The sequence below is a fragment of the Tenrec ecaudatus genome, chromosome 18 (assembly GCF_050624435.1).
Source record: "Tenrec ecaudatus isolate mTenEca1 chromosome 18, mTenEca1.hap1, whole genome shotgun sequence".
NCBI lineage: Eukaryota > Metazoa > Chordata > Mammalia > Afrosoricida > Tenrecidae > Tenrec > Tenrec ecaudatus.
In genome coordinates, this window is record NC_134547.1 from 2861315 (window position 1) to 3001141 (window position 139827).

General features: G+C 54.0%; 7 protein-coding genes and 1 non-coding gene across 12 annotated transcripts in view; 4 read left to right on the top strand and 4 right to left on the bottom strand.

Annotated features, from left to right (window-relative positions):
- SBK2 (SH3 domain binding kinase family member 2) overlaps positions 1 to 4143 on the top strand; it is an 8454-nt gene extending 4311 nt beyond the window's left edge. Inside the window, exons 2-3 of the mRNA XM_075537813.1 lie at positions 2208 to 2410; positions 3544 to 4143. Of these exons, the coding sequence (XP_075393928.1) occupies positions 2208 to 2410; positions 3544 to 4143 (803 nt within the window). The remainder of the gene's footprint in view (positions 1 to 2207; positions 2411 to 3543) is intronic.
- A 10727-nt stretch (positions 4144 to 14870) lies between these two features.
- SSC5D (scavenger receptor cysteine rich family member with 5 domains) lies at positions 14871 to 42709 on the bottom strand. Of its 2 annotated transcripts, none has more exons than XM_075536812.1 (14): positions 42520 to 42709; positions 42145 to 42171; positions 41581 to 41937; positions 40853 to 40969; positions 40586 to 40705; positions 40052 to 40360; positions 39413 to 39730; positions 38538 to 38687; positions 33892 to 34209; positions 27799 to 28407; positions 27390 to 27704; positions 26987 to 27154; positions 16698 to 16853; positions 14871 to 16374 (listed from the first exon to the last, which is right to left on the bottom strand). In XM_075536812.1, the coding sequence occupies exons 1-14, from the start codon at positions 42542 to 42544 to the stop codon at positions 15029 to 15031; spliced, it is 4335 nt and encodes a 1444-aa protein (XP_075392927.1). In that variant the 5' UTR covers positions 42545 to 42709; the 3' UTR covers positions 14871 to 15028. The 2 variants fall into 2 exon arrangements, with proteins under 2 accessions (XP_075392927.1, XP_075392928.1); XM_075536813.1 differs by having other exon boundaries at positions 41581 to 41889; positions 42520 to 42708.
- LOC142432807 (U4 spliceosomal RNA) lies at positions 30641 to 30781 on the bottom strand. The gene has a single exon (XR_012780916.1). It is a non-coding gene; the product is annotated as a U4 spliceosomal RNA (small nuclear RNA).
- A 1419-nt stretch (positions 42710 to 44128) lies between the features above and the next one.
- NAT14 (N-acetyltransferase 14 (putative)) lies at positions 44129 to 47833 on the bottom strand. Its single transcript, XM_075536526.1, has 3 exons — positions 47541 to 47833; positions 47081 to 47190; positions 44129 to 44851 (listed from the first exon to the last, which is right to left on the bottom strand). The coding sequence occupies exons 2-3, from the start codon at positions 47147 to 47149 to the stop codon at positions 44303 to 44305; spliced, it is 618 nt and encodes a 205-aa protein (XP_075392641.1). The 5' UTR covers positions 47150 to 47190; positions 47541 to 47833; the 3' UTR covers positions 44129 to 44302.
- Positions 47834 to 48255: 422 nt separating this feature from the next.
- Positions 48256 to 54517, bottom strand: ZNF628 (zinc finger protein 628). 2 transcript variants are annotated; one of them, XM_075537051.1, is made up of 3 exons: positions 54338 to 54517; positions 51780 to 51920; positions 48256 to 51495 (listed from the first exon to the last, which is right to left on the bottom strand). In XM_075537051.1, exon 3 carries the CDS (start codon positions 51488 to 51490, stop codon positions 48350 to 48352), a length of 3141 nt encoding a protein of 1046 aa, XP_075393166.1. In that variant the 5' UTR covers positions 51491 to 51495; positions 51780 to 51920; positions 54338 to 54517; the 3' UTR covers positions 48256 to 48349. The 2 variants fall into 2 exon arrangements, with proteins under 2 accessions (XP_075393166.1, XP_075393165.1); XM_075537050.1 differs by lacking the exon at positions 54338 to 54517 and adding an exon at positions 53834 to 54314.
- A 13655-nt stretch (positions 54518 to 68172) lies between these two features.
- On the top strand, positions 68173 to 79289 carry C18H19orf85 (chromosome 18 C19orf85 homolog). Its single transcript, XM_075537814.1, has 2 exons — positions 68173 to 68345; positions 78824 to 79289. The coding sequence occupies exons 1-2, from the start codon at positions 68173 to 68175 to the stop codon at positions 79287 to 79289; spliced, it is 639 nt and encodes a 212-aa protein (XP_075393929.1).
- Positions 79290 to 83082: 3793 nt separating this feature from the next.
- Positions 83083 to 97538, top strand: ISOC2 (isochorismatase domain containing 2). 3 transcript variants are annotated; one of them, XM_075537095.1, is made up of 6 exons: positions 83083 to 83264; positions 94183 to 94322; positions 94545 to 94754; positions 95085 to 95155; positions 95273 to 95390; positions 97152 to 97538. In XM_075537095.1, exons 2-6 carry the CDS (start codon positions 94185 to 94187, stop codon positions 97230 to 97232), a joined length of 618 nt encoding a protein of 205 aa, XP_075393210.1. In that variant the 5' UTR covers positions 83083 to 83264; positions 94183 to 94184; the 3' UTR covers positions 97233 to 97538. The 3 variants fall into 3 exon arrangements, with proteins under 3 accessions (XP_075393210.1, XP_075393209.1, XP_075393211.1); XM_075537094.1 differs by having other exon boundaries at positions 83084 to 83264; positions 94082 to 94322; XM_075537096.1 differs by having other exon boundaries at positions 83097 to 83194; positions 94082 to 94322.
- A 9106-nt stretch (positions 97539 to 106644) lies between these two features.
- On the top strand, positions 106645 to 114014 carry SHISA7 (shisa family member 7). Its single transcript, XM_075537991.1, has 4 exons — positions 106645 to 107321; positions 107959 to 108113; positions 111784 to 111933; positions 113371 to 114014. Exons 1-4 carry the CDS (start codon positions 106645 to 106647, stop codon positions 114012 to 114014), a joined length of 1626 nt encoding a protein of 541 aa, XP_075394106.1.
- Positions 114015 to 139827: the final 25813 nt, after the last annotated feature.

The following is a 139827-nucleotide window of genomic DNA, read 5'->3' on the forward strand; positions in this document are numbered from 1 at the left end:
ACCTGGAAACAAACCAACAAATGCACGTGACTTGCTTTATTGTGATCCCCCCTCCCCCCTTTACACTGCTGTGGCCTGGAGTCAAACTTGTAATTGGTTCCCCTTTTCTACCCCACCTTCCCTCCACCCTCCAGGTATCGCCACTCTCACCACTGGTCCTGAAGAGGTCATCTGTCTTGGATTCCCTGGGTTTCCAGTTCTTATATGTACCAATGCACATCCTTTTGTCTAGCCAGATTTGTAAGGTAGAATTGGGATCATGATAGTGGGGGTAGGAAGCATTTAAGAACTAGAGGAAAGTTGTATGTTTCATTGTTGCTACCCTGCATTCTGACTGGCTCATCTCCCTGCTACCCTTCAGTAAGGGGATGTCAAGTTGCCTACAGATGGACCTTGAGTCTCCACTTACCCTCATTTACAACGATATGATTTTTTGTTCTTTGATGCTTGATACCTGATCCCTTCGACACCTCATGGTCACACAGGCTGGTGTGCTTCTTCCATGTGGGCTTTGTTGCTTCTGGGCTAGATGGCCGCTTGTTTATCTTCAAACCTTTAAGACCCCAGCCCCAGACACTATATCTTTTGATAGCTGAGCACCATCAGTTTTCTTCACCACATTTACTTATGCACACATTTGTTTTCAGTGATCATATTGGGAAGGTGGGCACCCATTGATATGATTTTTTTGCTCCTTGATGTCTGATACCTGGTCCCTTCTACACCTTGTGGTCACACAGGCTGGTGTGCTTCTTCCATGTGGGCTTTGATGCTTCTGAGCTAGATGGCTGCTTGTTTACCTGAAAGCCTTTAAGACCCCAGACGCTATATCTTTTGATAGCTGGGCACCATCAGCTTTTCTTCACCACTATTATGCACACATTTGTCTTCGGCGATTGTGTTGGGAAGGTGAGCATCATGGAATGCCAATTTAACAGAACAAAGTGTTCTTGCATTGAGGAAGTACTTGAGTAGAGGTCTAAAAACATTTCTACTTGAGCCCTTGGTATCAGCTCATTCCCCCCCTCCCTCCCACCCTCCTTCCCTCATGAACCCTGGAATATATATATATATATATATATTCATATATTCATATCTTGCACTGACCAATGTCTCCCTTCACCCACTTTTCTGTTATCTGTCATATGTAGATCATTGTGATCAGTTCCCCCTTTCTCCCTCCACCTTCCTCTTTCCCTCCTGGTATCACTACTCTCAATATTGGCCCTGAGGGGTTTATCTGTCCTGGATTCCCTGTCAACCTGCTGATCTTTCAGTTTGCAGCTGTGCACTTTAACCGAGGGGCCCCAGGGCTCCTTCTACTCCAGTATGGTTTCATGTTAAGTAATTAAAATCTCTTAAGATCCTATTTCTAAACAGAGTCACATCCACAGAGACTAGGCATTAGAACCAAGACATTGAATTGGAGGGCAGAGGGGGGTCGGTGCAATTCAACCCACGGATTCCCTCTCCTTTGGTACTTTTTGGTCATGCTTACTCTCATCCTCCAACCTTCTCAGAAACCAGACACAAAAACCTAACTAGGTGTCCTTGAGTCGAAGCCTCTGTGTGCGTGTCGACAACTTGGTGTGTGAAAGCAGACCTCAGAACGATTTCATTCTTGGTTTCAGACCACCACGGTTGAGTGACTGTCCTAAGGTGAGCCACACGAATTGTTTGGTTTCCTGCTGCATCAGAAAGTCATGTTTACATGGCACCATCACCTATGAAAGGACCCCTGGTGGCGCTATGGGTTAGACATTGGGCTGCTCATTGCCACGTCAGCAGTTCAAATTCACCATTGGCTCCAAGGAAGGAAAATGGGACTGTCTGCTCTGGTCAAGATGGCAGACTTGAGATCCCTCCCATAGGGGGACTACGGGTTGCTGGTGACCTCTAGGTCCATTCCAACTGAGGGTGACCCCTTTTGTGTGCAACAGCACTGTGCACCATGGGGTTTTCAGGGCTGTGAACTTTCAGAAGTAGGTCGCCAGGCCTTTCTTCCAGGGCACCTCTGGTAGGTTGGAACCATTAACCTTTCAGCTCATGATCAAGTGCTTAGGGACTCCTGCCTACAGGGATAAGGGTACATGGCTTTGTTAGATCCAATTGATAGCAGTGTGTGTGTGTGTTAGGATTTCAATCTATTTGGGGACCATGGTTTAATCCCTAACACTGGCCCCTGTGGTTCCTTTGTCCTCCCACAGGCACACCCATGGCACTCAAGCAACTTCCGAAGGCCTCCACCTCCCTCCGCAGCTTCCTGTACGAGTTCTGTGTGGGCCTCTCACTGGGCACGCATTCGGCCATCGTGGCTTCCTACGGCATTGGCATCGAGTCGGCCGACTCCTATAGCTTCCTGACGGAGCCCATTCTGCATGGGGACCTCATCGCCTTCATCCAGCCCAAGGTGGGTTGGTTGTACCTCACGGAAGCCCTCCCCGTCGGGTGGAACAAACGGTGTGTGCTTGACTACTTGGGCCAGAGGTTCAAGCCCAGCCCACGGGTGCCATGGAAGAAAGGCTTGGTGACTCGTATCCGTGAAAGTTCCCATCACCACCGGGTCGCTTTGTTCTCAGAGAGACCCCCGTGGGACAGAGTAGAACTGTTGCACAAGGTTTCGATTTCCAAGGTGGCCATCTTTACAGAGCTCTCCCGAGGAGCAGCGGGTGATTGGAACCACCAATGTTTTAGTTAGCAGTGGGACACTTGGTCATCTCAGGGGCAACTGTTTATTTATTTTAGAACAGCTTTTATGAGCACAGAATTCACAACTCCTACAATTCAATTGTCCGAGCTCGTTAAGAAGAGTTGTACAATCACCACAATCCACGTGGGTACGATTTACTTATTAATTAATTTATTCATTTTCCTGCCGTGGGCCTCACTTAGACCCTGGAGATGCCTTCCTGGGCCTCAAAGCCCTCACTGAAAACTTGGGTCTCCTTGGAATTCACTGAGTGGGCACTACCTACCTGCTGAGATCAGCAGGGCCTGGTCTAGGAACTTTGGAGTTTATTGGGGTGCATTGGGCCTCAGGTGCCCACTGGGCCCCACTGAGGGGCGTGAGCCTCACAGGATCCCAATAGGTCCCCCCTAGGGTGCACCCACCTGGCTCCACTGAGGAGGGGGAGCTATGCTGGGCCTCAGTTTCCCGCTGAGCTCCTTTGGGGGGACCCTGGGCCTCACTGGCTCCCACTCGGCCCCACTAGGGGGCGCTGGTCCTCACAGGTTCCCATCTGGCGGCCATCCACCCGCTCTCCCTCCGGGGCCTGGGAGAATCCAAGCAGATCCCATCGCAGCCAGTGTCCCAGTGGTGCGCGCACCCCTCCGTCGGCCAGAAGGTTGGCAGTTCGAACTCACTAGCGCCTCCCCGGAGAAGAGGCGGCAGCCTGGTCCCGTGGAGACAGCCTGGGAGACCGTACCGCGTCCCACGGGGGGACGTTCCGAACCAGATCCTGACAGGATCCACTCCAGGGCCGCCGTGGGGGTGGGATCCACCCCGTTCTCCCCTCAGGGATCTCCCGTGGCCTCCTCCTGCAGGTGGGCCTCCCGCAGGCGGCCGCCCAGCGCTGTGCGGGGCAGCTGGCCTCGGCCCTGGGGTACATCCATGCCCGCGGCCTGGTGTACCGGGACCTGAAGCCGGAGAACGTGCTGGTGTGCGACCCCGCCTGCCGGCGCGTCAAGCTGACCGACTTCGGCCACACGCGGCCCCGGGGGACCCTGCTGCGCCTGGCCGGGCCGCCCATCCCCTACACGGCCCCGGAGCTCTGCGCCCCGCCGCCCCGCCCCGAGGGCCTGCCCATCCAGCCGGCCCTGGACGCCTGGGCCCTGGGCGTCCTGCTCTTCTGCCTCCTGACTGGCTACTTCCCCTGGGACCAGCCCCTGGAGGAGGCCGACCCCTTCTACGGGGACTTCCTCAGCTGGCAGGCCTCGGGCGAGCCCCAGGACCGGCCGCAGCCCTGGTTCGGCCTGACGCCCGTGGCTGATGCCCTGCTCTGGGGGCTGCTGGACCCTCGCCCGCGGAAGAGGCAGCCCGTGAGCTCCGTCAAAGGCTACCTGGGCCGGCCCTGGAGAGAGGAGAAAGGGGCTGGGGAGGAGGCGGTGGGCAGGGGAGAGGGGGCTGGAAATGGAGCAGACTGAGGAGGAGATGCCAGTGGGGTCCCACCCTGGCCAAGGCAGGCTTGGGCAGGGGAATGGGTCCCCCATCCTGAGGTCTTCTCTTTTGGTGGCCTTTGATGTCTCCTCTACCAGTTTCTTTCTCTCTTTTTCTTTCTTTCCTTTATTTCTCCTTCCTTCCTTCCTTCCTTCCTTCCTTCCTTCCTTCCTTCCTTCCTTCCTTCCTTCCTTCCTTCCTTCCTCCTTCCTTCCTTTTCTCTGCTATTTTCTCCTGTCTTTCTTAGGCAGGAGAAAGATGAAGCTGTCTGCTACCGTCAAGAGTTACCGTCTGGGAGACCCACAGGGGCAGTTCTACTCTGTCCTGCAGGGTCGCTGTGACTTGGTGGTGCGTTGGGGCTGGGTTCAGCCTTTCTCAGGAGCTCTGGTAGCACTGTGGTTCACCACTCCGCCGCTGCTCACCAACGTAGAGGTCGGTGGTTCTAACGCACCAGCCGCTCTGAGGGAGAAGATGTGGTCAACTTCCATAAAGACTCACAGTCTCGGAAAATCATAGCACGACTCTGTCCCTACAGAGTCCAGTTCCACCCAATGACATCCAACAATCTCCGCGCCTCTCTCCTCGCTGTGCACAAGAGGAGCAGCCAAAGCACGGAATACAGGAAGGGCTCAGACCCACCACCCATTCACCGCCTCCTAGGGATTCCGACCCAGAGACCCCTAGTGCTCCCCAGGCTCTCCATCTCCACGGAAGCCGATTGCCTCTCTGCCTCAAAGAAGCTGATCAATAACAAACAAACAACAACAAAGCCACAGCCATCAGCTGATTCCAGCCCAGAGCATCCAGGCCCAGGGTTTCCGAGCCTGTACATCTGCAGGGGGAGCGGACAGCCTCTTCTTTCTCCCGGGGAGGTGGCTTGCGGTTCTGAAGCGCCAACCTCGTGCTTTCCCAGCCCTGCGCTTTCCCCACGGCACTGCTGGTGGCGCAGCTGTTAAGGTGCTCAGGCACTAGTAGGTTAGCTGTTCAAACCCACCGGTTGTTCCCAGAGGGGAAGAAGACATGGCAGTCACTCCTGTCATACGCACTGCCTTCAAAACCCTTTGGGGACAGTTCTGCTCTGTCCTATTGGGTCACAGTGAGTCAGCATCAACTCATTCGTGGGCAGTGGGTTCTTTTTGTTTTAGTGCTGGTATTTTTTGGAGGGGAGGGTGGTCATTGTCATCTCTATGGGGAGTCCCTGACTGGCAGGGGGCTCTGTTCCGACGTAAGTCAGTTCTGACGTGAGGCAAACGAATGCCTCTCAAGCTTTGACGATGAAGACATCCTCCGATGGCAGGGTTTTGAACAGAAAACCCTAGCCCTGTCCATTGCAAGGTGGCCGTCTGAGAGAGCAAACATCAGCCAAGGAGGTCCTGCAAGATCGCCGTCCGAAGGACTCACAGCGCAATGTGAGAAGCCCGAACTCGGGAAAGCAGACGGCCATTCCAGTACCCCTGAGACTGTCCAAACACCCCTCTCTTGGTCGGTGGGAGCTTCTGAGGGTCTGTTTTTAATGTCTGCTGCCGCAGAACACTTGCACCTGCCCATTCCTATCGCCTGCAATACTCTGGTCTCCTCTCACCTCCTGCAAACCTTTCCTTAAGTCCCCCTCCTCCCCCTTTTCTCAGGTAGCCCACCATTGTACGGCACCCACCTCCGATTCTGTTTTCCCAACTCCCTGTGCTCTGTCTCCTCCCATCTCGCCCCTGCTGTTTGACGCTGCAGGATGCTAAGCTCCTGGAGAACAGGGCTCTTGGTCTTGGTCCCTGATGTGCCCCACAGTATCTGGAAGCATGATGTTCAGTAAATATCCATTCAACCAACACGCACACCTGTTTCTCCTGGTCTCATCTCCGAATGCCTCTAGCTCTTCATCCAGGCACTCTGTGGTGTCATTTCTGCCGGGTTGGTGATGACTGGATGACTGGCTGTCCCTGCCTTGCCAGCACCATTGGGGACCGCGCAGTGTTTCCATCTGCTTCACCCAGGGTCATGATGGGCCAGCCGAAACTGACTCAATGGCATCTTACCACGCATTAACGACAGACCCCACTTGAAAGGGCGGGTGGGCCACTACTCCCACTGCTGTTCCTGAGGGTTTATCTGTCCTGAATTCCATGTGCCCAGAGCTCTTATCTGTACCAATGTATGTTCTCCGGTCTACCCAGATTTGGAAGGTAGAACTGGGTCATGGTAGTGGGAGGGGGGAGAGGAAGCATTCAGGAACTAGAGGGGGGTAGACAGGGAGGGGGGAGGAGGAGAAAGGGGAAACACATCACAAGGTTGGCTATATAGCACCCTTCACCCAAGGGAACGAATAACAGACACATGGGTGAAGGGAGACAATGGACAGTGTAAGATACAAAATAATAATAACAATATATAATTGATCAAGGATTCACGGGGGTGGAAGGGAGGGGAAAAAAGAGGAGCTGATACCAAGGGCTCAAGTGGAAAATGTTTTGGAAACGATGATGACAACCTATGTACAGATATGCTTGATACAATTGATGTGTGGAATGTTATAGGAGCTGAAGAGTCCCCAATAAAATGATTTTTTTAAAAGAAAATATGAGTGGGGATTCTTTATCAATGATGCCAAGAGAAGCCAGGTAAGCCAGGGCTGTCCTTGAAGAAGAATCGGTGCACTTGAATTGGCTGGAAGAGACTTGATGCCTTTGGTGACAGCTGTGGAGGAGACTACTGAAAATAGCCCGGACCGCCAAAAGAACGAACAGGTCTGTCTCGGAAGAAGTACAGCCAGAATGCTCCTTACAGGCAAGAACGGCGAGACTTCATTTTACAATCTGTTATCAGGGGAGACCAGTCCCTGGGAAGGCCATGGCACTTGATCAAGTGGAGGGACGGTGAAAGAGGAAGGCCCTGGATGAGATGGACGGACACAGCGGCTGCATCAATGGGCTCGGGCACAGGAACCACTGTGAGGGGGGATAGCGGACCAGGCAGCGTCTTGTTCTGTTGTGCAAGGGGTCGCTGTTGGTTGGAACTGACTCGGTGACACCTAACAGCAGCAACTAGGCTGGACCTTGGCAAGGTAGCACATGATCTCTGCCCAAAGTGGTTTTCTATCCATGTTCTCCGGCTTCCAGCATCTGTGAGGACTCTTCTCATCCCATATCCTCATCCTTGCACCTTAAGTATTAAAAACAACCACCGGAGATCAAACTAATCTTTCCTGGTATTTTATGGTTTTGTATTGTTGTTTGTACATCTTTATTATGTGAGAGAAAGAGAGAGTCTTTGCCTCCCACTTCACCCACGGGCTCCTCCCCTCTTTGTTCTTCTTCTCTATCTCACCCACTGCATTAGGCAGGGTTGTCCGGAGAAACCAAATCAGTGACACTCATCTATGTGTATGAAAGTACTTTATGCTGATGGTGCCCGGCTATCAAGAGATACAGCATCTGGGGTCTTAAAGGCTTGAAGATAAACAAGCGGCCATCTAGCGAGAAGCAGCAAGCCCACCTGGAAGAAGCACACCAGCCTCTGAGATCATGAGGTGTTGAGATTAGGTATCAGGCATCTAAGACCCCAAAAAATCATACCGATGCGAATGAGGGAGAGGGCAGAGTGGAGACCCAAAGTTCATCAGTAGTCAAATGGACATCCACTTTCAGAAGGGTCACAAGGAAGAGACGAGCCAGGCAGGGTACAGTATAGCACAGATGAAATACACAACTTTCCTCTAGTTCTTTAATGCTTCCTCCCTCACCCCCAACTATCATGACCCCAATTCTACCTTACAAATCTGACTAGACCAGAGCATGTACCCAGGTACAGATAAGAGCTCGCAACACAAGGAATCTAAGATAGATAACCCCCTTGGGACCAATCATGAGAGTAGTGATACCAGGAGAGTAAAGGGAAGGTGGGAGGAAAAAGGGGGAACTGATCACAATGATCTACATATAACCCCCTCCCAGGGGGATGGACAACAGAAAGTGGGTGAAGGGAAGCATTGGTCAGTGTAAGACATGAAAAATAATAATTTATAAATTATCAAGGGTTCATGAGGGAGGGAGGGAGGGAGGTTTGGGGAGGGAGAGGGAAAATGAGCTGATACCAAGAGATCAAGTAGAAAGAAAATGTTTTGAAAATGATGACAAAAGAAAAGAAAATGATGATGGCAACATAGGTACAGATGTGCTTGACACAATGGATGGGATGGTGATAAGAGTTGTATGAGCCCCCAATAAAATGATTTTAAAAATCTATTTACAAAATTACAACAATTACAAACAGAAACATCAAGACAACTTCTCTGGTTCCTGAAGCAAAAGCCAATAAATAGCCTTCTCTTTCAAATAAAGGTTTTTGTCATAAAAAAAGTGCTTTATATCAAGAAGTGATCTTAAATCAAGAAGGCATCTTGGCCCAAACTAATCCAAGTCCATAAGTCTGATGCTAGTCAGAGTCCTCTTTAGGCTCGTGCAACTGCTTAAAGGCGAAGGGGGTATGCAGGAAGACCACAGGCCTGTGGGGTGCAGAGTCTAGTGGATCCACATTGGGAGAAACGTGGTGGGGTGCTGACAACTCAGGGTCTGTGGAGGCAGGCAGGGTCCCAGCAAGCAGGAAGGCAACATGTCAGAGAGAGAGAGAGAGAGAGAGAGAGAGAGAGAGAGAGAGAGAGAGAGAAGGGAATTTCCAGTTTCTTTCACACCCCAAGTGAGGTATCATCAGGCCTGATTGACACTATACCATCCCATTCGAGTTGACCTAAAATCATCTAACCATCACACCCACACCCCCACATTCACTCCTACCTAACTCCCTCCACCATTTTCTTCCACCGGGATGTTGAGCAGCCGAACCTTTTGTACAAAGTTCCTCATTTTGGTTACCTCATGCACAAACCAGAAACGTACAGTTTCACAGTTTAGGAGGTGACAAGTTCAAATCAAGGCACTGCACATGAGGGGAACTCCTTCCTTGTTGGTAGCCCTGGAAGTTTCTTGGCATTCATTGGTTTGTAGATAGTTCCTGACATGATTTCTCCCCCTGTGTGCTGGCATATGTATTTCTGGGTCTAGGAAAGTTTGGAAATTGGATCCATGTTTGTGCGTCTGTGAACCTTGGACCTGTGTGTATGAGAGAGAGAGAGAGGATGAGTGTTTGCATGTCTTTCTGTGTGTGTGGAAACTGGATCCATGTTTGTGCATCTGTGAACCTTGGGCCTGTGAGTGAGAAAGAGCAGGAGGGGGTGTGGAGAGAGCATAAGGGTTTGCATGTCTTTCTGTAGTCTGCGTGTGTGGAAATTGGATCTGTGTTTTCACATTTAGGAGTCTTGGACCTTTGGGCGTCAGGGGCGGGTAGGGAGGACAGGGGAGGAAAGGTCACACAGGCGCTGCAACCAGTCACCACCTGGGCCCCTCTCTCCTTCACACCTGACCCCACCCGCCGCCCAGGGCCCTTCCTGGCAGCCAGTCTGGTCACAAACACTCTCTCTTCCTCTCCAGTGCCCTCCTTGGCTGCCAGCCCAGAGCTAGGCTACAACTCAGGGTTGTATCAGGTGTCAGCCTGTCCCCGGGCCCCCCTCGGTGGCCAGAGGTGTTGATTGAACGGGTACATGTGTGGAGTGACCCCAACGACCCTGTGAACGGAAGTCAAGCCACAGAAGGGACTCCAGCCCATGTTCTCAGACAATCCTGATGGGCTTCCAGAGTAGAGGGTCCTTGGTGTTTAAGGTGATGGGACCTCCTGCCACCTTACCCTTGAAACTGAAATAACACAAGTCATGCAGCCAAGACCGTGTCCCCCCAGAGCTGGAGGCGTCGGTGATGAAGGCGGAACAGGGGAGAGGGGAGATTACACTGGGCAGGGAGGGGGAGGGGGGCTTCCAAGGGTGTTAATTGGTGGCCGCAGCTGAGGACGGATTATCTGGGAGGTGATGATGACTGGGAAGGCCCTCCACTGGAAGGAGGGAGACTTTTCCCAGAAAGGCCCAGGGATAGGGGGGCCGTGCTAATTAAGCAGCTTGCTCACTAAGCAGAGTGAAGCTCCGCCAGTCAGTTCCCTGACTCCTCTTACAGTAGGGGTTGCTGTCCGTTCTGTTTCTGTTGTTGTTGTTGAAACACCGCCCGGTCCTGCCCCATCCTCACCATTGCTCTTCTGTCTGAGCCCACGGTCATAGCCGCTGTGTCCCTCCGTCTCGCCGAGGGCCGGCCTCGACTCCACTTCCCCTCCACTGCACCAAGCTGGTGTCCTCCTCCAGGGACTGGTCTCTCCGGACAACGTGTCCAAAGGACGTGAGATAAAGTCTCGCCATGCTGGCCTCAAAGGAGCGTCCTGGCTGTACTGCTTCCAGGACAGGCTTGTTTGTTCCTTTGGCAGTCTATGGGGCTTTCAATAGTCTGCGCCAACCCCATCCTTCGGAGGCATCGGTTCTTCTTAGAACTTCCTATGGGGCCTTTGACTCCCGTCTCTCAGAGATGGCCACCCAGAGTGGCCAATGTACTTGTCTGAGCTCACACAGCAGGCCAGCCATGGGTGGAATTGGTCCCTGATCCTATACCTGGGGGCTGTCCTGACATCATGACAGGGCAAAGGAGTCGGAGGGGGGCCCCGTGGAGATGGCAGATGTACCTTTGTGTGTGAGAATGCGTGGGTCGACGTGGGTGTGAGAGTGTCTGTGTGAATGTGTGCATGAGTGTGGGAGTGAGAATCTATGTGAATGTGCACATGTGAGTGTAAGTGTGGAAGTGTGAGCATATGAGAATGCGCGTGGATATGTGTGGGAATATGAGAGTCTGTGTCACTATGGATGTGTGGGTATGTGTGACTTGGCATGGATGAGTGTGTGTGTCAGCTTGGACACGTGCGTACGTGTATATGTGCTGAGTGTGAGAGCCTGTGTGTGTCTGTGCATGTATGAGTGTATCTGTGTTTGAACACACGTGAGTGTGTACTGTGGGTCTTGTGCATGTATGAAGGTATATGTGTGCATGTGTGAGCCTCAGTGTGAATGCAAACATGGCCGAGTGGCTGTGCAAATATATGAGGTGAGTGCGCGAGTGAATGTGAGAGTATGTGAAAATGTGCATGCGTGCATGTAGGAGAGGGTCTACGTGTGGCTTTGTAAGCATCTGTGTGAATGTGTCTGTGCAAACGTTTGATGTGAGCGAATGTGTGAGCGAATGTGAGCATGTGAAAATGTGTGTGCATGTGTCAGCAAGCGTGTGTGAAAGTGTGAGTGTCTGTTGGTGCATTGGTGAGGCTCTTGATCCTCCCTAGGGACTTGGGCTGGAATGTGGGCATCTGAATGAGGAAGGCAGAAAAGTGAGGTTGCAAACTCTTTCTGATCTACTTCGCACCCTGCAGAATGGCAGCAATCTAACGACCTTAGCAAGTGTTGAGGAGGCTGTGGAGAAACCGGAACCCTCGTGCCTAGCCAGTGGGAATGTTAAGATGGTGCATGACTACAGAAAACAATGTAACATTCCCTCAAAAAGTTAAAAACTATAGAATTATTCCATGACTCAGACTTGTTCCCTTCTGGCTCTCTACCTGAGTGACATGAAAGTAGGTCCACACAAAGCCACGCACGGAAATGTTCATAGCTGCACTAATCCTGTGAGCCCCAGACCAGAAACAATATAAACGCCTACCAGCAGATGAATGGATTAGCAAAATGTAGCGTGTGTATGCAATAGAATAATAATTGGGCTATCAAGTTGTCCACTCAACTCTTCAGAGTTTTCCATGTGAACAATCCAAACGTCCGTGGGAAATGCCACAGATGTCTCCCCCCTCCCCCCATTATAACTCGGAACGTTTCCTGCACTCCTACTTGGCTAGGAGTTCCTGGTGTTTGTAGCCTGTAGAGACCTGCTGAGTTTGGTCAAATGACTTTCTGCATCTGAGCTTGCTGGGCCTCAGTAGCTACTGTTCTGGGCTTGGTGCAAGCTGAAGACACAGGATCAGTCTCAGCTGTCCCAGGGTCAGGGCCAGTAGTGGGTGGGGACTGGCTACTCATCTTGGCCTTGGGTCCAGATGTTTGGGCTTAGTTGCCTCGCCAAGTAGGGATAGAGTGACCGGGTAATTAAGCACCCACTTCTTTGGGGCTGGCAGCATGCAGCAGGGGGTGGAGGAACCTTGGGCCAGAGTGTCCAGCAGTCCACACCGTCCCCTTTGCCCCCGCCACTCCCCCTGCAGCTCCAGTTTGCAGGGAGAGGCAAGGAGCCTGAACTCTCCGCTGCATCTGTGGTTTTCTTTCTTTCTTTGTGTGTGTGTGTGTGTGTGTGTGTGTGTGTGTGACTCTGAGACAGGGTTCACCAACTCCCACCTGGAAATGGCAAAGGTGGCATTCTCTTCTGAATCGGGGTGCCACCTTCTGAACCCCAGAAGAGGGTGGCAGGCAGAAGTCCGCCCTCAGCCCTCCTCCCCAGGGTGAGAGTCAGAAGTTATTTAAGTCTTCGGGGCTTACTGGGATCTGGGGAATGGGTAATGCTCCACGTGCTCCTTCGCCCATTGGCCGGGCAGTGTCCATCCATCAGGACCCCCAGACAGCACCCCACCCCCACCCTCCCACGAAGTAACTGGACCCCACTGGCCTTTGCAGCCCGCGGGGGCGCCAACCTCCATGACCTTACTTGGCCTGTAAGTCAGGCTCCACTACAGAGAGGAGGAGGAGGAGGAGGAGGAGGAGGAGGAGGAGGAGGAGGAGGAGGAGGAGGAGGCAGATTCCTACCTGAGGCTGCAGCTGCCCGGATTGGAGTGGAAGGTCTTCCAAGCCAGGCCCCAATGGGCAGCCCAGCAAACAAAGGCACCGAGGAGGGCGCTGGCATGGGTAGGGAACCTGCCTATCGTCACGCAACGAGAGCGCCAGCAGGACGTTCACATCACCGGGCTCTGGGTTTGAGTCCTGGCTGTGCTGTGTGGCGCAGGGTAAGGGCCTCGCCCTCTCTGAGCCCTCGTCCTTCCTGAGACGGAGAACCACAGAGTTCCTCCTCCCTAGACGTGCCTGGTGAGGACAGTCTATGTCGCTGGTTACCATCGAGGCGGTTGCAGTGCGTGGCGCCCCCTCGTGGGCGGAATAGAACTGCTCCACGGGACTATCAGGTCGCGATCTTTCACCAGCAGATGCCCACGCCCCCCTCCACCACCAACCCCCGTGGTGTCTTCTGGGTGCACCGGAAGTCCAACATTTTGGCTAGGAATGAAGCACGTGAGCATGTGGACCACCCAGGGACCCCTGGCGAGGGCAAGCTGTCCACCCAGGGAGTACCGGCAACCTTGGAGAGCCACGCTACACAATGCGGAGGGGACAGGATGGACACATGTAAGGTCAGCGTCCTGTACATAATGGAGCCCTGGTGGCGCAGTGGTTGTGTGTTGGGCTGTGATCCAAATGGTCTGCAGTTCGAAGCCACCAACAGCTCCGCCAGTGAAAGACTGGGCTTTCTACTCTAGTAAGCTTTCTACTCTGGAGGGTCGCTGTGAGTCAGTCAGCACGGACTCGATGGCGGGTGGGCCTTGTAAATAAGGAGCCCCGGCATCACGATGACCGAACGTTAGAGGTTCAGTCCCACCCGCAGCTCCATGGGAGGAAGACCTCGGGGTCGCCTCCCAGCAGGAAACACTGTGAGCATTCCTCCTCTGCTACTCAGGGTTGCTAGAAGCCAGGGCTGGCTTGACAACCACCCCCACCCCACCCCACCCACACACACACAACAACGTCGACGGCTGGAGAAAGCTCATCCTTAAAGGTTAAGTAACTCCTCAGGCCCACACTCTGTGTTGGACCCGAAGTTCACCCCTTAAGGCTGTGAAGATGGAGCAACACTGTGTGAGCCAAGATCTCAGAGCAGAGCCTGACGCACCGAGCACCGACGTAGCTTAGTCATGATTATTATTGTGCACTGTGCATGCAAACGGCATCTAGTGAGTGAGTCCTCTCTGTCAAGCTCTGTTCTCAAAGCAGCCGAGACAGTGTGTTCCTATCCCTGCCCGAATGTGACTCCGCTCGCTGTCAACAGGGGGTATCTTCATCACCTTCGTCATCATCCTCATCCTCGTGACCCTGTCATCATCCCCATCATCAACGTCACCACGCTTATGATTACCGTCATCTTCATTATCGTTACCACCTCACCATCACCACCATCATCCCATCACCACCATTCTCACCACCATCACCCCCCTCACCATTATTCTCACCACCACCACCACCACCAATATCATCCTCACCATCATCACCACCGCCCTCATTATCACCACCACCACCACCACAACCACCAATATCATCCTCACCATCATCACCACCATCCATCACCACTACTCTCTCAGTCTGGATCACCACCACCATCCTCCTCTTCCTCCTCCTCCTCCGCCTCATCACCACCACCATCCTCCTTCTCATTACCACCATCATCCATATCACCATCACCACGAACACCATTATCATCATCATTACCATCACTGTCATCATCCTCATTCTCATCACCACCATCACCATCATCACCACCATCCTCCTTATCACCACCATCCTCCTCCTCCTCACTATCACCATCATCCATATCACCATCACCACTATCACCATCACCATCATCACCACCATCCTCCTTATCACCACCATCCTCCTCCTCCTCACTATCACCATCATCCATATCACCATCACCACTATCACCATCATCATCATCATTATCATCATCATCATCATCATTACCACCACCACTGTACTATAACTATGATGTTTATAAATCAAATCACTCTTGTGAGTCTATGTAGGGTTCTCCTAGCCCCCCCAGAATCCATCACTGACATCTTTTTATTTAGAGTTTTTGGTGTTTGTTGGTTTGGGTTGTAAGTGTCAAGGATGGCATGGTGGGTATCAAGCCTTGCCATCCAAGAGAGTCACACATCTCCCCTCAGGGGCCTCTCCTCCTCCTCTTGGGTGGTGGTAGTTGGTGAGGATGTGCTGGGGGCCCAGGCCACCTCGGCCAGTCTCTTCACAGCCTCACCTAGCTGACCCAGATCCTTGGTGGCCTCCACCAGCTGGGTCAGCCCTAGCCCCAAGGCCTGGCGCTCTTGTTGGTCTCGCTCGAGGACCTGGGTCAACCGCTGCAGCTGGACACCCACGTCCCTCACAGCGGCCACCAGCTCCACCAGAGCAGGTGGCTCACAAGCCATGACCTTCACAGGAGGTGTGGGGACCACACATGGGCCAAGGGGGTCTGGGCTGTGACCAGGGGTAGATCCTAGCGAGAGGCTGTCAGGGGGAGGCTGATCCCAGGGGTGGGCCATGAGGTTGGGGTCAGGCCTCACAGTGGTACCAGAGGCTGAGAGTGGGGTCTGTGTAGGTGGGGAAGTTAGCATGGGACTCTGGCTTCTAGGTGGTCTGAAGTCTTCAGTGGGTAGTGGGTCCCTGCTTGGGGTTGGAGGAGGCTTGAAGGGGCTGGAAACTGAGGCTGGAGAGGGGCTAAGATTCTGTACCTGGAATGTGGAGGGGTGAATGGCCCCCGTAGAGGTCAACTGGGGGGACAGGGTGGGCTTGACCACCCGTGCTGGAGTGGTACAGGGAAACTCTGTGCCCAAAGAGGTTGGAAGGGACTTGGTGATCACAGAGCTTGTGATGGGGTCAGAAGTTGTGGCGGGAGAGGGGGTCATGGTGGGGCCAGCCCTGGGAGTGGTGGGGGGAGGGTGAGAGGTGGGGGGAGGGCTCAGGGTGGAGTGAGGAGTTGGGGTGAGGGGGTGAGGGGTGGAGAAGGGGTCTGGAGACCCAGACGATCCTGAGGTGGTGGCAAGGTATGAGGTTGTGTCCAAGCCCGGGGTTGTGTGCGATTTGGGGGTCTGCCCCGAGGGACGCGGCTGGCTGGTCACCTCAGCAGGTGCTGATGGGTCAGAGGTCGGCTCTGTGGGAAGAGTGGGTGGTGAGGTGGGTGAGGGCGCTGGGATGAGGTCTGAAGCCACAGTGGAGTCCGCAGTGGACAGTGCAAGGTTAGGAGGCGTGGGGGAGGGGTCAGGGCTCATCCAGGAGGCCGGGTCAAGGGTCGGCGGGGCAGTGTCAGGGACGAAGGAGGTGGTTTCGCGCCTGGAAGCTGTTGGCTCAGAGGTCACCTGGCGGGTGGAGTGAGGGGTCAGCGGGGGTCCTGGAGGCCCCGGGGAGGCAGGGGGAGTTGGGGGACGGGTGGGGGGCGCCGTCCTGACCGCTGTGGGTCGCAGTCGGCGCTCCGGCCATGGCTTCTTCTTCGCGAAGGAGCCTGCAGGAGGAGACAGGGCAGACGATCTGAGGTCAGCCTGCCCCGCCCACCCGCGCCCCGAGGAGCCGAGACGTCAGGGCGGACCGGCCAATGGGAAAGCGCAGGGCCTCGTGACGTCACGGGTCGCCGGGCGACTTCACGCGGCCCTAGTGCCCCTCCCTCCCCGGCGCCTCCGCTGTGTCCAGGCGCCACCTGGTGTCCTTGGAGCGCGTGGGAGGTCGTAGGGGCTTGAGGGTGCATTTCCATTAGGCCCTTCTAGGGTGACAGCTGGGACCCCATCTCCTTACCCTTGTCGGGGCCCACGGTCCAATCACATCGCTCACCTGTGTTACCTGGAACCCTTGGAGTGGGAACTCGGTCGCCTGGGCTCCTGGTGGTACCAGTGAGACCAGATAGGTCTGTGGTAGGGGTCCCTTGGGCCAAGGCCCCTCTAGAAGATGTGTCCCACGTCCAGGAAAATTCATAATCTGCCTTGTCACCTTGAAAGAGAGAGAGAGGATTTATGTGAAGGGTGGGTCCTCTTCAACCCCACCCTTTTGGGGGCTCCCATTGGACCCCAGCCCCAGCGCAGGCAACCCTCTCTCTCCCGCTGGTCTATCCCCCCAGCCTTCTCCAGTGTCCTTGGAGCGCCAATCAAGAGGCTTTTGTCTACCAAGAATAGAAACTGTGACCAAACAAGATTAAGAACAAGGACACTATTCTTTCAAGTCCCTGAAACACCCATCCTTATTTTTAATGTAACTTTTGACAGAAAGAACAAGTAAACTGTACTCTCTTGTGACTGTTAATATGAGGGTGGTTGGACTACAAAGCTAGAGGCAAGATTAGGAGACCCATAGATGTGGGAAAGAACACTGAGGGAACTAGGATGAGGACTATGTTCCTTAACTGATCACAGAGGTATCTGGAAAGCTGGTATTCCACGGTATAAAGCCTCTGCTTTGGTAAGTTAAAGCCCAAGTACATGATCCTGCTTTAAATATCATCCCCACAGATTCACCTCTTAACACCTATGTTGCCTTAAAGTGAGCACATGATTTTATCTCCCAACAGAAGCAGACATTATCTCTTTGCTCTCTCTCCCCACCACTATACCCAACCTCCCTGTACCTTCCCCCAATGCAGGTATTAGGTTTCCTCACCTGTGAGCTCAGGGACCTTAATGTAGATACCACCCACCTTGTGACACATGTAACTACTGAATATGCATGTCTTATGGCTACCTATAAATATCCCAGTAACTAAAGGCTCTGTCTCTTCTCCCAGTTCCACATGGTCCATCAAGAGGAGCTGAGGTGAGCATGCGACTATAAAATGTGTCTCACTTCTTTGTTACTCTCTCTCTTGTCTTTCTTTTTTAAAAATCATTTTATTGGGGGCTCATACAATTCTTGTCACAATCCATTGTGTCCAGCACATTTGTATGTGTGTTGCCATCATCATTCTCAAAACCTTTGCTTTCTACTTGAGCCCTTGGTATCAGCTCCTCATTTCCCCCCCTCTCCCATCTTTCTAATCCTTGATAATTTTACTATCATCTTTATATATTATCGCTGTACGTTGGCGCCTTCTGGCCCTTCCGCTGTTCGAGGCAGGTTTCCTCTGGCCCACAGAGACAGTGGCGGCTGTTGAGAATGGCCAACAGGTAGGATCAAATAGGAATAGTCTCCTGATAAGTACAGTACGCAGGGTTGTGGACGGGCCTCGGGGAGCCCATTTTGACTGACGGCGACTCTGTGCGACAGAGTGGAACTGCCCCATCGGGTTTTCCTGGCGGGAATCTTTATAGGAGCAAGTGGCCAGAACTTCCTCTCCTGGGGGTCAGTCTCTAGGTGACCAGCCCAGTGCTTAACTGCTGTACCACCAGAGAGCCTTCACCTCTTTCTGAATGAACAGTTTGAAAGGCTTCTGTAATGGAATAGAATGATGTTGTTGTTGTTTTTATGAATATTCTTGGGTAATCTCCATATGACAACCATTTTCTATTAAATCTATATGCTTTTCCAATTCAGCATATGAAACTCAGGATTGATGACCCTACAGGAGTAGCAAGCAAAATAAGGGACTTTGGGGGAGGTGGGAGGGTAACAGTGGTGGGGAGAGGGTGGTAAAAGGGAGGTGATGTCAAGAAGTCCATGTAGAAAAAGAATGTTTGAAAAAAAATTAAAACAAAAGGCAGAAAAAGAATGTCTGGAAACAGATTGTGGTAGCAATTATACAATTCTACTTGACATGGTTGAAATACAGAGTGATAGGATATATGTACTGAATCCCAACTAATAAACGAAAGAAAACTCTGAACATCAATTTGGTTACACACACACACACACACACACGCACACACACACTGGACACCAACCAGCATGGCTCAACCTTCAGCCCAACACTAGACAGGTCACCAGGGTGGACAGTAACTCCAAAGGGTACCCGCTCCTCAGACTAATCAGCCATCCTCAATCCAAAGATCAACCTTCACCCAGGGAGAAAGCGCAGAACACAGGAAAGGAGAGGCAAGAAGAATGACCGGAAATGGGAAACCGCCCCCCCCCCCCAAGGAAGTGCAGAGAGTACTATTGCACTGTGGGAATTGCGATCAATGTCACAGATCAACCTGTGTATGGATTGTTGACTGGAAGCCCGTTGTGCTGTTAGCATGCACTCAAATCACAATAAAGGGTTTTAAAATGAGAAATATGTATACTCACACGTATAACACGTGTGTGTGTGTATGTGTCTGTATAATTGTATACGAAGCTTCCAGCTAAGACAAGCTAGGAAGAAAGGCCTGGTGATCTACAACTAAAAAAGCATCCACTGAAAATGCCAGGGGAGCACAATTCTTCGTGACCCACTTGGAGGTGCCGTGGGTCAGAATCGGCCTGAAAGCGACGGATACGGGTTCTATAGTGAGGCCACTGTTTGTGGGAGTCTGTCGTGACCGTCATAGAAAACGAGTACAGATCCCGTCCAGGGCTAAAGGGCTAGCAGACGAGACTCGCGAAGCCCTGGACCAGCAATGCACATTTCCTCCTGGCCTTTGCTTAGGAACAGCCCTGGTGACACAGTGGTCACTAGTTGGGCGGAGAACCACAGATCAGCAGTTCGGATCCACCAGCCATCCCGCGGGAGAAAGGTGAAGCTCTCTTCTCCTGTGCAGGTACCTGCTCGGAGGCCCCCAGGGGCCGTTCTCTCATGTCTCTGAGGGTGCGTGTTTGTCTTTTGTTCCTCTGAGAATACTGTCCCTCTTCATGTCGGCCTGTGCTCACCACACCAGCTCCTCTACGAAGCTTTCCCAAATTGGTTGGTGTCTTGCGGGGCGGTTGAGTCCGTTCCACCACGCAGCCAGCTCACGCACAAAAGGAGGGAACACTGCCCGGCCCCGCATCTTCCTTACTGTCACTGCTATGCGTGGGGCCACGGGGGCAGCGCTGTGCCAACCTCTCTCATGGAGGATCATCTCCTTCATCACGGACCCTTGATTTCCCAAGCGCGATGTCCTTCTCCAGGGGCTGGTCCCTCCCGACAACACGCCCAAAGGTCGAAGAACAAGTCTCCATTCTGGCCGGACTTCTCCCAACGCTGATCTGTTCTTCATTCTGGGAGCGCGTGGCTGACAGGGGCTTTGGTTGGTAGTCATTAAAATGCTAGATCAGTGAGCATTTGGTAACTTTCTTTGTAGGCACTGTCATCCCCAGGCGTCAGCGCGTCTGCATTGTTCTGTTTGCCACTGTCCCACTTGCCCGCGCCGACACGGTGATCGAGAACACCACAGCGTGAGACAAAGGCACCTGCCTGACTTCTCAAAGTAACATTTTGCCTGGTGGTGCAGGGCCAAAGCCCTTGGCTGCTCACTGAAGAGGTTGGTGGTTTGAATCCAGCAGCCACTCCGCAGGAGAAAGGCGAGGCAGTCCGCTTCGGGGAAGAGTATAGCCTGGGAAACCCCGAGGGACCACCGGGCTCCCTGGACAGGGTTCCTGTCAATCGGAGCTGACTCTGTGGCCTCCCCGGCTTGTGTGCTGTGAATAAGCATTCCTTTCCCTGCTCTCCTGCAGCCTGGTTTTCATTTTCAGTAGGCAACAGCCCGCAGTTTGTGGTTTTAAACAATTCCACACACAGTTTGCTCTTTGGAGGGAGACCTGAGGTCACCCAGCTTGTTCTAATCCCTGTGGAATCACACTTGGAACCCACAGAGTCTGGCTCCAGAGCTCGTGCTGACAACTCTTTCAGTCTACACAGCCTTCCTTCAGATTCAAGCGGGGAGCGGGGCTTTCCAGGAAACCCGTGCCCTCACCCCCACACTGCCCCGTTCCAGGCTCCTCGAGTGCTCAGCCCCCCTTGTATAAACTGACGTCATATTTGCATGTGACACAGCCTGGCTTGCTCCCAGTGTCAGGGGCCTGAAGTCCTGGCGGATGGAGATTAAGGGCGGCAGCTCTCAGAGTGGCCCCCGACTCAAGGCGCAGGAAGCAAAGCCTTCATGTCTGCACCCACAGGCAACAGCATGATGGATGGAGAAAAGATGGAAGTGGGCAAGGATTTCGTTTGGCTCGGCTCGCAGTCGGCGCTCGGGGAAACGGCAAGTCAAGAAGTCAAATAGGCATCGCATCGCATAAAAGAACGACACCAGACCTCATTCGACCCACGAAGCCCAAGGGTGTCACTTCCGGGGCAGTTTCCGTCTCAGCGTAAGCGCGCGAACGTTGGACCAGGAGTAAGGGCGCCGACACAAGCACTGGTGCTCTTGCATGACGATGCCGGCCAAGAACATTGACAGTACTGTGCACTGCCAGGTGAACACATAGATTTGTTGTGGGAAAGTACAGCCTAGAACGAAAGGGAGCGCTGACAGCAATGATGACTGCATAACCCCACTGGAGGGGAACGGATAACAGAATTGTAGATGAATGGATACATTCATTGGATGGTGTAAGGCACGGCAAACGTGTGTGCGTGTGTGTGTGTGTGTGTGTATTAAGGACTCCCAGGGGGGAGGGGAGGGGAGGAAGGGTATAAAGGGGAGTGGATATCAAAGCGTTCCAGAAGAAAGATGATGCTTGGAAGCGGATAGAGGTGGCAAATTGCACACTGACGCTTGATCCAAGAGCTCCCGATGAAATGACTGAAAGAAAGAGACAAGTCCAGCCTCCAGCCAGAATGCTCTTTCTAAGCAAGGACGGTGAGCCTTCATCTCAAGCGCTTTGGACATGTGGTTCGGAGAGAGCGGTCCCTGGGCCGGAGAAGGCCGTCCTGCCTGGTCAACGCTAAGGTCAGCAGAGCAGAGACGGAGTGACACAGTGGCTGTCCCAATGGGCTCGAGCACAACAGCGGTTGTGGGGGTGGTGCGGTGCTTTGTCCTCTTGTGCCCCCGGCCCCCATGAGTTGGAACCTACTCTCTACACAGCCTCCTGTGTGCCTCGAATCGTTTAATACCTAATACAATAGAAATGAGATGTAAATAGCATGGCATGATCTCTTGGAAGGATTGCGTTGGCCACTTAATTGCTTCTTACGCAGTAGGTTCTGTCCCGCGGGTGGGTTGGTTGGTTGATGGGTGGGTGGGATCCATCCGGATTTTCAGAAGCTAAGATAACAAAGGCCCACGAATTTGGAATGTGCAACCGGTGTGTGGAATAATCTAAAACGGGATTCCAATCGTGGCTCCTAAATTGAAGTTAATCATCTCTGAGCCTCATCTCTGCCTGTCCCCCCATCCACAATGTGAGCGGTAGTGTGATCGTTAGGTTTATTGTGCCAACCTGTCGAATCAGAACATGTGGGCGGAGATTAATCAGGTCACAGTTTGATTGGAGGGTAAAGAGATTACTGGCTCTGCCAGGTCCGCCCCTGTCTCTCTTGGACCCTGGTGATCAGACCAGCGTGCTGCTGCTGTAGCTAGTTCTCTGCCTCAACTGTTTGCTGCACGACCTGTGGGCTAAGCCAACCCACAGATTGCGTCTCTCAAGCTTGAGCCTTGACACCCGCTTTGCCACGCAGCTGGTGTGGACATCGCTTGAGCTTGAGGTTGGTGGATCCTGTCGCTGTACTTGAGTTTCAGATCCAATCAGGACCTGTCTCGCTAAGCCTGGGAGCTACTGACTGTTGCTGACTTGCCCTGCTGTCTGCTGTCGTTCCGGCAGACTCTGCCTGTCTTGCCTGAGGGAAGACTCTGCTGTCTGCTTCCTCAACCTTGGACAGAAGCCTCCTCTGTGAGGTGCAGGCCTTTCAGTCTATTAACTCTTCCACAAAAGTGAGTTGAACTGAGCCCTCTGTACTGCTGCATGGACTGATTAGCTGATATATTCCTCATCGCTGTATAAACCTGTATTGGACAGGGTTCTCTAGAGAGACAAACCAGATTGCTAGTAATTATATATAAATATATTTATAAGGATAGATATATAATTCAAGAAATAAACCATTAAATAATATACAGATAGATAATACAAGAAATTAACAGTTAAATTATAAAGCAGTGAGACACTAGCAGTCCTTAAAGTTTTGAGAGCTGCCAGGTACCAGTTTTCTTCTGTAGAGAGAGCTGGGCTATTTATACCTAGGCAGCAAACAGCAAGACAGGTCCCCAACTGTCATCAACTGTCAGTCCCCAGCTCCAGAGGTGAACATTCCAATCGTGTGGGCTTAAAGGGACCTCAACTTACAGCGACACAGTCCACAGGCTAGGCATCCCACAGGTAGTGTACCCCTTTAAACTGAGGCACAGAACAAGCAATCCATTTATCCCTCTGCCCTTCAGTTAACCTTACTTGTGTTTATCAGCCAGGCTGGCACAATAAACTATAGCAAAACCTGTCATAGATAGATAGATAGATAGGTAGATAGGTAGATAGATAGATAGATAGATAGATAGATAGATAGATAGATAGATAGATAGACTCACACGTGTCCTGGTTTTGTTTCTCTAGAGAACCCTGCTCAACACAGGTAGTTACAAAAGGTACAGACACTGTATGATCTCATTCAGATCAAATAGCTAGACTAGTCAAATGCACACTTTTATTAGAGGGGTCTTGGTGGTGCGGGAGTTCAAGGCTCGGCTGTTAACCAGCCACAAGTGGGCTGTTCAAACCCAGCAGCTGCCTCTCGGGAGAAAGATGAGGCAGTCACCTTCTTTAAAGGTGACAGCCAGGGAAACCCTGCTCGGGTAATTCTACTCTGCCCGGTAGGGTGTCTGTGACAAACAATCAACTTGGCTCAAGAGCTATGGTTACCAGAGGCAAAGGAGTAGGGGCAAAGGGCAGCCACTGATTCTGGAACCATCGGTTCCTGCTTACAGCCGTGGGAAATCTAGCCAAGATTTGCAACGACGAACGCACAACGCCATCACCGGCACAGCCAAATGGCACATGTCACAGACGTTGACTTGGCAGCCACAGTGCTGTCTGGGGACTTCAGAAAGCCTCCGGGGGAACGCCCATTCACGTTTCATTCCGGTTTTCCAGGGACGTTTTGAAAGCCCCTCCCGGCGTACAGAGTTTTACAGCAACTAATAAGCAAGCGCACCTGGCTGCTGACGCTAGCAGCCCCGCCAATGGCAGCGAGAAATGTGCTGCCTGTCACGGAGTGAGTGCGCCCCGCCTTTCCCTACAATTCTGACACCCCGTTAGGATTTTCCTCAGAGCAAGAAACTGAGGTGCAAAGGGGTCGTTTGCACAAAGCCCACATGGAAGAAGCACACCAGCCTGTGTGATCACGAGGTGTCGAAGGGACCAGGTAGCAGGCATCAAAGAACAAAAAATCGTATCATTGTCAATGAGGGGAGAGCACAGATTGGGGACCCAAGACCCATCTCTATAGGCAACTGTATACCCCCTTACAGAAGGGTCTCAGGGAGGAGACGAGCCAGTCAGGGTGCAGTGTAGCAACGATGAAACATACAACTTTCCTCCAGTTCCTAAATGCTTCCTCCACCCCCACCACTATCACTATCCCAATTCTACCTGACAAATCCAGCTAGACCAGAGAATATACACTGGTACAGACAGGAACTGGAAACACAGGGAATCCAGGACAGATGATCCCTTCAGGACCAGTGGTGAGAGTGGCGATACCGGGAGGGTGGAGGGAGGGTGAGTTGGGAAGGGGGAACCAATTAGCTGCATATAATCTCCTCCCTGGGGGAAGGACAACAGAAAAGTGGGTGAAGGGAGACGTCAGACAGTGTAAGATATGACAAAATAATAATTTATACATCGTAAAGGGTTCATGAGGGAGAGGGGAGCGGGGAGGGAGAGAGAAAATGAGGAGCTGATACTGAGGCGCAAGCAGAAAGCAAATGTTTTGAGGATGATGGCCACAAATGTACAAATGTACCTGACACCATGGATGTGTGTATGGATTGTGATAAGAGTGTATGAGTCCCCAATAAAATGATTTTTTAAGGGGGGTTGTTTGCAAAAAAACAAAACCAAAACCAAGAGGTAGAGTCATTGGCTCAATGTACTTGCGGGTGAGAATCTGATGGTTAGTCTTGCGGTTGCACGTGTGACCTTCTTTCTAGTCCTCTAGCACCGTTTGTGATGTTACGTTGAGTTCAGTTAGTATTCTCTCTCTCTCTTTGGACTTACTGACCAGTGGGGACCTTGTACCTTCCTTCACCTTAGTGTCCAGTGTCCAGGCGCAGCTTATGGACGTTTCCGCCACCAGAGGGTGCCCTGGGACTGGGTGGCAGAGCTCCGCAGCCCAAACGTTTTGGAAATCACAGCTATGGAAAGCAGCACATCCATGAACAAGGAGTTTCCCATTCTGCACAGCGGGCATGCTGAGCCTTAACTCACAACGTCACACTGTGCCATCGACACACACACACACACACACACACTTCATGACACTTGAGCGGGTCTGCTCTTGCCTTTTCTTCTACCATCGCAAGGCAGGTTCCTGAGGGACAGAAGGGACCTAGGTGTGTTCGCTTAGCTTTGTCCGCAGACAAGGGGGCTCCTGGCCAATCAGAGGTGCGCTCACCAGGGGCATCACAAAGCTCCAGGCAGACTAACGCTTGACCCCGCCCACCCCTCCATTCCTGGCCCTGCCCCTGTAGGTCACTTCTACCTCGCTCACCTGTGCTGAGTGTGAGGAAGAGGCGGGAAAGTGCCGAAGGCCAGGAAGAGGGAGCAGAGACAGGCCGAGAAGGATGAAGGCTGCGGGCGGACGCAGAGACCCGGAAGGTCGGCGAGAGCCAGGACGTGTCAGAGGGTGACCTGGAGACCTGGGAGAGGTGAGGGTGAGAACAAGAACAAGAACGTAGAAACAGACCCCAAAGGAGACGGAAAAGACACAGGGAGAGGCAGAAAAGAGAGATAGCGAGAAAGGAGAGAGCTCGTGAGGGACCAAAGGTTTTTTTTTAAAAAGGGTTTTGAGAATGAAGAGGGCAATGAATGCACAGATGTGCTTTACACAATTGATGTATGTATGGATTGTGATAAGAGCTGCATGAGCCCCCAATAAAACGATTTTTTTTAAGGTGCTAAAACCTAAAAAAAAGTAAAAATAAAAAATGGTGGATAGAGAAGACTGAAGAAAAAACAAGATGGTGGTAGAAACTGAGTGACGAAACTGAAATTGATAATGAAAGAGGGGGGGGGGAGAGAGAATCAACTTGATGTCAGCGATTGTGTATTTCATTGGGTGGAGATTTGGCGCTCCTGGTCACTTAATGTAGACAAGTGGATATTCCCCCACAGAAGGGTTATCAGGAAGGGACGATTCAACCAAGGTGCAGTCTAGCACCGACAGAACGCACATCATGCTCTAGTTCCCGAATGCTTCTTCCTCCAACTCCCCACTACCATGACTCAGTTCTACCTTATAAACCCGGCTAGACCGGAGAACACACATTGGTACAGATGAGAGCTCTGGACACATGGAATTCAGGACAGGTAACCCCTTAGGAACAATAATGGGAGTAGCGATCTCATGAGCGTAGGGGGCGTGGTCCAGGGCAGGGAAGGGGGAGAAAGGAGGAGCCCAACACAAGGTTGGATATATAGTCCCCCGGAAGAGGATGAATAACAGAAATGTGGTTGAAGTGAGACAATGGACAGTGTAAGATACGTAACAATAATAACAATAAATAATTGATCAAGGAGTCACAAGGGTGGGAGGGAAGGGACAAAAGAGGCGCTGATACCAAGGGCTCAAGTAGAACGTGTTTTAGAAATGATGTTGGCAACCTATGTACAGGTATGCTTGATACGATTGATGTATGGAATGCTATAAGAGCCCCCAATAAAATGATTAAAATAATGATGATAATAATAAAACAAAAGCAAGCGAACCCAAACTCATTTCCATCGAGCACATCCTGACCCCCGTTGACCCTACAGCCCAGACTGCAATGGCTGCTTTGGGTTTCCAAGGCTGCTTGCTACTCCTGGTGAGAGTAGAAACCCTCTCAAACCGTGGCAGTTACCAATATGTAACCACTACCCCCACCAGAGCTCTTGGGGGACCGGTGGTCATTTTCTCTTCGGGGCCCTGGGGGACAGTGTCAGGGTCAAGGCCATAGAATCAGAAGGGCTTTCCCGGAAGCCCAGCAGAGGACCAGTCTCTGAAGCCCCCCTCTTCCCCCCCACCCCCCGGCCCTGCTCCTCACTTGTGTCAGGAAGGTGGCTCGTTGCTGCAGCAGCAACCTCAGGGCTCCTGGTGGTGCTCCAGGCGACAGTTTGTCTGGGCGCCTTAGCAGCGACGGTCCTTTTGGCCAAGTCTTCTCCTGAGGTGGGGTCCCAGGTCCAGGGAGGATAATCTTCCTCATCTGTGTATCCTGGGGAGGGACAGGGTGAAGGGCTGAGCCCCATCATTGGCCTCGGAAGCCCTTGCTATTGCTTCTCCCTTTGTGTGTGGTGGGGATGGGGATTCATGGGCTCACTCAATCTTCCCCCTTCACACACACACACCACAACACATACCGAGACTGTTGTCTCCCACCAGGATGATCTCTCCTGCCCAAGCACCGCCCTCTGATGACCCCTTGCCACCGTGCCCGCTGCCCGCCCTACCAGTGCACATGATCCCCACGTCTTCTTCGTGGTCACAGTTGTGGCGCCCCCACGCGCGGGCGGGGCAGTCGCTCAGCGATGCCTCAGTGCCCTTGCAGGCCACATCGTCCAACCAGATGGGCCCAGTCCCTGGGCCATAGTGAGTCTTGCCCACTCGGGCCCGGACCCTTCCACAGCCAAGTTCCCAGCAGGCCACGGTGGCATCCCGCAGGTCCCAGTTGTCGTCACACACAGTCCCCCAACGTCCGGCGTGCCACACTTCCAGCCGGCCAGCGCACCGGTTAGGCCCGTCGGCCAGACGAACCCAGAAGGGGCCTGCCAGTAAAAGATACACCCCTCTCAGATCGGGAGGGGTCACCCTCCCTTTGTCTTCACTCCCCACTCACCGTCATGCCCCTATCGCTCTCACCTGCTTCCCTGGGGACAGTGTCCATGGGGGAGGGGGAGACCTCGGTCCAGGGCTGTGGTGATCCCTCCGCTGGGATCTCAGAGGACGGCTCCACCGAGGCCTGAGGGATCTGCTTGATGCCAGCCTCTGAGGTCAGTTCATGGGGTCCCTGAGTGACCGGCACGGCCATGGCCTCAGAAGTTGCTTCCCGGGAAGCCTGGGGCGTAAGGGTCTCAGTGGGATGTGAGGTCAGTCTGCTGGGGGCCTCCGTGCTCAGCCTCGTGGTAAACTCAGAGGGTGGTCTTTGGGAGATGTCGGTGGTCTGGGTTGTGGCGGCCCATGAGGTCACTTCAGGGGGACTTGAGGTGCCCAGGGCCCTGGAAGGTTTAGTGGTTGGCATCCGTGGAGATGGAGTGGTTGGTCTCTTGGCGTTTTTAGTCACCCACTTCTTAGTACTCTTGGGCATTTTCCGTGGGGCCTTTGTGGTTACTCTCTGAGAAGCACTAGTGGTGAACCTGGCAGGGGGCTTGGTGGCCAGCTCCCCTGGGAGCCATGCATCCCGATCTCGACCTAGTTCGGGGATCCAACTCCAGCTGAATGGATCTGAGATGGAGTCCAGGCCGGGGGTCCCTAGAAGGCGGGGTGGGAAAGAGAGAGGGAAAACAAGGTGGCAGACACCGTGATGAGAAGGCCTCTCATCCAGGCTCCTCCTTGTCTCTCCATATCCTGCTTCAGGCCACCTCCCGGTATTCCCACTCATGGATTGCTGTCTCCATTCTTCCATTCGTTCATCACAAATATATCCAGATACCTCAGGCATGCTGGAACAAGCCAAACCCAGACACCAATGCCCGACCTTCTGGGCACTTAGAATCTACATCATGCTGAGCTCTCCTTTGCCCCCCACCCCTGCATTCAACCCTAGCTCTCCATCTGCCCCCCTCCCCCTTGAGTCGGGACCTCACTTCCTGTGCCTTCCTCATGTTTTCCCTACTTTCAGTTTCTCTCCTTCCAGTTCTCATCAACCACCAGAGGGACATTCCCGGCAGGAGGGACCGGAGAGATGACTTCCCAGCTTAAAACTCTTCTGCAGAACAGCCGTCGAAGGTACAACTAACAGGCTCTTACTTGTCTGGAGCAAAACCGAACAAAGGAACCAAAAACCAAAAAATCCTCAAAGAAGAAACTAGCCCGCGGGACTCATAGTTTATCTCCCGAACCATTGCCTCATTTACCCGGAGGCCGAAAGAACTAGATGGTGCCCAGCTACCACCGTCCACCACCACGCTGCTCAGGCCGCCTTCGATGGATTCTGACAGAATGAGAGAAGCGGGTGGACTCGATCTCCCAGTCTTATCCACAACCACAAAAGACATCCTGGACTCATTAAGACCCGAGGATTCCCTGAAACGATTGTCCTGGGGGAATCTTTAAACCTCGGACCAAAGGAGACATCCCCTGGCGTCACTTTTTGACTAAATAACAGATGGGCTCCCAAAATGAGGAGGATTACCCCGGAGTCATCCCTCCAAGACCGTAGAGTCAACGGTGACATTAAAACAAAGGTGAGCCATGGAAAAGGGGGCTGGGAGACTAGAGAAATGGAAATGGAACAACCAGAACGGGTATCGTGAAAGCGTCTGTCCGTGTGTCAGGAAGAGAGTAGCCAACGTCACTGGACGGTCTGCACCACCTTCATTACATGGAAACCGATGAGCGTGTAAACCTTCACTGAAAATGCCGCGAAACGCCTTTTTTTTTTTTTTTTTTAATCTTCAACGGTTTCCCTCCCATCCAGTACTACGGGCTGCACAGTGGTTAGGGACCCAGTGGCCACCCTACCAGCCACTCTGGAGAAGAAAGATGTGGGAGCCTGCTTCCCTGGAGACTGCGCACTGCCACTGAGTGGATTGTGGGTCACATCAACCCTGTCAGACAGGGTGGGACTGCCCCTGGACATCCAGGCTTGAGGGGGGAGCATCCACGGTTGGCAAGGCTCTGTGTTGTCCCACGTCCTTGCTGGGAGAAGTCAGAGCCATCTGTACAGCTCCCCGGGGAGGGCCGCTGGGTGGGAGGTCAGGCCTGGTAGTTCCTGAGTCCAGCTTCATCTCCTCCCTCTGCTGATTTTAATCCACATCCTTAGCATCTTCTCTGGGTCCCATGGGTCCTTCTGGTGCATCCCCGAGCCCCACAGGGGTTCCCCAAAGGATGACCCGGCATTCGCATTTCCAACCAGTTCCTCCTACATCTCTTTGCCTCAAAGAGCTGTGAGCTCCTCAAACCCACCTGTAGGCAATGGGACATCCCCTCACGGAAGGGTCACAGGGAAGAGAGGAGTCAGCCAGGGTGCAGTGTAGCACTGATGAAACACGCAATATATCTCTTGCAGCTTCCTCACCCCCCCCCCCCCACTATCATGACTCTGTAACCCTGCCGCTTACTGCAGTCTAGACCAGAGCTCGTGCACAGGTCCAGATAAAAGATGAACTCACAACACACGGAATCCAGGAACAGGAAAGGGAGCAGTGATACCGGGAGGGTGGGGGGAGGAGAGGAGGAAGAGCGACGCATAACCGCGCCCCTCCCCCAGGGGGATGGACAACAGAAACGACGGGGGGGGGGGGGGGGGGGGGGAGGGAGAGAGCGGTCAGTGTGAGAGATGAAAAGTATTATCAGCTATCATCTATGAAGGGGTCACGGAGGGTGGCAGGGGGTCGGGAGGGAAGAAAGAGTTGCTGATACCGAGGGCTCAACAGGAAGAAAATGTTTAGAAAACAATGGTGGCAACATACCGTGAATACTTGAGGATAAGCCAAGGGGTTTTTCAGCCCTTAAAAAAATTTTTCTTCTTTTTCTTGCTCAGTCTCCGTAGAGACCGTCAAAAATTGCCAATGCCGAGTATATTTCAAGTCGTCACGGCGGGGTGTTGGGGAAAGTGTTCAATGAGCAACAATCGTGCCTCAGATAAACCTCACTGGCTACGATATTGCCAGGGCACAAAGCTCGGCACAGTTTTTAATGCAGTTTTTGTGGTAAGATTAGGCACCTCGGCTGATATTCGGCTTGTCTTATACGTGAATACATATGGTATATGTACACATGTGCTTGATACAGTTGGTGGAAGGATTTTTGTAAGAGTGGTAAGAGCTCCCAATATAATGATCTTTTAATAAAAAAAAATCTTGAAGGCCAGAGCCGTGCAGGGAACCCAGCTCTTATCTCCATGCCTGCCCGCTGTTGCCCATGCTGTTGGGGTGCCATCACGTCCACCCAATTCTCAGCAACCCCAGGTGACAGAGTAGAACTGCCCCATAGGTTTCCCAGGACCCATATGTCCGGGAGCAGATTGACAGGTCTTTCCTCCCACAGGGTCACCGGGCGGGTTTGAACCGCCAACCTGTCCATTAGCACCTGAGCGCTTGACCCTGTGCCATCCGGGTCCTTTGTCCTCAACAAGGGTTGCTGTGTCCAGGCTGGCAGGTCGACAGGGATGGACTTGCGTGAAGGGGAAGGATGGAGTCCCATAAGAGAAATCGGGAGGGGATGGACAGAATCCCGGAGAGGACAGGGGTGAAGAACGGTTTGAACTACTGCATGCAGAGTTCATGGTCTGAAATGCGAACACCTCCCCCCCACCCAATTCTCTCTCTCTCACACACACATCATCATCATCATCAAAAAAGATTGTTGCAAGACAAAGCGGGTGCATAAGCAAATGTGGTGAAGAAAGCTGATGGTGCCCGGCTATAAAAAAATATAGCATCTGGTGTCTTAAAGGCTTGAAGGTGAACAAGCAGCCATCTAGCTCAGAAGCAACAAAGCCCACATGGAAGAAGCACACCAGCCTGTGTGATCATGAGGTGTTGAAAGGATCAGGTATCAGGCATCATCAGAACAAAAAATCTTACCATAGTGAGTGAGGGGGTAGTGCAGAGTGGAGACCCAAAGCCCATTTGTAGGCCACTGGACATCCCCTTACAGAAGGGTCTTGGGGAGGAGAAGAGCCAGTCAGGGTGTGATGTAGCAACAATGAAACATATAACTTTCCTCTAGATCCTAAATGCTTCTTCCTCCCCCACTATCATGATCTGAATTCTACCTTACAAATCTGGCTAGACCAGAGGATGTACACTAGTACAGATAGGAACTAGAAACACAGGGAATCCAGGGAGGATGATCCCTTCAGGGCCAGTGGTGTGAGTGGTGATACTGAGAGGATAGAGGGAGGGTGGGTGGGAAAGGGGGAACTGATTAAAAGTATCTGCATGTGATCTCCTTCCTGGGGTGAAGGGAGACATCAGACAGGGCAAGATATGACAAAATAAAAAATTTTAAATTATCAAGGGTCCGTGAGGGAGGGGGGAGCAGGGAGGAGGGGAAAAATGAGGACCTGATGCCAGGAACTTAAGTGGAGAGCAAATGTTTTGAGAATGATGAAGGCAATGAATGTACAAATGTGCACGATTGATGTATGTATGGACTGTGACAAGAGTTGGATGATCCCTTTATAAAATGATTAAAAACAAACAAAAACAATCCACACGTCCATTGTATCAAGCACATTTGTGCATATGTTGCCATCATCATTTTCAAAATTTTTTCTTTCTGTTTGAGCCCTTGGTATCAGCTCCTCTCCCCCCTCCCACCCTTGTAACCCCTTGATAAATTGTAAATTATTATAATTTTCATATCTTATACCTCCTGCTGTCTCCCTCACCCACATTACTGCTGTTTGTCCCCTTGGGAAGGGAGGGGGGAGTTATACCTTGATCATTGTAGTCGGTTCCCTGTTTCTCCCCCATCTCCCCTCACCTTCTCTCTACCCTAGTGGTATTGCTACTCCCATTACTGTTCCTGAGGGGTTTAACTGTCCTGGATTCTGTGTGTCGAGAGCTCTTTTCTTTACCTGTGTGCATGCTCCAGTCTAGCTGGATTTGTAAGATCATGATAGTGGGGGAGGAAGCATTAAAGAACTAGAGGAATGTTGGGTGTTTCGTCTGTGCTATGCTGCCTCCTAGTTGTCTTGTTCTTTCTTTGTGGTCCTTCGATGAAGGAATGTCCAATTTTCTACAGATGGGCTTTGGGTTTCCACTCCAGCCCCCATCATTTGCATCGATATGATTATTTGTTTTGGGTCTTCTTATTCCTGATACCTATTCCCAGTCACACCTCGTGATCACACAGGCTGGTGTGCTTCTTCCATGTGGGCTTTGTTGCTTCCCTGCTAGATGGCCGCTTGTTTAACTATAAGCCTTTAAGACCCCAGATGCTGTATCTTTTGATAGCCGGGCACCATCAGCTTTCTCCACCACATTTGCTTATGCACCCATTTTGACTCCAGCTATCTTATTGGGAAGGTGAGCATCACAGACTGCCAGGTTATTACATCAAAGTGTTCTTGCATTGAGGGAGGACTAGAGTAGAGACCCAATGCCCGTCTGCTACCTTAATACTTAACATTAAATATAGGCATGCACATATAGTTACATATGCATATGCCTATAATTATACCTCTATGAATATCTTGTGTCTCTTAATTCTTTACTCTATTTCTTTTTGCTTTCCTCCTGTCCTGCTATCATGTTTGACCTTCATTCGACTCTCAGCACTTTCTCTTGGCTATATTGCACTTGATCCAACCCTATCAGACACTCTACACTCTCCTCGCCATCGATTTTAGATCTCTTATTATTCCCTTGTCCCTGGGTTTGTTGGCTCCCCTTTTCCTTCCCCCGCCCCCTTCCCATGACATGTCCCCCCACCCCCACCCCGAGCCGTCAGCCCCGTTGTTTTCTCCTTGGGATCGGTTATCCTGAGAGTCTGGTCTCCCTTATGAGTTTGAGTTTTGTTCCACATTTTTCTCCCACTCGCTTCAGGACTCTGCCTCTTACCTGTCCTATGACCTTGGACAAGCTCCTGACCCTCTGTGAGCATCAGTTTCCTCATCCTTAAAACGGACAGAACGTCCCTGTCCACCCACCTAGACTCACGGTGAGGCTGCAGTGTGGTCTCGTGCTTAGAAGTGCCCAGCACGGAGCAGGAGGGTGGCAGGCGTCCAGTCAGACGCCCTATGGCAAGGTGGGCTCCCACCCGTCCACCAGGGGTCCCGCTCACCAGTACAGATGACACCGACGTCCTCATTGTGAGCGCAGTTGTGCTTCCCCCAGGGAGTGGCAGGACAGGCGGAGAATGAAGCCTCCGTCCCCACACAGGCCACGTCATCCAGCCAGATGGGGCCCGAGCCCCAGCCGAAGCGACCTGCCGGGGGATCGGGTCGCTGGGCCCCTCCGCAGCCCAGCTCCCGGCAGACCACGTTGGCGTCCCGAAGGTCCCAACTGTCGTCACACACCGTGCCCCATCGTCCGGCGTGCCAGACCTCCAGCCGTCCCGAGCACCTGCTGGGTCCAGCCACCAGGCGCAAGTGGGGTGACCCTGGGGCGGGAGAAAACCAGAGACGGAATCAGGGGAGTCATTGGAAAGTCGCCCTCTGACTCTGATGCATTTGAAGATGATAACAAAAATTATTGGTGAGGCGATGTCAAAAGAATGATGGTGACATTGTGGATGCCTTCCTTTCACGGAGTCTGAAAACAGGACGTGGTTTTCTTTCGGAAGGCATCCCTTATGTAGGTCGATACCTGCCTCAAGGTGGTCTTCCCAACTCCCCAGGCATGTGGACGTCGGACATGGATTGCCTGAGATCAAAGGAGGATTGGCGCGCCGGCACTGCCGTGACGACAAAGAGTGTGGACGGTACCATGGGCCACTCAGAGGACACACACGTCCGTCTGGGAAGACGTCCGGCCAGAGCGCTCGTGAGAGGCCAGGATGGCGAGGCTGCGTCCCACGTCCTTTGGACGTGTTGTCAGGAAGAGACCCATCCCTGGAGAAGGACAGCACGTTGGCACCGTGGAGGGACGGCGAAAGCGAGGAAGACCTTCGACAAGAAGGGTGGACACGGTCGTTGCGCCCATGGAGCTCCAACTTAAGAACTAGGGTGAGGGAGGCCTGGGACCGGGCAGGGGTCCTCCTGTTGGGTGCAGGGTAGCTGAGGGTTAGGCTCCACTCACAGCATGTAACAGCCACAAGAAGCCTCCATCATCATCCTGCATCTTCGGAGGAGAATCTATGACTATTTCCCTTATGGAAATCACCATGGCTGTCTGAGCCTTGACTTGAGCTGGCCCACCAGTTCCCCCTTGCAAACCACTGTTTCAATTGGACTATCTATCTATCTATCAATCATCTATCTATCTATCTATCTATCTATCTATCTATCTATCTATTTATCTATCTATCCAGCTATCTAGCTAAACTAATAAGTTCAAGACAAGTATATTACTGAGACAACTGGACTGCAGCAGCCGACTGATCACAGACACAGGTTTAGGCACATTTTGTTTGCAGCAAATGCATGTGTGGATGGGCTTGACCGAGGCTTTTTGACCGTCCCTGACATAACCCAAAAAATTATGATTGTTTTAACCCTTGTCAATTGTACAACTCAACAAGAGGGACGGCATCCACCATGATGGTGCAGCCACCACTATCTGGTTCCCGAAAGTTCCCCCATCCCAAATTGAAATTCCCCCATCCCAAACTGAAACTCAGTCTTTCTTAAGCAAGAACTTCCTGCTCTTTTCTCTCTCCACCCCAGGCCCTGGTGACTACAAATCTACTTGCTGTCTCTATGAATTTGCTTCCTGTGTGAGTCCGGGTAGACTAGATAAACAAATCCAGGGAGACTCACATGTGTATGAGAAAGAGGTTTATACACACGAGCAATTGAATATTCCAAAAACATCCCAGCCCAGTCCAGATCAAGTCCATACATCTGATATTAGCCCCTATGTCCGATACCAATCTATAAATCCCTCTTCTGACTCACGAAACACATGCAATGCAGGAAGATCGCAGGCCAGTGGGTGGAAAGTCGTGTGGATCCAGTGGCGGTGGAAGCATCTCTGCGCTGGCGTGGGGTCTCCACGTGCCTCCTCCAGCTCCATGGCTCTAGCACAGCTCCATGTGGCTGGTCAACAGGAACGTCTTGCAGGGAAAGAGCGGGTGTCCCGCCTCCAGTGAACTCTTTATCTCTTTGGCGCTTTCAAATGAGGTCATCAAGCTGCGACCTGATTGACAGGCTAACCTCCACCCCCTTCACTCTCAAGTCTCAAGTTGACACCAGATGTCCCGACCACGCCTCATCTGGACAGTTAAAATGAAGTGAGGCTGTACAATCCCCGGTCTCCTGTGTCCAGTGCGCTTCACCTAGCACAATGTTTCTAAGGCTCATCCGCAGCACAGCATGTACCAGAGACTTCATTTCTCTTGAGGCTGCATAGCATACCCTCTTCTTACCTAGCAGGATGGCAAGGCTGCAAAGACCACGCCGTTTAGCGAAAGAGCAGCATGATGTGAAAATGGAGAGTGACCACAGCAGGTCACAAAGTGGAGCATGATGGCATCATTACAGAGCCACCAAGCCACTGAGACTCACGGCCCAGCCGAGTTGATACCCAGGCCTTACCCATCGCGGCCAGCGGTCCCCCTCGCCCCAGCTCTTGGCATTTGTGACTGCCAGACATGTGTCATGGACATGAAAAATGGGATTTTTTAAAACTCCCGTCCTAAAGAAGAAATATTGGATAAGGAAATAGTTGATAAGTGAGGAGAGAATGTGGTCCATTATATCGTGTTGTTTATCCATGTATCCATTGATGGACATTTGAGTATTTTCTATCTCTTTTTTTCCCTACTATACATTATGAAGATTGGTATATGTGGTAGTTACATAATACAGTGTCAACTTGAGACCATTATGAGTGAAAGGGTGGAGTTTAGCCTGTCAATCAGATCGCAGCTTGATGACCTCATTTGGAGACACCTGGAAAAAAACAGCTCACTGGAGGCCAGACACTCTCTCCTTGCAAGACATTCCTGCTGACAAGTCACATGGAGCTACGCTGATGGCAGCCAGAGACCTGGAGCCAGAGGGGCCACATGGAGACCCACGCCAACACTGAGATGCTTCCACTGCCACTGGATCCACAAGACTTTCTACCCACTGACCTGTGACCTCCCTGCATTCAGCGTCATTGCATGTGTTGTAGGAGTGTGAAAAGGAATTTCTAGATTGGTATCACACATATGGGCTAATATCGGACTGATGGACTTGATCTGGACTGGGCTGGGATATTTTCTTAATATGCAATTACTCTCTGATATAAAGCTCTTTCTTACACGCATATGAGTCTCCCTGGATTTGTTTCTCTATCTACCTGGACTGACACAGTACACAAATATAGCCTTCTCTCTATCCATCCACCTTGTCTTCCGTTTTCCCTTCACCTCCTGCATTCGTTCATCCAGACATCCCCTCACCTGTCCCTCCTTCTCCTTGGGGACCGTGAGCACTGATTGGGCCTTTCCCTAGGCACAGGGGGCATGGCGCGGGTTTCAAAGGGTCAAAAGACCCTGTCGCGGTTGCTAGGTGCCAGAGAGTCAATTCCTACCCATCGGGACCCTGTGCGCAACAGAGCAAAGCACCACCTGGACCTGGGCCACCTCCACAATGGTTCCTGTGCCTGAGCCCATTGTGACGCCCATGTGTCCATCCTTCTTGTCGAGGGCCCTCGTCTTCTTTGCTGCCCCTCTGCTCTACCAAGCAGGACCTTCCTTCTCCAGGGACGGGTCTCTCCCGACAACCTGCCTAAAGTATGTGAGATACACCCTTGCTGTCCTTGCCTCTGAGGAGCATGCTGGCTGTTCTTTTTCCCAGCCAGAGGTGTTTGTCCTTCCAGCGGTCCCTGGTCCTTTCAACATTCCTCTCCAGCATCACCATTCAAATGTATCCATCCTCCTTCGGTTTTCCTGAGTCAGCCTCCCTCTGCACATGCATGGGCGGGGAGGGGGTGACTGAAAACTCCCCTGGCTTGTGCCAGGCGCACCCCAGGCCTCGGATGAACACCCTGGCTTTCTAACATGCTAAAGAGGTCGCCCGCGGCATCGTCTGACCTCCCAGATGCGTCTTCAGAAAAGCTGCACAATCCTCACTGCTGTCCACTTCAGAACACCTTCCTCCTCCTCCTCCTCCTCAATGTCCCTAGCTCCCCATTCCCCCCACCGGTCCCCAAGTCCCCTGCCATGCCCCTAGGTCTTTAGGAATCCAGTTACTGCCTCCATAGCAGCGGTTCTCAATCTGTGGGTCGCGGCCCCTGGGGGGGCGGTGTATAACAACCCTTTCACAGGGCTCACCAGATTCATCCCCTTAGCAAAATGACAGTGATGAAGTAGCAGCGAAAATCATTTTATGGTTGGGGGTCAGCACCACGTGAGGACCTGTCTGAAAGGGCCGGGGCGTGAGGAAGGTTGAGAACCGCTGCTCTATGGTTTACTTCTCCTGGCGTTCCCATGCAGAGAACCATACAAAACCACAAACAACTGAGAAACCAACCGTGACCAAAAAAAACCAAAAACCTCAGTTGAAAAGAAAGCAGGAAATATTTTTTCTTTTTAAGAAACAGACAGCTTTAAAGGGGGTCAGAAGAGAGACCAAATGCTCCCGTGTTGCATTTTAACCCCAGGAAACAGCTCTGCCAACATCCACTTTCCAATGGTCTCTGGCTGATAGACGGGCCCTTCCCAGCACTGGGCCCTGCTTCTTTGTGAGCCGGCCCCCTCGGACACGCTCTGAGCAACGAGGAACCTGCATGGGGACGGGGGTCAGTAGGAAGGAGGACAAGGTGCGCTCGGACGCTTACCTGCTGCTGGCCCGGGCTCCAGAGGGGCCGTCGGGGAGGCTGGCGGCAATGAGATGCTGGCTGTCCAGGAGGTGGGGGCCGGAGGCCTGGAGGTTGAGATGTTGCCGTCCTCTTTGAGGGGCGTTGGGGGGACGTATCCAAGGGGCATGCCTGGGACAAGAGGCCATCACCACTGCGCCCATTCCTGTGCTGCCATCTTAGGCCCCTCTGTCCTTCATCGGCCCGGTGGCTCCCCCTCCTAATTTCTCAGCTGCACAGGCTCAGGGAGTCCCTGGGCAGCTGGAGAGCCTCCCACCTCCCTGACTTGGAAGGAGCCAGTGGGGATGGTGAAGAGGAGGGGATGGATGGGCTAGGGTGGAGGAGAGGAGAGGGGAGGGTGGGGGGGCTGGTGGAGTCCACAGAAGAGACAATGGGCTTATGGGGGTTGGGGAGGACTCTGGGGTGACAGGAAGTGGGCCTGAGAGGACAGAGTCCTTGTAGCTGAGTGGGCACCAAGAGGGGTTTTCCGTTCATCTAGGGGACGAAGCAGAATGACCCCATGGGGGTTCCCAGGCAGCATATCTTTGCAGATGCAGACAGCTGGTCTCCCTCACCCTCCTCTCCCTGGGAGCATTGGCTCAGTGTGGATCGGATCAGATGGGAGCGCTTTAACCACAGTGCCACCAGGGCTTGGCCCTGGTGAGTGCCACCCCATCTTTGGTCCCAGAGCGGGCAGGGGGGCCTGTTCTAGGATGGGGCTGTATTCTTGTAAACGCTGAGCCCCAATAGGAGGGGATGTCCCGTCCACAGCCGGGTGTAGGGCGCAGCGACCCCGTGAGCAGCGCGTGGAGCAGCGGAGGGGGAAACCCGGGTCCGGCCGCGCCCCTGGGCCTCACCGTCACACACGGCCCCCGCGTCCTCCCGGTGGTGACAGTCGTGCTGGCCCCAGGCCCTCGAGGGGCACAATCTCAAGGCGGACTCGTTGCCTCGGCACCGAAGGTCGTCCAGGAGGATGGGTCCGGAGCCCTCCCCGAAAAAGGCGCCCCCGGGGGCGGCCAGCGCGGCCCCGCAGCCCAGCTCCCGGCAGGCCACCGCGGCGTCGCGCAGGTCCCAGGCGTCGTCGCACACCGTCCCCCAGCGCCCCGCGTGCCACACCTCCAGCCGGCCGGCGCAGCCGTGGGGGCCATCGGCCAGGCGCAGCCGGGGAGCCGGGCCTGGACACCGGGAGGGAGGCAGAGACAGCCGCCGTCCATTGAGAGTGGAGAGGCTGAGTGCAGGGTCCCCAAGGTCACCCCCAACCTTTGCAACTGGGGCCCGGCTTCTTCCTCCATCGCACAAGTTCTTACCTCCCAGGGAGGGGTCCCCAGCCCCAGGGGTCACCCGCATGTGAGAGGTCCCTGACACAAGGAGGAGAAGCAGAACTGGGCCCTACGGGCCAACTATGCATCTTGGTGGAGGGGGAGGGGGGCTAGGGTGGCATCTTGGTGGAGGGGGAGGGGGAGCTGGGGCTTCTCCAGGGCTCCGCCCAGTCCAACCTGTGCAGACCAGACCAGCGTCCTCGCTGTGGTCACAGTTGCTTCGACCCCAGGGGCTTCGGGGACAGTCACGGAGGGCCTGCTCTCCGCCCCCACAGCCGACGTCATCCATCCACACGGGCCCTGAGCCTGGGCCAAACCGGGCACCTCCAGGGGCGGCCAGCGCCCCCCCGCAGCCCAGCTCCCGGCAGGCCACCGTGGCGTCCCGCAGGTCCCAGCCGTCATCACACACCGTCCCCCAGCGTCCTGCGTGCCACACCTCCAGCCGGCCAGCGCAGGTGTGGGGGCCAGAGACAAGACGCAGCCGCTCTGGGGGTGGAGGAAAGGGGGACAGTGGGGCGCCTGACAGAATGAGAAGGGTGGGGAAGGCTCTGGGGGTCAGGGATGGGTCAGGGGGACAGGAATGGGGTCAGGGGGTGAGTGAGGGGCCTGGGGGGTCAGGAACAGATTTCCTGAATCCCCAAGGTGCACAGGGGGGGGGGATTTGGGATTCCCCAGGTGTCAAGTTTGAAGGTGGGGATGGTAGGGACCCACCTTGGCGGGCTGCCCCGGTGGTCAGCACTGGTGCCCTGGTGGATTTGGCTTGCTTGGGTGGCCGAGGATTCTTCTTTCGGGACCCACTGTTGGTCTGGGGGTTTCCTGCCCGGCGGGGGGCTGGCGAGAAAGACAGACAGGGGGTCATGTGCTCAACCTTCCATCTGCCTGGAGACTCAGCGAGGAACAAGGAGCCCCGCTCCCCCTGACCAAACTGGGAAGAGACCACCCACAGTGAGGTCACAGAACTTGGGTCCTGGGGCTCACCAGGAGTGGCAGGGGGTGGCTCAGAGCCCTGGACGACCTCCCGGGACAGCCCCTGCCACAGGCCCCCCTCCGCGTGGGGAGATAGCTCCTCCCTGGAATTCACTGCCACCCGCTGGCCTGCAGAGAGAGAAGTCACTGTGAGGGCAGGGGCAGCAAAGAGAGCTGGGATGCCCTGTACCTGGTCCTAGTGATTACTGGGGGTGAGGTGGGGTACTCTCAAGGGAGGCAGTGGCTTTTCTTTTCAGGGACTTAAAGGTGGGAGGTCTAGACGCCTGGACCCTAAGAGTTCTCGGAGTGGAGCACTCGGGTCCCTGGGTCATCTCTGAAGGATGAAGGGCTAGGCCCCCCAAACAGGGGACCAGGGACCCCTTACCTGCACACACCACCCCCGGTCCACAGACCCATCACCTGCACACACCACCCAGGTCTAGGGACCCCTCACCTGTACACACCACCCCCAGTCCAGAGACCCATCACCTGCACACCACCCAGGTCTAGGGACCCCTCACCTGCACACACCACCCCCAGTCCAGAGACCCATCACCTGTACACAGCACCGCTGATCCAGGGACCCCTCACCTGCATAGACCACCCCAGGTCCAGCGACCCCAAACTGAACACACCTGCACACACCACCCCCAGTCCAGGGACCCATCACTTGCACACACCACCCCCAATCCAGGGACCCCTCACCTGCACACACCACCCCCAAACCAGGGAGCCCTCACCTGCACACACCACGCCTGCATCCTCCTCGTGAGAGCAGATGTGGGCTTTCCAACCACGATGGGGGCACAGGCTCAGCTGTCCCTCGCTGCCCCGGCAGGCCAGCTCGCTGAGCCACACAGGCCCAGTGCCTTCCCCAAAGAAGGCGCCTCCAGGGGAGGCCAGCGCCCCCCCGCAGCCCAGCTCCCGGCAGGCCACCGCGGCGTCCCGCAGGTCCCAGCCGTCATCACACACCGTCCCCCAGCGCCCCGCGTGCCACACCTCCAGCCGGCCAGCGCACCCATGGGGGCCATCGGCCAGGCGCAGACGCTCTGGAGATGGAGGGAAATTCTGACCTTGGGGAGGGGCACCTGGAAGCCCTGGGGCAGGATGAGGGCAGCGGATCAATTGCAAGGTCAGCTGGCCACTGGGGCCCCAGACACCCGGGCACTGAGGTAGGGGCATTGGTTACCAGGAGGTAGACCAGATCGCATGGGAGGATGGGGTGGTGGTGGTGGGGTGGGGGAGTCTCAGGGGCAGGGCAGGTTTGGAGTTTGTTGAGGCTGATGGGGAGTGTATGGACTTACCAATGGCCTGGCTCCCCAACAAAGCAGCTGCAAGGAGGGGTGGTGGGTGGGGCAGAGTCAGGGGAGTCCTTTCTGAATGTCGGGAACACCCTGACACACACACACGCACGCATACACACACACAGAGGAGCTCAGGCCACAGACCCAGAAACCCAGTGCTGAGGACGCAGGCAGGTCAGGGCCTCTGTGTCTAGGAGCATAGCTCAGGGTCACATGGCCAGATGGCCCCCACCCAAGTCAGGTCCAGGAGAGGGAGGCCAGGCAGAAGAGGGTCCTCCAGGTCTGAAGGAAGTTTGACCCCTGCACTTGATGATGAAAGGGTCAGAGGGAAGGGACATGGGAGCCCTGGGTCCCCCAGGAGGACGGGTCACTCACCGAGGAGGCAGGCCAGGACCCTCATGTTGGAGAGGCCTGGCAGGGACGGGGTGAAAGGGGCAGAGGAGGCGGCAGCCTCCGGAGGCCGGCACCCTGGGCCTGGGAGGAGCAGGCAGGGGCTGGATGTTCTTCCAGAAGGGAGAGAGAGGCTTCGAGGAGGCGGCAGGGGACAGCAGGGGGGCAGGGAAGGGGCTGGACGCAGCGGCTGGGGTGTGGGGAGGAGGGGGGTGACTGGCTGGTGGGGCGGGCTGGAGAGGAGGGAGGGAGGGTGTCCAGGCTACAAGCTGCAAACACCCACACGGGAAGAGGCCAGGCTTGAAACCAACCAGCAACTCAACTCTGGCCAGTGAGACTCGGGGTGCAGGCAGCAGGCTGGGCCAGTGGCGAGGTGGGCAGAGCACGGACAGCAGCCCCCACTAGCCTGCTCTCGGGGTCAGCCTGGGCAGGGGTTGGACGGAGTGCATCTGAGGCTGGGTGTGGAGAGGGCTGTGTCCTGACATCAGGAAGGACTCCCTGGATGAGGAGGGGAGAAAAGCAAGCACGAGCCCTCCTCCCCAACCCCTTCACCCCGAGTTTGAATCTGGGGGGGGGTGATTGAACTTAGCTGGCCCTGGGACTCAGAGATAGGAAATGGGGGGCAGGGAGACCTCTGTGTCTGTCAAGTTTTCCCAGATGTATAGGGAATGAAAGTCTCACATATGCACACTCACATGAATACACATACGATCACACGATCTCTCACACTCACACACAATTACACAACACACTTGGGCACCCAATCACACCCAATCTCACACACACACACACACACACTCTCATACACAATGACACTCGCCCCCCCAGCACAAGCGTGTGTACACTTGCACACACACTCACATACATACGCTCACTAGCTCATACATCCATCACACTCGCACAACCACATGCACACTCGTGCAGTCACACTCACGCGCACTTGGGCACACACACTCACTCATACACATTCACAACCACGTGCACACTCGCTCATACACAGTTGTGCACTCACACACTTGGGCACACACAATCACTCATGTACACTCACAATCATACGCACACTCGCTCATAGTTACACACACACACACACTTGCATACTCACACACACAACACACACTCACATGCTGTCTGCACCAGACACCCACGCTTGCACACGCACACACTCACAGAGTCTCTGCACCGGGCAGATGTGAGGTGGAAAAAATTCGGTAATGGGGGTGGTGAGTCAGGGGGCTGGCAGCGCTGGCGGCCATGAGCTCATCGCCTCCCCCTCTGGGTCTAGCCACCCCCCCACCCCTGCGCGCCTAGGATTCGTGTCAACTCTGGGAAACAGGAGCCAGACTGCGGGGGTAAGGGGCGGGAGCGGGGTGGCGCAGACGGCTGGAAAAGGCATCAGAGACGGAGCCCGGCACACACACAGCAGATTCGGGCTTTATTACAAACGAGTGTAGAAAAACAGACGGGGCAGGATGGAGGGGCGCCCCGCCCGCCCGACCCTCCGCCGCCCCCACTCCCGCCTCCCGTGCTGCACCCCATCTGCATGCAGGCCCCCCTCCCTGACCCTCCCCCCTCCCCGCATGCTCGCTGAGCCCCTTCTGGGGGGAGCATACCTGCTCAGCCTCTCCTCCCCGCCCCCCACGCCCGCCCACAGCAGCACCCCCCACCCTCAGGCCTGAGCGGGCAGGGCAGGGAGCTGTCCAAGGCAGGGGGCTGGACAGGCTGACCCTGGGCGGGAGGGGCGGCAGGAGGCCCTCCGTACTTGCTGGGCTCACAGGTCCTTGCTAAACTCTTTCACCAGCAGGTAGCCCATGCAGCCCCAGCCCCCGTCCGCCTGGTACCCACAGCCCTCCAGCATGCCCGACACCCCCCAGGCGGCCACGGCCACGGGCACCACGAGACGCGCCCGCGGCTCACCCATGCCCCCTGCCCAGGCGCGTGCTCGGGCCTCCGCGAAGGCCAGCAGCCTCCGGCCCACGCCTCTGCGGCGGTGCCAGCGGGAGACGGACAGGCGGGTGACCCGCGCCCCGTCGCCCGCATTGGTGCCGGGCTCCAGGGCTAGGACACCGCACACGTCGCCAGAGCCACGCACCGCCACCCAGGGGCCTCCCAGGCCACCGGGAGGGGGCAGTGAGCCCCACCGGGACCTGAGGCCCAACTTGACAGCAGCCACAGCCAGGAACACAGGCAGAAGGAGGGCCAGGGCGAAGGAGGCTAGCACGAAGCGCAGGCCGCTGCTGGCCGCCGCCAGGAGGAGTAGGGCTGGGGGCCTGGTCAGGGCGTGCAGGGCCACGCGGTTCTCGGTGTCCTTAACGCCGGCCTGCGGGCAGGAAGGGACAGTCAAGGGCAGGGCCTACTCCATGCATCTCACCAAGGTCTGTGGAGCCCAGTGGGGCTGGGGGAGGGCCGGGGTCAAGAGCTAGCCACACCCAGAGTGAGGAGCTGGACAATGAAGGTGGGGAGGGAGTGCTATGGGGGAGGGACAAGCAGGGGCATAATCACCAGTGACCAGAGACTGTCCTTCTGGGTGTTTAGAGAGGGAGGGAAGGAAGGAGGGACGGAGGGAGTGAGTGAGTGGAGGAATGAATCCATATAACGAGTGAAGGTGGGAGAATACATGTGTGGATGGTTGTGTGGGGAACGAATGAATGAATAGGCTATAAATAGAGGGAGGGATGTGTGGGAATGAATAGACAAACAGATGAATGAGTATGTGAGGAATGAATGAGTGAAAATGAATTCATGGATGGGTGTGGGGAATGAATGAATACACGACTCGATGGATGGATGAGGAATGAATGAGTGTGTAGTAAATAAATGGATGGATAGATGGATGTGTAAGGAATGAATTAATAAGTAGATGTATGTATGTGTGAGCAATGTATGAATGTGTGAGGGATGAATGAATGAGTGAATAAATGGATGATGTGTGAGGAGTGAATGAGTGAATGAATAAATAGTTGGATGAATGGATGGACATGTGAAGAATGAATGCATGAGTGAGTGAATGAATGACTAGGATGATAAGTAGCTTGTGAATTAATTAGTATATCAGCAAGTGGTTGAGTGAATTTGTGAAGGGATGGATAAATGAATGGATTCAGGTGTAAAGCAGGTAAATGAGTGAATGAATGAATGGTTGGATGGATAAATGCATGAATGATCAGATAAGTGAATGAATGGATGGATGCACATCTGAGTAGGTAAATGAATGAACGGATTGATGCATGCATGCATGCATGTATGAGTAGATAAGTGAATGAATGGATGGATGGATGATGGATGGATTGATGCATGCATGCATGTATGAGTAGATAAGTGAATGAATGGATGGATATGAGCAGATAGGTGAATGAATGAATGGATGCATGCATGTTTTTTAGTGGGTGAGTGAATGGAGGGATGGATAAATGGATGGGTACATGTGTGAGTAGGTACATGAATGAACGGATGCATGCATGTATGTATGAGTAAATAAGGGAATGGATGGATGGATGGGTGAGTAGATAAAAGCATGGATGGATGCAAACACATGTGAGTAGGTAAGTGAATGAATGATTGAATGGATGATAGATGATGAATGCATTGTGAGTAGATAAGTGAATGAATGAATGCATGTATGAGTATATAAGTGAGTGAATGAATGAATGTGTGAGCAGATAAGTGAATGAATGGATGATGGATGGATGCACGCATGTATGAGTAGATAAGCGAGTGAATGGATGGATAATAGATGATGAATGCATTGTGTGTAGATAAGTGAATGAATGAATGAATGCCTGTATGAGTATATGAGTGAGTGAATGAATGAATGAAAGGGCAACTGGATGAATGTACGTGAGTAGATACATGAGTGAGTGGATGGATGATGGATGCATTGTGCATGTGTAAGTAGTGTTAATACATTTGTGAATGAAGGTATGAGTGAGTGGGTGAATGAGTTTATGAATAAGTGAATGCATGTGTGAGTGGATGAGGAATAAGTGTGTCAATTAATACATGAATATGTGGATGAATAAGTGGGTTTGTAAATGATTGCACAGATGTAAAGATGGATGTGTGTGCTTGTGAATGAGTGAATGAATGATTGCCCAAGTCAATGAATGCATTTGTGAGTGGATGAGCGAATGAGGTTATGAATGAATGCATGAACAAATGCACACACGAGTTGGGAGCCACAGCCCAGGGACAGGACTGAGGCTCCAGGGAATGACCCTGGAAGGGGAGGTCAGAGGGCACTATCCCCCAAACTGAGTGGGGACAAGGGCCTGGAACTGCAGTGGGTCGTGTAGGAAACAGCTGAGGCCCCGTGTGATTTGGCTGCATGCAGAGAAGGGGTGCAGAGTCCAGGGAAAGGCCGCGTCATGGTCCAGCCCCACCCCCTTCTGGTCCCCAGGTGACTGGGCCTGGAGTGGGGAGAAAGAAGGGGCCCCAACACAGAAAAAGAATAGCATCCCTCAGAGTCCCAGGGACCTAAGATACAGGCTGGGGTGGGGGTGGGGGTGGGGGGCGGACAGGAGGCGCTCCTCGCGCACTTGAGGCAGCTCACCTTCAGCATCTCCAGTACCAGAGGCTTCTCGTCCTCCCTCATCTCCCGCACAGACAGGCCAGGGGCCATGGCGCCCTCGGGCCCGAGCCCCCGAGGGAGCAGGCAAGCACCTGAGAAACCCGAGGCGGTCAGCGGGGCACAATGCCCTTCCCCACGCCCCCTTAATCCTAAAGCCCAGGGCTCCATGGAGGACGGGGCTCATTTCAGTCGTGACCCAAAAGCAGACCCCAGACTCCAAGACAGCGCGTCCTGGGCGTCCCCGGAGCAAGGGGCCCCTCCCCCAAGCAACGACCTTTCCCAATTCCATGGATCCTGCCCCACCCCACCCCCCGGAGTCCACAGCGCTCTCCCTCTAAACACCCAGTGGACACCCGCACCTAGCACCCGGGGCCAGGGCCGCCCTGAGGTCCCTTGCCAGGGACCGGGCTACATCCCCTAGGCAGCGTCCAGGAGCGCGCACCTGTCTAGGGCCTCCGCGGGGTCGCCGCGATCCTTTGACAGGCTGCAGGGGTGGGGGTGGGGGGTGGGAACCCGGTGGAAAAGGGGTCGCCGGCGGAAGTGACGTGCCTCCACTCGCAGCAGGGGGGAGTAGTGGGAGGTGCCTGATTCAGCCTTAGCAACCGTTGCCAAGCGTCAGGGTGAAGGGACACCTTCAGGGAGGCTCAGTGGTCCTCGGAGGAGGAGATGGATCAATATGGGGAGGGGGGCGCGTTTGGGTCTGGACCCTGGAGGGGCAGGATGGTCTGGGGTCTGGGTCTGGGCAGGGAGCGCGCTACTCACCAGCCCTCAGAAGAGGAGCGCAAGCACGCTGGCGTCAGGACGTTCCTTAGTTGCTAGGCAACGTGAGCAGCGGGGTGTGTATGTGTCGAGCGATATGGATGGGCAGACCAATTCTTTGGTCCTGGGTGCCTCGGCCTTCACAAGAGGAGACTGGGTAACTGTCAGCATCCAGGGTACAGGCAGTGGCAACCCCTCTCCAAGTCCGGTACCCTAGCACCTGGGCACATGGCCCCTGAAGTCGGAATCCCACCCACCCCTTTCTCGGCAGAAGGGCGGGGTGACTTACAAGTGATGCAAACCTCCCCACTATAAGGTTCCTGTGCGTCCTTCCCTAAAGGGCAGGGACCACAGGCCGAGTCCCCGGACCCCCTACCCGCAAAGAAAACAAAACGAGAGAGATTATAGGTTTTTATTAGCAAGCCCAGCCTGCAGCCCCTTCCCTTCCCAGGCAGGCAGCGTTGGGGGTTGCGAGTAGACCCTCGGGGCTCCTCAGAAAGTGTGCACCAGCTGGACCGCTGGCAGGGTCTGCAAGATCTGAATGGCGGGCAGGCCTGGCTGGGCTGGCGGCCCCACAGCTGCAGGGAGCACTTGGACCATCTGGGGGGCGGGGGCCGCAGGGAGGCTGGCAGGGGAGGGGGCTGGGCCGGCGGCGGGTGGGGCCAGGAGCTGCAGTGTAGCAGCAGGCCCATTTTCGACCAGTTCGGTGGCCGGGGCACTGCGGATGATGAGGAGTTTCTGCCCCAGGGGGCCGGGAGCGGGTGGTTCGGTCAAGCCCGCGGGCAGGGTCTCCACCTCCTGCACGCACAGGCGGGTCTGCTCACCGTCGGCGCCGCTGAGCACCAGCACGCTCTGCAGCCCCTCGTCGGTGTGCAGCGTCTCGAAATGCACGTCCTGGACCACGCCCGTGCCGGCCTCGCAGTCGCCCGCCTCCCCCTGGCCAGGGCCCGTGTGCAGCTCCTCACCCGCCCCGCTCTGAACCACCAGCAGGTTGGGGGCCTCGGTGGTCACCGAGCTCCCGCCGGGACTGGAAAGCGGGCCAGCCACAGGCTGGAGTTGCACGGTGGTCACTTCCTGGGCCGGCTGGAGCTGGACTGTGGTCACTTCCTGGGTCGGTTGGAGCTGCACGGTGGTCACTTCCTGGGCTGACCGCAGGGGCTGGAGTTGGACCCCGCTTACTTCCGGTGTTCCTGAGTCCCCGCCCCCCACATTCTGCAGAACGATGAGGCTCTGCCCCCCTCCGTTGGCTCCAGGGCCAGCCCCTCCCTGAACCCCCAGCCCCCCAGGGCCAGGCAGCCAGACCACACCTGTGCCCTGCCCGCCTTTCCCCAAGGCCTGCGGGCCCTGCCTTGCCCGGCTGCAGCCTCCGCTAGCACTGGGGGGAGGCAGCAAGATGAGCTTGGGGGGTGCGGGTGGGGGTGGCGGGGTGGGGGGCTGCACACTACTGGGGATCAGCTGGAGCCCCTGGGCTGTCTGCACCAACAAGAAGGTCTGGGAGTTGGGGGCGGCAGACCCCAGGGGCGTGGCCTGGGCGGAGCCCCCGGCCACTTCAAGGGACAGCGTGGCTTGCAGATGGGGAAGGACATGCACGTCTTGCGTGGCGGGCGAGGTCGGGACTGCAGCCAACGGGGCAGGGGTCGGGGGCCCGGCCGGGCTGGGGGCCGGGTTGGCAGGGGCGTGCGTCCGCAGGTGGCGCTGCAGGTAGGCGGCCATGACAAAGCCGCGGCCGCAGACGGGGCAGGCAAAGGGGCGCTCAGCAGAGTGCGTGCGCTGGTGCAGCAGCAGGTTGGAGGAGTGCGTGAAGGTCTTGGGGCAGAGCGCGCAGCGGAAGGGGCGCTCGCCCGTGTGCACGCGCTGGTGCTGCCGCAGATTGGAGGTCTGCGCGAAGCTCTTGCCGCACACGCCGCAGGCGTGGGGCCGCTCGCCCGTGTGCACGTGGCGGTGGCGCCGCAGGCAGGACGTGTTGCGGAAGGCCTTGCCGCACTCGCTGCAGGCGTAGGGCCGCTCGCCCGAGTGGAGCCGCAGGTGGTACTGGTAGTGGGAGGACCACTTGAAGGTGAGGCCGCACTGGCCGCAGGTGAAGGCGCGCAGGCCCGTGTGCACGCGCTGGTGGATGGCCAGCAGCGAGGAGCGCTTGAAGGCCTTGCCGCACTCGCCGCACTGGTAGGGCCGCTCCCCGGTGTGGTCCCGCAGGTGGTAGCGCAGCCCCGACGAGCCCTTGAAGGCCTTGCCACACTCGGCGCACTTGTAGGGCCGCTCGGCAGAAGCCGCGGGCGCAGCGGGCGGCGGCGGCGGGGGCTCCTGTGGACAGGTGACCTCGGCGGCCTCGGCCTGCGGGGGCGGGCGCCCGGCCGCCGCCTCCTCCACGTGGCACTGCTGGTGCGCCAGGAGGCTGGCCAGCTGCGGGAAGGCGGCGTCGCAGCTGCCGCAGCGGAAAGCCTGCCCAGCGGCCGCGCCGTGGCTGTGCTGGTGGCGCGAGAGGCCGGCCACGGTGCGGAAGGACTTGCCGCAGGGCAGGCAGGCAAAGCCGGGCGCGGTGGGCGGTGTGGGCGCGGGAGCGGGCGCAGGCACGGGCGCGGGCGGCGGAGACGCGGCCGAGGGCACAGCCTCGGACCCGGGGCAGGCGGGCTGGTGCTGCCCTAGCAGCTCCTCACTGCCGAAGCCCAGCTCGCAGCCGTCACAGCGGTACACGAGCTCCACCGTGGTCTCGGCGGTGGCCAGGAAGAGTTCGGGGACAACGGGCGGTGGCGGTGCGGGCGCGGCGTGGGTCTGCAGGTGCCGCTGTAGGTAGGCGTCCGAGACGAAGACCTTGCCACAGGGCTCGCAGCGGTGCTGGGGCGCGGCAGGGGCGGGGGGCCCAGGGGCCGGGGCCGGGGCGGGGACGGCGGGCCCATGCGTGCGCTGGTGCAGCAGCAGGTTGGAGGAGTGCGTGAAGGTCTTGGGGCAGAGCGCGCAGCGGAAGGGGCGCTCGCCCGTGTGCACGCGCTGGTGCTGCCGCAGGTTGGTGCTCTGCGTGAAGCTCTTGCCGCACACGGCGCAGGCGTAGGGCCGCTCGCCCGTGTGCACGTGGCGGTGGCGCCGCAGGCTGGATGAGTTCTTGAAGGCCTTGGGGCAGTCCAGGCACAAGTAGGGGCGCTCGCCGGTGTGCTGGCGCAGGTGGTACTGGTAGTGGGAGGACCACTTGAAGGCCAGGCCGCACTGGCCGCAGGTGAAGGCGCGCAGACCCGTGTGCACGCTGCGGTGGATCTGCAGCAGGGAGGAGCGCTTGAAGGCCTTGGGGCAGTCGGGGCACTGGTAGGGCCGCTCGCCTGTGTGGCCGCGCTGGTGGTAGAGCAGGGCCGAGGAGCCCTTGAAGGCCTTGGGGCAGTCGGGGCACTTGTAGGGCCGCTCGCCCGTGTGCGTGCGCTGGTGGTGCAGAAGTCTTGACGACCAGCGGAAGGCCTTGCCACACTCTCCACACTCATACTGCGCGGCTGGGGCTGGGGCAGGGCCGGGCTTCTCACTGCTGCTGCTGCTGCTGCTGCTGCTGCTGCTGCTGCTGCTGCTGCTGCTGCTGCTGCTGCTGCTACTGCTGCCGCCCCCAGCGCCCTCAGTGGTGGAGGCCGGCGCCATGTCCGCGTGGGAGCCGACCATCACACCTGGCAGGGGAGGCAGGTCAGATGGGTGCTGGCCCTTGGCGAGGCAGGAGTGACCTCATCCCACCGCAATGATGAAGCCCCCTCCCTTGGAGTTAGGGCGTACAGCTAGGGGGGGTGGTGGGGTGGCATCTGGGTCAAATTGGGGCACGTGGGTCATTAGATGCCAGCTTGGAAGGGGCGGGTGTAGTCAAACATCCCTTTGATGACCAGACTGCCCTGGTTACCCTCTAAGTTTCCTGGGGAGGGCAAACTATTGCTGTTCAAGGTAGATGGTTGGCACTTACCCAGAGGCACCTCAGAAGAAAGTCCTGGTGGCCTGCTTCTACCACATTCACAGCCCACCGAGCTGTCCACCCCAGTGACGGCATCGGGGTGCCCTGGGTTAGAATCCACAGGACAGCAGTGGGCTAGGGGTGGTTGCTGGTCTGCAAAAGACAGAGGGGACATCCTCCAACACCTCGGCCTCCTCCCACCTCCACATCTTCTGTCCTTCAGGGCTGAAGCCATGGGCTCCTGGGTCCACCCCACAAACCCTTGCCCACTGTAGTTTCTGCCCTGCCTGGTCTTCAGATGGCCTGTCTTTCCAGCTCATACCTTCTGGTGTCCAGCTCTGAATCCTGAGAGCCAGCCAGCCGGGTGCTCTTCACCCCACCCCTGGCCTTCTTTAGTCCCCACTCTCGGGAACCCCCATGTGACAGGGTGCTGCCTCAGAGGACTCTCAAAAAGGGAGCCCTGGCAGTGCCATGGTTTCTTGGCACCTGGAACCCATTCCCCGCTCCGGGGAGAAGTGACAGCCTGCCTCTCTAAGGAGCCACAGCCTTAGACACCCCTACGGGGCAGTCCTCTGTCCTGTGTGGTCTGGTCTGCTATGATCAGACAAGCCTGCATGACAGTGGGTTTAGGTATGTGTGAGACGGACTGACAGGCTTTTCTTCTGTGGCTCCAGTGGGTAAATTGAAGTGCCCAGCCTTTAGTCAGAGCCTCATCATTACACTCTGCCCTGTATTCCCCTACCCCCATCCCCCACCACACCCAGGGACCTCCTCTTCCAGCCTGGACCCCAATGAGGCATCTGATAATGGCGAGGACGTTGTGGCTGCAGTCCATCCCCACAGAGCTCATTCCAACCCTGTAGGGCAGAGAACCCTATTGGGTTTCCAAGGGTGTAAAAGATTTTGTCAACTTCACCAGGTGCTCCCCAGGACAAAGCCGATGCTGTCTGCTCTTGGAGGGATTTACCGTCCTGGGTTTGTCAGGCTTGGGTGGTCTCAGAATGGCCGGACAGCACTGGGTTCTGGCTTCACCTTTACAGGGACAGGCCGCTGTTCTCCAGCAGAGCTGCCAGAGGGTTGAAGCCACCCACCTTCAAAGGCACAGTCTGAGCGCTTTCAAAACACAGGTAACTTACACACCCAAAGGCTCTCCCCTGCAGCAGGACTCCCGTGGGTTAGAAGACGGGCTGCTAACCACAAGGTTGGCAGTTCAAACCCACCAGCCGCTCCACGGCAGGAAGGTGAGGCTACCGGCAGCCGTGAAGATTGACGGCCTCAGAAATCCTAAGGCTCCGATCTACACTGTCCTGGGGGATCAAGAGGAGTAGCCATCGACTCAGTGGCAGCAGGTTTGGCTTGGAGTTCTCTCACCCTCAGCCCTCTTGGTACTTGGGGCTGGACCAATCTGCTGGGGGTGGGTGGATGCTGTCCTGTGCGTTAAAGCATGTCCTCTGGCCTCCACCCACTAGACGTTACATCCCTCACAGCTGTGACATCCATAAGATGTCTCCACATGCTGCCGGACTGGCCCTTGCCTCCACGCAGACCTCAGGGGAGCTCGCCCACCCTGGTCGGAAACGGCAGTTCCAGAAGGCATGTGTTTCTCCTGTTTCCTCATGTCTCCCCCAAGCAAGAATGTCAGCCTCATCAAGGCTGGGACCTACAGTGTCCTGCTGATAAATGCTGAAGGAACCAAGGGCTGGGCCTTCCCCGAGGAGTGACAAGCAAGCACTCCCTCTGAAACAATTCTAACTGGGGCGCCTCAGAAGAGAGGCCTGGAGACCTGTATGGAGGGTGGGATCGGCCACTGGAACCCTTAGGGGGAGCCATTCTACCCTGACACAGAAGGTACATTGCCTTGGCCAAGGCTGCAAGTACCCAGGTTCCGGCGTCTGAATAGACAAATGTACCCACGTGACTCTCACCAGGCCTTTCAAGAGGGAGATTATTCCATTGAGAAAATCGGGTACTGCCTTCAACGTTAGAGCCAGGACCCACTTCAGAGCAGAGAAGCTAGCTGCCTTGAATCCCCACTCCCCCCTGTGTTAGGGCAGAAATGTGCTCACAGGGTTCTCAACGGCTGGTTTTCTCCCAAAGCGGATCACCAGGCCTTTCTTCCGTAGCACCTCTATGGAACTTGAACTGCAAACCTTCCTGCCCAATGCATTCAGTCTTTTAGGCCATTCAAGCAGGGGCCACACCCCTTCCACCAAGTTGGACTTCCCCTTTAAGAGCCTGCAGCCCAGTACATCCATCTCCTCCTTCAGTAATACAGGGAAACAATCTGGCCTTCCTTAGGAAACGGTCTCTCCCTATTAAAGGGGAATAAAGCGAGGAAAGTACACTCATCTACAAAGGAAGCTTTTGGTCATATAACGGGCCAGCCCCAACACTCTTTAAAAACCGGCACCTTGCCCTTTAAGAGGGCGGAGCCAAGCCAGCGGACAAAGTCGGGGGTGAAACCGCAACCTTCCCTTTAAGGCATCCCTTCCGGTTTCACGCTCCCCCGTTTCTGCAACGTCGCCGCCCTCCGGGCCCTCTCCACCCCCCCACCCCCTCCGGTCTCTCACCTGCGGCCCGGGTCGGGGGAACGAGGGGAGGGGTGGGGGCCCAGGTCCTTCCCGCGGGGGCCGACGGGAAGGCGGGGCCCCGGCAGCGGTGGTGTTCGAGCCGGGGCCGGGGAGGGGGGGCGGGGGCACGCTCCCTCCCTACGGCCCCCGGCGCGAGGCACTCAAGCTTTATCGGCGGCCTCTCGCGCACACAAACCCCGACGTCGGCGTGCGTGCGTCACGACGCCGCCGGCGCCGAGTCCCCGCCCCGGACGGTTCCCATTGGCCGCCGACGGCCTCGCCGGGATCCCGGGAGCGGGCGGTGCAAGGCATCCCGAGAGTTGTAGCTGCCTGCGACGTGGAAGGCAGCATTCCGACGTCCGTTGCCGACGGAGAAGACCCCACCCGGATCCGAGCCGAGACACGTGGTGCCCGCTACCCTCCATTACTGTCGACCGCTGTCATCTCCAAAAACAGGAAGCATCGTCCTGGGCGTCTTGGTTCCTAGCGGGGAGATTGAGGCCCAGGCATTAGACCGGCCCCAAAGCTCCTAGTGTCTGGGTTTATCTGTGTTTGCAGCGGATCGCGGGCAAGGCCAGAACGCCAGGACGCTGCCCTTGATGAGCTCTTAATCCCATACAGGAGCCTGTCCCCAGTCAGGAGCTAAGGACTTCGGAGCCCCCCCTTGTGGGATTTCTCCAAGAAGTGTAAAGCAGGGAAGAGTAGTGACACTTGGGGTCAGAGAATCCCTTGATATTCCTGATTGGTCTAAACAGGGTTTGGGCTGCTACTGGCAGTTGGAACTGTCTCGGAGCTTAATTTGGAACCACTAAGTGTGCAGGCGGCTGCAGAAAACAGTGAAAGCCCCAAATCCATTTGCGGTGTCCCCACGTGGATTCAGCTTCTATTGAAAGCTTTCTGATCAAAAATAAAGAGAAAGCTTTCTGATCCTTAACCAAGGATGGAGATCGTCTTGTCAGAAGACAGTGCAGTGGAAAGTGGATGACCTCCACCTCTTGCCAGCCAGCCCAGGGAGGGGCAGTTTCTTAGTGGTTGCCTGGGTCTGCCCCTGATGGAATTGGTCTTTCTGGGGACAGACAGCCCTGTGCATTGCATAGTCTTGAGTGATGCCCTGTCAGTTCCGCACGGACTGCGTTGGTGGAAGACCCTGGGCCAATCTCATAAGCCTTCCTTTTTTTTTTTTTTCCCCCCAATTCACCATAGCATGTTTATTTGGGGGGAAAAGGATCCAATTTCATCATTGTGGAAAACAAGGATTTCTCTCAAGTTGTCGCCCCCAAAGATATGCCAAACTTAGCGGCTTGCGAATGATTATACACTTGGAGGTCATCAGAAGTAGATCAGGGGTCATTCTCCCTAAGGATTATCAGCCATCTAGAGCAAGCAGTCACCACTATTTATCCCACAAGTAGGGCCCACTCCTTTCTGATAATAGTAATTGTCTGTTTCCTTGTAGGAGACACCAGAGGTCAAGCCCACCCAAGGGTGACCAAGGTTAGGCCGCCATCATGAATCTAGGGTCCTCCCATCTTGTCATATGTCTGCCTCTAGTCCCTCCCATTCCTATGTGCACACCCCTAGCTCATCCCCTTCCTGTCACGCTTATGCGTATCATACATCCCCTTCCTATGATGTACATGCCTATTATACTGCCCCTTCCTGTGATGTGTAGTTATCTGTAATCACACCTCCCAGAAGTTATAGCCCTTGGTTAGCAATAAAATGGGGCTTTCCTGCTCTTGCTCTCGGGCTCTCCCCACGAGGACCACCAAGTGGAGCTGAGGTGAGCATGCTACCATGAATTGTGTCTGACTCCATTACTTCAATCTCTCATGCTCTCAATGACTTTAATATTCATATATCTCAACTGTACAATTGTACTTACTGAACCCATGATTAGTGGTGGGGGGCTGGCACCCCTTCTAGCCACACATCATGAATTGCCCAACTGGGCAGAGCCAGAGACTGGCAGGACTTCTGGATATTCCTGGCCACACAGGCAGCCCGACCCCAGGGGTGGAGGGCATCCCTGTTAGAAGGAGGCGCTTCAGACCAGGAAATCCTGCACACTTCCAGGATTTCCCACACCAAAGTGCTGCCATCCCGGCAGACAAGTAGTGTTGAAGAAAACAAAGGCAGAACACCTGCCTCTGGCCCAGGCCCAGGCCCAGGCATGACGAAGGCCTGTCAAGGGGTGGCTGGGTGTCAGGCCTTATTTACAAAGCGGGACAGAGACTTCCAGCTGAGCTGAGGGTTGAGTTTGGGGCTGACAAATTCAGAGACACACACGTGTGTGTGTTAGCCCAGGTAGACTAGAGAAACCAATTCAGAGACTCATATGTGAATAAGAAAGAGGTTTATATGTGAGAGCAGTTAAATATTGAGGAAACATCCCAGCCCAGATCAAGTCCATAAATCTGATATTAGCACATATGTCTGATACCAATATAAAAAGTCCTCTTCAGATTCACAAAATACATGCAGTGATGCAGGATGATCACAGGCCAGTGGGTAGAAAGTCTTTGGATCCAGTGGTATAAGCATCTCAGTGCCGGAAGGGGTCTCCACGTGGCTTCTCCAGCTTCCAGGGCTGCATCAGGGTAGGTCCCTGTGGCTTCTCCTCAGGGATGTCTCGAAGGGAGTCAGCAGAGAGAAGTATCTTGTCAGTAGATCATCTCCAAAGGAGTGAGAAGAGAGTCTCTCCCGTCACCAAGGAGGAAAAGACACATTTCCCAGAATCCTCAGGAGGCCATGCCCACACAGAGACCCCATTGACAGACTAGACTCCACCCCTTCCCTCTTAATCCTCTCAAATCCCCAATTTTTTCCCTTTTCTTTTTAACCATTATGTTGTCCCTTCATCCACTCATACACAATTCAATAGTTCGATTATATCAAGAAGAGTTGTACAATCATGACCACAGAACATTTTAGAACATTTTCTTCTTCCTTGTACTCACTGTTGTTCATGTAATTCTTTTTTATTAAATACTTTTATTGGGGGCTCTTACCTCTCTTATCACAATCCATACATTCATCCATTTGCACATATGCCGCCATCATCATTTTCAAAGCATTCTCTTCCCACTGGAGCCCCTGCTATCAGTTCCCTATTTCTTCCCCCTCCTTCCTCCACCCTCTCTCACGAACCCTTGATAAGTTAAAGATTATTATTTTCATATCTTACATCGCCCTCCGCTGCCCCTCACCTACTTTTCTGTTGTTCGACCCCTAGGAGGGGGTTCTAGACTGATCCTTGTGATCGGTTCCCCCTTTCTCCCCCCACCCTCCCCTAATCCTCCTGGTATCTCTGCTCTCCTTGTTGGCCCTGAGAGGTTGATCTATCCTGGATTCCCTGTGTTGCAGGCTCTTATCTGTAAATTAAAAACTTTTTTCCAAATCCCAAATTGACACCAGATTATGTAACTACCACACAGAGACAGGTACATTGCCAGGGGAGGCAGGCAGGACCCTGAGGAAACACAAGCCACAATCACCTGGAACAAAGGGAAAGGGAGGTTCTTAAGGAAGTTTAGGTGGGAAGGACAGTATGTTTCTTAATGAACAGAATTCTAGGAGTTGGCCACATGGGGGGCCCCTGTAACAGCTGTCCAAAAACGCAGTCGAGGGCCCACGGGAGCAACGAGTCTGCACGGGAGCAGACTCGGAGCATAGGAAGGGCAGTGGGCCGGCAGTCAAGCACTTAACCCTGGGCCACCAGGGCTCCTTCTGACCCCATGGGCAGGCCGCACTTCTGCACTGAGGTGATCAGCTTTGGCCCTGAAGGCACAAACGTTCCTTTGAGGTCGGGCTTTTAGGCCAGGCTCCTCTCCCCCCACCCCAAGCTGCATGAGGCTCCTCGGAGAAGGGGCCATTGAGCCCAGCCCCGGGCTGGGAGTAGAGCGAGAACAAGTGGTCCAGGCAGGGAGAGTTGAGCTCCCCAGAGGAGAGGCGGGTTTCTGTCCCGAAGGCATCCAGTTGGCGCTGTGGTGTAAGTGTGGGAAATAGCATTCTGGGAAGAGAGTGTATGTGGACAAGTTCTTCATTCTCATATTTAAGAAGCCCGGGCAGCCAGGGTGTTGGTTGGGAAGGAGGTCTTCACCCTTGTGGGTTAGAGATGAGTCTCTGTCACATTCTCATAACCAAGATTGATCCCCACAATACCCTCCCATCACAGTGCTGCCTTACAGGCACCTGGCTGATTGCTAGCTGGCCGGCAGCTTTATCTGTAGGAGCAGACAGGTTGCTATTGCTCTCCCTGCTCAGGGGACAATCACCCCCCCTTACCTGCCACTGGTGTTAGTTTCCTCCTCCAATGAACTCAGGGACCTCTAGGGTTAGGGGACAACCTGCTTTGTTATGTATGCGGTTACCTGGAATTAGGGGGTCTTGCCTGCACCTAGACTATATGAGTTGATGTTAAGAATAACATCCCCCCAAAATAGAGGAATGAACAACAGAAACGTGGGTGAAGGGAGACAGCGGTCAGTTAAGATATGAAAATCATAATAATGTATAGTTTATCAAAGGGTCACATGGGTGGGAGGGGACAGGGAGGGACAAAAGAGGAGCTGATACCAAGGACTCAAGTAGAAAGAAAAATGTTTTGAAAATGATGATGGTATCAAATGTACAAATGTGCTTGATACAATTGATGTGTGGATTGTTAAAAGAGCTGTAAGAGCCCCAATAAATTTTTTTTAAAAAATTAGAATACATTTTCTCTCTCCTGCCCGGACCTGGTTCCTGAAGCCATGGCAGAGGTGAGCACCCCAAAACTTTTGTCTGTCTCTTCATTTCTTCCCTTCAATAGCACAACTATTCCTGAAGATGGGTCCGGATGTGAGCTGGATCCCCCAGGGTGAGCATTGCTCTGTAAGCTCTAGGTTCCAAGCTCCCAGGCACCCCCCACCCCACCCCCCGCCGTCTCGGGGAGAAAGAGGAGGCCATCTGTTCCAGTAGTGGTTCACGGCCCCGGAAACCCTACATCAGGTCATCGAGGGTCAGAATTGACTGGATGGCCATGAGTAGTCTGGAGTCCTGCCCCACTGTCCCCACACACCTACATACACCCAGACCCCAGCATACAGGGTAGGGGGTGCAGGCCCCAGCATATGGGGTAGGATGTGCATGTGTTGGGGAAGTGGTGTCCAGTGACTACCAGGTAGGGGAGACCTAGAGGTGCAGGACCCACTCCTCACTGCCACCCCCACCTGTACCCATCTCAGGATCTTGGGGTGCCTGCAGGGGACAGCACCAAGGGAGAGTCCCCACTTCCTGGCAAGGCCATAAGGGAACCCTGGCAATTGAGCCCCAGTGGATAGCCCTGAGACTGTCGGTTCAAAGCCACTCAGCATTCCCATGGGAGAAGAACCTGGCGAAGGCCCCTCTGCTCCAAACAGCCCTCTAGGACAGCACCCAGCTGCCCCCTCAGGGTCCCCAAGGCTGTCAATCTTGACAGAAGCAGGCTGCCACATGTCTCCCTCGCAGGGGCAGGAGGGTTCCAACTGCCTACCTTTCTGTTAGCAGCCACATAAGGGCTCTTAAACACTGTACTACTGGGGCTCCCTCCCCTAAAGATTCAAAACAAAAACTTCACCGCTATTGAGTCAGTGGAACTGCCCCTGTGGGATCCTGAGACTGTGATTCATCATGGGAGTGGGCAGCCTGGTGTTTCTCCTGCAGAGGGGCTGGTGGATTAGAACCGCTGGCCTTGCGGTGAGCAGCCCAGCACGTAACCACTACACCACCAGGGCTCATTCTTATAGAGACAACAGCTTAGACAAGCCTCTGGGCAGCCCTGTTCTGCCACAGGCAGTCACTGGGAGATGAAATAGGCAAGGCAGCACCTGACAACAGTGTGTGTTAGAAAGGCTAGGGGAACCGATCACAAGGGGGAAGGGGAACAGAAACATGGGTGAAGGGAGACATCAGACAGTGTAAGATGTGAAAAAAATCATAATTTATAAATTATCAAGGGTTCCTGAGGGAGGGAGAAAGGGTTGGGGGGAGAGAGGGGGGAAATGAGGAGCTGATTCCAAAGGCTGAAGTAGAAAGCAAATGTTTTGAGAATGATGATGGCCACGAATGTACAAATGTGCTTGACACCATGGATGGATGGATGGTTGTACGAGCCCTCAATAAAATGATTTTAGAAAGAAAGAAAGAGAGAGAGAGAGAAAGAGAGAGAGAGAGAAAGAAAGAAAGAAAGAAAGAAAGAAAGAAAGAAAGAAAGAAAGAAAGAAAGAAAGAAAGAAAGAAAGAAAAAGAAAGAAAGGCTGGGGGTTCTAACTTATCCCGCAGTGTTGTGGAAGAAAGTCCTGGCGAGTCACTTTCATAAGATGAAGCAGTTAAACCACCACAGGGTACCACCTCGCACTGACACTGTTAGCAGAATTCGATAAAATAGAACATAATAAATGTTGGAGCGGTTGGCACATTCCTACAAGGCTGGCGGAACTGTGCAACTATACAATCACGATGGAAATCAGGATGGCGCCGCCCTGAACACGTGCAAACACAACGATCCTGCAATCCCTCTACCCGTAAAGAAATCAAGAACCCAACGCCAACACTCACCTGCACATCCAGTGTGGGAAACAGAACTATTTCCCCCACGTGGTCTTCCCCCAAATAGATGCCAAACCTAGCTGCTTGCTACACGTGGCAAATGACTATACATTTGGAGGTCAAGACAAGTAGGTCAGAGGTTATTCTCCTTAAAGACTAGCAGCCATATGGAGCAAGCAGACTGTATAGTCTGTCCCACACTAAGTGGGGCCCACTCCCTCCTGGTAAGGATGTTAGTACCATGTTTCCCTGAGGAGAGCCCAGGGAGGTCAAGCCCACTCAAGGGTGACCAGGGTTAGGCACCATCGTGAATCTAGGGTCCGCCCATCTTGTCACATATGTACCCCTAGTTCCTCCCTTTCCTATTGTGTGCACACCCTTAGCTCAGCCCCTTCCTGTTACGCTTATGCCCATTGTACATCCCCCTCCTATTGCTTGTATTGCCTATTGTACAACCCCTTCCTGGTGACTTATGTCTTTACCTATAGTTAGGAGGCATGTACACCCCCCAAAATTTATAAGCCTTGGTTAGCAATAAATCTCTCCTGTCCTCTCGTCTCCCATCTCCACATGGACCACCAAGCTGAGCTGAGGTGAACATGCTACCATGACATGTGTCTGACTCCATTATTTCAATCTCTCTTAGTCTCTATGACTTTACTATAATATTTACTTATCATCGCTTTACAATTGCGCCTGCTGGACCCGTGATGATTTGTTAGGGGCGAGCTCCCCTGACAATCCATGTTTATCGCGGCCCTTCCCATATGAGCAAAAACAGGGAAACAACTAAAATCTCTGGTTACCGAGGAGTGAATAGACAAAGGCTGGCACATTCATACCGTGGAACATTCTGCATCCTTACAAAAGCATGGCCGCTCTCTGACACCTGCAAGACGCGGGCAACACTAGCGGAGAGGAGGCTCAGCAAAGTGAGTCTGTCTTAGAGAGAGCAATAAGTCATGATGTCAGGGGGGCCAGCCCCTAACACATCAATCGTCATGGATCCAGCAGGTGCAATTGAACAGCGATAAAATATAAAGATTACAATAAAATCATAGAGAATAAGAGAGGAGAGAAGGTAAAATGAAGGAGCCAGACACATTACATGGTAGCATGCTCACCTCAGCCCTGGTTGGTGGTCCATGTGGAAGGTGGGAATGGCAGAGGAGAGAGCGATTTATTTCTAACCAAAGCTTATGCATCTTTTGGGGGCGTGCAAACCCCCCTAATTACAGATAAAGACATACGTCACAGGAAGGGGTTGCACTATAGGTTATACAGCAATGAGAGGGGGACAATCTAGGGGTATACACGCAATAGGAAGAGGAGGGACTGGGGCACACACGTGACAAGATGGGCAGGTCCTAGATTCTGGATGGCAGCCTAACTTTGGATGTCACTGAGCAGGTTTGACCTGTACTAAGCTCTCCAGGGAAACAATCACTGTCCTTATCAGTAGCCCCATCTAAGGTGGACCTGAGGGTCTGCCTGCTCCGGATGGCTGATGCCTTCAGAGAGATAACTTGTCAATCATTAGTTGCAAGCAGTGTCCCAGGTCTGACATCTATTTGGGGGAGACGAGCTGGGTATATCTTTTTATATCTCACCGCATGACACCATGATTATAAGGAAAAACAAAGAGAAAGATGAATGTTTTTACACCAACAGGTAAGACTGAAGATTAGGCGGTCAGAGTCGGAGGTGGAGACAGGGAAGGAGAGAGGAAATTATAGAGGGAAGGAGGAAGGAGGGGTGAAAAGACACAGGGAACTAACTCTAGGGGCGGTTAACAGAGGTATTAATACTTAATTTGTTGGATTGGGCCATGGACCTATATGGCATATTCTTCTTTTAAAATAACAGCAAATTCCATAAAGGCGAGTCTCAAAAAGGAGGAAAAGTCCAACCGAAGTAGACTTGGAGCAGTGACTTACAAGTTCATTTCAAACCCACAGAGGAGGGAGGGGGTGGGGGACACCGCGAGGTCTCATCCAGAAACGGAGACACAAAGGCATGGGGTGCAACCAAAGAAAGCAAAACCACAGAAGACAATCAATCCAGGGGACTGTGGCTTGTGCGAGCCCGCCTGGCTCCAGAGGGTTCGCAGCGGCTGGGCTCGCAGCACCAGATCGCCAGGCCTTTTTTCCGAGGCACCTCTGGGTGGACCCAACCGCCTGTCTTTGGATCCACCCGGGAGCTCTGTGCGCAGATACATGCGTGGCCGGACGACGCTCCCCGCCGCGAGAACAGAAGCCACCCCCATCGCTACGCGCGCGCGCACGCACACGCGCGCACACTCGTACGCACGCGCGCACGTACGCGCGCTCGTACCCATAAACGTGCGCACGCGCACTCGGGGCCTCCCGGCACCGGCCGGCGCATCGGCTCCCCCTAGCGGAGGCCCGAGGTCAGCGTCTGCAGCGCTGGGCAGCCCTGGGGGTCTGGGCTCCAGCCAGAGCGAACTGGGGGGCATGTTGTTTTTGGCTCCGGGTGGGGGTGCGTCCTACGGAGCCGACGTCTGCAGCTGAGCTAGCAGGGTCGTGGCCCAGCCAGAGTGGCCCCCCAAGGCCGGCCTTGGCACAGATAAAGACTCCCACAGAGCAGCGTCCAGCAGGCTGACCGGCCACCTCAATGACACTCTCCCATCCAGTGTCAGCACTTGATCGCCAGCTCAATGGCAGTGAGGCTTTTGTTTTGTTTTTTTTGGGCAGTGAGGTTTTGACGGTTTTTCTTGGGGTGCTGACAAAATCTGCAAACATGGCTGGGTCGTGTTGTTCTTTCGAGCTGTCCCGTCGGTTCCAACCTCTCACACGAAACAGAATGAAACAGCGCCCGATCCCATGCCATTGTCCACCCTCACCATCGTCCTTGTGTTGGAGCCTGTCGTTGCAGCTACTGTATCTGCGTCTCCTGGAGGGCCCGCCATCTTTTGGGCAGGCCTCCTCTTGTCCCGCAGGATGTCCTTCCCCACAGAAATGTACATGGGGTGGGGTGCGGGGGAGTCCGCTGACCTCTGAACACACAGCAAGCCAGTGGGAAATGGAAAACGAGAACGGATTTCTTTCCAAATGCCCAGTCGTCGTTTTGTGCTCCTTTAGAAACCCTGGTGCAGAGGGTTAGCTGCTGGGCCTACTAACACAAAGGTGGGGGGTTCAAACCCACCAGCAGCTCCAAGGAAGGAAAATATCTGCATTCCTGTCAAGATTGACAGCGTCAAAAACCCAATGCAGCTGTCCTCCCCTGTCCTATTGGGCCCCTGGGATTTCCTCACCAACCCCAGGGCCGTGGTGGGATTGAAGCACCAACAAGCTATCTGCCCTCGAGTTGATTCTAACTCATAGTGTGTTAGGCTGGGTTGACTAAAGAATCAAATCCAGAAACACTCAAATATGAGTGCAAGAGAGAGTTTATATCAAGAGGTAATTATATAACATGCAAACATCCCAGCCCAGTACAGATCAAGTCCATAAGTCCATTTCACGTCCATAAATCCCTCTTCAGACTCAAGAAGCCACAGGCAACGATCAGGAAGATCACAGGCCGGTGGGTGCAAAACGTTGTGGATCCAGTGGAGGTGGATGCATCTCCAGGGCTCTCGTGGGCCTCAGTGTGGCTCTGGCAGCTGAGTGACTCAACATAAGGAAGACAAGGCAGAGAGAGGAAAGGGAGGTTCCCAGGACTCTTCTTATGAGAAGGCCACACCCGCAAGGAGGTACTCTCAGACTGTGACCCAATCGACAGACTAGACTCCACCCCTTTACTCTATGTATCAAGTTGACTGGAGATTATGTAGCCGCCATACATAGTGACCCAATGATAATAACAAATGCTGTAACAGATTGGAGCTCTCATACATTGCAGGTGGGATGGTACCACCACTACGGAAAGCAGTATGGCGAGTCCTTAGATGGAAACAAACGAACCAACCCAAAACAACTCACTGCCATCAAGTCGATTCCGAATCATAGGACTTTATAGGACAGGGTAGAACTGGCCCCTATGTGTTTCCACAGCGTCAACTCTTTACGGGAGCGGACAACCTCGTCTATCTCCCTCTGAGCCACTGCTAAAGTCAAATACTTGGAAGCCTAGCTGCCACCACAGGGACCAAGCCCACCAACTACCTGAACGCCCATCATCTCAAAGTGCGTGTGACTCTATTTTCAATGGTCAGATCTTTCCTCCTCACGGCGTAAGATGAACAGCTTTTGGTGCTTCTCTGTTCTTTATTTTGGCAGCTGTGTCTACAGAAAAGAATGCTGGTGTCATCCAGTAGGGGGGATTTGTGAGATCGACTGACTTTGCTGAGCGTGACGGCTCCCACATTTGCCCACACCACGAGGTGCTTGACAGGCTCGTGTTGTGTTTTAGAGCTGCATCCTATTCCATAGTGTGTTTGCATTCCCATCGCTCCACAGATGGGGGTTTTCTATCATAGATAAGTGCTATTGTACACATGAGTGTGCATACGTCTATTCGTGTTTGGGTTTGTATTTCTTTGGGGCATGTGTTAGTCCATGTTTGACTAAAGAAACAAATTCATGGACACGAATATGTGTATGAGAAAGAGTTTTATATAAAAGAGCAATTGTATATTGAGAAACATTTCAGTCCAGTCCAGATCAAGTCCTTAAGTCCGATAGTGACCCATTTGCCCAATACTTGTCCATAAATTCCTCCTTAGGCTCACAGAGCCATGCAATAATGCTGAATGCAGGAAGATCACAGGCCAGAGGGTGGAAAGACTTGCAGATCCAGCGGCGGTGGAAGGCTCTCAGCACTGCTGTGGGTCTCCACATGACTCCTCCAGCTCCAGGGCTCTGGCTCCATGAGTGTGTCTCCATGTGGCTTGTGCACAGGAATGTCTCGCAGGGAGTGTCTCTGTGTCCAACCTCTAGCGAGCTATTTATCTCCCTAGTGCCTCCAAGTGAGGTCATCAAGCTGTGACCTGATTGACAGGCTAAACTCCACCCCTTCACTCTTAATAGTCTTAAGTGGACACCAGATTATGTAACTGTTACAGGGCATCTACTGAGTAGACAGATGGCAGGGCCATAGGTATTTCTATTTATTCTCTTTTAAGGCAAGAACTCTGGTGTTGTAGTGGCTGCATGTTGAGCTGCTCACTGTAAGGTCAGCAGTTCCAAACCATCAGCTGGTCCAAGGGAGAAAGAGGAGGCTTTCAACTTCCATAAAGCATTACAGTCTCAGAAACTCACAGGGGCAGGTCTACCCCATCCTGCCGTGTCACCGTGAGTCAGAATTGACACAATGGCAGTGAGCTTTTGTCAGGTAACAGACCAGGGGTGTCTAAGGGGCATGCGCCAATTCAGACCTCCAAGCCAGGTGGGTGGTAAAACTGAGTGGACCCAAAAAAGGCCAGGTGGGCTTAATTCAGTCAAAGGGGTCAACCAATACCATCAAGCACCCCTCCCAGCCAAAGACCCCATGTACTGGAACCTGGAGACTGCCCAGCCCTTCAGCCACTTCTCTGCCTTCCGCTAGGCTGTGCAGCCATCCCTCTCTCTCTGGCCTCTGACCACCACATGTGGGTGTGCAGTCCCATGAGGTTGCCCATGGTCAGTGACTGTAAACCGGAAACATCTTCTGTCCTCTATAAAAACTCACTTGGATCACAAAGCAGGCTTCCATGTGAATTCTCTCTCGTGCGAAGCCAAGAACCGAGGTCTTTCCCACGGGGAGACCTCACTCTCTCTCTGGCTTTTCATCTAAGGGTTCCACATACTGCTTTCTCTAGCCACTGTGCCACCCCACCTCCAAGCCAGGAGGGCTCCCCTTTCACGTCCTCCTTGGCATTTGTTGTTTTCTGTTTTGTTTTGTTGTGTGTTTGTTTTCTCCTCAAATTTGGCTACCAGGATATGGCACCATTTTGCTATCTGTTTTTTTCCCCTCCAATTAAGAAGAAAAGTGAATTTTGCTTCAAGAAATCGTTTCAGCAAGTAGATTAAGGGGGGAGGGGAGTACAGTGGTGGGCAAAAGGGAGACGATGCCCAGGAGGCCGTGTAGAAAAAAGATTGTTTGGAAACGGATGGTGGTACCAATTGTACAATTCTACCCGATGTGGCTGAAATATGGGATGCTATGCTCTATGTATTAAATCCCGACTCATACAAAACATTTTACAAAGAAGAAAGAGAAAAAGAAAGCATTTCAATAAAGAAGCATCATGACCTGGTTACTCTATGAAGAGGGGAGGGGGGGGAGGGTGGTGGTGCTTCCCAGCCCCTCCTCCACATCCCAGCCTTCCCTCTCCACTTCCTGTAACATCAGGGACCCCCACCCCCAACCCAGATCTGTATCAAAAGTCTTCCTGGGCAACCGTGCCCCCTTGGCCAGCCTGTGGTCCTCAGACATCAGGACTCCACCCTGCCTCACCTGAGCAGGTAGGCCACGCCCATCGGAAGGTATATACACACACACCTCTTTGTTTCTTGCTCCTCCGAACCCTAGGGGCTAGAGGGTGCACCCCAGAATCCAATCCCAACACCACTCCCTGTCATGCCCTCTCTGAGCCTCCAAAAACCCAGACCAAGCTCACTGGTTCATTCGGGCTCAGAGGGACCCTATAGGACGAGGGAAAACCGGAGCCCTCGGGGGTGGGTTCTGCGCGTGTCATTCTCCCACGGGGCTGCTGGTGGTTTCCAACTGCTGACCTTGTGGTTAGCAGCGCAACCGGTAACCGCTGTGCTACCAGGGCCCCTTCTCTGAGCCTCAGTTTCCCCTAAGAGACTGGGGCATCTGGGTATAGCACAAGAGATAGGCAGGCAGATGGGAGAGCCGGCTTTACACCCTCCCCCTCTGGCCCGGGTTCATGCTGCACCCTCCCCAGCGTCCTCCACGTTAATCGCTGCGGTTGACTCTGCTCCTGGCCTCGCTTCCTTAATAAGCCCTTTGTCCCCTTAATTGGTCTTCTCGGGGATGCGTTTTCTAGGCAGCACTCACCTCCGGGCACAGAAGGGATCCCAGGTCCAACTATGTGCTAATTGGGATGGGGAGGGCAACGTTCAAAAGGGCCCCCCTCCCCTTACCTTCCTCTTTATAGGCTCCCCACCTGCGGCCCCTCAAGCTTAAGTGTGCAGCTTCTGGGAGGGCCGCATCACCTGCCCTGCACATTGGCTCCGCTTCTCTCTCCCTTCGCAGCCCCGAGCCCCAGCCCCGTGGACTTCTCTCCCTGTTAGGATTAGGGGTGCTTTCTGACTGCTGGTGCCTTGTGAGGGGGAGCTCCTCCGACCATCCCAGCCATGCACCCCGGGGCGCCCGCAGCCCCAGGGGTCTCAGAGCCCGGCCCCCAGGAGCTGTGCGCCTTCGTGAGCGGGGCGGCGGCCCACATGCTGCGGGTCCTGCAGCCTAGAAGAAGCCGGATCCCCAAGAGGAGACCCAACCACAGGAGGTTCCTGCTTAACCAGATTTGCAGGTGAGGGGTATGGAAGTTGGATGTGGGGGGACAGGGGGATCCTTGGATTAGGGAAGGGGTGGGAAGAGGCAGAAGCCTCCGTTTGGGAAGACCAGGTCCCACAAAACGGAAAGGAGTGGACCCCAGGAGAGGGTGAGGCGAACCCACAGAATGCATTCATTGAGCACCTTCTGCATGCCAGCCTCTGCCCTGCGTGCTGCCTGCGGGGTAGACAGAAGATACACAGTGAGCAACCGGGACGAGGACACCGCAACCCACATGGACCCAGCCAAGGCCACAGTGGTCGCACTGGGTTCTAGGGTCGCCAAACAAAAATGGCACAAACTGGGTGACCCTACACAGCAAGTGCACCCCCGTTCTGGAGGGGACAGGTCTGAGTCCCGGATGTCAGATCATGAGGATGTATCTTGCATGGTGGTGATGGTGTTGCTGATGGTGGAAATAGTGTTGATGATGGGGAGAGGGGTGGGGATGATTGTGGGGGTGGGGATGACAGGGATGGGGGAAAGCACAATTGTATGGTTAAGATAGTTAAAGATTATAGTAAAGTCATAGAGAAATAGGAGAGATGGGAGAGAGAGAGTAAAATAAAGGAGTCAGACACATTTCATAGTAGCATGCTCACCTCAGCTCCTCTTGGTGGTGCACATGGAGGTGGGAGACGAGAGGGCAGGAGAAAGCTCTCATGAGGTTTTATTCCCAATTAAAGCTTATATATCTTTAGGGACATGCAAGCCCTCTGATAACAGATAACAATCTATGTCCTAGGAAGGGGTTGTAACATAGGCAATACACGCAATAGGAGGGGGATGACCTAGGGGTGAACACGCAATAGTAAAGGGAGGGAATAGGGGTACATCTGTGGCAAGATGGGTGGACCCTAGACTCAATATAGTAGCTTAACCTTAGTCATCCCGAGTGGTCCCAGGCTTGCCTTTGGGCACTCCTTCAAGGGAACAATATCAGAAGGGGTTGTACCCTACTTTGGGTGAGTCAGACTATACAATCTGGTTGCTCTAGAGACCCTTACGGAGAATAACCTCTGACCTACTCTCATTGACCTCCTAGTGCACAGTCATTTACTATGTGTAGCAAGCAGTGTCTTGGGTTTGGCATATATTTGGGGGAGAAAACTTGGGAGAAATCTTGGATGATGGTGGTGATGATGGGGATGAGGATGATGGTGGTGATGGTGGTTGTGGGAAACTAACACAGAGGGAAATATGATGAGGACTATATTCCTTAATTTATCACAGAGGGAATCTGGAAAGCTGGTATTCCACGGTAGGAAAGCCTCCACTTTGGTAAGTGAGAGGTAAAGTCCAAGTACATGATCCTGCTTTAAAATTCATTCCCACAGATTCTCCCCTAACAGCTGTGCTGCCTTAAAGTGAGCGCATGGTGGATTCTGTCTCCTTGTAGAAGCAGACATCCTTTTCTCTCTTCCCACCCTGTCACCCAGACCCCCTTCATACCTTCTCCCCAATGCAAGTCTTAGTTTTCCTCACCTGTGAGCTCAGGGACCTCACTGTAGATACCACCCACCTTGTGAGGCATGTAACTACTGAGTATGCATGTCTTAAGGCTACCTATAAATGTCCCAAGATAGTAAAGACTCTCTCTCTTCTCCCAGTTCCACGTGATCCATCAAGAGGGGCTGAGGTGAGCATGCCGCCATCAAATGTGTCTGAGCCCTTTATTATGTTCTCTCTCCTACCTTTCCGATCCTCTATGACTTTACGAGAATCTTTATATATTATTGCTGGACAATTGCGCCCACTGGCCCCCTCAGTTGTTGGAGGCTGGTTTCCTCTGACAGGCGGTGATTAGGATCGGTGGTGATGATGATGATGAATGGTGGAGGTGATGGTGGTGGGGGGAGGCTGATGAGAATGGTGGTGGTGGTAGTCTCATTTTAATTGATGGTCATGATGACGGTGGTGGGATGATGATAGTGTTGATGATGGTGGTGATAATGATGGTGGGATGATATATATATTCGTATATCTATCTGGTCCCATGATCTTGAAGATGGAAAGACTTCAGTTCACATACTTTGGACATGTTATCAGGAGAGAAAAGTCTCAGGAGAAGGACATCATCCTTGGTGTGGAGGGCAGTGAAAAAGCGGAAGACTCGCAATGAGATGGATGGACGCCGTGGCTGCAACCATTGGGGCTCGAGCGTTTCAGTGATTGTGAGGATGGTGCCGGGCCAGTCAACATTTCATTCTGTTGTGCATCAGGTTGCTAGGATGTAGACAGGCTCATTGGCACCCGACAACAACTGACTCTTCAGCGGTCCTTCTAACAATTCAGTCTCTCTCTCAACCACTCCGGGTCCTTTCACCATCTCCAACCTCTGTCTGGGTTCCCTGCCCACTCCTGGTCTGGATTCTGAGGCAGTGCCAGCCACCCGGCTTTCCTGCTTCCCTGTCCTCTCCACTCACATGCCCAACCCCAGACGACCAGGGACTCTCTGTAAAAGCCCCAATATAGCCAGCTCTGCCAAGGGATGTGCAGAGACCACCATACTGGCTTCAGTGGTAGTGTCTTCGTCTCTTAGGGCTACCCGGCGAAGAACCACCCCCTATGTGGCATCAAACAACAGAACTGGATTGTGTCCTGACTTCTGGTGCCCTGAAGTCTGCAATCAAAGTGCCAGGAGGACCAGCCTCTCCCCCAGGCTGTAGGGAGAATGCTTCCTTACTGTGGCAGTTACACCATCTCCTGTCAACTTGAGTGAAGGGGTGGAGTCTATCCTGTCAATCAGGTCATAGCCAATGAGGCCTCTGTGTGGGCATGGCCTTCTCCTGAGGATTCTGGGAACTCCTATCTTCCTCCTCAGAGGCAGGACACACGCACTCTCTGCTCCACGTTCCTGTTGACGAGCCATATGGAACTCCGATGGAGCCAGGGCCCTGGAGCTAGAGAAGCCACATGGTGACTCCTGCCAGCACTGAGATGCTTCCACTGCCACTGGATCCACAAGACTTTCCAACCACTGTCCTGTGATCTTCCCGCATTTGGCAGGCATCATTGCATGGCTGCATGAGTCTAACGAGGAATTTATGGACTCGTATGGAACATATGGGCTACTATCGGACTTATGGACTTGATCTGGACTGGGCTGGTGTAGGGGTAGCCAGCCCGCCCCCCCCCCCAACTAATCACGGGTTTGGTAGGCACAGTTGTACAATGAAGATATATAAAGATTATAGTAAAGTCATGGAGAATAGAGAGAGATGGGAGAGCGAGAGTAAAATAAAGGAGTCAGATACATTTCATGGTAGCATGCTCACCTCAGCCCCTCTTGATGGTGCACATGGAGGTGGGAGATGAGAGGGCAGGAGAGAGCTCTCATGAGGTTTTATTTATAACCAAAGCTTATATCTCTTTGGGGGGATGCAAGTCCTCTAATTACAGACAACAATCTAGGCAGGGGTTGTAACATAGGCAATACAAGCAATAGAAAGGCGATGATCTAGGCATGTACACGTAATAGTAAAGGGAGGGAATAGGGGTACATATGTGGCAAGATGGGTGGACCCTAGACTCAACATAGTAGCCTAACCTTAGTCATCCTGGAGTGGTCCCAGGCTTGCCTTCAGGCTCTCCTTCGAGGGAACCATATCAGCAGGGAGTGGGCCCTCCTTAGGGTGAGTCAGACTATACAGTCTGGTTGCTGTGGATACCCTCATGGAGAATAACCTCTGACCTACTCTCATTGACCTCCAAGTGTACAGTCATTTACCATGTGTAGCAAGCAGCATCTTGGGTATAGCATATATTTGGGGGAGACCACTTGGGAGAAATCTTTCTGTTTTCCACAGGCTGGGGAGTTTCTTAATATACAATTGCTCTTTGATATAAAGTTTTCTCTTACACATATATGAGTGTCAATGAATTTGTTCCTTTAGTCTCCCCGGACAAACCCACTTACCTCTCTCCTAGCTGCTCCTAGTCACCAGTGATGTTGGTGATCCTTCGATGTTGTCGTGAAGTGTCCTTGCGTCTGCTCCAACTCTTAGTGACCCCATGCACCACAGAGCGAGACACTGCCTGGACCGGCACCATCCTCCCGATCTTGGTGACGCTTGAACCCAGGTTGCAGCCACTGTGCCAATTCATCCCAGTGAGGATGTTCCTCTTTTTCACTGCCTTTCCACTTCACCGAGGATGATGTTCTTCTCTGGATACTCTGCTCTCCTGAAAACATATCCAACGTAGGCAAGACGAAGTCTTACCAGCCTCACTTCCAAGGAGCACTCATTCTGGTTGTACGTCCTCCAACACAGATTTGTTTGTTGAAGGTGCCAGTGTGGGAAACAGAAAGATTTCTCCCAAGTTGTCTCCCCCAAATATATGCCAAACTTAGCTCTTACTACACATGGGAAATGACTATACACTTGGAGGCCAACAGAAGGACGTCAGAGGTTATTCCCCCTAAGGGTTATCAGCCATCTAGAGCAATCAGACTGTACAGAACAAGTACGACCACTCCCGTCTGATAAGGATGGCAGTAGCATGTTTCCCTGAAGGACATCCCCGGGGAGGTCAAGCCCCCTCAAGGGTGACCAAGGTTAGGCTGCCATCATGAATCTAGGGTCCGCCCATCTTGTCACATGTCTACCCCTAGTCCCTCCCCTTCCTATTATGTGCACACCCCCAGCTCATCCCCTTCCTGTTATGCCTGTGCCCATGGTATATCCCCCTCCTATTGCTCATAGTGCCTATTGTACAACCCCTTCCCGTGATGTATGTCTTTACCTGTAATTAGGAGGCATGCAAATCCCCGAAGATATAAGCCTTGGTTAGCAAGAAATCGCACCCTCTCCTGCCCTCTCAGCCCATGCTGTACATGGACCTGGCTGCTGAGATCATGGCCATCCAGGAGGTGAGCATGCTACCATGAAATGTGTCTGACTCCTTCATTTTACTCTCTCTCCTAGCTCTCATGCTCTATGACTTGAGTATCATTTTTATATATCTCAACCGTACAACTGCACTAACTGAACCTGTGATTAGTTGTGGGGGACTGGCTTCCCCCACAGTACTAGTCCATGGTCCATTTAATCTTCTTCACTAAAAACAATTCTTCGGTCTACGGTATTCATTGTCCAGCTTCCTCACGCCTATAAGGGCATTGAAATGACCAGGGCTTGGGTCAGGATGCTTCTGTTTCCGTGTGCCCATCTCCCTCTGTGTGTGCCTGATCCGCTTCCTATTATTATTGTTATCAGTTTTAATTTCAGTTCCCTTCGGGTTAAAATATCCACGGCAAAACCCACTCCTATTCAACCGTCTCTAGACCTCATGATCAGAGACCTAGGTCACTTTCAAGTTGTTTCGTTCATTCATAAAACTCTGTCCCCTCAACTGTCTCATCCGTAGTCAGAGCTGAAGGAAACAATGGGAGGGTAAACTTCTCAAAATCGCTGACTCTTTTGTGCATAGGATTAGGACTGAGAAGGAAACAACACAGGTGCTCCCCTCAAACCTGGCAGCTGACTGCCCTGCTCAAGAATTGTGGCTGACTGCCCTGCTTTGAGGGTGCAGCAGGCGCCATCTTTGAGCAGGGCACAACTGCCTGCTTTTCTACTCCATGCCAGGAATTGATTGACATGCAACACATATGCTTCCCTTGCTTCTACTGGCAATGATTGGGCCGCTCTCAAGCCTCGCGTTAAAATACCAGTGAGTCCTTTGTTTCTTTTTATTTTGAGAATAGGCACAGCAAAAACATGCACAATGTAGGTTCTGCATGCACAATTCAGTGACACATGGATGGCATTCTTCCAGTTGTGTGGCCATGTTCACCACCACCCCCACCCCCACCACCACCCCCGGCTTTCTCAGTTGTCCCTCTGCCATTCACATAAACTCACTGCTCCCTACTGGTCCCAGCTAATCTTTGGATCAGCAATCTGACTGTGTATAGTGAGGTCTTGAGGATCCCTGGTGGATTCCTGAGGTTACCCCTTGAGCTGCTAATCAAAAGATCAGCGGTTCAAATCCCCCAGGCGCTCCTTTGGAGAAAGATGAGGCTGTCTGCTCCTGTAAAGGTTTGCAGCCTTGGAAACCCATGGGGACAGCTCTCCCCTGTCCTGTAGGGTCACTGCGAGTCAGCTAGATAGCAGTAGTTTTTTTTTTTGGGGGGGGTGGGGTTACCCTTTAATTAAGGAGACCTGGTGGTGTTATCAGGGAATTGACGGTTCAGATAGATACTATTTGTAAGACTCTCATGCCCTCGTGGAACAATGGTAAATGCTCGACTGCTAACCGCAAGGCCAGCAGTTCAACCCCACCAGCTGGTCCTTGGGAGAAAGCTGAGGCTGTCTGCATCCATGAAAATCACAGGGTTTTTTTTTAGGGGGGGCAGTTTTCAATTAACGAGTTTTATTAGCGTTAACGACCTACCCTGGTGTTTAGATTGGAATGAGAGTGAAGGGGGCAGGGCGAGGGAAGGTTGTAAGAGAGCCAAGCAAGAACAGTCAGAAGTAAGAAGGGAGAGCTAGCGAGGGGAAGAGACAGCGGGAGGGACGTGTGGCCACAGAGACGGTGGTGCAAGCCTGAGAGTGAACATCGCAGTGTTGAAAGCCCTCTGGGGCAGTTCTACGCTGACCAATGGGGCTGCTGTGAGTTGGACGGACGCGATGGCAGGGGGCTTCCATGGGTTTACGCTGGAGGCAAATGTTCCCTCCTGGTTGGGCTGCCCTGCCCTCGTTTAGCGTGACGACAGCTCCCGATCAAAGCGGACAGATGATCTCCAGGCATGAAAGCCAGGGTTCACACTGTCTCTGTGGATCCCGTCTGGTTTTTATGAGTCAGCATATCGTGCGTGTGTGGACCGTGATCAGAGGGATAATGTCCCTGAGCACACTGGTGACACAGTTTGCTTGGTGACCTTGACTGCCGTTCCCAGGCTGTAACAGCACCCTCCTCCTTCTCCTGCTTTCGGCTGTGCTTCCGTCTTGATGGATTCCTCCGGAAGGACAAGATGTAATCCGTCACAAACAGACACATTGTGCCTACAGAGTGTCCTTCAGCAAAATAGCTTCCTGCTAACTTTACAGTTGATCTCTTTTTGATCTTGCTTTGTGAGCCTGGGGAGCAGGGGGGAATTGGAGGGGATTGTTCTTGCTCCGCTTGTACACCAGCCTATTGTTTGGCTGAAACTTGAACCTCCAGGATGAACCCAGCTCCCAGTCTGAAGGGTGAAGATAAGGGCCATCGGCTTGAGGGTGCCTCCAGTCTCTATCCCAGCAGTCAGCACTAGCCCACCTCCAACCTCCTCTCTTCCCAACACCCCACCCCCCACATCTCTGTGTCTGTCCCTCCCCCCTGAGCCCTCATCTCAGCAAGACAGGCTCTCAAACCTCACTGCCCTGTCTCCACATCTGCCCACACCCCCTGCGCACACCACTACGATGTCCGAGTATCTGCCAGCCATGACCTCAGTCCCACTCCCCAGTCCAAAGGAAGCAGCGGCCATTTGCCAGTTCCCTACCCAGAAGCTGGAATGATCTTTGAAGCAGAGGGAGTGGGATCACAGCCCACAGTCAAAACTTCCCACTGGCTGCTCACCTGCCCCTGGCACCTCCTCCACACAGTGCATCCTTCTTGGCTCCTCCCTGACCTGCCCACACCCCCTCACCCCATGACCTCAAACAGGCCCTGCTCCCTAGAGATCAAAGGCCCAGTAGGTGTGGCAGTACAGGGGGCTGGGGGCACCTCTGAGCAGTTCCTGTCCTCCACGGTGGCCCAACCCCACCACATCGATGATCTGAAAGATGAAACCACGGTCGACATCACAATGCTTGAAAATAAATAAAGAGATCTTGTGCAGGAAAATTTTTTTAAGGAGTATGTGTGTGTACACACTATATATGTATTTCTATCTATCTATATAATTTATGTTTAGACACACATATAATGTACCACAGACTGCCAAAAGAGTAAACAGATTGGACGAAGGGCAGCCAGAGTGCTCCTGAGAGGCAAGGATGGGGAGACTTGGTCTCACGTACTTTGGACATGTGGTCAGGAGAGACCGGGCCCTGGAGAAGGACTTCATGCTTGGTAAAGTGGAGGGGCTGCGAAGGAGAGGGTGGCCCTCAAGGGGATGGACTGACACTGGGGCTGCACCATGGGCTCAGGCACAGAAACAATTGTGAGGATGACACGGTACCACGCAGTGTTTTGTTCTGTTTGTACAGGATCACTGTGTTAGGCAGGGTTCTCTAGAGAACAAAACCAGGACACTTATGATCATATATATATATATTTATATATACATATACACACATACATACATAGGTTTATACAGTGAGAAAGAATATGATGGCTAATTAGTCCACGGAGCAGTACAGAGCATTCAGTCAACTCACTTTCATGGAAGAGTTAATAGACAGGAAGTCCAACTCACAAGGGCTGCTGGGTCCAAGGTCAAGGAAGCAGACAGTGGAGTCTTCCCTCAGGCAATACAAGCAGAGCCTGCCCTCAGGCAGCAAGAAGCAGGGTGGGTCACCAACAGTCAATAGCTCCAGGGCTTAGGGAAGCAGGCCCAGATGGGATAAGAATGCAAGCAACCAACGCAAGGTGACAGGATCCACCAGCCTCAAGCTCTAGAGAGGTATGCACCAGCAGTGTGGTGTAACAGGTCTCGAAGGAGCCTCAAGTTCTAGCAACATGATCGATGGGTTGGCCTGACCCACAGGTAGTGTAGCTCACAGGTTGAGGCAAAGAACTAGCCAAAGCAGCAGCACACTCTGATCGCCAGAGAGCAAGAGAGGAGGGAACAGGCCTTGCAGAGCCTTTACCTCTTTGTCCTCCAATCAAACTGAGACCTGATTAATCCCACATGTTCCCATTGGCCAGGTTGGCACAATAAACCTGCCTATCACAATCACTGTCAGCCAGAACTGACTCAGTGGCACCTAACAACCACCACCAAGCACGATGTCTTTCTCCGGGGCCTGGTGTCTCCTGATAACATGTCCAAAGTATGTGAGACCAAGTCTCCCCATCCTCACTTCTTCAGGGCATCCCGGCTGTTCCTCTCTGGCCCCAGTGTGTTAGGGTTTGGTTTTTGGTGGATCTGAATCAGTTGCTTCTCAATACTGAGAAATGAGGTCCAATAAATGCAACCAGCAAGCCCGAGAGAATGGTTGCGTGTCAGGGACCAGTCTCCACAAGAACTGGGCCTTGAGGGGTGACTGTATAATTGAAGAGTAAATGAAAGAAATGTCACACACGACATGCAAGGGCTCACCCCCTTCAGATGGCAGGATCCAGAGAGAGAGCACGTGAATGAATTCTCTCACAGGCTTATACGATCCCAGGCATGCAAAGCACATCGTACACACATGTCACAGGCAGGGCACCAGCCAGGACCAAACAGGCAACGGGAAGGTACATACGGAATAAGGTGGGAGGGTTTTAGAGTTAAGCTGGCGGCCTAACCTTGGTCATCCCTGAACTAGCTGGACCTCAGGGTGGCAGAGTTCTTCTCCAGGGAAACCATCTATGATCTTATCAGAAAGGAGAGGGCCGCACTTAGAGTGTGTGTGTCTGATCTCGCTTGATGGCAGACAGCCTTCAGGCAGATCGCCTTCAAGGGGCAGTAGCAACCATGTGCTTGCAAGCAGCACCTTAAGATTGGCATTATTGTGGAAGGACATCGGGGAGGATAACTTTTACTTAGGAGAACGTGACTGGGATTCATCTTCAACTCAAGAACATGAAAGCCTCTATGTGAGTCTGGGTACTTTAGAGAAACAAATCCACAGAAACTCCTATGTACAAGAGAGAGTTTTATATAAAGGGTGAGTGCGCAGCAAGAAAACATCCCAACCCAGTGCTGCCCAAACCCACAACTCCAACATCAACCCATTAGCCCATATGTCAGACACCAATCCACAAATCCCTCCTCCATCTCACAAAACACACACTATGATGCCAACTGCAGGAGGAAAGCTGAATCAGTGAGTGTGTAAGCATCTCAGTGCTGGCGGGGTTCTCCATAGGGCTGCTCCAGCACCCAGGGCGGCATCAGAGTAGGTCCATGAGGCTTTTCCTCAGGGATGTCTTGCAGGAAGTGAGCCTTGCCAGCTGAAGCAGGAACTGGCTAAGGCAGCTGCACTCTGGTCTGACAATCACAAAGCAAGAGACCTGAGAACTCGAAAGGCGAGGCTCACAGAGCCATTTATCTCTCCGCCCTTCAGTTAACCCCACATGTGTTTATGGGCCAGGTTGGCACAATAAACTAAGTCAGCCTCCCTCCATCAGACTCCTTAAATATGAGCGTAGAGAATTTGTCTGCATGCACTCTCTTCCCGGTTCTCCATTGCCCACAACCTGGGGGAGGGACATGGGGCAGGAGACAACTAGGGAAAGGAGAGCAGGCTGTGGGGGTGGCCAGGTTGGGGCCTGACCTTGCTTCCTGGCCAGCCAGCTAACATCCCTCTCTCTTCACAGACAGTTTGCCAAGATCGAAGCGGCCACCCAGCACCTGGCCTTGTCCATCCTGTCCCAGGAGGCGCCTCCCCAGAGACCCCTGCCCCAGAGGCCACCCCCACCACCCCCTTCCCCCTTCCTGGGGGTGGCCTGCGCTGTGGCCCCCATCGAGATGTCCCACCGAGCTGTCCCCAGCCTGCGCCTGGAAGCCCTGGACGCGTCCACCCTGGACCTCTTCCAAGACATCGCGCTCACCCCGGAGTGTCCCCCTGTGATGTCTGACCCCTCTTCTTGGCTGCTGCCCACTGCCGCCACTACCCTGCTGGGCTCAGACCTGCCCAATCCCGCTCTGGGCCAGTCCTTGCCCCCGACCCAGCATGCCCTGGGTGGAATGGATGAAATTCTGGGTCCAGATTGGGAGTGGGAGATGCCTTGTGTCTGGGATCCTCAGGGGGTCCCTGAGGGCTGCGGGGGTTGCTTCCAGTGACAGGACATCACAACCCAGCCACAGGGAACCCCCATCCTATCCCTTCCCTTCCTGCCACCCCACCCTGGGAGAACCAACCAGGTCAGGCACCCCCACTCTGCTCTAGGGAGCTCCGCCTTTCCCAGGACCCCTCTTCTTTTTTTTCTTTCCTTCCTTCCATCCTTCCTTCCTTCCTCCCTTCCTTCCTTCCTTCCTTCCTTCCTTCTTTCCTTCCTTCCTCCTTCCTCCTTCCTCCCTTCCTTTTTCAGCACCAGCCCCATGGCCTCTATGGCTCCAGCTTCCTGGAAGCCCAGCCAGTCTCTGCCACGTGTCTGGCTCCCGCTCACTCCTTCCCAACAAAGAGAAGGCCCTTCAGTCTCTCTCAGAAGGGCCACACGGAAGGGAAGATAAACCCAGGGTGCGGTACAGCACTGATGAAACACATAACTATCCTCTAGTTCTTTAAGATTTCCTCCCCTTACTGTTTTTTATGTGTTTACCTCATTAATCATGTTAGATTTGCATATGTTCATTTGTGTATTTAAGATTGTTCGGTACTGAAAGCCAAGAGAGATAACCCTTCGGAAACAGTAACAGGAGTAACGGTTCCCTGAGGGTGTGGGAAGGGGGCGGGGTGGGGGGAGGATAGGGAGCTGAGGGCGTTGATGACTGCCTAACTCCACTCAATGGGATTAAGTAACAAATTGTACCTGAATGGATATATTGGCTTGGCAAAAAGAAAAAAAAACTACTATAGGAAAAAATAAAATAAGGGGTGGGGGGAGAGGGCAGGAGGGAGGGGAGCAAATTTCAAAAAGTCCAAGAAGAAAGGAAATGTTTTGAAACTGGTTGTGGTAGCCATTGTACAACACTGCTTGAGGTGATGGGACTATGGAATGTTATGATATCTGCAAGAGCTCCCAATAAAAGGATTTAAAATTTTAAAAGAAAAAGAAGGCCCGTCAGGGTGCTCACATTGATGGGAAGAGGGGTGTGGGGACAAAGGGATGGGAACCTGGCGGAGACACCCATCCTGTGGGCGGCTGAATGATGACTCTGGAACCTGGGATTTGACCTTGTTTGGAAGCATGTTCTTTAAAAATGTTCTCTCTTCCCTTAGCAGGATGCCAGACTGGGCCGGACAAAGCCCACTGCAGTGCAGGGTATTCTGACACCCCCCACCCCACCCCTGTCCCCCTGCTGTGTGAAAGACGTCCTGCTTGCTTGGCTGTAGTTTTTAGGGGAGCAAGTAGACACCTTTCTTGGGTGAGTCTTAGCTTAGTCATAGAGCGCTAAATGCCCCCTCGGTCGGCCCAGCAATGCTCTATGCATCTTTTCATCTTTTGGTTACAGCGGTGTGTTCCGTTGGGTCCATTCCAACCCAAAGCAGCCCCTTGCGGCGCAGTGGGACGGCCCCAATCATAGGCTTTCTTAGAGGCCGTCTTTCCTGACGTGGAAATTAGCCCGGTAATGGAGTGGGTTTGAGTTCCGGGAGCAAGACCAAAAAAAAAAAAAAAATCACACTCCATCGACTTAGTCCCGACTCACGAGGACCCTATAAGACAGGTTAGAACCGCCCCTGTGGGTTTCTGAGACTGCCACTCTTGACGGGTGTCACAAGTCTCTTCTTTGTCCGGAGGAGCTGCTGGTGGGTTTGGAACTGCCGCTTCTGCGGTTAGGAGCCCAGAGCGCAACCAAGGGCAAACAGCTCACACCAACCAGAGCCCTAAATCCTCTGTGAGAGGAGAGACTCAGACCCAGAGCGAAACAGGAGATCCTCCATTTAAAGGGGGCGGAGGACGGGGGTTAGAGATTGGAGCAAGGCATCTCAGAGTCCAGGAATGGCCGCAGCCCCCGAAGTCCGGAGGAGAGCGAGGGGCCTGATCCACGCTCACAGTAAGTCCACTTGACCGATGGCCTGAGTTTAGATGGCTAGCCTCCTGTGAGGAGGACCCGAAGCTGATGAAGATGCAGGAGCGCAGCCTTCATTCCATATCAATGTCAAGAAGACCCAAGTCCCCACCACTGGACCACAGGCAGCAAACATCACGGTAAACCGAGACAAGATCGAAGTCGTCAAGGATTGGTGCTCATGGAAGCAGCAGTCAGACCTCTTTAGAGTGTGGAAGCGTTGAGGCCGTGCCTCAGTTTCCACCCTCTGCCCGGAGGGTCAGCAGTTCGAAACTACCAGCTGCTCCCCAGGAGAAAGATGAGGTTTTTCTAGTTCCTGTAAAGGGAAAATAGAGGAGCTGATACTAAGGGCTCAAATGGAAAGTAATGTTTAGAAAATAATGATGGCAACCGATGTCCAAATATGCTTGATACAACTGATGTGTGGATTATTATAAGAGCTTGTAAGAGCCCCCAATAAAATGATTTTCTAATAAATAAGGTTAAAAATTCACAATCAGAAATCCACAGGGACAGTTCTCACCCTGTCCTATAGAGGTCACTGTGGTTCAGAATTAACATGATGGTAGTGACAGGGAGGACGCTAAGGCAGGGTTTCTCAACCTGTGGGTCGCGACCCCTTGGTGGAGGCTCAAATTACCATTTCACAGGGGTCGCCGGATTCATAACAGTAGCAAAATTATGCCAGTTATGAAGTAGCAATGAAAATAATTTTATGGTGGGGGCTCCACCACAATATCAAACTGTAGTAAAGGGTGGCATCATTACGAGTGTTGAGAACCACTGCTCTAAGGTGTCCTGGTGGCGCAGTGGATAAGGCATTGGCCTGCTGACCTCAATGTCAGCAGTTTGACTCCCCCAGCCGCTACGTGGTAGAGGAAGGAGGCTTTCTGCTCCGGTAGGTTACAGTCTCAGAAACACGGGCAGTTCTACCCTGACCTATAGGCTCGCTATGAGTCCGAATCAACTCGATGGCAGTGAGGATTGGGTTTGGTGAAAAGGTCTACCTTGGACGGTGAGCTCTCTTAAGACCGGTCTCAGAGTGACAACAGCAGGTGGAAAGGTTAGAAAGGACATTTAAGGGGCAGTGCGTGTAGGTTCCTGTGGGCCGGGCAACTCAGAGAATTGAGAGCCCGGTAGCTGAATCGTCTACGTGGAGACGGTTGGGTGGGTGTATGTCCTGCTGTGTGTATATGCACAAATACTCTGAAAACAAAATAAATGCTTTTTTTTGGTGGGGGGGAGAAAGGATGAATAGAAACACAAAAAAAGAAAACCCGATAGAGAAAAATGGACGCATCCTGAGGTTGATTCTGGTAAAAAGAGTTTTCTTTTTTTGTAAATCGAATTATAGAGTTCCCAAAGTTGTGATCTTTGTGGAAGCGGATCGCCAGGCCTTTCTGCCGCGCCGCTACAGCGGGGGGGGCGGGGTTTCACACCGCCCATCTTTCACGATCGCGCACGCTTAACCGCTGCGCCACCAGAGCTCCACCGTGCACCACTTCCTAGGTGCATACCACCCGGGCAGAAGTCACCTTTCCAGCTGAGTCCGGAGAATGAACCACGGAGCAGGGGGACCGACTAAGTTCCTCCCTTAGTCGGGGCCACGAACTTTTTCTGACGTCCTTGTAAGGCCCCCTCTCTACACAGAGGGCTCGGGGCACAGCCCCGAGGGTACCCTCCCGGGCTCCTTTCCCGCCAGCGCTCCAGCCCCGCCTCAGCTCCGGTGCCTGCCACTCACGCTCTCCACGCAGTCTCATTGGTTGGGAGAGCTGTCTCCCCGCCTCCTCCGCCCCGCCGCGGGCCAATCACGCCTTTAAGACTGACACGCGGCCGCAGCCGCCCCTCCACGGGATTGGCTGGGATTGGCAGACTCGGGCGAACGCTGATTGGACGGCCCGGCCAGGGCTAGGTAACACTAGGGGCGGGTCACGTGTGGGGTCAAGGCGAATCCCGTGACCTGCCGGGGAAACGCGGGACACCGGACGCGGACAGCGGAAGTCTAGGGCTGACAGGTGAGCGGCCTCCCGGCCCCAGGAGTCACCTGCGGGGATCCGGCCTGCGATCCAACCCGGCGCCCTCCGGGTAAGTCTCTCCTCCCGTCCGCGCTTCCCGCCGGACAGATGGGGAAACTGAGGCACAGCAGGGCCGAGAACACCGTCCGTGACTGGCCCCAGACCGGCCCCTCTGGAATCAGCGCTCACAGTGTCGAGCTCGCCCGCAATCGCGCTCGTCGCCCCTCAGCAGCACACCTACGGAGCGGGGAGGGAGCGAGATGGGGGCTGAGACCCCCATTTCTACGTGGAGGAAGCTGAGGTTCAGAGAGAGTTCAAGTTGTTCCAGGTCACACGGTCAGGACGCCAATGACCGGGTCCCCTGAGACCACACAAGGACGTAAACAGCCCTGCCCCTAAAATTGTGGGTGCCATCTTTGACCTACTCATTACCCCACGACTCCCCCAAATCGTCCTCCATGCCAGAGCACATCCCACCCCAGCAACACACACATACACGTACTTCTGACGGTCTCAATTTTTCACCTGGTAACCAAACTCAGATCACCTCCTGACAGGGGGTTGGGAGGGGGGGCCCTAATTGATAGGTAAACCTGCCAGGAATTCCCGTCAGAAACTTGGGAATCTTCCCTCTCCCCGCCCCCCACATTCAATCCCTCTTGCCCCCACCCATCTCTGCCTTGTCCCTGTGTACCTATTCAGACCTCCCTGGGAGAGCCCAGCCCCCCCCCCCCCTGTTCCCCAGCTCGGTTCATCTAATAGTTTTACAACATTTTGGGCAAGTGTCCCATGGACACAGGAAACCAAATTGCAAAGGCAGGATTGGTTCAAGTTCAGTTTCAGGAGCGAGCACCCTGCTGTTAACTCAGCATCTAAATCTACAAGTCAAACACCCCCATACATTCCCTCCTCTGCCACCACTGCCCTCTACCCAAACCTCTGCACCCTTTCCCTTTTGCTGGGGTTTGACCTTGTACAGCAGTGACCCTGGGCGAGCTTGCAGGTCTTATTCCCCGTCCGTGGACCAAGTCACGTGGGTTTCTTGTTTCTTTGTCTCCCAGTGTGTTTAAAGCTACATCTACACCAGCAAGGGTATGATGTGGTTGTCAGGTGCCATCTAGTCATTTCTGACCCACAGCGACCTTAAGCGCAATGGAACAAAACACTGCCTTGTCCTGTGCCATCCTCACCAGTGTTCCTGTGCAGCTACAGCGCCAACCCATCTGCTTGAGGGCCTTCCTCTCCGCTGCCCCTCTATCTACCAAACATGATGTCCTTCTCCAGGGACCGGCCTCTCCTGACAACAGGTGCAAAGTCTACGTAGGACCAGGCCTCACCACCCTTGCCGCTAAGGATCTCTCTGGCCATACTCATTCCAAGACAGATGATCCCTTGTCCTTTTAGCAGTCCCTGGTACTTTCAGCATTCCTCTGTAGCAGCACGATTCGAATGCATGATTCTTCTTCAGTCTTCCTTATTCCATGTCCATACGGCAGCATGATGGAAAGGCTTGGCATGAGGTGAGAGTGACCAAAACCTGACCCAGAGGCATGAAGCGAGCCTGCCTTGCCGGGGAAGAGATGCCTGTATGCTTGCTCAGGACAGGAATTCCACAATCAATTTGTAAACACACACGCGCACACAATCTGCACCATAGAACAAGAGCTGCCTGTCCTAGTTTATCTTACTGTATGTGCATTTAAACTTGATGGTGCCCTGGTGGCATTGCGGGTTGGGCTGCTATCTGCAAGGTCAGCGGATCAAACCCACCAACCCACTGGGGGTGGTGGTGAAGATAAGGCTGTGTGCTCCCATGAGCTTGGCAACCCCGGAAACCCGAGGGAACGGTTGTCCTCTGCTGGGGGTGTTGGGGGGGGCACACAGTTAAGCTGGACTGGTTCTTGTTTTGTTGTGTTAAGTACGGTTAAATCGGTTCTGACCCATAGCAACCCAGTGAACAGCAGAATGGAACGGAGCCAGGTCCTTCAGCGTCCGCACAATTGTTGGCTTGGTGCAAACAATTGTCAAATTCATTGTTTTGTGAACCGTCAGCTCTTAGCCACTAACCTACACATTGGCAGACCTAACGCACTCAGCTGAACCTTGGGGAAGAGACCTGGCCATCTGGTTCCTTATAAACCTCATCCACTGCCACAGAGTCGATTCCGACTCACAGCGACACTGCAGGACAGAGGAGAACTGCCCCTGTGGGTTTCCAAGACTGTAACTCTTTGTGGGGGCAGGTTAACAAACTCACTGCCATTAAGTCCATTCCGACTCACAGCGACCCTGCAGGACAGAGTAGAACTTCCCCTGTGGGTTTTTGAGACTAACTCTTTACAGGAGTAGCAAGCCTTTTTCTCCCAAGGAGAGGCTGGTGGGTTAGAACCGCTGACCTTGTGGAAACACTGGGTTGTAAGCACTACCCGGCCTTGCGCCCTCCTCACCATCATTTCCATATTGGAGCCCATTGTTGCAACCACTGTATCCATCCATCTCATTGAGGGTCATGCTCTTTTCCTGCCCTTTGGCCTTCCCTAGCGTGATGTCCCTCCCTCCTGATGACACGTCCCAAATACACGGGACAACGTGCCACCAGCCCCACTTCCAAGGTGTGCTGTACCCATGCCTTTGTGGATTCCTATCGTTCTGCTTGAGCGTGAGTCTCGGGGCCCTAACTCGGGCCGTTTCGTTTTACTTCTGCGATTTTGCTCCTCCTGAGAGTCCTGTAATTTGGAGTCCTCCTGTCGTTTTGCAGGTCTAATCGAAGGCAGAATAAATACTCAAAAGCTACCAACCCCGGTGTCATCCAATCCATTACAAGCCCTGGTTACCCTTCTGGGCAGCAAAGAACTGTCCCATCTAGTTTCCTAAGTGAAAGGTTGAAGGTGGAGGCACAGAACAGAGATAAAATTTAACCAGGAATGTAAAGTTGAGAAAGATTTTATTGAGGCAGGGAAAGAACTCTCAGGAGGGAAGGGAGAGCAGGGAAAGGGACTGAGGCATCTTGTGCTCCTGGTCGGTTTCAAGACCCAAGGAGTTAGGTCAGGGAAGTTACGCCTGGTAGTGAGGCAGTGGGATTTATATAGGGTATGAGCTTAAAGGCATATGAGCCGGTAAGGGGAAGGGAGGTGCTTTGTGCTGCAGTTGCAAGTTTCGGGCCAGGGGACGTCCTGTCAGTAAATCATGTTCTTAGGAAACAATGCTAGCGAGAGGGGGGGGACTGTGTTCTGTCCTGGGAGGTAAGCTCTGGGCAATGCTGAAGGCAGGTGCTTTGAAGTTCAGCCCGGTCATTTGCCTTCTCGAGAAGCTGGTACAGGGGACTGTCTTGGTCCGCACCCGGCCCAAACACTAAGCTGCACATCTTTACGGCCTCAGACCACCTTCCCCTTTCTCCTGCAGAGCCAGAAGGTTTAAACACAGACCCATTTGGTTTGAACCAAGCGCCTTAACCATGGCTCCACAAGGGCTCCCGTGACTACCTGCCGCTGTGGTTACTGTCATGTGCCACCCACCAACTTGGTTGTGACCCCACACACGACAGAACGAAAACCGCTGGCCTGTCCTACACCCTCCTCAGGACCGTTCCTCTGCCTGAGCCCATGGTGGCAGCCACGGTGTCTGTCCATCTCCTTGAGGGCCTTCCCCTCCGCTGCTGCCCTCCACTTTACCAAGCACGACGCCCTTTTCCAGGGCCTGGTCTCTCAGGAGAACCACCACGTCAGGAGTGGATTCTCTGGGTCCTTTAGAAACAGACAACTCCCTGTTTGGTGTTGGTAGCTGGTGGACGGCAGCACCAGTCACCCCTTCATCCTGCGGCCCGGCAGGTGGGCTCGGAATCGCCACTCTTTCTGCCCCGCAGCCCAGCGCTGTGACCTAGGCCTCCTGGGGCTCCTGGGGGTCAGATCTTGGGGGGCTGGGGGAGGGCAGAATCCAAACGGCATGGTGGTGAAAGAAGTGTAATTCTGTTTTGTTTAGCAAGTCTCGAGAGAAGGTCATGTAGCAGCTTCCTGAAATTGCACAAACCCAAAGACCCTGCAATAAGGAGCCACGGTGGCCCAGGGGTGAAGCCTGGGCCTGCAAACCGCAAGGTTAGCAGTTCGAAACCGCCCCAGGGAGCAGATCACGGGGTCTTTTCCTACAAAGGCCCCTGTGAGTTTCCGAGGCTGTAACTCTTTTTTCTTCTTCTTCTAACAGTTTTATTGGCATGGCATCCACATGTCATACAATTCAATAATCCCATCATATCCAGAAGATTTGTACAATCCTCACCACCGTCAATTCTAGAACATTTCTTTATTATGCTCATTGTTACTAGTGATTATTTGTTTAATTGTGGCAAAAAAATGTACACAGAAAAGCATTCTCCCATTCAGCAGCCTCTACCTGTATCATTCAGTGTCATTGATGATACTCTTCATGTTGTACAGTCATGATTTGTCCTTTTCCAAATTAGTCCACCACCAGTCCCATAAAGCTCAATGCTCCGAAGCAAGTAGTCTGCCTCCTGCATCCATGGGAACAAGTGGTCAAGTTCAGTTTCCTTTTTGAGGCTGTAACTCTTTGCAGGGGTAGAAAGCCTCGTCTCTCTCCCACAAGGTGGCAGCTGGTTTCAATCCACTGACCTCGTGATTAGCAGCCCAACGCTGAACCTACTGCACCACCGAGGCTCTAGCTCCTTACCTACAGTTCATCCTGGAGTGTGGGCTGTGTGTTAGTCCAGGTACAGTAGCGAAAAAATCCAGGGAAATTCATAGGTGTGTAAGAAAGTTTTATATATAAGAGCAATTGAATATTGATTAAACATCCCATCCCAGTCCAGATCAAGTGCAGAAGTCCAATATTAGCCTATATATTCGATAGCAATCTATAAAGTCCTCTTCAAACTCACGAAACACACGCAATGACGCCAAATGCAGGAAGATCCCAGGCCAGTGGGTGGAAAGTCTTGTGGATCCAGTGGCAGTGGAAGTATCTCAACACTGGCAGGGGTCTCCACGTGGCCCCTCCTGCTCCAGAGCTCTAGCTTAGCTCCATGTGTCTTGTCAACAGGAATGTCTCTCAGGGAGTGAGTGTGTGTCCCACCTCCAGCAAGCTATTTCCTTAGCGTCTCCAAAGGAGGTCTGCCACCTGATTGTCAAGCTAATCTCCACCCCTTCACTCTTAAGTCTCAAGTTGACAACAGATTATGTAACTACCACAGGCTGTAATACAAAAGTGACTTCAGTGGGTATTGAGTAATTTTTAATTTTTTCCTGAACGGGCATGGTAAGCAAATAAGTTTAGAAGCCCATGTTCTAGAAGTTTTTCCATTCTGTGTTTTTTTTTATCATCATTATGGAAAGGTAAGTCACCTAATGGAAAGCCCCCACTATCTTTACCATCACTTAGATTTTTTTTTTTTTAGCGGTATAATACTGTGGGGGAAGCCAGGTCCACGCACAGCGTGGGCAGAGAGGGCAGGAGAGAGTGAGAGAGATTTCTTGCTAACCAAGGCTTATATATCTTTGGGGGCATTCATGCCCCTAATTACAGATAAAGACATACGTCACAGGAAGGGGCTGTAACATAGGTAATACCAGCAATAGGATATACAATGGGCATAAGCGTAACAGCAAGGGAAGGGACTGGGTACACATGTGACAAGAAGGGCGGACCCGAGATTCATGATGGCGGCCTAACCTTGGTCACCCTTGAGTGGGCTTGACCTCCCTGGGCTCTTCTTCAAGGAAACAATCTACTACCATCCTTCTCAAAAGGGAGTGGGCCCTACTTAGGGTAGGACAGACTATACAGGCTGATTGCTCTGGATGACTGGAAACCCTCAGGGAGAATAACCTCTGGCCTACTTTCGTTGACCTCCAACTGTATAGTCATTTGCCATGTGTAGCAAGCAACTAAATTTGGGATATATTTGGGGGAGACAACTTAGGAGAAATGTTTGTTTCCCACATAATACCCCGAAGAAACAGCTTTGATAACTCATGTCTTGACCCCCAGAGTGGTGCAAACGATGGAAGACCAGAAGGTTGGCAGTAGAGTCTGCCCAGGAGCACCTCAGAAGAAAGATTTAGCAACTAGCTGCTGAATCCCTCTGCCGAGTGCCCCAGGGAGCCCCGCTCTGTGGCTCTTGGGTTCCTGGGAGTCAGCACTCATTCCAAGACAACTGATTTAGGGGCAGCAGAGGCATAGGGGTTGTGTGTCGGGCTATACACCACAAGATCAGAAGTTCAAAACCATGATCCACTCTGCAGGAGAAAGAGGAGGCTTTCTACTCCTGTAAAGAGTTACAGCCTTGGAAAGGCACAGGGGCCATTCTACCCTGCCCTCTAGGGTTGCTATGGGTTGGAATCGACTCAATGATTGTCAGCTTAGATTAGGACCCAGATTAAACACAGTGGATAACCCGCAAGTCCAGCCATTCAAAGTCAAGCCATTCCTTGGGCTGTCTGTTCCCTGAAAAAGTTCCAACCTGACACACGCAGGAGTAGTTCTACCCTGTCCTCTGTGGTTGCTATGAGTCAGAATCGATTCAAGGGCAGTGAGTGAGTTGCGTGAGCTCTAGGGCTAGGCTTTCTCCATCGGGTCTGGGAGAAGGTCTTTGGCATCAAGCTTCCCCTGGATCTAGGAGGTTCCCAGCACTGGGTCCCCAGGTCCCACTGATGCTCTCTACTCTTAGCTCTTCTTGATGGTCAGAGGTCGCTCTGATCTCTGCGTCCTTGTTTAATCTCTTCTATATTTTAAGAGATGAATGCAAGATTCAACCTCATGCTGTAGACCAGTGTTTTCCAGAGTGGGCTATAGCGCCCCCCTGGGGGCCCATGGAACAATCCAGTGGTGTGTGTGTGTGTGTGTGTGTGTGTGTGTGTGCTCTGCAAAAGCAGATACCTACGCTTTATGCTGTGTGATGGGCTATGAGGCCAAACTTTTTAATGGCCAAGGGGGACTTAGAGTGATTTTTTTTTTCCTGAAAAGGGGGTTGTAGACCAAGTAAGTTTGGGAACCCACTCTGGAGAGTGTCCCACTGCTCATTAGCATAACTGCTGCCACCCTGACCTCAGGGAGGTGAGGATTCATTACAGAGGACAATGAGCTCAGATGGAAAAATGGAGGATTATTACCCACGATCGAAGGGGCCCAAGGGGCGGTTGTGTCATTGGGGGATAAAATTAAAGAGACATCAGACAAGATAAGGCATGCAAGTACTCACCTCCAGGACCGCCGTGACTTCAGGAGCCAGATCCTCGCACAGAAAGCGAATATATTTCCAACCGAAGGCTTATATACACTCCAGGGGGCATGCAAGGCCCCCTAATTGCAGGCAACCACATACAACACAGGAAGGGATTATGTAATAGGCATACATGTAACAGGAGCGGGGAGAGCTGGGGGTGTACATGCAATAGGAAGGGGAGGAACTAGGGGCACACATGTGACAGGAAGGCATACATGTAACCAGACAGGTGGGCTCTAGAGTCAAGATGGTAGTGTAACCTTGGTTGGCATGGAGTTGGCTTGACCTTAGATGTCGGCTCTCCTTTAGGGGGACCATCCATCATCCTGATCAGAAGGGAGAGTGGGCCCTACTTAGGGTGGGACAGACAATAGGGTCTGATTGCCTTGGATGGCTGACAACCTTCAGGCAGATAACTTTCCAGCTGTTGACCTCCAAGTGGTTAGTCAGTGACCCCGTGTTTGCAATCAGCACCTTAAAATTGGCATTATTAAGGGGGGACATGGTGGGGAATAACTTCTACTGAGGAGAATGTGAGTGAGACAAGCGTGAAGGTTCCTCCACAGGGGAGCCTCGGCCTCGCACATACATACTCATGCAAATTCATACATACTCCTTAGTGCATGATTGCTGAGAGTTTGCCTGAATATACTCTCCTCCCAATTTTTAGTTTCCCACCAATTACATCGTCTGAGAACTATGGCCCAGCCCAGTGGACACATCTCTCGGGAAAGGCAAAGTCTCACCCATGAGAGTGGTCCATGTAGGTGCACAAGACCAACCCTCGACACAGACGTGATGTGAGGGGAAATGGCGCCCATAGGCTTTCTTGAAGCCAGGTGGCTGCAGACCTCCCATTTGTAAAGCAAAGCCAGCCCTGCAGAGCACAATCAAGTGGGGGCCAATGCTGCAAGAGGTGCCTGAACCTCGCTTCTTCACTGAACAGTTGTGAACCTTGATTGCGTTCCAGAACTTTCTTACCGCCCCACAAGGAAACCCATACCCAGTCAGCAATCAATCTCTGTTCCTCACTTCATCACTGTTTAGGGCTGAATTTAGGAGCTCTGGTGGCGTATACCTGGCAGGAATCCCTGGACTGCCACCCACAGCATTGGCGGTTCAAACCCACCTGCCACTCTGTGGGAGAAAGATGAGGCGGCCTGATCCTGAGTGATTTCCAGCCTCAGGAATCTTGCAAAGGCTCGTTACGTTTCTGTGTCAGAATTGACCCGCTGACCATGAAGAAGCCAGGTTCAGGAGCCCTGGTGGTGCAGTGGGAGAAATATTGGGCTGCTAACCACGAAGTCGGCAGTTCAAACCCGCCAGCCTCTTCAAGGGAGAGAGACAAGGCTGTCTGCTCCCGTAATGCTTTCCAGTCCTGGAAACACCTTGTAGGGTCACTCAGCCAAAATCGGCTGGGTGGCGGCAGTGTTTGTGTTTCTTTAAGTCGTTTTATTGAGAGGTAGTTCACCTGTCGTACACTTGCATAGTTCAATCGTATGAAAGGGTTGTGTAATCACTGCTCTGATCAGTTCTAGAGCATTTTCTTCCTTCTTGCACTCATTATTAGCCCCCACCTCCCTCCAACTTCCCCCACCCCAGTATCCCCAAGAAGCCATTAATTCCGTTACTACCTCTCTAGATCCACCCAATGGCAATAGGTTTTAAGGCAGTGGGTCTCAACCTTCCTAATACCACAACCCTTTAATACAGTTCCTCATGTTGTAGCGACCCCCAACCATAAGGTTATTTCCGTTGCTACTCCATCACTGTCATTTTGCTCCTGTTATGGATCGTCCTGTGACTATCTGCTATGCAGGATGTATTTCCATTGTTACAAATGGAACATCATGAAAGCATGGTGGTTAATCACAAAACAATATGTCATTATATATTGTGAAATATTTATTTCTAATGACAAATAAATGAAATGTTGTCTTGAGGCATGGTGTAGCATGGGTAACAGTGTTCACGCCGGAGACTCGTAGGTGGGTGTATCTGCATGTGGGCGGACCTGCCTGGAGACAATAGAGGAGCAGAGTCTCGGTTCCTAAGACCATCAGAAATGTGTGTTTTCCGATGGCTTTAGGCGACCCTTGTGCAAGGGTCAATCCATCCCCAAAGGGGTCATGGCCGACAGGTTGAGAACCGCTGCCCTAGGCAATTACCAATCCCACTACTGCCTCTATAGACCAACCCCTCCTGGATTTCACATGCAGAAGACCACACAAAACAGACAGGAAGCAAGGGAACCAAAATCCACAACCATGACGAGACAAGACACAGAAAAGCCTCAAACAAAAAGAATGTAGAGAATATTAAGAACTGAAACAACTGTAGAATGGGTCAAAAGATCAGATGATAAAGCATTGCATGTTCACCTAACTAACCAACCAACCCTCATCAGCCATCGTTGGCCTGTCAGAGCTCTTGTCTGACAGCAAGGCCGTTCACCTCCCTGGAGTCTGGTCGAAGGGGACTCACCGGAGGTTAATCCATGTGTGGGCCCTGCACATGGCATCTGGTCTTCCAGTCACCCAAAGCCTTCTGCAAACCACGTGTCCCCAATTTAAGCGCTGATGCCATCCCCTCCTGCAGATGAGGATTTTATTATTTACAATCCTTGGATCACAGCAGACGGGGGTGTTCCTTCCCTGTGGACTTAGTTGACACCCCTTTTAAGTTCCCACTTGTTACTGTGATTCGGACAAGGGTCTACAGAGCGGATTCATTTTCATTGTTGTTGTTTTGTTTTTCGTTTTGTCTTTTTGGATCAAAAGTTTTGCAAACTGATTTTCCATTCAGGGATCCACACCCATTTTTGTTGTGTGACATGGTTCGCAAGCCCCACAACGTAACGGCACTGCATTCTTCCCACTTCCTGCCAGTGTTTCCCACTTCCCTCCTCCTCCCCTCCTCCCTTGACCTCCTGCAGAGTCCTTGGACAGAGGCGCCTCCCCCGGCAGGGTGTCTAAGGGACATAGTCTCAAAGGTTCCACCAGTCTCTTTCAGTCCACTAACCTGGCCTTTTTGGTTTTTAATGATTTTGAGTTGGCGTCGGGAGAGAGCTCTGACTGTATCGAGGGCCCTCTGTTGTGACCCCTTTCAGAGCAGGTAGCTGGGCACCACCTAGTTTCTTGTGGTCTCAGAGTTGGGGAGTGCGCTTATCACTAGTTGTTCCCAATTTCTTCATTCCTCTCGCTCTGGCTGGGGAGGGACTAGCAGTTTGCTTTAGGTGTCCACTCACAGGCTTGTAAGACCCCCGTGGATTCTCACCCAGTTGGGTATAGAACAAGACCTGGAAGGGAAGTTCAGCCAAGGGGTTTGGCCCCTGGTTAGGGAGAGGTTGAGAGGGGAGGGAAGTTCAGGGAAGTCAGGTTTGAAGCTTGAAGTGACACCCAGGACTCCCGTTGTGCGGGGGCATCACGTGGAATCCAACTAAACAGCTTGGAGCCAAGGCCCTGTGTGTGTGTGCACTTACCACGACTGTTGTAACCTCATACATAGCAGCAGGCTTGGTGCCCTGGTACAAGCCACGCCCCGGCTCAGTTTCTCTTGGGGGAGTGGGGAAAGGAGAAGATGTTCCCCCAGGCAGGGACCCGGTGAGCTGTGCCTCCCTCCCTGCTTCAGGACTCTACACCCACTGTTCCTAGGGAGCCTCAGAGACCAAAGAAACCCCCCGAACAACACAGCCGGCTCTGGGAAACATCTTGGCCTTTGCCTGACGGCCTCTCTCCCCCCACCGCCCCTCAAGACATGGCGGTCGCCAGGGCCGGCCTGGGCCGAGTGCTCCCCAGCTCATCCATCCTGTTCCTGTGCGACATGCAGGAGAAGTTCCGCCACAGCATCGCCTACTTCCCTGAGATCGTCTCCGTGGCCGCCCGCATGCTCAAGGTACCTCCTCCCTCAGACCAGGAGTCCTGACCCCCAGTCCCTCCTCCTCCCTCAGACCAGGAGTCCTGACCCCCAGCCCTCCTCCCTCAGACCAGGAGTCCTGACCCCCCAGCCCTCCTCCCTCAGACCAGGAGTCCTGACCCCCAGCCCCTCTTCCCCAAGACCAGGAGTCCTGACCTCCAGGCCCTCCGCCCTCAGATCTGGCCTTTGTCCCCTGCACAGGTGGCTCGGCTGCTTGAGGTGCCAGTAGTGTTGACCGAGCAGTATCCCCAGGGCCTGGGCCCCACGGTGCCGGAGCTGGGAGCCAATGGGATACGGCCACTGCCGAAGACCTGCTTCAGCATGGTGCCTGCTCTGCGGCAGGAGCTGGACGCCCGGGCCCAGCTGCGCTCTGTTCTCCTCTGTGGCATCGAGGCTCAGGCCTGCATCTTGGTGAGAGCCTGCCACCTGGCCCTGAGCCACTTCTCACTGGGGGACCCCTCAGAGTTGCCGGTCCCGACCCAGGATCTTTAACCTTCATAACCCTGCCCCAAGTGGTGCTCCCCCTCCCCATCCTCACCCTGGACCTTCACCCTCTTGGGAACCTCGGCCCCTGCCCTGACTGGGACATCCCCTCCCTATCCTGACTGGGGAGGCCTGCCCTGATTCCGAGCCTCCCCTCCATCCCCATCTTGGGTCCTTACTTCTGACCCGGAATCCACTACCCCTGACCCGATACCCTCTTCCCTGCCAGGCCTGTCTCTGACTTCCCTCTGCCCCTAGAACACAGCCCTGGACCTCCTGGACCGAGGCCTGCAGGTCCACGTGGTGGTGGACGCCTGCTCCTCCCGCAGGTGAGGGGTCCCTTCCCTGGCTGGGGGCGGGACGGGCCAAGGGTGAGGGCAGGGAAGGAGGTGGGCATGGCCGGCCAGCGCTGACACACACACCCCTCTGCTCACCCCCCACTGCAGCCAGGTGGACAGATTGGTGGCGCTGTCCCGCATGCGCCAGAGCGGCGCCTTCCTCACCACCAGCGAGGGGCTTATTCTGCAGCTTGTGGGGGATGCCGCGCACCCGCAGTTCAAGGAGGTAAGGGCTTAGCATCTCCTCGCCACCCCACTTCCCACCTGGGGACCACTCCCACCCCCAACCTAAATCCCACGCCGCGCGCAGTCCCCGCTGCCGCCTCTAGGGGCTCTGCGAGCCGAGCCAGTGAGGTGCCGAGGGAGCCTGGCTGGCAGAGGCCCCGACCCCAATGTCATGGAGAAAGCCCACCTCACACGACCCCACACGGAGGAAACTTCGGAAGCTGTAAGGTTTTATGCAAGCCAGAGTAAAATCAGCTTCCTTCAGAGCGGCCCCTGGGTTAGACCCGGCTACGGTGCAGCATTTAGTGAGCCCCAGGTTAGGACCCAACAAGACTCCGCTCTTCAGTGACCCTGCAGGACAGCGCAGAGCTGGCCCTGTGGGTGTCTGAGATCCGCAGTCGTCACGGAAACAGCCTTCTCCCACTCAGAGCCGCCTGAGTTCCAACCAGCGACCTTTCTGTGACAGCTGGGCGCTTTAACTGTGGCACTTCCTGGGCGGCGGGCTGGGGTTGGGGGGGCCCCCCGCATTACACAGGCGAGTCCATGAGCACTGAGAACCAACGGGATGCTGCTGAGAGTAGGACAGAAAACTTGAGGCTCCCCTCCCCACCTTGGAGTGCCACGGGTGACCGCTCTGAGGGCGAGGGGCAGCCAGTATTCCAATTCCAGAAGGCTCTCCCCACCCCCTCCCTAGGTGGGAGCAGCCAGTGCAGAGACCCTGAGGCAGGACCACCGCTGGTCTTACTCCTGATGGATAGTAGCAAACTGATGGATAGAGGGGGTGGGGGCGGAGGCAGCCAGAGTCAAGTGGGATTTTGCTCAGGGAGCCGTCCCTCCATCAGACCTGCAGTTACCAAGTAGCACCCCCGCAGCACTGTGGGTGTGGCATTGTGCTGCTACCCTGCCAGCCTCTCGGAGGAGGAAAGATGAGGCTGTCTGCTCCTGTAAAGCCCTCTAGCCCGGGCCAAACTCCTTATGGGGTTGTTAGAACAGGCATCCTCTGGGTGCAAGGTCAGCGGTTCAAACCCATCAGAAGACTCACAGGTGAAAGAGGAGGCTTTCCCCCCACCGGTAGAGACTGACAGCCTTGGAAACTCACAGGGGCGGTTCTGCCGCGTCCAGGGTCGCTTTGAGTCGCAATGGACTCCACTCCATGGCAGAGGGTTTGGTTTTAGTTGTCTGCATGGCGAATTGGCTAGGGTGGGTGGCTCACAGGTAGAGGTGGGGTACCTTTTGCCGACCTCCTGGAGGCAAACGTTGGTAGGAGCTGTGGAGGAATGGGAATGGGCAGCATAGGAGGGGGTGGGCTGGAGACGGCTAGGCTGCAGCCAGCGCCAGGTGCCCAGAGGTGACTGGCTTAGGTGGTAGGCAGTTTCCTGGTGAACAGAGCATAGGAGCTTTGAGATCCCAAGTGGCTCCCATCGGATCTCAAGGTCAAGGTCTGGGCTGGAGATTTGGGAGTAGGGCGTCTAGGGAGAGGGGGAGGGGGACGAGGATGAGGCTGCTTAAGAAAGAGGGGTACACGAAGATTCCCCAAGGGCCAAGACAGAGCCACTCACCACCCGTGGCCCCAGCCAGCAAAAGGGACCAAACTGTCAGGGGAATTGGAGCTAATTTAGGTAGGTGTGGTGACAGGGAGGCCTGAGTGTTGTGGAAAGAGATACCGGTGGGGACAAGAGAAATGGAGTCTGGAGCGATGCCCTGAGGCACACCGGGACCCTCAACTCTGCCTGACCGCCACCCCCCACCCTTGCCCCTGCAGATACAGAAGATTATTAAGGAGCCCGCCCCGGACAGCGGGCTGCTGGGCCTCTTCCAAGGCCAGAGCCCCCTCCTCAGATGACCCACCTCCTGCTGTCCCCCAAGCTTGGATGGAAGCGGTCGCCACCCCCACCCACCCCGTTTCTGGATCCCAGGAGTGGTGCAGTCCACCGAGAGTGCCGCCCCCTGGGAGGGGAGGTACAGTGCCGCCTTCCCATTGGACACTGCCTCCCGGAAATGCAAATGAGACTCCTGGAAGCTGGGAAGGGGTTGGTTAAGCGGAGCAGAAGGCGGAGCGTGGCCCGGGGCCACTTCACGGTGGGAGAAGGGGAGGGGGAGAGGGTGTCACGGAGTGTGTGGGACCTGGACTTGCTGAATAAAACATTGATGAGACTGTGGACGGATCCATTCTTGCGTTTGGGGAGGGTGTGTCCCGGGGGGCGACTGGGGGTTGCGGGCAGGGGCACGGGAAAAGGGGTCCCCAGCAGGTGGGGAGGGGGAGGTGCCTCTTCTCAGCCCCAGAACTGGATCCAGGCAGTGGCAGTCAGAGCCCAACAGAAGCTCAGAGCGCATCTGTTCCGGAGAGCCAGAGAGCGCAGCCGGCCGGCCGCCCAGGGGTCGCGGACAAGCTGCCAGCTGCCTCCCCTTCCCACCCCCCATCCATCCGGGAGCGCGCGCATACACGCCCAGCACCGGCGGCTCACAGACACGCGCTCGCGCTGCCTCCCCTGGTCAGCCCCCCACGCTGCCGCCACCCGGACTCCCCAAGGGTCCCGCATCCGGAAAGCGAGGTGAGCAGGAGGTGCAGATGGGGAAACCGAGGCACGGAGGGGTAGGGTGGGACGGGGCGCAGGAAAGGAGGAGGCAGGCATGCGGGTGGATGGATGGAAGGATAGACTCTGAGTGGTCCCTGCATAGCCCCCCTCCCACCCCACCCCTGCAGACGCAGCAGTCCGGGGGGCCCACATGGGAGCTCCCTCAATTTGCAGACTCCACAGAACCTGCAGTCAGCCCCCTCCCCCCCCCCCCCCGCCGGCGACCCTGACCCCAAGATACATGCTCTTTGTGTGACCAGCCTGCCTGGGGGAGCCCCTGAGACCCCTGAGTCCCCGGCGTCAGAGCTCTGGGCCCAGGGATATTTGATCCACGTTGGAGATTCTGCGCCCCCAACCACGGGCCCTAGAATCTCAGAGCCCCCTGTGCAGGGGCCTCGTGCCCCCACCCCACCCCACCCCTGATCCCCGCGCCAGAGCGCCCAGCAATCCCCCTCTCCCCTGTGAGCTAGGATTCGCAGCCTCTGCAGCCCCTCCAGAGGCCTCGGCGCCCCCGGCCCCCGCCTTCCGGGATCCAGGTGTCCCCCCTCTTCACCCCCCAGCTTGAAGCTCCGCGTCTCAGAGGCCGCGCGCCTGCGTCGCCATGGCAACAGGAGTCTATTTTGCGCTGGGAACACTTCGCTCCCGCCGCAGCGCCCCCCCACCCCACCTCCACCAACCAGGGGCCTGAGCGAGAATGGGGGCCTGAGAAGGGTCCGGAGTCCAAGGGAGAGAGGGGGCAGTCACAAACACTTAGGGCTGCGACTCCCACCCCCATCCCCAGAGATGGGCAGACAAGCTGCAAGCCTGAGGCAGAGATGCGGTGGCAGAGAGGCAGGGAGAGACAGGGATGTGGAGACAGATGGGGGAGACAGAGACATGGGCGGGAAGGGGGTGGTGGAGCCCAGAGAACAGCGAAGGAGACAGGAAGACAGGGACAGAGACTCCTAGCGACGCAGAGACCAAGCGACAGAGACCTCAGTGGAGAGAGGCCGTGGCCCACTGGGCAGAACCCCGTGAGAAGCAAGAGAAGGGCGGGTGGGTCCGGGAGCGCGGCTTGCGGGGCGGCGGGAGGGTGGGGAGAGCGGGGAGGGAATGACAGAAAGGCCTCGAGATGCAGAGATACCTAGAGGCAGAGACAAGACAGACAGGCGGCCAGGGGAGTCGATCAGGTGCAACAATATCCGCCTGGTGTGGGGAGGGGGCCTCAAGGGAGAGTCGTCCCCGCCTCCAGCAGCTCCACTGGCCCCAGGTACCCAGAACTGGACATCACTGCTCCACCTCTACCTTCCGCTACCTGCAGGGTCAGCCTCCTGCTCTGGAAGCCTTGTCCCGCCCACTGGGGCCTGTGTTCCTCAAGCTTAGTGGAAGCCCCCCAGAGCCCTAAGGCTGACTGGAAGCCCCTCCCTTCCTCTGTGTGGTGGACTCTATGTGCCCCCCCCCATGCCCGGCTCCGATTCTGTCCCCTCCCTCCTGATCTGTTTTCCCTTCATAGGTACCCCTGTCCCTCCCTCTGGACCTCTGCTCCAACCCAGAAGCCCCCTGACCTGGCCCCCATGCCCCCACTGGGTCCTCTTCCTTCTCTCTCACCCAGCCTCCAACTCACCTGACCCTGCCCAGACACGCCCCCTCCCCTCATCCAAACAGGATCAGAGAAGGGGTCCCCAGGCCCACAGGGACTAAAGGGAGTCTCTTCTGGGTGCCCTTGCTCAGACTGGCTTCTAGTCTCTGTCCCCACAGCTGTGTCTCGGGTCTGGGCTGGTGGGCATGCTGGGTTTTGAGGGGAGGGAGGAGAGGGTTCCTGAGCCCCCTACTGGGGTAGGAGAGGGTTTCTGTGTGTATGAGGGGGACGGGGGGTAGGCTGTGTTTCAGGTGGGCATCACTTGGCTGCTCCCAAACTCCACAGGAGGGTGGGGTGTGTGCACATGGGGGTGTGGGGTGTGCACACGTATCAGGTCGTGGGCCTGCAAGTCCTGCGGTGTGGTCGCGTGTCACATGGGCTTGGCTTGCTCCTGAGCCTCAGGTCAGAGGCCATCTAGGTGTCTGCATCTGCGCTGCGTGCAGAAACAGGCTAACATGATGACGCCAGGCACGCTGGTGAAGCTCCCCATGCATGTGCGTGTGTATCCGCTTCCTGCAGCTGCTGAAACAGAGCTCCCTTCAAAGTGGGTGGGCAGCTTAAGACCCTGGAACCGTTCTCCTGCCGTTCTACAGTAGAGCCAAATGCTGCTCTGCTTTATGCCCATTGGTACATTGGAACCCCTTGTTGGAGCTGTTGGGTGCACTGATCCCACAGCCACTGACCATCCACAGTGGTCTAGCCACCAGTCCATCTCATGGAGGGTCTAGCCATTGACCATCCCACGGAGATTCTAGCCATTGACTATCCATGGAGGTCTAGCCACCGGTCCATCTCATGGAGGGTCCAGCCACTGGTGCGGTGCCCAGATGGGGCCTCTGATTGCATTTCCTTGAAGACTGACCCGTTCCTCCGCCGGCCCTGCAGGGTGTATTCAATATCCATTGCCAACGGCGCAAGGCAGCTGTGTGGATTTTCCTCTGGTCTTTCTTTTCTGCCCTCCGCTGCCCAGCTTTTGGGGGGCATGCGTCTGAGACGACTGAAACGGCTAGGACTTGGGTCTGGAAGTATAGCATTCAGAGGTCAAAGGTCAACCCTGTTGCTTCCTTCGGAGGGCACTGAGTGAGAACCCCTCCCGGGGCTCCAGCCTCCTTTCCAGGGTGGTCAGCCACCCTAGACTTGTCAGTGCATTACTGTACCCTGCCTCGCCTTTATGACTGTCTTTCTGTCTTCTGGGCCTCTCTCTCTCTCTCTCTCTCTCTCTCTCTCTCTCTCTCTCTCATCAGGACCACCAACCCCATAGGATTAGGACCCACCTACTCCTGGTGCCCGGAGCCCTGGTGGCATAGCGAATTGAGTGTTGGGCTGCTGACCTCAAGGTTGGCGGTTTGAAGCCACCAGCCACTCCTTGGGAGAAAGGCGAACCTTTCTATTCCCACAAAGCATTAGTCTGGGAAAACCACAAGAGCATCTCTACCCTGTCCTATAGGACTGCCTCCAGTCGGCATTGACAGTGAAAGTGAAGGCAGTGGCTTGGTGGGTTAGTTATTGGGTTACTAACTGCAAAGTCAATGGTTTGAATCCATCAGCCTCTCCAAGAGAGAAAGATGAGGCTTTTTGCTCGCATCAAGATTTACAGTCTCCATGTCCCTGTGAGTCGGAATCGACTAGGGGAAATGGATTGGGTAAGAGGCAGTGGTTCAGTGCTTGGCTACTCCCTGGAAGGTTGGTGGTTCAAATCCATCAGCCACTCCCTGGGAGAAAGATGAGGCTGTCTGCTTCCGTAAAGATTACAGCATGGAAACCTTACAGGGCAGTTCTACTGCATCCTGTGGGGTGTCTCTGAGATACAATGTTCGAGCAGGAACAGCTTTGGGTTGCTTCTTAAACATCTCCAATATGACCACTTCCAAAATCACACGAAATCCTGTTTCCAGATAAGGTCATGTTGACATGTCCCAGGGTCAGGAGTTCACCGTCTCTTTTTGCGGGACACACAATTCAAACCACCGATGACGGACCACATCCGGCCAGAATGCTCCTTAGAAGCCAGGATGGCGAGACTTCTTCCCGCCTCCTTTGGGTGCGTTGTCAGGAGAGACCAGTCACTGGAGAAGGACAGCAGGCTTGGTAAGGCGGAGGGGCAGTGAAAAAGAGGAAGGCCCTGTGGCTGCAGCCATGTGTATGGGGTCGCTATGAGCCAGGACGGCGCTATGGCACCTGTGTGTAGGCATGCGTGCGCACACGTGTGTGTTGGGAGGAGGCTACGGCTGTGTCATTAAGGGTAGCATTTCAGGGGGTGCATCGCACCCGGAACCCTGTCTGGTGTCCTGTGCCCGAGTGTGCCCTTGGGTCCTTCACTGTGAGGTCAGGGAAGAACGTGTCCCTTGGGTCCTGGTGTTTGTGTGACTGTGCACTCGAAGGTGTGTGTCCGAATGGGGAGGGAGGGGCAAAGGGAAGGAAGCCGGAGACCCCTCTATCAGGAGGGGTTGTGGGTGTGCCTGTGTCTGAGCGCATCACTGCAAAGGTGTGATTGAGGCAGAAAGGACAGGCTTGGCCCAGCTTGGGGAGCCAGCAGGCCAGCAGCTAGTCCCCCCACCCCAGAAGCCTCAGTGCGAAGGCACCCCCCTCCCTGCCCGACACCGCACCCCCGCGTCTGTAGTCGAGCTCACAGATGGTGCCCCTGTGTGAGACTGCAAAGGACACCCCTGGCCCAGACGGATGCGGGGCCCCACAGCCGGTGCCGGCCCGGGGAGGAGCGCCCAGCTGGGTTCCAGCCCCCTCTCAGCCACAACAGCCGGATGCCCTGTGCAGTTCACAACCTGCCCATCTGTGCGAGGCAGGCCTGAGTGAACGCAGGCATCTCATCCCCCACCTACACGCCTCTCTCTCTCTCTCTCTCTCTGTACATGCGCCCACACTTTTCCATGGTCTATGGGCGCCTGCGTTCAAAGCTCAGTTTCATAGCTTGGGCTTGGACTTGGGGACTTTGTGGTGCTTGGATAAAGGATGGGACGCCTTGGGACCTGGGAAAGACAAGAGAGAGGGGGTGAAGGGGCAGGGCAGGGCTAGAGGGAGAAACAGAATCAGCTTCATAGACTTTGTTCAATATTCACCCATGCAGTGGGCACTGGTTAAGCACCTACTGTATGCACAGTAGCAATGCTGGTGACAAGGACATACCAGACAAGTGTCCCTGCCTTGTGGAGTCGATGGGGCAAGACGGCTCCGGAAACAATAGGCCACAGCGAGGCAGGTAGAAGTCACAGTGGCTGCTCCCACCCCCCCACCTCCCCCACCCCACAACACACAGGAAAACACTGCCTGGGCTCTGCCAATCCCCCACAATCAGCTGCCCACTGGCCCCTCGTGATCCATGTGGTTCCACAGCCTGCTTTTCGGAAGTGGATCTCCACCCCTTTCTTCCTAGTCTGCCTTCATCTCTGATGGCTGCGTTGCTGCTAGGCAGTCCAGTCCGTTCACACCCCTCGACACCTGATGCACACAGCAGAACAAAGCCGCCTGGTCCTGCGCCAGCCTCACCATCGCGCCCACGCCTGAGCTGAGCCCGTCGTGGCCGCAGCGGTGTCTGTCCATCTCCTCAGAAGCCATCCGCCCCTCCGCAGCCCCTGCACTTTTCTAAGCACGACAGCCTTCTCCGGGGACTGGCCTCTCCTGACAACCCGTCCAAAGCACTGAGACGATGCCTCGCCGTCCATTCCTCCGTTGCTACTCTGGTTGTCCTTCTGCCGAGACGGATCGGTTTGTCCTTTGAGTGGTCCGTGGCAATTTCCGTCTTCATCCAGTGCCGGGGCACCTGATTTTTCAGCGAAAGGCCATTTGGATATCTCTTGCATCGTTCGAGGACCATCCTGGTCAGACATCATATGAACTCGCCCACCCCTAATGCAAGGGCGAAGAGCCCCGGGGGACATGGTGGTTATACGTAGGGGCTGCTAACTGCAAGGTGGGCAGTTTGAAACTGCCAGCTCCTCTGAGGAAAGAGGAGGCTTTCTACAGCCATAAAGAGTTACGGTCTTAGAAACTCACAGGGGGCAGGTCTGCCCCTAATCCTACAGGGTCCCCAGCAGCCGGTCTCTACTCGATGGCTGCGCGTTTGGGTTTTGAATGTGAGGGCTGGAACTTGGCCTCTTTGGGGAGGTGCTTGATGTTCGCTGGTATTGATCATGTCTCAGGCCTTATACAGCGCCCCTCAGCCCACCCCCCGGGTTGGACGTTCCTCGCCCCTGGTCTAGAAGTCCCAATGGCGCCTGCCCAGCCTGCATGCTCGGTAGGCGGAGGCGACTGTAGACATTCACGAATATTTGCTGAACAAACCCACGCAGCACATTGCCCTTGGCCTCTCTTGGGGTCAGGATCGCCACTGTTCGAACCCACTCTGTGAACCCCTCATTCAGACATCCCCTCCGTGTCCCCGCCCCCCACCGATCACCGTCGCTCTGTGCCCTATGAAGGTGGGCATTCTCAGAACCAGTGCTGACTGTTGCCAGGGAAAGAGCTGGGGTGACCCACTCCACTGCCCATCCTCCTCCTCATCCCCCCATCTCTTGCTCCACAAAGAAATAGGGCCACTCTCCGTAACAGATCCAGCAGTGTTCCAAGGCCTTTTAAAAAAAAACAAAACAAAAAACCATTTTATTGGGGGCTCTTACAGCTCTTATCACAATCCACCCATCCATCCATTGTGTCGAGCACATTTGTACATGGGTTGCCCTCATCCTTTTCAAAACATTTTCTTCCTACTTGAGCTCTTGGGAGCAGCTCCTCATTTTCCCCCTCCCTCCCTCATAAACCCTTGATAATTTATAACTTTTTTTTTCATGTTTTACACCAGCTGCTGTCTCCTTCACCCACTTTTCTGTTGTTTGTCCCTCTGCGGGGGGAGGTTATATGTCAATCATTGGGGTCGGTTCCCCCTTTCTCGGCTCACCTTCCCCTTACACTCCTGGTTTGGCTACTCTCCTTATTGTTCCTGAGGGGTTGATCTGTCCTGGATTCCCTGTGTTTCCAGCTCTTATCTGTACCCATGTCAATGCTCTGGTCTAGCTGAATTTGTAAGGTAGAATTGGGATCATGAGAGTGGGGGGAGGAAGCATTAAAGAACTCGAGGAAAGTTGTACGTTTCATTGGTGCTATACTGCACCTGACTGGCTCATCTCTTCCTGGTGACCCTTCTGTAAGGGAATGTCCAATTGTCTACAGATGGGCTTTGGGTCTCCCCTCTACCACCACCACCTCCATTCACATCAATATGTTTTTTTGTTCTGGGTCTTTGATACCTGATCCCATCAACACCTCATGATCACACAGGCTAATGTGTTTCTTCCATGTGGGCTTTGTTGCTTCTCTGTTAGATGACAGCTTGTTTATCTTCAAGCCTTGAAGACCCCAGACGCTTTATCTTTTGATAGTTGGGCACCATCTTTCTTCACCACATTTGCTTATGCGCTCATTTTTTCTTCGGCGATTGTGTCGGGAAGGTGAGCATCATAGAATGCTGAGTTATTAGGCGTTTTAAGTTCTTGATATGCACCCACCCACCACCCGTCGGTCAATTTGTCATATCTTGGAGTTTTCTGTGTTGCTATGACGCTGGAGGCTATGTCAGTGGCATTTCAAATGCCACAGGGTCCCCCCAAAGTGAACAAGTTTCAGCCCAGCTTTTGGTTAAAAGCAGACCATGAAGGAGGCTACCCACTTGAAACCAATTAGCCACTGGAAAACCTCCAGGTAGCAGGGGGACATGGTCAGAGAACCATTGGGAGGTTGGCGCAGGACCGGTCCGTGTTTCCTCCTGTTGTACGCAGGGTCGCTATGAGTCAGAACAAGGAGTGGGTGGTGGGTAGGGGTGTTTCTCTGGTGCCAGGCAGGTGGCACACAGTGGAGCTGGGAGAGGAACATCCCTCCCCCTGCTGTTCCGGCCTCTTTAGCTGGGATGGGAAGGTTTCGCCTGGCCAGGTGGGGGTCAGGTTCATCCATGATGTTTTTAAGTGTGGGGAGTATGGAGTGGGACAGACAGACAAATGGATTTGAGGGTCCCGAGTGTCAGAACTGCAGAGAGAAATCAATGGCTTAGGGGATGGAGGGCCTAACGCATCTGTTCTCAGCCAGGGCCATTTCGCACGGTCTGGGGACATTTTTCATTGTCACTTTGGGAGTGGGGAGTTGGGCGTGGGGGTGCTGCGGACATCGAGCAGGTGGAGCTGTCTGCATGTACCCTGCCATGCACAGGACAGCACCCCCGCCACACACACCACCACAGAGATCCAACTGCCCCTCCCCAACCCTGTCTGGGATGGGCCTAGGTTGAGACACCCCAGCTGGTAAACTCAAGATTCTCACATCCAATCTCTCTCTCTCTCTCTCTCTCTCCACCCACCCCCGCCCCACCCCCTTTATATCCCTCTGATCTTACCCACCCCACATCCGTCTCTCTGAATTCCCTCCCGCCTGGTCTTGTATCCCAACCGCCCCTGCACCGGGACCGGCCCCTCCTCACCCCGCCCATCTGCGGCCCCGCCCAACAATCAATCTGGCACATCTGTCACCACTGCATCTCCCCACCTTCTCCTCCTCTCCTCTCCCCATCACGGCTTCATATTGTATGGGTGTGTGTGTCTCTCTCTGTATGTTTGTCTGTCTCTCATTTCTATTCACTCCTGTTGTGGGATCGTCCATCTGTCTGTCGTCCTACCGGACTGTCAACTTTGGACCCGGGCACGACCCCCTCTGGTCTCTTGTTCTTGTTTCCTGCCCCACCTATCTGTACCCATCCTCTCTGTCCTCGCTCCCCACCTGTCCATCCATCCTCTCTGGTTCTCCCTGTCCACCTGCCCGTTCATCTTCTCTGATCTGCTCTGTCCACTTGTCCAACCTCTTTGGTCCGTATCCTCTCGGATTCTCCCTGCCCACCTCTCCGTCCATCCTTCTTGGTCCTGCCTCCGCGGGACCTGTCTGTCCATCCTCTATAGCTAGCCTTGCCCCCCCCTCCGCCTCCACCTTCCCTGGTCTCCTCCTTTCCAGCCCCTTCTCCCCCCGCCTCCGCGAAGCCTGGCGGCCCCAGCGCAGCCCCTGCCGCGCCCATGCCGGCCCTGCTGCTGCTCGGCACCCTGCTGCTCCTGGCCTCGGGCGGCCCGGCCGGAGCGCGCCCGTCCAACGCGTCCAGCGCCGCCGAGCCGCCGGGCCCGCTGCCCGCCCTGCTGGCGCACCTGCGGCGCCTGACCGGGGCGCTGACGGGCGGCGGGGGCGCGGCCGGCTCGAGCGCCAATGGTACCTCCCGGGGCGGCGGCAGCACGGGCGCTGCGGCGCGGGCGCCGCCCCCGGCCGAGCTGTGCCACGGCTACTACGACGTCATGGGCCAGTACGATGCCACCTTCAACTGCAGCACCGGCTCCTACCGCTTCTGCTGCGGGACGTGCCACTACCGCTTCTGCTGCGAGCACCGCCACATGCGCCTGGCGCAGGCCTCGTGCTCCAACTACGACACGCCGCGCTGGGCCACCACGCCGCCGCCGCTGTCTGGGGGCGCCGGGGGCGCGGGGGGCGCGGGCGGGGGGCTCGGGCCGGGCCAGGCCGGGTGGCTGGAAGGAGGCCGAGCCGGGGGCGCGGGGGGCCGCGGCGGCGAGGGCCCCGGGGGCAGCACGGCCTACGTGGTGTGTGGGGTCATCAGCTTCGCCCTGGCCGTGGGCGTCGGTGCCAAGGTGGCCTTCAGCAAGGCGTCGGGTGCGCCCAGGGCGCACCGGGAGATCAACGTGCCCAGGTGAGCTGGGCCTCGGTGCAGAGGGGGAAGGGTGGTGCCTGGGGGCCGGGCCCGAGGGAGGGAGGTGGAGCCCGTGGCTGCGGGGAGGGGGCAGTGGTCAGAGAAAGTAGCCACAGCATGCCAGAACCGAAACTCACACCATTCCGACTCACAGCGACCCTGTAGGGCAGTGTAGAGGTGCCCGGTGGGTTTCCCAGGCTGTGAATCTTTAAGGGAGCAGTGACTGGTAAGAAGGGGGCGTGGTCAGGCTTATAGGGCGTGGTCGGTGGGTGGAAGGGGTGTGGACAGTGGGGAAGGGTGTGTCCAGTGTGAGAAGCCAGAGTCCGACTGACCAAAGAAACAACCAAAAAATCTCTACCCCCCAAAAAAAAAATCTCTACCAACGAGTAGTTGCTGATTAATAACGACCCATTAGGACAGGGTAGAACTGCCCCCTGTGACATTGGGACACTAACTTTCTGGGAGTAGAAAGCCGCATCTTTCTCCCATCGAGCTAATGGTGGTTTCGAACTGCTGACCTTGTGGTTAGCAGCAGCAGCACTATGATCAGGGCTTGTACCGACAGATTCAGCCAGTGGTGGGAGCAGGGAGCAGCCACTCTCTGCCTGGTCCCTGACTGCACTTCTGCCACCTCCAGGGCCCTAGTGGACATTCTGAGGCACCAGGCCGGCCCTGGGACCCGCCCAGACCGGACCAGAAGCAGCTCCCTGACCCCAGGAGCTGGGGGTCCCGACAGCATGGCACCCAGGACGCCCAAGAACCTCTACAACACCGTGAAGTCCTCTAATCTAGGTCAGTGACCCTTCTCCCCACTCCCCCCACCTCCACGCTGCCTTTCCCCATCCAGTGCCACCATCCATAGCCAGGCTGTCGGGGGAGGGGGGTATAGTGAGTCAGCTCTCCTCCCTGGCCTTCCGTAGATCACCTGGGGGGCATCAAGGGGGTCATGGTGGCTTGCATTCGAACTGGTGATGTTGAGGGGTGAGGAGAGGTTTCCATACAAAGAGCGGAGGAAGAGATTCCAAGCCCAGGGACCGATCAGAGGCAGGATGGCACCGACTCCTTTGGGACCAGGAGCAGTACGGATTGAGGAGTGGGAAGGGGGCCAAGATTGGACCCAGGGAGACACAAAGGTAGCCCCTCCAGCTGGCACTGCAACTGCAGCCCCGTGTGAACAGCTTGTTGTTGGTAGGCACTATCGAGCCTGTTCCGAGCCACAGGGACCCCATGCACCACGGAAGGAAACACTGCCTGGTCCTCACCATCCTCGCAGCTGATCCCGGGTCCTGAGTGCATGGAGGCAGCCACTGTGCCCATCCATCTCCTTGAGGGCCTTCCTCTGTTTCTCTGCCCTTCCACTTGACCAAGCGTAACGTCCTTCTCCCGGGACTTTCCTGACCCGGGACTTTCCTGCCAGTCGAAGCCTGGGCACCCATGCCTCTAAGGAGCACGCTGACTGTCCTTGGTGGTTTGCACAATTCTTCACTTAAACCCACCATACAAATGCATTGACTCCTCTGCAGTCTTCCTTAGTCTATGCCAACGCTCACATGCATCTGGGGCGATTGAAAATACCATGGCTTGGGGCAGGCGCACCTTAGTCCTTGAATAACATCCGTGCTTTTGCAAACACGCTACAGACTTCTCGGGCAGCAGAATTACCCAAAGCTGTGTGCCTTTTGATCTCTTGGCTGCTGCTTCCATGAGCATGGAGTGGGGAGCCAAGCAAGACCAAGGAAAAATCCTTGACGTCAACCTTTGCTCCCTTGGATCGCAACACTTGACACCCGTCTTTCCATGGTGTGGTGGGTTGCCCGTTGGGGCTGCTGGCCGCTAGGTAGTCGTTGGAGTCCATCAGCCTCTCTGGGGAGAACGCTGAGGCTGTCTGCTACTGTGAAGATTGACTGCCTTGGAAACCCACAGGGACGGTCAACTCTGCCCTGCAGGGCAGCTGTGAGTCAGGATCAACTCGATGGCAGCTAGAGATGGGGCCACCCATCCTATCAGCTCAAAGAGGCAGGTCAGGCATGTCCATCTTTCACAGGATGCGTGATGCACACCACAAGGACGGCAGCTGTGCCTGCCTCCTTCTTGCTGATTGTGTTAGTCCGGGTGAACTCGAGACAAATTCATTGGCACTCATATGTGTATAAGAAAGAGCTTTATATCAAAGAGCAATTGTATATTGAGAAAACAGCCCAGCCCAATCCAGATCAAGTCCATAAGTCTGATATTAGCCCATCTGTCCAAAACCAGGCTGTAAATTCCTCTTCCGACTCACGCAACATGCAATCATGCCGAATGCAGGGAGATCACAGACCAGTGGATTGAAAGTCTTGTGGATCCAGTGGCAGTGGAGACATCTCAGTGCTGGTGGCTTCTCCAGCTCCAGAGTTCTGGGTCCATCAGCATAGCTCCATGTGTCCAGGAAGACAAAGCAGAGAGAGTGTGTGTCCCACCTCCAGGGAGGAAGACACAGCTTCCCAGAATCCTCAGGAGAAGGCCATGCCCACACAGAAGCATTATTGGCTATGGCCTGATTGACAGGCTAGACTCCACCCCTTTGCAAGTTGACAGATTATGTAACTGCCACACTGATGGAAAGTGGTCTCCGGGCTGCTCAACCTTACTGTTTCCGCCTTTTGTCTCTTCTTCTCAAGGAGGACCCTGGTAGCTCCGTTGCTGTTTGGTAGCTATTTGGAAGTGTTGGCCTACCAAATAGAAGGTCAGCCGTTCGAACCAATCAGGTGCACTGCAGGAAAAACTGAGACTGTCTGCTCCCATGCACACTGGCAGCCTCAGGAAGCCACAGGGCCAGCTTTCCTCTGTCCTTTGGTGTTGCTCTGAGTCAGAACCACAGGTTCCTGGTTTGGTAAGGGAGAAGGTGGGCTGTGTGGTCTTGCTCTGTGCATGCTTGATAGAGAAAACCACACTCACTGCTGGGGACACAGTGACCCTCCAGGACAGAGTGGACCTGCCCCAGTGGGTTTCTGCGACTCTCTATCTTGACAGGAACAGAAAGCCTCATCTGTCTCCCTCAGAGCGGGTGGTGGCTTCAAACTGTCATCCTTATAGTTACAGCCAAGCACTTAGGCTTACGGTGTCCCCAGGACCTCATCCTTGACCCACAACCAAACCAACTGCCATCAAGTCGATTCTGATTCATAACAACCTTATAGGACAGGGTAGAACTGCGCTGGTGGGTTTCCAAAACTATAAATCTTTATGAGGAGAAAGCCTCATTTTCCTCCCAAGGAGTGGCTGGTGGGTTAGAACTGCTGACCTTGAGGTGAGCAGCCCAACACGGAATCCATTCCACATCCAGGGCCCCTTCCTCGATCCAGGGAGGCTCTGAAATGTAAAAGTATTTGTGTTCACTTGATGAATGACCTCACACCGATGACTATGGAGACCACCTGGCCTTAGACACTGCTGGGTGGCACATGCCCAACCTGCCATACCTTAGATTCCCCTCGGAATACACGCGTCACCTGATGGAGACCGGGCTATTCTTGGACTGGTTGCTATTCCCAGCGGAGACTTTGTACTGTGAGCCCTGGGGGAGGTCATGGGCAGTGGAGGGACTGGGCAGGCAGACTGGCTTGATCGTCCAATAGGAAGGGTTTGGCGGGGATGGGAGAGACTGGGTTAATAGTCCTGGAGGAGGAAGATGAGGTTGGGGGGATGGGCTGGGGCAGAGATTCAGGAGGCAGGAGGGGCCGGAACTGGGCCCCAGGTGGGTATGATGGAGAGTTTGGGGGGAGTCCGGTTGAAGAACTCCAGATCTCTGCCCTGGGCGTGTGTGGATGGATGGCAAAGAGAGATCCGTACCCACCACTTCCAGCCATGAGCTTTGCCCCTTCTCTCCATCGTCAGGGCCCCTGCCTCAGTTCCCCCTGTGTACCCAATGGCATGGGTTGCTGGCTCTGGGGGGTCGGGATGTGGGGTCAGGGCGCGTGGGTGATGGTGGGTGGTGATGTCACCCCCTTCTCGGTCTCACAGAGAATCTGCACCACAACTACCTGCATCTCAACCTCAACAGCCCCAAGCACCACGCCACCGCCACGCTGGGTATGCATGCTGAGCCTGGGCTGGGGTTGGGGCTAAGGGCAGGGCAGGGCAGGTTACTGGGCGCAGGGGGAGGGCAGGCCACTGGGTGCTGGGGGAGGGGGATAGGTCACAACCCTGTCCTCTTGGTCCTGCTTCATTTGCATTTGGGAAGTGGAAGTGGGCATTCCTGGGCTGGTGGTAGCATGTGTGGGGCATACACCCAGCAGAGCAGGGCACTGAGAGAGCCCCTCTTCCTGCAGCACTGCCCTGGCCCTGCCTGCGAGGGGATACGCTGTGTACTGGGGGGGGGGGGGCTTGGGCAGCTGGTCTGAGGGAGGAGGGCCCCCGCAGAGCAAAGAGTGGGTTCGAGGAGGGGCCGTTGGCCTGACCACGTGCCTCCCCTTCTGCGAAGACTGGCGAGCCGCGCCCCCGCCCAGCCCGCCGCTGCACTATTCCACGCTCTCCTGCTCGCGGTCCTTCCACAACCTCTCACATCTGCCTCCGTCCTACGAGGCCGCGGTCAAGTCGGAGCTCAACCGCTACTCGTCGCTCAAGAGGCTGGGTAAGTCCTGGGAGGGGGTGCAAGGCTGTACCCCACAGCCCATCCCCTGGTACGGTCTCCAGGTATGGCCAGAATTACTCGGTAGGGGCTGGGAGTGGGAGGGAGTCATTAAAAATGCGAAGCCCTGCCCCTACCCCAGGGCGACCTTACCCACCCGCCGACCTGGCGGTGGACTGTTGGGCCCCAGTCCACGGCAGTCAAGGGAGCCGCAGGAATTGCATGGGAAAGTTCTGTGGGCGCCACACAGAAGGAGCGCTGCCAGTGTAGTCGTGGGTGATGTGGTTGGGCTGCTAACTGCGAGGCCAGCAGTTCGAAATCAGCCGCTCCTTGAACCGGCATAAATTCCAGGGCAGTGAATTCTTTTGGTTTTTATTCATTCATTATTCATTTATTTGTCTAGTATCTGTCCATTTATTTATTTGCTTTTTGAGTTTACACCATGAAGGAGACCTGGTGGCTGCGTAGTGGGCTCACCACAAGGTCAGCAGTTTGAAACCAGCTTCTCTCCGGGAGAAAGATAAGATTCTCTACTCCCGTAACGATTTAGTCTTGCAAACCCACAGGGGCAGTTCTGCCCTCTCCCATCAGGGCCAGCACCAGTTAGAATTGACTTGAGGGCAGTGGAGGGGACGGTTCGTTTTGGTACTGTTTTTGCTTTCTGGCTTCCCACCACCCTGCCGTCCAAAAAAGGCTGGGACAGTTAAAACAGCCCGAGAAGGACCCCATCGTGGGCGCACAGAGTGGGGACATGAAGGCACGTTTTCAAGGGGTGTGTGTGTGTGTGTAGGGATGTCACCCTGCACCCTCAGGCTGGCCAGAGACCTTCAATTTGTAAAAATAAAAGTGAATACCAGGGAGTATAAAAAAATCCTCGAAAAATTCCTGTATCTATTGATCCTATTTCCACCCCCACGATTTGCAGTTCTCCAGAGAGAGAGAGAGAGAGAGAGAGAGAGAGAGAGAGAGAGAGAGAGAGAGAGAGAGAGAGAGAGAGAGAGAGAGAGAGAGAGAGAGAGAGAGAGAGAGAGAGAGAGAGAGAGATGGGCGGGTATCTTAGTTCCCTAAACTGAAGCCTACAGGGAACTAGTTTGAGGTAAGGTGGGATCCAGGCACTCCAAACCTCCCTCCAACCCGGGCCCTTCATCTCCCAGCCATCTCATGGGGCTGGGTGTCCACCCCACTGACAGGTCCTGGGGACACACAGCCCCATGAGATGGTCTGGGGCTGGCTCTTCTCTTGACCGCCCCCTCCTCGGGAATGACCAGGGACTTGAGGCTTGAGGTCTTTGGGGAGGGTGGGAGGGGACGAAGGGGGAGTGGTTCCTGGGGCGCGGGGCTGGGGTGGGGGCTTCCGGGCAGACGGTGGGGCAAGGTAGGGGCAAGGGTCCCTGCAGTGAAGTGGGGTCCCATGTCCGCCCCCTCCTTCCCCTCGCCGCAGCCGAGAAAGACCTAGACGAGGCGTACCTGAAGCGCTCGCACCTGGCCGAGATGCCCCGCGGGACGCTGCCCCTGCACGCGCTGCGGCGGCCAGGCACCGGCGGCGGCTACCGCCTGGACGCCTGGGCTGGCCCCGAGGAGCTGAGCCTGGCGCCCGCGCCCCACCCGCGGCGCGTCATGTCCCAGGAGCACCTGCTGGGCGACGGCGGCCGCGCCTCGCGCTACGAGTTCACGCTGCCGCGCGCGCGCCTGGTGTCGCAGGAGCACCTGGTGCTGTCCTCGCCCGACGCCCTGCGCCAGAGCCGGGAGCACCTGCTGTCGCCGCCGCGCAGCCCCGCGCTGCCACCCGAGCCCGCGGCGCGCGCCGGCCTGGCCGCCTCGCACTCCAACCTGCTGCTGGGCCCCGGGGGGCCCCCGACGCCGCTGCACGGGCTGCAGCCCCCTCCGGGCCTGCACGCCCACCACCACCACGGCCTGCACGGCTCGCCGCAGCCCACCTGGCTGGCGGACGCGGGCGGCGGCGGCACGCTGGCGCGCAGGGCCCCGTTCCAGCGCCAGGGCACCCTGGAGCAGCTGCAGTTCATCCCCGGCCACCACCTGCCGCAGCACTTGCGCACAGCCAGTAAGAACGAGGTGACAGTCTGAGGCCGGGGACACCCAGCCCAGCCAGCCGGGATCCCCCAACACAGGCTCTCGCAGCCAGCGGCCTGGGACCCTCCTCCGCCCTCGGGCCCCGGGGGCTGCAGCTGGGGACTTTGCTGGGATGAATGTGGCGACCGAGATCCAGCCGGCCTTCTAGCACGGCATCCTTCCTTCCGGGTCTGGCTGCCTTCCCATGACGTCATCACAGAGGAAGCGCGCCCCTCCCCCTCCGCCGTGAGGTCATTGCTAGAGAAAATGTCTTGTGTTCTGTGGCTTCAACACCCAGACTCCCTCCCTGTGATGTCATGGCAGCGGCAGTGCCTTGCCCTGTGAGGTCATCGCCAGAGACAGATTCTTCCTGTGACGTCCCTGTGCAGACAGGCCTGTCCCTGATGACATCACCTTGAGCCACAAGAACTCGGTTTGGTTTTCCTTTTTTTTGGTTTGTTTTGCTGCCGCCGCAGGGAACCGATTTTCTCCTTGTGTCTCCGCGACTGAGGAGATGCCTCTGCCCCATGACGTCATTGTCACTGACAAAGCCATCATCTCCCGGCGTCACCTTGCAGCGGGAATGCCTTGCCCATCTGTGGCCTCTGTGGGCGGGCACATCCTTCCCGTGACACTATCGAAGGCGCTGGAGAAGGTGCCTTGCCTTGTGACGTCGTGAAGGGACTGTGCCTCTTCCCCTGATGTCATCACCAGAGGTAGCCACCTGCTCCAGCGACATCTCCAGGATGAGCCCCCTACCCCCGCCCCCCACCCCTTCTGCAGCATCACCACCGGACTCTACCCATTCTTGGAATGGTTCTCACTGGTGTGACGTCAGGAGGCTAGAGAGGTCACCCTGGGAAGTCCCCTCTGAGGGACATCTCTGCTGGAGAGGCTAGCGCACTTGGGAGGTCCTCTACCCAGGTGCTGTTGGCTCTACTGCAGGCTCCCCCTCAGAGCTTCCTCCCCCAAGACAGTGCCCTGCTGGGAGGCCATCCCCAGTGACGGGGCTGTCAGAGATGCTGCCTTGTGCCACCCTGACTTGACTTGGTCCTTCCTCCCACTGGCCCCAGGGATTTGCCCTCCAGAATCTCCTGCAGGCTCTGGGGGAGACTGGGCCTGGGGTCCCAGCCCTGTGCAGTCAGTTGTTTTCTGCTGTGACCTCCCGCAGGACGTCACTCACAGCTCAGCTGTTGCTCCCCAGGAGGCCCCTCGAGTCCCCCAGACTCCCTGTCCTCGCACTGAGATGCGTGGGTGGCCCCAAGGCCGGCATTCTTCCTTTCCACTGTGTCCGGAGACGTCGTTACCTCTATGGACACAGTCCTGGACTCATTTGTGTTGGGGACGCTGAAGGGGTGTCTGCTGACGGCATCACCAGCACCATGAGACTTCTGGTACTCGTGATGCTCCGGTGCCAGCCATGGCTGAGGAGGGCATCCTCTCCCCAGGATTCCCTGTGACCGTGGCATCTTCATCTACAGGGATGGGATCTCACCCCCTGGCAGGTAGTCACTACTAGTATCCGCATCTCCCAAGATTCCCACAGCCAACAGCGGCATCATCTTCCATGATGTCCCAGCCATGGTGTTATCTCCCGGGATTCTCCATGACCAAAGGTGACGTCAGCTTATGGTGTCATCATGATGTCTGTAACTTCGGAAATCCCTCTGGTGAATGGTGATGTCTTCTACCAGGATACACTAGGGCCAAGATGCCACCATTTCCTGTAATCCAGATCATTGTGATGTTGATCTTGCAGGATCAACATAATCATGGTGCCATCCTCTCCCAGGATCCCTGAGAACCCATGTCATTATTTCCCAGAATCCTCTTCAATCCAGGATCTATGGGAGCTAATGGTGTCATCATCTAGGATCCACGTGAGCCAATGATGTCATTGTCTCTCAAGACCCACTTACGCCATGGTGCCATCACATCCCAGGATCCATGAGAGAGTCACTTGGATCTATTTTAACCATCATGTCATAACATCCCAGGATCCACTTCAACTATGGGGTCATTATCACTCACAATCCACTTCATCTTTCATGATTCGTGAGAGCCTATGATGTCATCATCTTTTGGGATCCACTACAACCATGATGTCATCACAATCCCAGAATCCTTGACTTGAGTGTCATCGTCTGCTGGGGTCCATGAGAAGCTCTAGTGTCCTCTCCCAAAGTTCATGAGAGCCAATGATGTCATCATCTCCCAGAAGCCACACCAACACATGATTCGTGAGAGCCTATGATATCATCTTTCAGGATCCACTACAATCATGATGTCATCACAATCCCAGGATCCTCAACCATAGTCTCATCATTTGCCAGGATCCATGAAAGTCGGTGGTGTCCTCATCTCCCAGGATCCCCTTCCGCCCTAGTGTCATGTCTCCCAGGATCCCCTTCCACCATGATGTCATGTCTCCCAGGATCCATGAGAATCTATGGTGTCCATATCTCCCAGGATCCACTACACTCACGGCGTTACCACCATCAGTGGTCCATGAGAGCCAAAAGCACATCACTTCCTCTTCCAAGGCCCATCATCTTTAGTGGCCACGCACTACTACAGCTGTGTCTCCATTGTCTTCTGGGCCACATGGTCCCTACCGTTGTTCCCTTCAGGGGAACCAGCACAACACACCATTTTTTACCAGCCCCTCAAAGTGGAGTAGGGAGGAAACAGCTAGCTCCTCCTCTAAGGAGTTCACCCTTGCTCTGGACCTTTTGGATGATGTCACAGCCTAACACCTGACTTAGACTGATGCCTGAGGAACCAAGCCCATCACCTCTTTGATGGAGGACATCCAGGCCCCTTCTGATAACATCACTACCCCCCACCCAACCATCTGATCGGTGACAGGGTCAATGCAGAGACCTCTTACCACCACCAGAGGTGAGACTGTCCATCCATACAATGGCGTCACTGACCCTTGCCCAGTTCCTGCCACCTGGACCCACTGGCTGGGGCCAAACACTCCTCAGAGACTCTGGCCCATGTCGGTTAGACTCCTGGCCCATGTCGGTTGGGTTATCACCTGATGACTTCCTGGGGACCTAGGCTGATGTCTACTGGACTGGTTCTAGAACACGCACACCCCTGTAAGTCACAGTCACTGCCAGAGCCATCTGCAAGGGGGAGGGGGAGGATTGTCGCTGCTTCATCCACAGATGGTAGATAAGTATTCCCTCCTTCATCTCTCTCCCTAACCCACCGGGGAGCCTCCAGGGGCTTGGGGGATCCCCCAACTCCCAATGCACAATTGGCCCCCAATCCTCTTTGTACAGAGCCATGTCGTGGGGGCGGCCATTCCCCCACTCTTAAAGGGCTACACGCCCCCTCCCCAGCCCCCAGGGCGAGGTGGGGGGGCCTCTTCTCCCCTCCCCTGGGCCGTCCTCTTCCCTCTTGTGTCTACCCCCCCCCAAAGGCTGGCACCTCACCTCAGCCCCTCTTGCCAAGAGACTGGGGCTGGTAGTTTCCGCCACACCCAGTGAACTGGGGGCATCCCCCCTTCGCCCCATCTGGGCCTTGATGTCAGTTTTTGAACCCCATGCTTATAGCCATTCCAAAGGGGTCCCCATCCCCTCTAGGGGCTCCCAGGCCCAGCACAGCTCAGGCTGACGTGCTTCCCCAGAAGCTGTTTGAGCCCTAGCCCAGCCTCCTCCCTGCTGCTCACTGCCCCTCAGAATGTGGGGACCTTTTAGAGCCGCCCTGGCGATGGCAGTGGACGAGTGCCGGGCTGCCAACCTTGGTTGGAACCCAGCACCCAATCTGAGAACAATGGGGTAGCCTGGTTCCAAATGGGTGACAGCCTTGGAAACCCACAGGGCCAGACCTATTCTGCCCTCCAGGGTACTGTGAGTCAGAACTGACCGAAAGGCAGAGGGTTTGGAGCAGGTCTGGGAATCTCCCAAGGCACCCTGGTGGCCCAGTGGGTTACAGGCAGGGCTGCTCCCTCAAGGGCAGCAGTTCTAAACCACCCAGCTGCTCCATGGGAGAAAGATGAGGCTTTCTACTTCCTTAAAGACTTACAGGCCTGGAACCCACCCAGGGGCAGTTCTACTCTGTCCTACAGGGTCGCCTCGCCGTGAGTCAGAACAGATGGGACTCGATGGCCGTGAATTTGAGTTTACCTACTCTTGTGAAGAGAGACAGTCTCAGAAACTCCCCGGAGGAGGGCAGTCTGCTCTGTCCTATAGCGTCACTCGGAGTCAGCATGGACCGTGGGGCAGTGAGTTTTGGGTCTGGGGGCCTCCTGCTCCTCACCTCTTCCTCTCTCTCGGCCTGGATTTTGGGGATCTCACACTCCTAGTCTTCACCCCCTGTTCACCATGCCACACAGGCTGCCAGACCCCGGGAACTTGACCTCTTGTCTCAAATAAGCCATAGTGGGGAGAGGTCTCCAGTGGGCTAGGGAAGGAGTGGGGTACATCCTCCTAGCTCCCCCTGGATGCTCCTGGAGCTGGGACTATCAGCTACGCACCCCTCACCTGCCCCCCTCCTTCCCAGAAAATACACACGGGCATCTGTGCGCATGCATCCATCATCGCCCCTCTAGGGTGTTCCGGTGGGGGGCAGCGTGGCAAGAGGAGGCGATCATCAGAGGTGAACCCGAAGATCCTGCACAGCTTCTGCCTCCTCCCCTCCCATCCTCACTCATCTCCTCGAAACTGGACCCATTTCCCAGGTCCTTGGTGAGGGGCCTGAGGAAGGAGCCACTGACTGGGGGTGGGGGTGTTCTTTTGTATTTTTTTTTTTTTTTTGGAATAAACATGTTTTTCCTGATTCCTGGCGTCAAAGTCTCAAAGCTTACTGTCGAGAAAGGACTAGGTTCTTGGATCATTGGAGTCTACCCACAAAGGGGTCAAGGGCGGGGTTGTAGGTGTCCAGGGGGCATACATGCCCTGCTGTGTATTTGCAGCTGCCTAAGGACCGTCTTTCAGATCTGCCCCCTGTAGCTTTTCTTTATTGTTGTTGTTTGGTAGCTGTCGATTCCTAAACGGAGGCATCCGGGAGAGTGTGTGGGTGCATTGTCAAGTGCTTTTAAGTGATTTGGTGGGTTTATTTCCCCTTGTGGTTTGGGTGGAGGCTTGCAGAACAGAATGATTTCCCACTCACCTATGCATGCACATTTTGTTTCCTGACGTTCATTGCGATCCGGAGACACCAGCACTCCTCCACTTCCTCCCTGGATTTCCTGTTTCCATGCGTCCTCCTTTCCTGCCCCTTCTTGCCTCGACCCAAATGCTGGCCCCTGCACCATAGCGGGTGGATTATTAGAAGGCAGGGGTGGGGAGCATCCGGCCTTGGAAATATTCAGTACTGGCTAATATCACAGCCTCCCCAAGGAGAAGCAGTCCCAGCCGTCACATTAGGGCTGAGCTGACTAGCTGTTGGTCCAGGACGGCCCCAGGAGGACGTGACAAATATCCAAAGGGCCCCTTGGCCAGGAAAAGGTTCCCCACCTCCCACCCCCAACCCCACCTCCGTCCTAGGGTGTGAGTCTTTGCTGGCTTTAATGTGCACCTGTGGGGCCGGTTCACTTTCAGTCTTGGAGGGTGAGTAGGTTCTAGAGGAGGGGGTGGAGTTCCCCTAATCACCGTCAGACAGTAAACCTGGCCTTTAAAAAAATGATTTTGCGTTCTATATCCTGCCTTCAGTTGCGACCCCTTTCAGAGGGCGGGCGGGCAGGGTCTGGGCACCATCTAGTTCTATTCTGCCCGTCGCAGGCTGGTGACTAATAGCGCCCTTGCATCTTTGATGTTCTTCACTCTCCTTGGCTTCAGCTGGGGAGAAGGCCCAGGGTGGCCCCATAGTCGGGTTTTTGTCTGAGCACTTGGAGGGAGAAGACGTCTCCTGGGTGGCTCAAAAGATCTGCCATTTATCAGCCGCTCACTGAAAGGCTGGCAGGCCAAATCCAACCGGAAGCAGAGTGGAAGAATTCCCCGGTGATCTGCTTCCCAACGATCACTGCCTGGGAAACCCCTTTGGTGCAGGCCGACTCTGTAACATCTGGTGTCACCTTGTGTGGATTCAGCTCAACACGTGTTTTGTTTTGACGGGATTTCCTCGTTTTCTTTCTGTTCCCTCTCCCAAAGGCTGCTCCGTAGTGGAATTCCATACAGGGGCCTTAGCTGACTGTCATGGATTTGAACTGTGTCCCCCTCCCACCACCTCCCTTTCCCCCCAAAACAAGGAGGCTTCCAAAATTTGGGGGGAAATCTCATCATTTAGTTTTCTTCTATAATTCTACATAGAATTCACATATTTCCATAGTTCTCAAAGAAGAACACCTCACTGCCTTCAAGTCAATGCTGACTCAGAGTGACCCCCGCCCCGTGGGCTTCTGAGATGGTAACTGTTGACAAGAGTAGAAAGTACAGTCTTTCTCCCATGGAGTTGATGGTTTCAAACTGCCGACCATGTGGAGAGCAACCCAACCGTTAGCCTCTACACCACCAGGGCTCCCTAGGTCGCTTTTCAAACGAGTTCTCCATACACAACTCGTTCCAGTGCGCCTCCCCACATCATCTTTCAATTCCCTTTTTCCTCTAACTTTTCAAAGCCCCTTCATGTATGTTGTATAACCTGATGGTTATAATCCCATTTGGGAATGGGTTGTTTGTTATGTGGATGTATTGTTAGTGTAGGCGCATTTTAAGTAAAATCTTCTGAGACACAAAAGAGCAGATGAACAAATGTTGCAGAGATTACTTATGATATCATTTCTCAGAAGACTAATATGCTACCTAAGAAGTGGATCACAGATATGCAAACAACAAACATATATTCTATAAACAACATATATTCTATGAATGGATTTGAGCTGGCACCTTAAAGCATACGACCTAATCTAAGAACAATTCATTCTTATGAAGTGGCCCTGCTCTATACTTACTTCATGAATCATCATGGAAGATATGGGGCTATAGCAAAGCTTGGTAAAAGTATCAGATGGAAAAAAAAGTGGTATCAGATAATGCCCGGTCTTGGGGAGAATGCCATCAGGGTCTCAAAGGTTTATCCTAATACAAGCCGCTCTCTGAGGAAGCTGTCGAGCGGTCCATGCGGGAAGCAAGCACACCAACCAAAGTGTGAGCACAGGATTTTAATAAAATCCATAATCAGAGGAGGAGATGCACCGCTGCTTCAATGCTGGGCTCTAGGTTTGTGGAAGGCTACGGTCTACAGTGAGGGCCCTAAATCTCTTTGGAGCCTCCACATAGGGTCAGCCTCCCCTGAGTTCTTTCTGACCACTGACCAGCAGTGTAAGAGAAGCCAACTGTGTCTGAGAGTGGACAATAACCACCCCTCTAGCCAGTGCAGGGGGGGGCCCTCTCACCCCGCGGGGGCTAGTCTGAGTATGCCTTTCATGGAATTACTAGTATCGCGGTGATCATGAATCATATTTAAGTGCTTTGGCTAGCAAGCCCTGAAGCAGTCTTGAACACTTTTCTCATCTACAATAGAACAGATATCCCAATCGTTGTCCCGTCTCCAGCCCTGCAGTTCTGCTTGCAGCTGTGATGACTCAATCTCCCTTGAATCGTGACTTTGCACAAGGCTCCTTTGTTCCCCTTATCTACTTAATCGTGAATCCCTGGACACCATTACGACACCATGCAGATGGCCTCCCTCTCATCCAAATGATTTGTCTTTGTTTTGTTTGAGGCTTAATAATTGTGTCTCTAAATTAAGGGGCCCTGGTGTATTGTGTTACCTATTGGGCTTTTAACCTCAATGTCAGGAGACCCAAACCACCAGCTTGCTGCTCCAAGGGAGAAACATGAGACTTTCCGTTCTTGAAAAGATTCAAGGTCTCAGGGACCCACAGAGGCAACTCGACCCTGTCTGAGAGGGCCGCCATGGCAGTGAGTCTGTCCTAGTTTTCTATAAGTTAATTAAAGAGAGCGCCGATGAAGCAGATCCCCGAGGGACCGAGAAACCGAGCTGAAGTGCGTCCCCTTCTTCTCATGGCCTGTGACTGATTTCTCACTGTGAGTCCCACTGGATGGACTTCCCACGCAAAGTGGCCTCTGCCCGCCAGTGGACATCTTCCTTTGTGCTCAGCTGCGCACCTGCTGTGCCCCTGGGGGGAGAGTCCAGGATGCTCTCTGCTTGCAGCACCTGCCAACTCCGCTGGGGGAGCAGCGCTATTCTTAACTCAGGCTCAGAGGGGAGCGCTTGGGAACCATTCAAAAGGGCGCCCCGTGGTGTGTGGCAGGTGCTCTTCGCTTTCCAGGTCTTGTTAGCTTTTTCAATTTTTCGTTACACCGACCCCTCCTTTACTAACTGTTTTGTTACCCGTCACTTCACATCTATGAAAATCGTAGAACATCTACCCTCCCTTGACTATTTTGTGCGTTGCCGGTGTTTGAGGTGGGCCTTGGTTCTCAGTGTTTTGGCAGTTATGATCTAATTTGGCGATTACGGAATGATGGGATTTGGTGATGATGTAATGGGATTTGGCAGTTACGAATGAGGTAATCTTCCCGTTAAGAAATGATGACATCGTAAAGTTATGTAATGATGTAATCTGACAAGTAATAGTGCAATCTGGCAAGTGTGTAATGATGTAACCTGTCAGTTATGCGACAATGTGATTGGGCAATTATGTAATGGCGTGATTTGATGATTATGTGATGGTGTGGTTTGGCAATTATATGATGATGATGCAGTTTGGCAGTTACATAATGATGTAATCTGTCAGTGAAGCAATGATGTAGTTTGGCAGTGATGAAACAATCTCGTCGTCCTCTATGCTGTAACCTGATAGGCTCCTCCTCCATTTTCACACGACACCTCCTCTAGACACCAATCTCCCTGATAAGTGAGGACACCGTAATGTATGTAAATGGCGTGCACGGTTAGTTCAGCGAGTGGTTTGGTAGGTTTTCACCCCTCGCAAATCGGGCAGCCCATTGCGCCTGTTTCCCGTGTCCACCAAGCATGTGGTCATGTGACCGTTTAAAATGCGCATCACACGCCCTCACGTCCGTCTCCGACTGCTGTCGGCCCCACGTCTGCGGAGTAGACTGTGTTTCTCAATGGCTGCCGCCCTGTGCGAAAGATCGGGCTTCTTCTGCTGAGTCACTTTGGGGGGGTGGGGGGGTGGATGCTCCCGCCAAAGGGACTGGCCTTTAGCTCAGCTGTCAAGCGAAAACCCAGCTCACCTCATTCGCCTTCATGTTCCAGAACGAGCTATTCGGCTTCTTCTGGATGTCTGCAAAACGTGCTCTTTCCCTCCCTTGGCAGGTCACTCAGCCATCACCCCCTCCGAGAGGTCCACCCAACACACACACACACCCACACCCACCCCTACCCCCCACACACCCAACACACACACACTACACACACCCCACCCCACACACACCCAGACACACACCCCCACCCCCCACACACCCCCAATACACACACAGACACACACAACACACACACACCCCGTCTGAGACCACCTCCTCCGGCATCCCAGAACCCCTGAACTGGCTCTGCTTTGACAACACTTCACAGATTCTAATAGCACAAAGTCGGGGCCAGTCCACCGGGAAGGACGTCATGCCTGGTCAACTGGACGGTCAGCATACACGAAGACCACTGAGGAGATGGCTTGACCCCAGGGCGGCAGTCAGGGGTCACACCGCGATGGTTAGGAGAGTGGCACGGCACTGGACAGGAGGTCGTGGTGTTGGTCGTGGGCCCCCAGGACTCAGAATCACCCGGGTGGCACCTCACTCACACGAGCCCGAGGTGGAACGCAGGATTTGCAGTCCACGCAAGACAGACAGCCAAACTCGCTGCCGCCAAGTCCGTTCCAACAGAGCGGCTCTCTGGGACAGAACAGAACCGCCCTGTGTCTGAGCTGGAGATCTCTATACGGTCAACACTCTCGTCTTTCTGACGGGGGCGGCTGGTGGTTTCAAACTGCTGACCTTGAGGTTAGCAGCCCAACAAATAGCCTGCGAAGCCACCAGGTTCCTCCGTGCTCAACGACTCCCCTAACAGGAGAAGTCCCCTGGCGTGGTGGGCTATGCACTGAGCTGCTGGCCAGAGTCGGCAGCTCGGAAACACCCAGGTCCCTGGGAGAAAGAGGAGGCTCTCCACGCCCACCAGGAGTTACAGTCTCGGAAACCCACAGGGGCAGTTCTACTCTGTCATATCGTGCCGCTATGAATCAGAATCTACATGTGAGCAGTGAGACTTGGTGGGGGGGTATTGGCTTTGCTGGCTGCCAGGTGAGTGTTGGCTGCTAACCACTTGTGTTAGTCCGGGTTGACTAGAGAAACAAATTCAGAGACACGCAAATGTGTATAAAAAAGAATATATATATATACACAGAGCACTTGTACATTAAGAAAACATCCCCGCCCAGTCCAGATCACCTCCGTAAGTCTGATATTAGCCCATATGTCCTATAATAGTCCATGAATGCTTCGACAGACTCCCCCAACACAGGCAATGATACTGAAGGCAGGACCATCACAGGCAGTGGGTGATCTTGCAGGAAGGAACCCTGGTGGCTCAGTGGCTAAGCATTCGGCTACTAACCAACCGGAAGAAGGATGATGGTGTGGCCCCACCCAGCGGCTCTGTGGGAGGAAGACCTGTCCATTTACCCCCAAAGATCACAGCCTGAGAAACCGCATGGGCTCCGTTCCACCCTGTCCTACGGGGTCACTGAGTTAGAATTGTGCGTCTTGGAATCGTGGTGCTGGAGAAGAATATCCAACATACAAGGGGCTGCCGAAAGGACAAAGCCATCTGTCTTGGAAGAAGTCCGTCCGGCGTGCTCCCTAGGGGCAAGGCCGGTGGCGAGGCTTCATCGTCTGGTCCGGAAAGGCCAGTGTTTGGAGAAGGGCATCATGCTTAGTCAAGTAGAGGGGCAGCAAGAAAGAAGGCGGCCTCCAACCAGGTGGGTGGACACCGTGGCTGCCAGCATGGAGGGCTCAGGCACAGGAACCGTGTGAGGATGGTACGGGACCAGGCGGTGTTTCCTTCTAGTCTGTTTTATATGAAGGCCACACCCCCACCAGGCAGACTCCACCCCTGCCTCTCATGGAGACATCAAGTTCTCATAAAATCTTAACCATCAGAGCACCTGACTCAAGACCTGTGCTTTGGGCACCAAAGAGAACCTCTTCCCAAGTATAATTTAGGAAGAACATTTTATTAAGTCCTTTATTATTATGAAGTCTTAAAGTGACAAAGACACAGACATACTATACTACCCGGATGTGGGGGAGGGCCATTGGCAAGGTCTAAATGGTGCCCAGGGGACTCATGATTGGTGTGGTGGTGACATCATCTGGTGTCAACTTGAGACTTTATTAAGAGTGAAGGGGTGGAGTTTAGCCTGTCAATCAGGTCGCAGCATGATGACCTCATTTGGAGGCGCTATGGAGATTAAAAAAAATGGCTGGCGGCAGGACACACACATGTGCACACACACACAGGCACTCTCTCTGCTTGACATTCTTGTTGACAAGCCACATGGAGCTACGCTGATGGCAGCCAGAGTCCTGGAGCTGGAGGAGCCACGTGGAGACCCACGCCAGCACTGAGATGCTTCCACCACCACTGGATCCACAAGACGTTCCAACCACTGGCCTGTGATCTTCCTGCATTCGGCATTATGACGTTGCTGCATGAGTGTGAAGAAGAATTTATAGACTGGTATTGGACATATGGGCTGATATCGGATTTATGGGCTTGATCTGGACTGGGCTGGGATGTGTTCTCACTATACAAGTGCTCTTTGATATAAAGCTCTTTCTTACACACATGTGTGTCCTGGATTTGTTTATCTAGTCAACCCGGACTAACACAATTGGGAAGGTAGATAAATGGGATGGGGAACAAAGGCAACTGTCACAAACTCATGACTGGTGGCAGATCAGTACATCACAGTGCCAGGTGGGGCCACAGAAGCAGGTACGGGATCATGTCGGCGAGGAATGAGCTCTCCCGCCCCACTTCTCCTTCTCATTTGCTTGGATTCTGCATCTGGCTCTGGGGCTGTTGATGTGGCTGCTGCCCATCTCAGGGAGGGGTTGCCCCCTGCCATGCTCCTGAGGATGGTGGGTCCGGGGACTCTGCACCCAACTGCCTGGGATCGCCCAGCTTCCAGCTTCGACTTCCTGCTTTACGGCGCTGGCAGCTGTGTGAGCCTGGAGATGGCGGCCGCTTGCGTCCCATGATTGGGACGCGTGCACCATGTTAGACAGAAGGGCTCACAAGATTGCTCCAGGGCCTTCCGACCAATGCAGTTGGGGTGAGGGGGTCCCTGACACCTGAATGGGTCCTCAGAAGCGACTCTGAGATTGTGGAAAATGATAGAGACAGACAACAGGGCACAGGGGCACCTTGTGCCCCCAAAACTTTCAGAGGGCCTGCACATCATGCTGCTAACATATTATATCGTCAAGGGAGCAGGTTACATAATAAACTAGCCATGAGGTGGGTCATCGTCTTAATCTAGTGCTAGTTGACCTCAACACCCCCCCCCCAACCCCTGTGCCCTCCCCAGGGGAAGTCATTTCTGATCAGTATCAGCAAGAGATGTCAAAACAAGTTTGCTACATGTTACGGTGGGTTTGCCTATAGAACCTGCTTGCTCTTATCTACAGATAACCTCCAGGCACAAGGATGATTTGTCTTATATGGTAGCACCTTTATGACAGTTCCTTTATGGGAGGTTATTGGGGGGACTGTGTCCAGTCATGAGAATGTAGATTAAGACTTATTTATAGCTCCTAACCATGAGGCTCTTCCCCCACCAGAGTTGGCTTTCCAGACCGGTCATTATGAGCATGGATGATTAGCTGCATGACATTCGCATCCAGTCCCACCATGTACCACTTTGGGGTGAGATGCATAGAGCAGGACTCGTGGCTATTGGACCCCCGTACTGCCTCCCACTGAGGCAGTCCCCTAAGAGAGAGACGGCCCTCCCTGGGCTGGCTGGAGAGAGGGGGAGGCAGTCCACTCTACAAGGCACTCTGTCTGAGGACAAGACTATCTACAACCATGGTTAATGATCAGAAAGAATTCAATGGAGGCTCAATCTGTGAAGGGGCTCTGTAGATGGGCCTTGGACTGTCACTGTCGACCATCACCCTCTGCAAATTGGGGTGCTCAGAATTGAAGCTCTGATACACCACCAAACCCCAAACCCAAACTCACTGCCATCGAGTTAATGCCGTCTCATAGAAACGCTACAGGACAGTGTAGAACTGACCCTATGGATTTCTGAGACTGTAACTTTAAAAAAATCATTTTATTGGGGACTCGTACAACTCTGATCACAATCCATACATCCATCCATTGTATCAGCACATTTGTACATTTGTTACCCTCATCATTCTCAAAATATTTGCTCTCCACGTAAACCCCTGGAATCAATTCCTCATTTCCCCCTCCTCCCCACTCCCCCATGAACACTTGATAATTTATAAATTATTATTTTTTCATGTCTTACACTGTCCAACGTCTCCCTTCACCCACTTTTCTGTTGTCCACCCCCCAGGAAAGAGGTTATATATAGATCCCTGTAATCGGTTTCCCACTCTCTGCCCCATCTTCCCCCCACGCTCCCAGTATCACCATTCTCACCATTAGTCCTGAGGGGTCCATACATCCTGGATTCCCTGTGTTTCCAGTTCCTATCTGTACCAGTGTACATGCTCTGGTCTAGCCAGATTTGTAAGGTAGAATTAGGATCATGGGTGGGGCTTAGACTGTAACTCTTTATGGAAGTAGAAAGACCTGTCTTTCTCCTGAGGAGCGGCTGGTGGTTTCAAACTGCTGACCCTATGGATCTCAGCCCGATGCACAACCACTACGCCACCAGGACTCCACTAATAACAACAACAACATGTAACTATCCCAAGTCCCTGGGTGACCCAAGCAGATGAGCTCTCCCAATGACCAAACAGAAGATTGGTGCTTTGAATCCACCCAGAGGTTGGGCTATCTGGTTCTGCAAGGGATGCAACGGGGTCAGCAGGTCCCACGCAGACACACTCGGAATTGACACGGTGGCAACTAGCAAGGACAACTCCAATGCCTAAGAGCCCCGGATTGTGGGGGAAGAGTAGACGCCAAGATGCAAGAGGCAAGAGCCTTGGTGGTGCAGACAGTTAGCGCCCACTGCCAATTCACATTCACCCATGGAAGACAGACTTGGAGATCTGCTAATGCTTCCTCTCCCACTCCCTGGCCCCCCAAAGTAAACAAAAAACAAACTCACTGCCAACACGTCAATGCTGACCATAGCGACCCTATAGGACAGGGGGGGAACCGCCCCTGTGAGTTTCTGAGACTGTAACTGTTTGGGGGAACATGAAGCCTTGGAGCCGCTGCTGGTTTCTGAACTGCTGACATTTCGGTTAGCAACCCAACACTTCACCACTTCGCCACCAGGGCAGATTGCCAATCAGGAAATGAAAGCCCTCTGCCCAAGAGTCGACCCTGAATCAGGGTGACGCTTTAGGACCAGAAAGAACCTCCCTAGGATAAGGGCGGAGGCTCCTAGGCTTTACCGAACAGCAGGTCCTCTCACCAGCACAGGGCACCGTGGGTTCAAATCACTGATTTGGGGGCTCACTGCGAAGTGCGTAACCACTTTGCTGCCTGGACTCCTGTGGTAGTGGCATCATTCCATGCCAACTTGAAGTGTAGGCGTGGAGTCTAACCTGTCCATCACACCTCCTTGTGGCGTGGTCTTCTCAGAAAGAGGGTCCTGGGAACCTGGCCTCTCTCTGCCTTCACCTTCCTGTCGACGCCACGTGGAGACCTGTGCCAGCCCTGGAGGCACGTCCACCACCACTGGATCCACAAGACTTTGCATCCACTGGCCTGTGATCTTCCTGCATTCTGCATCATTGCATGTGGCTGTGTGAGTCTAAAGAGGGTTTTATACCAGGGGCTTAGGTGGAGAGCCAATGTTCTGAGAATGACGAGGGCAATGAATGTACAAATGTGCTTTACACAATTGATGTGTGTATGGATTGTGATAAGAGCTGTACGAGCCCCTAATAAAATGACTTAAAATAAATACATTAAAAATAATAATATTAAAGAGGGATTTATAGACTTATGGACTTGATCTAGACTGGGCTGGGATGATTGCTTGAGATGTCATTACTTCTTGATATGAAGCTCTCCCTTAGGCATAGATGAGTGTCCATGGATGTGTTTCTCTAGTCAGCCTGGCCTAACACCAGTCCTTTAAGTCAAACCTGTGCCCTGGTGGCATAGTGGTTATGCTTTCGGCTGCTAGCCCCAAGGTCAGCAGTTTGAAACCACCAGCCGCTCCTCGGGAGAAAGATGGGGCTTTCTACTCCCGTGAAGAGTTACAGTCTGAGAATCTACTCACAGAGGCAGTTCTACCCTGTCCTGTAAGGCCACCATGAGTGGCCACGGGCTCAGTGGCAGTCGGTTCTTGAGTTTGAGTGCCACCGTTAAGTGCCATCGAGTTGGTTCCAGCTCTTAACGATCCCATGTACAATGGAAAGAGACATTTCCCGGTCCCACAGCGTCCTCCCCGTGTTCTCATCCGAGCCCAATGTCCATCATCTCCTTGAGGGCCCGCCCGTCCACTTCACCAAACACGATGCCTGCTCCTGACAACATATCAAAGTCCATGAGTCTTTGATATGTTGTCAGGAGAGACCGGTCCCTGTTTCACCGGGAGCTCTTAGAGATGTTATAACAATCCATACTTCAATTAGATCAAGCGTAACTGCACAGTTGATGCCACCACCTGCTTCAAAACGTTTTCTTTCTTCTTGAATTCTTTGGTATCAACTCCCCTGTATCCCCTTTCTCCCCCTCAACCCCCCAGGGACCCTTATTTGTGGGGTTCCAGGCCCCACAGTCAAGTCGGTCCGAGGGGCAGCTGTGTAATTGAGGGGTAAAATCAGAGGGCACGCGACAAGATAAGACTCACCTCCAGGACCTCCATCACTTCAGGAGCCACGTCCACGCAGAGAGAGACTGTTTCCAACCGAGACTTATATACTGGGGGGTGGGTGGAGGGGGCGTGCAAACCCTTAATTACAGGTAGCCACATACACAACAAAGTGGACTGTACCCTAACCCTAACCCTAAAGGTCCCTGAGTTCATTGGAGGAGTAACCTAACACCAGTGCTGGGGGCAGGTAAGGGGGAGGGACTGTCCCCTGAGCAGGGAGAGCAATAGCAAGCAACCTGTCTGCTCCTACAGAGAAAGCTGCCGACCAGACGGCCATCAGCCAAGTGCTTGTAAGAGGTCACTTTAACACAGCACTATGATGGGAGGATACAGTGGGGAGCAATCTTAATTAGGAGAATGTGATTGGGGCTCACCCCCAACTCACAAGGGTGAAGCCCCCCCCTCCACCCCAGAAACCCAGCCTGCCAGGCTCCTTCATTTGCGAGACTAAAGGATTCCTCAGTAGACACTCTCTTCCCGTTTTGTCACCCACTTATTGTTATTTATTATTATTATTAATGCCATCCTTGTTTGTCAGCTGCGCTTCCGCCAACACTGCCCCGGGTACTTTCAATATTCTCCGCAGCCCCACAGTTCAGGCCTCGAACTGACTCACGGAGCCTTTCCAATGTCGTTATCTTCAAGGGAGAGGTTCGCTGGGTCAATTCTCCTGCAGAATCCGCGGTCAGACCATCGGCTTAACCACAGCAGCACCAGGCTCCCGCTGGGTGACAAGGAACTAGAATCCCTGTCGGGCCATGGAGGGGGCGGGCTGGTCCCAGCTGCGTCCCAAAGGCTACCTGCGGAGCAGGAAGCTCGGGGAGGGCGCGCGGAGCGAGCGCAGCACCTGCAGCCCTCGCGTCCCGCGCCTTCCGCTGCGTAATTGGGCACACTTCCCTCGCCAGCCTGGCTTTCTTTGTCCTCTCACCGGGAGAGGGAGAAGGAGGGAAGATTGCCCTTTGAAAGCTGAATGGCCGCGGACAAGCACCGGAGATGAAGACGCATTGAGAAACCAAGCTGCGGGGACAATATGCCCAGGCTTCCCAGCGCACAGCGAGCCAAAGCCCTCCCCCGTGGACGGTTTGAATCCGTGACATTTGCTAAATGCTGAGTTGCTCTCGAGCTTGAAGGAAAAGAGACGCCATGTGCTATTTCCAGGGGCTATTTTGGGCTGCTAGCTGCAAGGTCAGCAGTTCGAAACCACCAGCTGCTCAGAGAGAGAAACTCGAGGCTTTCTGGCCACCCCCACCCCCTACTAAAGAATTACAGTCAGAGGGCAGTTCTACCCCGACCTATAGGGTCGCTGTAAGTTGGCATCGACTTGATGGGCAGTGAGTTTGGTTTGGGACGATGATGATGAAATGAGATGGGAAATAAATTCCCAGGCCATCTCCGTTTGGCAAACGAAGGGTACTCATTCATGGCACCACCCACTCTCAAACCAGCCAGACCAAACTCACTGCCATGCGGTGGGTTCCGGCTCTCGGTGACCCTGCACCGGGGGTTTCCAAGGCGGCCCATCCTCTGCCAATCCCAAGCTTTCCCATCGATTTATGAGACTGCCCATCCCCAGACCACCTCCTGACTAGCTCTCACCTCTGTCTGCACCCACAGCCAACACCTGGATGGATGCTCCCACTCTCAGTCCCTCCAGCCAATCTCCACGCAGCACCTCTGGGCTACCCAAACCAAGCCAGACTCCCTGCCATGACTCACAGTGACCCTACACAAACCGAGGCAAAACTCTCCCAGTGGCTTTCTGAGGCGGATGGTGTTTACTGGAGCAGACAGCCTCATCTTCCTCCTTAGGAGTCGCTGGTGGGTTCAAACTGCTGACCTTATGATTGGCAGCCCGGCTCCTAAATGCCTACACCACCAGGGCCCCCTGTCCCTGGACTAGAATCTCAGTATGAGTCCCCAACCCAGTCACACCTACAGTCAACTTTCGAATAGTCCCCTCGAGGTCTACAAAGCTCTTCATCATCTGACAGAGCCGATGGTGGCTTCAAACCCTGAACCTCTCAGTGAGCAGCCCCATGCTTAATTAAGACGCTTGTATGCCCAGGGCTCCTCTGAGTGCTATGGAGTCTAGCAACCTCCTGCCCACCTCCCTCTCCTGGGAGCATTCTTCCCGCAGATGGTTGTCATGGTGATGACTCACTTGTCAGCCCATCCTTCCTTCTCCACCCCGCCTCAGTATCTAAATATTTTCTTAAATCATAGACTTGTTTATATTAGACCGGGTTGACCAGAGCAACAAATCCAAGTGCATTCATATATGTGGACGAGAGAGCTTTATATCAAAAGGTAATACAGCAAGCAAGCATCCCAGCCCTGTCCAGATCAAGTCCGTAAGTCTGATTCTAGTCCAAGAATCCCTCTTCAGACTCACAAAGTCACATACAACGATGCAGGAAGATCGCAGGCCGGTGGGTGCAAAGTCTTGTGGATTCAGTGGTGATGGACGCCATCTCCAGGGCTCTCCCTCAGGTCTCCATGTGGTGTCAACAGGAAGGTGAAGGAGGGAGAGAGAGAGAGAGAGAGAGAGAGAGAGAGAGAGAGAGAGAGAGAGAGAGAGAGAGAGAGAGAGACCTGTCTCCAGGGAGCCATTTATCTCAGTGGCACCAAATGAGGTCATCAAGCTGCAGTTTGAATGACAGGCTCAACTCCACCCATATCTTCTTCTTTTTAAATCATTTTATTGGGGGCTCATACAGCTCTAATAACAATCCATACATCGACATTTGTACACATGTTGCCATCATCGTTTTCAAAGCATTTTCTTTCTACTTGAGCCCTTGGTATCAGCTGTTCTTTCCCCCGCCTCCCCTACTCTCCCAACCTCTTGAATTCTTAATAAATTATAAATTATTGTTATTTTCATATCCTATACCATCCGCTGTCTCCCTTCACTCATGTTTCTGTTGTTTGTCCCCTGGGAGGTGTTATATGTTGATCATTGTGATCAGTTCCCCCTTTCTCCCCCTTCACCCCCCACCTTCTCCCTACCCTCATGGTATCACTACTCCCATTACTGTTCCTCAGGGGTTATCTGTCCTGGATTCTGTGTGTCGAAGGCTCTTATCTGTACCAGTGTACATGTTATAGTCAAGCCAGATTTGTAAGGTAGAGCTGGGGTCATGATCGTGGGAGTGGAGGCATTAAAGAACTAGAGGAATGTTGTGTGTTTCATCGTTCCTTCCTTGTGACCCTTCTGTGAGGGAATCTACAATTGTCTACAGATGGACTTTGGGTCTCCTTTCTGACCCTCCTCATCCTCATCGATATGATTGTTTTGGCTCTTCCGATGCCTCATGCCTGATCCGTGGACACCTCATGATCACACTGGCTGGTGGGTTTTGTTGCTTCCCTTCTAGATGGCCATTTGTTTTCACTTCAAGCCTTGAAGACTTCAGACTAATAGCCAGGCATCATCAGTGTGTGAATCTGGGTAGACTAGAGAAACAAATTTATATGTGTATAAGAAAGAGCTTTATACATCTGGGGTCTTAAAGGCTTGAAGAGAAACAAGCAGCCATCTAGCTGAGAAACAGCACAGCCCACATGGAAGAAGCACATCAGCCTGTGCGATCATGAGGATCACTAGGTGTCCATAGGATCAGGTATCAAGCGTCAAAGACCCAGAACAAAAAGTTATGTCATTATGAATGGTGGGGAGAGGGAGTGCAGACTGGAGACCCAAGCCCATCTGTAGGTAACTGAACAACCCCTTGCAGAAGGGTCTCTGGGAGGAGACGAGTCAGTCAGGGTGCCATATAGCACTGATGAAGGGTGCCATATAGCAGGGTGCCATATAGCACTGATGAAGCATACAACTTTCATCTAGTTATTTAATGCTTCCTCATCCTCACTATCATGACCCCAATTTTGCCTTACAAATCTAGCTAGACCAGAGCATGTACACTGGTACAGATAAGAGCTGAAAACACATGGGATCCGGCACAGATAAACCCCTCAGGACCAATATTGAGAGTAGCCATACCAGGAGGGGAAGGGGAAGGTGGGGGAGAAAGGGGGAACTGATCACAATGATCTACATATAACCCCCTCCCAGGGTGATGGACAACAGAAAAGTGGGTGAAGGGAGACATCGGTCAGTGTAAGACATGAAAAAAATTTATAAATTATCAAGGGTTCATAATGGAGGGAGGGTGGAGGAGGGAGGGGAAAAATGAGCTGATACCAAGGGCTCAAGTAGAAAGAAAATGTTTTTAAAATGATGATAGCAACAAATGTACAAATGTACTTGACCCAATGGATGGATGTATACATTGTGATAAGAGTTGTACAAGCCACCAATAAAATGATTTATTAAAATTTTAAAAATTAAACAAAGAGCTTTATACACAAGAGCAATTGAATACTGGGAAAACATCCCAGCCCAGTCCAGATGAAGTCCCTAAATCCTATATTAGTCCATATATCTGATACCAATCTATAAAGTCCTCTTCAGACTTATGAAACACATGCAATGATACCAAAAGTAGGAAGATCACAGGCCAGTGGGTGGAGAGTCTTGTGGATCCAGTGGCGGTAAAAGCATCTCAGCACTAGCAGGGGTCTCCACGTTTCTCCTTCAGCTCCAGGGCTCTAGTGTAACTCCACGTGTCTTGTCAACAGGAATATCTCTCAGGGAGTGAGCTTGTGTCCCGCCTCCAGTGAGCTATTTATCTCCTTAGTGCCTCCATATGAGGTCATCAAGCTGTGACCTGATGGACAGACTAAACTCCAGCCCTTACTAGTAACAGTCTCAAATTGACACCAGATTATGTAAATACCACAATCAGCTTTCTTCACCACATTTGCTTATGTATCATTTTGACTTCAGCAATCATGTAGCGAACATGAGCATCACAGAATGCCAAGTTAGTACAACAAGGAATTCTTGCATTGAAGGGGGCTTTAGTAGAGGCCCGATGTCTGCCTGCTACCTTTACTCAGCATAAATATATCTTCATAGACCTATATCCCTTTCATTAAATATTAATGTATTTACATATATACATACCTATATTTATACCTCTATAAATGTCTTTTGCCTCCTAGTTCTTTCCTCTATTTCCGTTTACTTTCCTCCTGTCCTACTATCATGTTCAACCTTCATTCAACTCTCAGTAATTCCTCTCGACTACATTGCACCGGATTGGACCCCACCAGGCATTCTACACCCTCCTCGTCATCAATTCTAGATCACTTGTTGTTCCCTTATCCCTAGGGTTGTTGGCTCCCCACTACACTCCCTTTCCCCCACCTCTCACTCTCCCCTGTTCCCCTGGAACCATTGGTCCCATTGTCTTCTCCTCGGGATTGTTTATCCTGCCTATCTTATATAGATAGGCATAGAAAAAAGAGAGCGAGAAGGGAAAAAAAACAAACACTATAAATAGTTCCAGGCCTGTCTGCTGACCCTTATGAATGTTTTCTGATCAGGTCTGATGAGGTGCCAACCCCTGCCCGCCGAGTCAGAAGTCTATTTTCAGGATCCCTACTTTTATGGGTGACATATTGGTGCAGAAATCCTATCACAGTGTTGTTGCTAGGTACTGTTGAGTCAGCTCGGACTCATTGCGGCCATACACCGCCCTGTGCTGTTCCATCCTCACCATTGTGCCGGCGCCAGAGCCCATGGTTGTAGCCCCGGTGTCCAGCCATCTCCTTGAGGGCCTTCCTCCTTTCTGCCGCCCCTCCACTTTCCCAAGCACGATGTCCTTCTCCAGGGACTGGTCTCTCCTGATATTACGCCCCCAGTATGTGAGACATGATTGCTTCTAAGGAGCTGTGTTCGACTGGGTTGGCTCACAGCTCAGAGATGTGTAAGAAATGAACTTTATCTCAAGCAGTAATTGTATAGCAAGAAGACATCCCAGTCCAGCCCAACTCAAGCCCGTGGGTCCAATGCTAGTTGGAGCCCTTTTCAGACTCGTGTTAGTCGAAGGTGATGCAGGAAGATCTGCCGGTTGCAGAGTTGTGTGGATCCAAGGTGGGTGGGAACATGGCTGGGCGTCTACAGCTCCCAGATTGGCTCTCAGGGTCATCGGCCTACAATGTGGATGGTCCTAGAGGCAGACACCGGGTCCCAGCAAGCAGGGAGGGTGAAGCAGCAGAGAGAGGAGAGGCATTCCCATTGCTTCTCATTAAATAGGCCCCCTTCCAAGGAGGCATCATCACCAGGCTGACCTCATGGGTAGCTTGGACTCCATCCCTGCACTCCACACGGATTCAAGTTGACATAAAATCTAATCATCAGCGCAGGAGCATTCTGGCTGTACTTCTTTCGAGAGAGATTTGTTTGTTCTTTGTGTTGTACTTTTGTTTCTGCAGCTTTGTTTGTTCCTTTGGCAGCCCCCGGGGCTTTCAGTAGGCTTCACCAACACTCCTGTGGTTTACATAATCATCTGTCCACTTATGAAGGGGTGGAGTCTAGCCTGTCACTCAGGTTGCAGCCAATGCAGCCTCTGTGTGGGCAAGGCCTTCTCCTTAGGACTCTGAGAACTCCTGTCTTCCTCCCTTGATATGGGACACACACTCTCCCAGAGACACATTCCTGTTGACAAGACACATGGTGCTGTGCTGATGGAGCCAGAACCGCTGCAGCTAGAGGAGCCATGGGAGACCCACGCCAGCACTGAGATGCTTCCACAAGACTTTTCACCCACTGACATGTGGTCTTCCTGCTTTCAGTATCATTGCATGTGTTGCGTGAGTCTGTACAAGAATTCATGGACTAGTATCGGCCTTATGGGTTAATATTGGACTTGTGGACTTGATATGGACTGGGATGGGATATTTTCTTAATATACAATTGCTCTTTATACAATGTCCCTGGGTTTGGTTATATGAATCTCCCTGGATTTGGTTCCCTCGTCTTCCTGGACTCACACAATCCCTGAACGTGAAGCCACACCACACACGGGGTATTCTGTGGCAGGCTTCTCTCACCCAGCACCATGGCTTTCAGGCTCGCCCACATTGTCTCGCGTGTCCGCACATCTATCTTTTCTTTTTTAGTGTGTGTTTTTGATTAAACATTTCCTTTTGCTTTATCTTTGTGAACTTAAACTCTAATTGTCACATATCCTCGTTCGCTACCACATTGGACAACACAAGCCTAGATCATGCAGTTAAAAATGAATACACAGTGTTTGTGATAGTTTATTGTGCCAGCCTGGCCAATAAACACAAGTAGGATTAATTGAAGGGCAGAGGGATAAATGGCTCGATGAGCCTCGCCTTGATTGTTCTGTGCCTCAGTTTAAAGGGGTACACTACCTGTGGGATGCCTAGCCTGTGGACTGTGTCGCTGTAAGTTGAGGTCCCTTTAAGCCCACGCGATTGGAATGGTCGTCTCTGGAGCTGGGGACCGACAGTTGATGACAGTTGGGGACCTGCCTTGCTGTTTGCTGCCTGGGTATATATAGCCCAGCTCTCTCTACAGAAGGGGACTGGCAACTGGAGGCTCTCAAGCCTTAAAGGACTGCTAGTGTCTCACTGCTTTATAATTTAACTGTTAATTTCTTGTATTATCTATCTGTATATAATTTAACAGTTCATTTCTTGTATTATATATCTATCTTTATAAATATATTTATATATAATTATGAGCAATCTGGTTTGTCTCTCTAGAGAACCCTGTCTAACACAGTGTCCAATAAATATCGATTAATGAAAGCAGAGAACATACTGGGTAAAGTAAATTTCATGCACTGAATTATTTTTTTAAATTGGGGGCTCTTACAGTTCTTATCACAATCATATATCCATTGTGTGCAGCACATTTGTACATCGGTTGCCATCATCATTTTCAAAGCATTTTCTTTCTCTTTGAGCCCTTGGTATCAGCTCCTCATTCTTTACCCTCCCTCCCCCATGAGCCTTGGATCATTTATCAATACTTTTTCATGTCTCACACTGACTGCTGGCTCCCTTCACCCACTTTTCTGTTGTCCTTCCCCCTGGGAGGGGGCCATATCTTGGTCCTTGTGCCCAGTATCTCACTGCTTTCCCTTACCCTCCTAGTATCGTTACTCCCATGACTGGTCCTGAGGGGCACTTCCAACTTTCCAATCCCCAAATGCTGGGTGGTGGGGAGTCCATGCCAACTCCCAGCGTGTGGGCATGTAGACAGCAGGTGCCCCACTGGTTCCCAAGGGCTGGAGATCTCTGCGGATTGCATCCCGGCTCCTATCCGAGCTCACCATAGGGAGCACGGGGTCTGCTCCTCCCTAGAACCTCAGGCAGCATAGCGATGACAGGTCAGACTGCGACCTGCCAGGTTGGAAGTTCAAAACCACTGGCTGCTCCCAGGGAAAGCCTGGGCTTTCTACTCCTGCCAACAGTTACAGCCTCGGAAGCCCTCCCCCAAGGGGTGTGGGGGGCGACGCTGTGAGTCAGCAGGCATCATTTGGGGGTTTAGGTTCATCTTCAAGTTTAAATGTTGAGTGCCGGGTTTAGATCACCATGAAAAGTGGTGTGCTCGGTCCGCCTGTGGATGAAGCCTCCGTCGAAGTCCTTCTGCGGGGACACAGGAGCCCTGGAGGCTCTGGGGTCACACATAAGGCTGCTCGCCAGAGGTGAACTTTTCCAAACCACCAGCCGCTCCCAGGGAGAAAGAGGGGGCATGGAAAGGAGGAAGGCCCTCCACCAGACAGGTGGACATGGCGGCTGCAAGATCTGGCTCCTGCGTGGGCACGACCGGGAGGAAGGCACACGGCTGCCCAGTGTTTCCACCCTGGTGCGTCCTCCCAACACGTTGGCACGGGCCATGAGCTGGGTCTGGGTTGTGACAGAGAGCGGGAACCCTCTTGCCCTCAGGCAGCGTGCACTGGACCACCCCTGCCTCTAACCAGCCCTGAGAGGGGCAGCCAGGGTGTGTCCCTGATGGAGACCACCCCCCTGGGGCCACAGCATCAGGAGTGCAGCCCCCAGTGCTGTGGTCAGAAGGCCCAGGAGCCCCCTTGGGCTGATGGGGTGGGGAGGCTGCCATTGAGCTCAGGAAGTTCTGACTCAGACCCATCTTGTCGCCGCCCCTCCAGTGTGGTGTCCTTCCCCTTTGGACACTTCGAACACAGCGGTTCTCAATCTGTGGGTCACGACCCCTTGGGGGGGGGCGTCAAACGACCCATTCACAGGGGTCGCCCGATTCAGCACAGTAGCAAAATGACAGCGATGAAGTAGCCACAAAAATAATTTTATGGCTGGGGGGTGTCACCACCACATGAGGAACTGTATGAAAGTGTCACGGCACGAGGAAGGTTGAGAACCTCTGCTCTCACATAATGTATCTGTCCTGATCATGGTCCCTTCCCCTCTGCTCTCCAACCCTGATCCCTCCCCCCTGAGACTGTGACACGTTGTTCTGCCCCAGTCATGCGTCTGGGCATGTTCTTTGTACTCCCGTGTCCTGTCGAAGCCTTCGGTACCCTATCCACCCTGGGAAACCATCATGGCCTCCTGCCGGTGACCTCCCTCCTCAGGATGGTCTGTCCTGGTCTTTACCCTGTTTAAGACTCAATGGGCGCTCACCTTACATTATGTTTGGGGCTCGGGGGTCTCCCTCGTGTGCTCAATCAGGAGGCGAGGGTCTCATCTCTCTCCCTCAGGGCCACGGGCGCGTCTCAATGGCTGGCCTTTGGCTTCGTGGCCTGGTGCTTTAGCCACACCGTGGACCGATAACGGGAGTAGCGATACCCGGAGAGTAAGGGAAGGTGGGGAGGGAGGAGTCACCGCACTTCTAGCCTGTTCCGCCAGGCTCCCGTGGCCGTCCTAACCGGGGCTGAAAGAATTCTTCAGAGTCCAGGTGTTCCGATGGGATGGTGAGGGGATCCTCTTTGA

Coding starts and splice junctions, on each gene's coding strand:
- SSC5D (XM_075536812.1), bottom strand. CDS start 42,544: ATGAGGGTCCTGGCCTGCCTCCTCG. Junction 39,731..40,051: donor CGCTGGTCTGGTCTGCACAG/GTTGGACTGGGC, acceptor CCCGGTGTCCAG/GCCCGGCTCCCCGGCTGCGC. Junction 16,375..16,697: donor AAGGGTTCCAGGTAACACAG/GTGAGCGATGTG, acceptor CTCCTCCTGCAG/GCTCCTTCGCGAAGAAGAAG.
- NAT14 (XM_075536526.1), bottom strand. CDS start 47,149: ATGGCCCCTGGCCTGTCTGTGCGGGAGATGAGGGAGGACGAGAAGCCT. Junction 44,852..47,080: donor TGGTACTGGAGATGCTGAAG/GTGAGCTGCCTC, acceptor TCCTGCCCGCAG/GCCGGCGTTAAGGACACCGA.
- ZNF628 (XM_075537051.1), bottom strand. CDS start 51,490: ATGGTCGGCTCCCACGCGGACATGGCGCCGGCCTCCACCACTGAGGGC.
- C18H19orf85 (XM_075537814.1), top strand. CDS start 68,173: ATGCACCCCGGGGCGCCCGCAGCCCCAGGGGTCTCAGAGCCCGGCCCC. Junction 68,346..78,823: donor CTGCTTAACCAGATTTGCAG/GTGAGGGGTATG, acceptor CTCTCTTCACAG/ACAGTTTGCCAAGATCGAAG.
- ISOC2 (XM_075537095.1), top strand. CDS start 94,185: ATGGCGGTCGCCAGGGCCGGCCTGGGCCGAGTGCTCCCCAGCTCATCC. Junction 94,323..94,544: donor TGGCCGCCCGCATGCTCAAG/GTACCTCCTCCC, acceptor TCCCCTGCACAG/GTGGCTCGGCTGCTTGAGGT. Junction 94,755..95,084: donor AGGCTCAGGCCTGCATCTTG/GTGAGAGCCTGC, acceptor CTCTGCCCCTAG/AACACAGCCCTGGACCTCCT.
- SHISA7 (XM_075537991.1), top strand. CDS start 106,645: ATGCCGGCCCTGCTGCTGCTCGGCACCCTGCTGCTCCTGGCCTCGGGC. Junction 107,322..107,958: donor CGGGAGATCAACGTGCCCAG/GTGAGCTGGGCC, acceptor TGCCACCTCCAG/GGCCCTAGTGGACATTCTGA. Junction 108,114..111,783: donor CGTGAAGTCCTCTAATCTAG/GTCAGTGACCCT, acceptor CCTTCTGCGAAG/ACTGGCGAGCCGCGCCCCCG.